The sequence below is a fragment of the Adelges cooleyi genome, unplaced genomic scaffold, assembly GCF_023614345.1.
Source record: "Adelges cooleyi isolate 19-005CV unplaced genomic scaffold, UGA_ACOO_1.1 ACOO_flye_CR_arks_rails_tigmint_CR_PRNA_247, whole genome shotgun sequence".
Lineage (NCBI taxonomy): Eukaryota > Metazoa > Arthropoda > Insecta > Hemiptera > Adelgidae > Adelges > Adelges cooleyi.
In genome coordinates this window covers 8829040-8962782 of record NW_026095912.1, presented here as the reverse complement: position 1 = coordinate 8962782, position 133743 = coordinate 8829040, and the positions used below count along the sequence as shown (strand labels likewise).

The 133743-nt window shown below is 32.5% G+C and overlaps 8 protein-coding genes and 1 pseudogene across 21 annotated transcripts; 3 read left to right on the top strand and 6 right to left on the bottom strand.

Moving 5' to 3' along the window:
- Positions 1-14237: 14237 nt before the first annotated feature.
- Positions 14238-18228, bottom strand: LOC126837030 (uncharacterized). The gene is made up of 4 exons (XM_050570751.1): positions 17931-18228; positions 15561-15684; positions 15086-15258; positions 14238-14374 (listed from the first exon to the last, which is right to left on the bottom strand). The coding sequence occupies exons 3-4, from the start codon at positions 15246-15248 to the stop codon at positions 14274-14276; spliced, it is 264 nt and encodes an 87-aa protein (XP_050426708.1). The 5' UTR covers positions 15249-15258; positions 15561-15684; positions 17931-18228; the 3' UTR covers positions 14238-14273.
- Positions 18229-20630: 2402 nt separating this feature from the next.
- On the top strand, positions 20631-24093 carry LOC126836477 (histone deacetylase 8-like). Of its 3 annotated transcripts, XM_050569939.1 has the most exons (10): positions 20631-20806; positions 20903-20995; positions 21062-21245; positions 21999-22140; positions 22301-22407; positions 22617-22809; positions 23063-23235; positions 23325-23425; positions 23575-23680; positions 23772-24093. In XM_050569939.1, the coding sequence occupies exons 2-10, from the start codon at positions 20918-20920 to the stop codon at positions 23819-23821; spliced, it is 1134 nt and encodes a 377-aa protein (XP_050425896.1). In that variant the 5' UTR covers positions 20631-20806; positions 20903-20917; the 3' UTR covers positions 23822-24093. The 3 variants fall into 3 exon arrangements, with proteins under 3 accessions (XP_050425896.1, XP_050425897.1, XP_050425895.1); XM_050569940.1 differs by lacking the exon at positions 20903-20995 and having other exon boundaries at positions 20632-20806; positions 23772-24091; XM_050569938.1 differs by having other exon boundaries at positions 20632-20995; positions 23772-24091.
- Positions 24094-32504: 8411 nt separating this feature from the next.
- Positions 32505-37253, bottom strand: LOC126836507 (carnitine O-palmitoyltransferase 2, mitochondrial). Of its 2 annotated transcripts, XM_050569994.1 has the most exons (13): positions 36923-37253; positions 36733-36859; positions 36404-36456; positions 35910-36311; positions 35638-35779; positions 35245-35401; positions 34788-35058; positions 34398-34597; positions 34005-34174; positions 33765-33878; positions 33581-33692; positions 33269-33461; positions 32505-33013 (listed from the first exon to the last, which is right to left on the bottom strand). In XM_050569994.1, exons 4-13 carry the CDS (start codon positions 36260-36262, stop codon positions 32881-32883), a joined length of 1845 nt encoding a protein of 614 aa, XP_050425951.1. In that variant the 5' UTR covers positions 36263-36311; positions 36404-36456; positions 36733-36859; positions 36923-37253; the 3' UTR covers positions 32505-32880. The 2 variants fall into 2 exon arrangements, with proteins under 2 accessions (XP_050425951.1, XP_050425950.1); XM_050569993.1 differs by lacking the exon at positions 36733-36859.
- Positions 37254-37344: 91 nt separating this feature from the next.
- LOC126836506 (cyclin-T1-like) lies at positions 37345-53540 on the top strand. Of its 7 annotated transcripts, XM_050569988.1 has the most exons (4): positions 37345-37597; positions 46492-47360; positions 48299-48681; positions 49856-53540. In XM_050569988.1, the coding sequence occupies exon 4, from the start codon at positions 49869-49871 to the stop codon at positions 52131-52133; it is 2265 nt and encodes a 754-aa protein (XP_050425945.1). In that variant the 5' UTR covers positions 37345-37597; positions 46492-47360; positions 48299-48681; positions 49856-49868; the 3' UTR covers positions 52134-53540. The 7 variants fall into 7 exon arrangements, with proteins under 7 accessions (XP_050425945.1, XP_050425947.1, XP_050425944.1 ...); XM_050569990.1 differs by lacking the exon at positions 48299-48681 and having other exon boundaries at positions 46845-47360; XM_050569987.1 differs by lacking the exon at positions 48299-48681 and having other exon boundaries at positions 49860-53540.
- Positions 53541-54732: 1192 nt separating this feature from the next.
- LOC126836510 (tubulin alpha-1 chain-like) lies at positions 54733-56176 on the bottom strand. Its single transcript, XM_050569998.1, has 2 exons — positions 55951-56176; positions 54733-55859 (listed from the first exon to the last, which is right to left on the bottom strand). The coding sequence occupies exons 1-2, from the start codon at positions 56174-56176 to the stop codon at positions 54733-54735; spliced, it is 1353 nt and encodes a 450-aa protein (XP_050425955.1).
- Positions 56177-59887: 3711 nt separating this feature from the next.
- Positions 59888-65760, top strand: LOC126836508 (major facilitator superfamily domain-containing protein 1-like). Of its 3 annotated transcripts, XM_050569995.1 has the most exons (13): positions 59888-59998; positions 60058-60210; positions 60298-60406; positions 61307-61466; positions 61583-61733; positions 61808-61933; positions 62599-62810; positions 62918-63128; positions 63298-63511; positions 63595-63692; positions 64154-64266; positions 64345-64444; positions 65440-65760. In XM_050569995.1, the coding sequence occupies exons 4-13, from the start codon at positions 61331-61333 to the stop codon at positions 65492-65494; spliced, it is 1416 nt and encodes a 471-aa protein (XP_050425952.1). In that variant the 5' UTR covers positions 59888-59998; positions 60058-60210; positions 60298-60406; positions 61307-61330; the 3' UTR covers positions 65495-65760. The 3 variants fall into 3 exon arrangements, with proteins under 3 accessions (XP_050425952.1, XP_050425953.1, XP_050425954.1); XM_050569996.1 differs by having other exon boundaries at positions 60058-60406; positions 61309-61466; XM_050569997.1 differs by lacking the exons at positions 59888-59998; positions 60058-60210; positions 60298-60406 and adding an exon at positions 60424-60540.
- Positions 65761-68134: 2374 nt separating this feature from the next.
- LOC126837029 (uncharacterized) lies at positions 68135-73894 on the bottom strand. Its single transcript, XM_050570750.1, has 14 exons — positions 73764-73894; positions 73574-73658; positions 72970-73082; positions 72277-72346; positions 72028-72110; positions 71765-71960; positions 71470-71679; positions 70938-71322; positions 69924-70133; positions 69588-69668; positions 69105-69387; positions 68902-68966; positions 68635-68800; positions 68135-68340 (listed from the first exon to the last, which is right to left on the bottom strand). Exons 1-14 carry the CDS (start codon positions 73798-73800, stop codon positions 68147-68149), a joined length of 2178 nt encoding a protein of 725 aa, XP_050426707.1. The 5' UTR covers positions 73801-73894; the 3' UTR covers positions 68135-68146.
- A 6809-nt stretch (positions 73895-80703) lies between these two features.
- Positions 80704-84008, bottom strand: LOC126836512 (coatomer subunit alpha-like; annotated as a pseudogene).
- A 4040-nt stretch (positions 84009-88048) lies between these two features.
- Positions 88049-128443, bottom strand: LOC126836511 (LIM/homeobox protein Lhx3). Of its 3 annotated transcripts, none has more exons than XM_050569999.1 (7): positions 128203-128443; positions 94633-94807; positions 92908-93110; positions 92598-92781; positions 92048-92193; positions 89428-89616; positions 88049-89022 (listed from the first exon to the last, which is right to left on the bottom strand). In XM_050569999.1, the coding sequence occupies exons 1-7, from the start codon at positions 128441-128443 to the stop codon at positions 88910-88912; spliced, it is 1251 nt and encodes a 416-aa protein (XP_050425956.1). In that variant the 3' UTR covers positions 88049-88909. The 3 variants fall into 3 exon arrangements, with proteins under 3 accessions (XP_050425956.1, XP_050425957.1, XP_050425958.1); XM_050570000.1 differs by lacking the exon at positions 128203-128443 and adding an exon at positions 95413-95843; XM_050570001.1 differs by lacking the exon at positions 128203-128443 and adding an exon at positions 95413-95843 and having other exon boundaries at positions 92908-93107.
- Between the last annotated feature and the right edge of the window lie 5300 nt (positions 128444-133743).

Here is a 133743-nt window from a genome sequence, read left to right as displayed (position 1 = left end):
TCCGAAAATGTAATTTTGGAATTATCACAGTACCTTAACCAGGGAGAGAAGCGCATGTGCACCCTTAAATATGTTTTCTTGTATTATTGTATAATATGTGGCGAGTAGGCAAACTGTCGATTGTTGTAACTTATAAACTATCCCTTAGGTCCTGATAACTGGAGCAGCATATTTTTTTGTTTTTGATAAAAATGTAACGCTCCATTTAACACTATTTCCTTCCAATCAGACAATTTTAAACTAATATACATTAAATGTTATTTTATGAGACATAAAAAACGTTTAATGTAAAGTAATATTGAATACCTAGTTAATCTGTTAGATTTTTCGGTATTTTCGACAAATATTACAAATATGTTAAATTTTACATCAGAGACTCATTACTAATATATACCTACATATATTATATTTTAATTATAAATTGTATGTTAAATGTATAATTATACAAATTGTAATAAATTAAATATTAAAACGATTTTATAACTCAGTCATCGAAGTCAAAATCGATTTTAAAAGGGGGGAAGGCATGTGTCGTCTCGTCGTCAATTCCGATGAACCATTGTCGATAATCTTCCCATGTCGCCCATCGGCCTTCCTTTAGGGTCTGGATTTCATATGATTGCTCGTTGGATGATGTGATGATGCGATCTCGAAACAAAATATATTCTGGCTTTACTTGATCACCATGCGGTACATTTAATTGGATTGTGCAATAATAAATTTCGTCTTCTTCGATGATTGCGCAAAATGAGTATTGCTTATCAGTAATATAATTTACCAACAAATGAAGCGCAGCCAACGTCTTGCATTTTTCCTGGTTGTGGTCATCGGCAGAGCACATCTTTTTACCAACTGAAATCGTCTTTGTTATAATTATGTAAACATCTTTATGGCGGTTCTCACCAGTTTGGCTTAACATTTAAATTTGAGTTTATGACAAAATGATCTGTGTTCTATCATCCGTATTTTTTCGATATACCTAATACAACCAACGCAATATCATTTTTAAAAAAGTTCTTTCTTAATTAACTAATTATTCGTTAACTGGTTGAAATATTGAAAAAAAGGCAATAATAGAACACAATGTTGTTGTCTATATTATGTACAAAATTGGTTTTGTAAAATTAATCCGCACAAGGCGGGGTTTTTGTTGAAAATAACGGATGTGTGACGTCCTCTTAGACAATATATCATTTTTAAGCACAACTGGTAAGAATATCGTTTAATTTATCAAAAATAGTTTACCGTGATCTACGTACAGCATACTACGGAAAATTGATCTAAATAATATATTCCGAGCTTTCTTTTCGTCGTCAAAGTATTTGCCCCCATTTATAGCTGCAAATTCGATGCATTTGATAATATTTATTATATTAAATATATTTATCTATCAAAACCCCCCTAAATATAAGCATAGTTGAGAATTATAGTAGGTATCTCATTCATAATTCACTATCAGCTAAGTTTTTAATCTAGAACTTGATGAATAGACGGAAATTGGCCCCCTGAAAATTGTTTGAAAAAACAGTTAATTAACTAATTTATGTTTAATACTGTGACTGTGGCGGTATTGTAGTATTGAAATTGATGTTTCCCTTTTATTGCCTCTAGCATTCAGCTACTTTTTAAAACTTATATAGTGGTGATTTTAGAAATAATTGTGATGTCTTGATGTAAGAAATTATATTTTTTAATAGTAACATACTGTTAAAGCTTCAACAAAAATAAACTACTTGTTAAATTAATTGTACTTAGAATTATGAACATAGACCCGGAACTAGTTTGGAGACAAAACGTAAATTTTTTGTTTACCAAAATAAATATTATTTTTACCGTTAGAATGTCATGTTCGTCTAATCAATACTTAAACCACTTTTAACACCTATAGGTATTAAAATAACTGATAACAGTAACTAGATACAGCTAGGTAATATGTTATAGCTATAATTGCTACTTACATAATCAACGATTTACTTACTCTTAAATGGATCAAATAACTCATTCATCACCAAGTTCTTTTTACTATTTGTTTGTTCTAAAAAGATTAAATATTAAAATAGTTATACATAATATAATGCTGATCTGACAAATCTACATTTAATATTAATTAATTAAAGTTAATAAACTCAACCGGCTGTAAGCTTAGATAGGTACAATAAATAACACCAGCTATACATACCATAATGATCGTTTTCTAATACAGTTGCATCTATAAAAATTGAAACCATATAATAATGTTCGTATCGTTGACCGTTGTATAATTTAATATTCTAATATTATATAGTAATTATGCTTTATCATTACCGATATCCAAAATGAACTCTCTAAAAATACCTATAAAATATGTACAAATAATAATCATAATGTTTAGGCATATTATTTCCTGAATCCTGTATAAATTGTACAGCGCGTTTTAATAATAATCATAATATCATCAGAAAATGAGTAAATGTAATTAAAGGTCCTCCTTAACACAGGGGGTCAGTAAAGAGGTACTGTCACGATTTAATACTTTTTCTAATTAGACAAAAGTTGAAAATTAAAAAAAAACTGGTATTTAATCAGTTTATTACTGACGAAAGGGAACAACCACTTCTACTATCTTTACTATCTTTACATCTTTCCAAAATTATTTATTCAAAACTGGTTTTTGACCAGTCAACAATTTAAGATAAACACTTTTATAATATTAAATAAGAAACAAAAAAATCATGCATTATCTACATGAAGATACAGTACTGGCATGCTTTACCTAAATATTAAGTTAGCCCCTCCCCTCCCCCTCTTTACAAATTCCTTCGAATGCCAATAATCATAATTTTTGGTATAACATTAAAGGTAAACTTTATTTATAAAACAAGAGTCGTGCATAAATCATTACTTAAATAAAAAATGATTACTGTCTAGTCTTGCCGGTACGACGTGTATGACATTAGCTACGTTTTTATGCACTTCACGTTCGTAAGTATCTACCAAACATAACAAAAATTAGATTTTATAAAAAGTTGCTGCACTATTAAAGAACTCAATTAATATATAGTTTTTTTAGTCTGTAATTTGATCATGGCCCAATGTAACAAAACTGGTATTATAAGCAAATATATTAAGTACCATAATCTTCCGTGCCATTGGTTAGTTGACCTGCAAATAATTTAAATCCAATTACTATAGAGATATTATTACATTATTTTGTTTTAAACTTAAATTACAATATATTTAACAAATATGAGAATGTCTGAATATATCTAGTTTATTTTTCATTTTTTTAACAATTATAGCTTATTCTTCTACTTCTGTACCTTTACCCTAACTATTTGAGGTCAACCATCCTTGTTCTAAACCTTTACTCGACACTGTCTCCCATATCATCTTCGCATAACCACTGGTTTCTAGATACTGATGTCTCCCTTATAATTATATTTTCTATAATCTTTCCCCAAATTTTCATAGTATCTTCATATGGCTAATCAATTTTATTCGTCTTTAATTTCCACATTCTTGTACATCTCTCTTTCCTTTAAGTATACTGTATAGATACTACAAAACTCTTCCTCCACTCGTCTGATATTTTTCAAATTATCTCTAACCTTAGCCAGTCCATAAACTTCTTTTTACCCTAATTTGTTCCTAGCCCCTCATGCAACTTTTATTGTATCTTTTTATTTTACTTTGCTTACGCTCTTAGTTTCACTACATAACATGTTTTACTATATCCAATCTTCTCCTCCTGATCTTGTATGTTCATTTTACATCGACTGTCGACCTGACGCAATCTCATTTGTCACCTAGAGGTAGATAGAGGTTTCATGGGAGTATTCTGATGCCCTTCTACGGAGATAAACAATTATATAAAAATACAAATTTAATGTAAATTTATAACTAAAATCTAAAACCAAAATTAACATTTTTTTTGTTCACTGTGATTTATATTTTTACCTTCAATTTTCCGGCTAACAACATTGAATAAAGTCAAACATACGTAAAATATATATGATGTGTCCATTACAATTCTTCTATTAGATATTATGTACAATTTTATTCGAAATAACCACTAAATTTCGTAGCATTATATGCTGAAAATAACAATAAAATATTTAAACAGTTGTATGTTGAATTATGCCAACAAATATTTAAATTATACGATGGTGCACTGACTACTGGTGTAGTATTATTTCTATTCATATATTTTAACCACTAATATTTCATCTAAATTTGATGTAATACGTACGCTACCATGTAACATGCGTACTCCACGGTTAAATGTTAAAGAAATATCTAGTACACAGATAAACAGGTAGAAATTAGATACTTTTAAGTTCAGCAGTTATTTTTATTATGTCGCGAACATGTCAGTAAATTCAGTTCACAGTCGACGGTACAAAATCGAGACAAAAGTTGTCGGTTGTATGTTGTAGTTTCATTCAATCGATCTCCGAATGTACTCAGAATTGCGCTAAACGGGACGCATGACGCGGGGGAGGATAGGGTACAAAGTTATACTTGTATATGTATTTAATCTCTGAAGTTACTGGCTCGATTTACGTGCGTTTTTTTTTTTTAATTTGTAGATTGTTTAATTATTGAATTACCCCTTATCATTTCTCAGCAAATCAATATTGTCGTTTCAATGATCACAGCTAGACGTATGTACCTAGGTATAACGTAAATATCTGCTCAGACTACAATCTAAGTCCTAACCCATTTTTAAAAAAAATAAATATATAATGCTAAGTGTTGCTTAGTTTATGACAGAATTTAATACTAACTTTTTTTTTTCAAAGTAGTGGTTTATCGTGTCTGTCAATTATTGGTAATTGGTTTGAAACTATTTCTAACTTATACTTTCTAACTGAAACACAAAATTATACTTAAATAAAATTGTACAAAACTATATACAATTCTAATTAAATTACACACTTGTACAGCCATACCCGTTGTTATGGACTATGGTGTTTCTATAGTATTTTATTTTGATGTGTGTTAAATTCATTGAATTGACAAGCGGTTATATTTTGTGCTGACTAAAAATGTGCTGGTGTGGTAATTTTAATTTATGTATGGGAAGCCGTTATAATAATTATATGAAGTATTACCCAATATATTAAAATATATGTTAACAAATGTTAAAACCCTATAAACTTTAGATTTTTAAAAAGCAACTCCTTAATTATTTGTTGGTGAGTGTGTTTCTTTTTTTAAATTAATTTTAGGCGTTAAATTGGCTAAAGTTACAATTATTACAATATCAAGCTACACGACGAAATGTTTTTATAAGTATTGAAAATAAGGAAAAATATCGCCGGTTCTCACGATTCTCAAAATAAGATTAATTTACAATATTGTTAATGGTTATCAGTTGCAACTATGAATGAAACTCCTTGTAATAAAAATAAATAAATAAGTTTTTCTGTTCTTATGAAGCATCTTGAGTGTTTCTAGCGGTGTATCTATGTGCTATTCAAAGATCATTTGTAATGGATGTAGCCGGTAGCGATAGGTGTTATTGATGATTTGCCGGACTGCGTTCAATATAATCCCCCACTACTGCATGCACACTAGAAATTTTTTACTTGAAAATTCTATTGATAATATAGTAAAAAGTGGGAAGTTATATTGGTCATATTTTACGACAGGCTATCGCTACATCCGTTCTAAATAGGTCATATATCTATTAAAATATAGAATAAAACATTTACAATATAATAATTTATTAAATTAAATTATCGTTTTTCACCACATAAGGTGTATACTAAGTGCAAACAACGAAAGTAAGCAAGCGAACTGTATTAAATATCTTAAACTGGACCTAAATAGGTAATTAAACTTATAATTTTTAATTTTAGCTTAATTTGGCGGAGAAATAAGAAATTAAAAGGGAAATCTAAAAAACATAAATGCGGATAAACTATAATATATGTAAAAATCATAAATAATATATGAAACATTTTTTTAAAAATAATTGTAACAAATTGCACCTTCAAAATCACACTAGTTTTTGTGTGAAATATTTAAATATTAAGTTTTTTTTATTTAAGAAAATTAATTATAAATGACGGTCTTTTAAACATATTCTTTCGTAAACTAACATTAGTTCAGACTTTATTTCTCCATTTCCTTGGTTGTTCGTTTGCATCGGCTTCTATATTATAAAAAACAGTACATACATCATTATTATATATATATATATATATGTTGTTAATAACCAATTACAATTTACAATTAATTAATATACAATTTACAATTTTACAAAAGGGTGAACCTATTATAGCTTTTAAAATGAGTTTTGGAGGTATAAGTTCATCAATGTCCTCCTGTTTGAGTAATTTTGGAAGTTATGTCGAAGGCAACACAAACCGTTGATATCTTTATTTGAGATATTATTATTTATAGGTACACAAGCCTATCAAAAACTGCAATTTTTGTTCTTGCACGACATATTAGTTTAAAGAAACGCGATCAAATTTATTTTTTAAGAGAAGATAAGGTAAGTGGAACAAAATCGTAAGTATTTAACCTACCTATGAAAGGTAGGTTGTATATGAAATAGGTAGGCGTAACTAAGGTTGAGTAGGACACCCTATTCTCAAATAAGACCCGTTCTGATTTAGTACCCCTGTAAATGTTAATGTAATGAACACATCTAGTGTTGAACCGAATGAGCGTGTAATTATATGTTTTACTAATAGTCGTCTGATAGTTATGAAGACATAAGATTTGAAAATAATCCACCTTCCCCTTCTTCTTATGCCCACCTATTATAAGACTAATGTCTTTGACGATTTTGCTTCTAGAGTCTACTCACACGGAGTTTTCCTTTTTGTTCCTCCAATTGCGATGATATACTCCGAGCTGAACAAGGTCGGTTGGCTGTAGTAGCACCTGTCAATTGGCCTTCGGTTATCGATGAATAAATTTGTTTATGAATCAAGTTGTTACTAAAACAGAGTTCAGATTTCATTGGTTCAATAAATATTATCACGTCATACACAAACATGCAATGTTTAAACAAAAAAAAAAATTTTTAACGCATCAAATATCAACGCGCTGCATTCAAATATACTCGTATATTATTAACATCAAATTTATAGTCTTTAAGAAAAAACTATGAATATAAAATCAACAGCACAACTAAAATAACTTAAATTTTTCTAAATTATTAAAAACACTATAACAATAGGTATATTTCCATAATTTTCGGTTAGGTTCAAGTGCATTTTTGTGTGTATTGCACACAATTTAATACTTATTGTAATTTATAAATACAAATTATAATATCTTCACACCATACCTCTAAAAGTAATACATTTCTTTTTGAAATATGAGCCTGAAGTACACATAATCTTTTTTTTATGACAAACATATTGTGTGTTTAAAGTAACAAACATTTTAAAGAAATGTGTTTTTGAGTTATTCCAATGTTAATTCTCTAATACAAATCATATTGTCATCACGATTTAAGATATCGTTATTGCCATTTACCCAAAAATATACTTATGACTTTGACCAAGTCAAAATTTAAGGGTACTTAAAAAATACTGGAACTATAGATTAACCTATTTATAAATGTTTAGTATGGTTGGTTAAAACGACGATTAGATAACCAAAATTGTGAAAATATTAAAACAAACTTTTGAAATTTAGAAAAAATTCGTAGTATGATTGAAAGTTGTTATGTTACTTTCATATGAAATGACCCGTTTTACTTTTTAAAATGATAAAATAATATCCAAAGGGTTGAAGCATCGGACTTACGTTTTGTGTTTTTCCATTAGTTCACCGTGCATCTTTTTCAATTGTACTTCTTGTGGGAACAACATTTTTCGTGGTAGTACTAGGCCATCTGAATCGAATCTCCTTATTCCTGCTATAAATCACAAAAATCAATTGGCCATTTTTATTTTATACGTGACGAGTAAATTATCTAACTATAGTAAATTTACATTAGCCAATAAGGTGATAAACTATTTAACTGAATTTATATTGCTATAGTGACGACAAATATAATAGTATATAATATAATTATATATCCATGGAAAACATTTAATGATGACAGATGATGCCTCCCTAATGGATAATAATAAGTAATACGTATATAGATCGACATTTTCTCTCATATTTATCACGTACTTGTTGCAAAGTAAACGTTATGAATTACGTTTTTCCCTGGCACTCCAAATGCACCGACACCGTTTTCGTCCTGTACAATGGGTTTCATCTAAATTTAAAAAAAAACTGTTTTATAATAAAATAAAAACGTACAATTGACAACAATAGTAAATATTTTTCTCATCTCAGAGAAAATTGACAGATAGAAAAATGTGAAATGTTTGCTACTTACCTTTTTAGCTTTCGAGTTCATCGTAATTCTGTAAATACAATATATCAATTAAAACTACGTGTTTTTGATTTTTCAATTTCTATGGATACAACCAACTGCACGCAACTTTATATACTTAAATCAAAAAACATAAGTCACAACTTAAAATTTAAAATACAATCTGTTTAGATTGTACCCACATATGGTAATGCGCCGAAAACCAAATTTATGAATAGGGTCACAATACATAGGATATGGTTATAACTAATATTATATTAAGTGCAGAATATCTTCGTAACGATTGGCTATAGCTGTAATATATATTTTGATTAGACAGGAATTAAACTCCAAAATTTTAAAAATTAAATCATGACAAAGTAAACATAAGCATGTTAACTGACAGTTGGCCGAGTAGTACCAGAGATTTAATTTTATGTTTATTTTGCTATGTGCTAATATTATCTAAGAGCTTATAAATTATAATATTTTATAAGTTCCTTGATCTACGTTACCTATTAATGTATGGTTGTAACTATGATGTACTTCATACGGAATGTACTTCCATGAAAGTTTCAACACATTTGACATTCATATATTGTACTTGGTTCTTTATAATGTATTAATTACTATTGTAGTCTGTAGATAGACTTATACAGTAAACTACAGAATACATTCGTTCGTGGTATATATTATTGTGTCCTGTATAAGTCTACTATTGTATTCCAATTAGCCTCTACATTTAGGGTATTTGTGAGTAAACCACAAAAATAAAAACGCCGCGTAGTTTTAGGGAATTTATGTTTAACTATTTTGTGGTTTCTGTTGAATATGTTCTAAAGCCGCAATCGCTTCTAACTCTGCTAATTTGTTTTCTTGTTGCATCTTTCTCTCTAAGATGTTTGACGTTAATGTGTGCATTTTCTTGGCCATTTCCAGTACTTTTCTATTAAAATCTTCCGCTTTCATCATGGCTCTTCGCTCTACCCTGCAAGTTTCTGGGTTCTTCTTCCTTACGCGCAAGTCAATTTTTTGGCCATTGAGTTCACAGCTGATGGTCGTGTATTGATCTACCGGTTTTGTATGCTGAACCGCGGTAGACGCCTCGCAACCTGCCTGACACGATCGCTTGCAGGATTTGTTATTTTTTTTCTTCTTACAGCTTTCGATTGTAGTCGCCGTCCGTCCCACCGATTCTTCCGGCCCAGAAGCGCACGCCTGTTGAACTTTAGACTGGTCGTTGCGCGTTATCTTCAACGATTTAGCAAACACGGCACCTGTGCCCAACAACCTCACCATAACGGACATGACGGCCACCGTCTTGCCGTCGTTCAATAGCACGTTCACATCCAACTCAACTTGGACCGGACCACCTTCCAGACCTTGCAGCACGGGCATTAACTCCGGCGCGTCTACCACGCCCGTGCCTGCTTCTTCCACGCTCGGCAACGTGTCCTCGCCCAACAACCTGATCAGACGGATAGTCAATGGGCGATTTAGGTTGGCCGCGACGCTTTCCGCCTTTGTGGCAAACGTAAATGTTTTGCCCTCGTGCACGGGCACCGGTTCTCCGGGACATATGGGCGCCGCGATTTCCTCGGCCAAAGTCTGTTCCGAAAAGTCCAAGAACCGCATCAATATGGCTGCCGGACCATTTTCCGCGTCTGTGTCCGTGTATGACACTGCCTTTACGATGATATCCAAAAAATATATTCTCTCTCCCGACGATCCGGCCATTTTTTTTATTACAAATTTTGGTTGACAGGTAAAAAAACCAACAACAGCACCGTCTCGCTGGAAATCATAAACGATTGTTTAAAATGTATATTAACACATAGTTTGTCAAAGAGATTTAGATTTAGTGCCGGCTGTAATAAGTACGTGGACTTAACTGGCCTAGATCAATAACTTAACATCTAAAAAAATTTTTTTTTAATTTCGGTGGAGTCAAATTTGGGTTTGTGACATCGGAAGATTCCCGTAGAAGGAAATAGTCCCGAAAATGCGTGTAAATATAGTAAAGGTAATATGTGTATTAATTATGAAGAAAAAAAAAGTTAATAAAATATAAAACCAAAGAAAAAATTGCTCAGGGAGTATGCGATTTCATCTAAGGAACATACTTAAGCCCATAGGTACTAGTTTCTTTAGAAATGACATAAATAAATATACAGACACCATGGGGACTATCGTTTGCGAATGCGGTGTATTTTCAATGGATGAGAGTGTATAGACAATTTAGAGTTATTAATAAGTAGTTAGAGATAATAAGAATAATTGACTAAGATGGATTGACCAAGTTGAAAAAAAAACAATACAACGGACAAGATTTATACAAGGTGATTTAACGTAAGACTTTTCTTTTAACACAAATACAATTTTGTAGTTTTTCTTTTTGGAGATAGGTCCTTTAGCTTATGTTATTTCGCAATACTTTGTTGTAATTGTTTTCCGAGAAAATGAGTGTCTTACAGTTAAATTGATCAATCTGTATGTGTAGAGATTTAGAAGTAGACCAAAAAGAGAGTGAATGGCATTTCGCAGTTCATGTATTTCAGCAAGCTTACGTAATTCCCGTTATCTCCCTTCTCTAATTATTTTACAGTTCGCATCTTGTTCCAAAACTCAAATAATTAAGATAAACATTAGGAATGTAAGCCTGATACATTTTAACTAATTAAAGAAAAAGTAAATAACTTACATCCAATTGTTTTCAAAGTACTGTTAAGCCCTAAAAACATTTGAATACAAACGACGATTGAAAAAACTATATATTATTTAATCTGCGCAACAAGACGCTTTAAACCTTAACCGAAATCAGTCACTTATCAAGTACACTGTTCATTAATAAAGTCGTTTTTCTTTATTTCTTCCAAAGATTTAATCAAACCGTTATACTTTTTGCTACGTCAATGGTTTGACATTATAAATAAATAATAATCAGATAATAACGTAGTTTTGTTTTACTTCAATTCACACAACTGACAACGGTGTTTTCATTTTTTTAATAATGTTATCGGTTTTGATTTACATACAATTTTTCATTTTATATCAATAAAAATATTAAGGTAATATTATGCGCCACTTAATATATATTACTCATTCGTATAGGTATTTATATATATTTTTTAAAATGCTTATTTTTCTTTTATTCCCAAAATGCTGTTTTTGGTATTATTGTGCCTCTGGCAAGAGTCCTCTTTCTAGTTCCTAGCAAGGCCCTGGTTAGTGGTCATGTGTAACTACCGTCAGTTAACTGTTACGGTCACATTTTAACACTCGCCTCCAAACATGCATTATTAGCATTTTATTCTGATTAGCGTGTAAGCCGACACGCGGACACACGGGACAATGAGCCGGGGAACCAATGACCAATTAGTTGACATTCTACCATCTTCGGACGGCGACCTAATTAATCTATATGACCATTATTTTGTGTTACTTAATTATTTTATTTCTTTTTTTAACTTCACCCACTCGCGTGTGTCCGTTCATCAACTACGCCATTCCCTGATTAACTACAGAGAACGCTTTAGGATCCAGATGGAAGTGTAATAAATATATATACTAAGGTGTAATATTATATACTTAGTCTTTGCTTTTAAATTAAATACTCGAGATTTATTTATTTGACAGTAAGACCACCTGTCGTTAGCGGTGATATAGTAAATTTAAAAGTGAGACTTTAGTTTATTTCCGTATAGACATGGTCTATACATTTTTTCTAGGATCTAGTAATTAATACAATCGACAGCCGATTATATTATAATATTTAGATTAGCCTTCTAAACAAGCAGGCACTTTGCATAACTATCTATCATAAACTAAGGTATAATGAACATTGTATACTATGAATGCCTGTTAAAAATATTAAAATAATATTGTTTACAGAACTGTAGAAATACCACCATTGGCTATGAAGTTTGAAAATTACTTGAGTGAACTACTCAAGTAATTATTTCTCATAACTATTTTACATTATTACAATAAAATTCAATTTTGCATAATTAATTAGTTTATTTTATCACAATTCAGTAAAGCAAAAGAAATTACATTGATCACACAAAAACTTATCAAAAGTCTAATAATAAAATAGGTATAGTTAATTATTTAAGGAAGCAAATTTGAAAAATAAAAAAAGCTGTAATACCATTTTGAGAACAATTTAGTATACCATTTGAATAGGATATTAATACATAAAACAAATTGATCATTTTTTAAAAATTACTCTGAAGTTATTTAAATTATTAGCAATAACGGGAGGTTAAAATATATTAGAAGGTATTTAATATACAATGTTTTTGAAATTAATAACGAACGCCATCACCCTTATATTAATTGCATATGTATACTGTAGGTTTTACACTATCAAAATTATGCAGAAGAATACCTATAAAAACCCGTCAACTATGTAAATTATTAAATTTGATTATAAAAATACTTAATACTAGATAGTTAACTACAAATAATCGATGTCATATGAAGTTATAAAATAAACTTCTACAAAAAGATTAATTGAGTTCACTAAACAAGTATACATAATGAATTATAAAGTAATTATAAGTACTACTTAAGTAATTAGGTAATACTTTTGTTTTTGAGGGCAGATTTCGTTCTTAAACATATTAATTATAATTAAGTATAGAATATATTGACAAACAAAAATTGCACTTTGAAATTTTCTCAAGTAACGACCAAAGCTTTGAAATTATCACATTGAATCTGTTTGTTGGTCGTTTTGAGTTTGGCCACGTTATGTAGGTTAGGTTAAAGGAGATCATAGCACAGCAAATATATATACATATATATAACTTAACACATTAAACTGGTCTGTCCAATGTTTACACATATTGATAGGCGAAGAAAGCAAATATTCAAAACCTAGAAAATTAATTTTAAACAAATTAATTGACACCATAGAATATAGTAGCTAATTCAATATGTATTATAATATAAAACATTTTCTTACTAGTTTGGTAGGGTCAGTTATAAAGAAGATATTAGGAACATTTTTGTTAATGCTTTTTGTAGTAAGTCAACTTAGAATATGAATGCTGTATTTTTTTCTACTGTAAAAAAAAAAAAAAATTGAATTATATATTTTATCATAATTTACAGCACTGTTTTTTAGTATTTTCAGGGTTTGAAACTATAAATGTATTATGCTATAATTTTTATGAGACATTATTTTTTCTCATTTTTTTTATCATGGTTCAATTTAATGGAAACATTTTTTTTGATATATCAGGCTTAGATATTTTTTCAGTTTTTTTCTCAGGTATTTGACGTGTTAGGACAATTTTGAAGGCAGATTTGTATTCCTTGTAAAAAAACCTATCGGATAATGTTGGTTTCATCTTTTGGACAAAACCTACCCGAAATTTTGTAAAATTGTGTTTCTAAATGTTTAAACAAATTCGCTTGAGATTTATGTACCATTTAGCTACTTGATAAAAATTAATTATCAATTCAAAAAAATATTTTTTATGATTACATTATATTGTCTTTAAATAAATATATTATTTTTTAAAAGTTATTAATGTATATATTTTCATAGTTTTATAAAAGAACCAAACAAATTGTTTTAATTTGACTTTTAATTTTAAGCTAGATGTTGAATAAAAATTGTGCGATCAAGTTTGAAAAAATGAGCGATTTTTCTTGAGAAAAATATATTTAGGTGATAAACGACACTTACATTTTTGGTGTAGAGTTCTATAAATTATTTTAGCGATTTTAACACTTAACTTGACATTATATAACTGATAATATATAAGATTTTTATTGTTCTCGACCATGATAAACCAAAAGTAAGTTATTATACTTTTATTTTTATTTTTAAAACTTGCTCTGCCATGTTAAGGGTTAATGTTTAGGCGTGTACTAAAATGCATTATTTTTATCTCAGCAGTAAAATATTTACCTTTAAATTAATTTATAAGATAAGACTTGTACGCATTTAATAATCATAAGTCTTGGTTACTTTCATGCGTACTGGCGAGTAACACGTAGAGTTGTTTACGTCTTCAGGTGGTAAATTCAATGCTTCTTCTGGTTTATCTAAAAAAAAAAAACAGAAACACAATTTTATTGGCATAACAAAATGTATAATATTAGGTAATCATTATCATAATCATGTAGTTAAATGGACTTTGAAAGCCCTACACTGCCATCATGAGATGGTTTCTAGACAAATTAGCTATCCGGGATGGGTTGTCAGTCCATAGCCGGAGAGGAGGATGGAGACTCCTTTTAGCCAGGTGATTTCTCGCCTGGCAAACAAAGCGCTTGTAAGTTTTGATCAGGGGACAGTAAGCGCCAAACCCACTGACACCTTGAGCACTCCTCTTCCTTCTCCTTAGTTATAAAATCATATATAAAATTGGATTTTAAGTAGTCTTTGAGTAAAAAATATAAAAGCTTAATAGGTGTAAGTTGTATGTTTTTGTATTTGGCTACTGATAAAACGGTTTTATTAGTTTTGATAAAAAAAAAAAAAAAAATGTATATATAATAAGTAGAAAACTAAAAATGTAAGATACTGAATAAATACCAACAAGATATTTTGGGATATTTATTTCAACTAACAGTATTTAAATAAGTGTTTAATATTTTTTTTTTTTACACAATACAATTATTAAATCAAAAATCATTAGTTAAATGCTCTAAGAACTCAAAATCCATCTATCCAAAGTGTATACAAATTTGTCAGCATATTCTTGTTCAATGTACATTTAAAGTAATTTCAATTTGTCAATCTGAAATAATTACCGTAAGATATGATAAACGTATTATTGTACTTGGGCCGGCAACAATCAAACAATAAACATTTGGACCAGAAACAGCAAATCACAAACATTATACCGAGTACGATACAACCTGAGATCACAGCAATTGCAACCAACATGAGCCAATCCACCTCGGGTTCTTGCATGTTGATTGTGCTATAAAAATAGAATAAAAAAAATTATATTTATAAAACAAATTTTAATACTTCAGAAATTTATATTAATAATGCAATTATAGAAAGAAAAAAAATTGTATTCTTCATTCTTGATTACGATGTTATGCATTACTTTAAGATAGGTTCTACGAATGAATAAAAAACACAATAGTAATTACTCAAACTAATGTTGTAACATCAGTGTTAAGTCGTGTTACGCAGTAACACTGTTTAACAGTAGGTACTTCCATTTATCTTTCCCAATTAATTTTTCCTAATAAAATATTTAGATAATATACTTACGTTTATTAAGTCAATATAATAACTGCTGTTATTATTGTTAAAACAATAGTTTTGAAAAGTAGGTGGAACAGAAATTTTTAACAGAATACTCTTGCTGATGTTGAGTAATTTGATAAAGTTTTTCCTGTAAATAAAAAAGAATATGATTAAGAATTATTATAAATTTAAACATAAGTCATTGTTAGTTATAACAAGATATCTTGTGTAAGGTAATATGTAAACAGAAGGATACAAATGTTAAGTGTAATTTAAAACGTTGTATACATTTAACAATATTGTTTAACCACAATTAAGTACAAAATGTATAGGTAATTGGAACCTCCAACCATAAAAATATCAAAACAAAAAGAGAAACAAATATCTAACTCAGTGTTTTTTAATAACACTATCATCGTTACATTGTTTTATTCTGTCTAATTTCATATCACTATTGTGCAAGCGTGATATGCACTGTTGGATCTACTTTCTACATAATTGTAACAGCTATACTGCAGCTGTAGGTGGGTACTTTCTATATTATGAATCATAATATTATGACAGATATGGCAATTGTTTATTATTTGAACTAAAAAACAAACACTGACGAAAAAATAATGTTTTATTCAAAGAAAAAATGTATTTAATATAAAATCTATGTAATAGATTTAATTTAATTTGTTTACATTAAATATATTAAAGTTTGATTCAGAGCCGAGACGGTTATATTTTACAATAATGATTTTTTATTTATTAATTTTAAAATAAGTAAATAAGTCCTCTCCCATCTCCAAATACTCTATGTCCCTACAAGACCTACTGGTTTTTATTATAGTAATAATTATTGTCAGGTATGTTTCTTAACATTTGATTTATAGTAGAGTAAAATTATATTTAATTTTATTGTGTTTAATTAAGGGAATGTTATGTACAGTTAAATGACTGCAAATATATTTAATAGAATTCGAAGAATTCGAGGCAACAGTAGGTTTAAAACAAGGAAGTAGGAAGGTTCAAGAAACAGCGAATGGTGTTAATTTCAATGGAAAAGTGCATACATTACTAGCCTACGCTGATGATGTAGTGATACTTGGGTCAAATGAAGAGGACGTGAAAAACACTACGAGGGAGCTGATAACCAGAGCGCTGAATATGGGGTTGGTAATAAATGAAGGGAAAACTAAATATATGGTAGTTACGAGAGGTAATCAATTAGACCAAAATAGAAGTCTGGAGATAGAAAATTATTGTTTTGAAAAAGTAGAAAGCTTTAAATATCTGGGAGTTGATATAAATAGCCACAATAATTACCACGAGGAAATAAAACTAAGAATAAAAGCTGGAAACAGGTGTTATTTCGCGCTACAGAAAACCTTTAGATCTAAGATATTATCAAAAAAATAAAAAATGTGATTATATAAGGTTTTAGTAAGACCAGTAATTCTATACGCATGCGAAACATGGCCAACGTCAAAAGAGGATGAAAGAAAACTGGCAGTTCTAGAAAGAAAATTCCTACGGCGCATTTTTGGTCTTAAAAAAAATGATCAAACAGGTGAATATGAAATAAGATCCAATAAGGAAATTAAAGACCTGTGGGTAGAAGAAGACATTATACAAGCACTCAAAGGAAGAAAAATGAGCTGGCTTGGACACGTATGGAGGTCCAGTGGCATAATGAAGGATGTGCTTAATTGGAAACCAGAAGGCAAGAGACCACTGGGCAGACCAAAGAAAAGGTGGATAGACGAGCCCAACCAGAATTTTCAGATACTAGGGGTTGATAACCCGGAGGAACTGGCAAACGATAGAGAGGAATGGAGAAGGCTATGTGGAGCAGTGATGGGCCTTAATGGCCTGTAAAAGCTGAAGAAGAAGAAGAAATATACTTAATAACGTATTGCCTTACAGCACAAACAGTACGGTGATGGCGACATGACAAAATTTGAAAACTTGATAGTATTATTTAAATTATTAGATACAATTTGATGCAGAGTATACACATTACAAGAAACGGAAAATAAAATTATAGTTGACAAATTTTAACTAGTTAATTAAAATAAGGGAACAATTTTGACGATTATTAGGGCCACACTGTATATATTTTATGTTTTAATAATTGCCTATGCAATACAATATACTAGTTGTAAAAGAACTAACTGAACTGAACTAAGTGATAGGAGGAAAAAACTATGATGATTTGTTGCCTCATTAATTAGGTGGGACTACTATGGGACAATTTCTCGAGTCGAGAACAAGATTAATTGCACGTCACTTGATATAATATATATATATATATATATATATATTTTTTTTTTAACAATGACTCGTTATTAAAAATACAATATTTTTTCGTTACACATCATATTATTAAGTGAAGTTTGATCAACTTACTCGTTTTGCAAACTACGGATTCCATATTGGACGCGTTTAAACGATTACTACTAATCATATTATAACAAAATGGTATCAAAACTAGGAAGATACCTAGAGCGACAGGCCACTAGCTACACAACAAACAAAGACAAACGGAGTCCCGACCGACACTGACTTTCGCCGCCTTCTCCTTACGGTTCCGTACAGATTATTTACATGCAAGCGCCCACGCGCTAGACCGCAGTTTTATAATCTGTTGATGTTAGAATAATTAAAAACAATAACATTAGACACTTGTTATCAAAACCACCGCCGCCACTGCCAGTAATCACTAGAACAAGTAATGGCCTTTTGATAACGTAGCGGCAGCCGCGGCAGTGTTTGGGGCAGTTCTTCCAAAAAATGATAAGAGATAAGAGTTCTTCCAAAAGATAACACAATTTTTATTTTATCAGCGTGACCAACCCAGAAACACCAAAATATAAAATCACATTCTATCAGCCTGCCAATTCTATCAGAATAAAAGTAACTAAAATATAACTAACGTTTATCAGAGTTAACTGTTATCTCTAGAACCAAACGGCAATAATTCAAATGACAAAAAAAAAACAACCGTGTTAAAATATATTATATTTTACGAGTGTGAAGTTAGCCATAAACGAGCCAGCAATATTTGATAACAGAAAGTGTCATGGCGTTGGTGTATGTTGTGTTGCCAATACACTTATTATTCTAAGGGGCAGTCCATATATCCCCATACACCGACGATTATTATTATACGATATCGACTTAATTAATTAAAATATATTATAATTATCGACAAAACAGTAAGAGTATATTATTTAACTTAAAAAAATGGCACTTGGGGTTTGGCGGCCGCCGAACCCAACCCAGCAATAAAAAAGCGACCGACCGCCGACCGAAACCGGCGGCAGTTATGTCAACTTTTGACAACGTTCCGGAAGAGGTCCCATCAATTAGATTATACCAATCGAAAGCTTACTAAAATGTCTAAGAATTCGTTTCTATGAAAAAAGTTGGCATCGGGGGTCTTGCGGCCACCAGAAGCCGCCGAACCCAATCCAGCAATAAAAAAGCGGCCGACCGCCAACCGAAACCGGCGGCAGTTATGTCAATTTTTGACAATGTTCCGGAAGAGGTCCCCTCAATTTGATTATACCAACCGAAAGCTTACTTAAATGTCTATAAACTCGTTTCTATGAAAAAAGTTGGCACCGGGTATTCCTTTTTTTCTATTTTTTCTTATTTTTCAATTTTTTCAAATTTTCAATTTTTCTAGTTTTTCTAGATTTCAAGTTTTTCTAGTTTTTCTAGTTTTTCTAGTTTTTCTAGGTTTTTCAGGTTTTTCTTATTTTTCAATTTTTTCTAGTTTTTCTAGATTTCTAGTTTTTCTAGTTTTTTAGGTTTTTCATAATTTTTCAATTTTTCAATTTTTTCTTATTTTTCTAGATTTCTAGTTTTTCTAGTTTTTCTAGTTTTTCTAGTTTTTTCTTTTTTTCATTTTTCATTTTTCTAGTTTTTTAGATTTCTAGTTTTTCAGGTTTTTCTAGTTTTTCTAGTTTTTTAGGTTTTTTCTAGTTTTTCTAGTTTTTTAGGTTTTTCTTATTTTTTATTTTTTCAATTTTCAATTTTTTCAATTTTTCAATTTTTTCTAGTTTTTTTAGATTTCTAGTTTTTTTAGTTTTTTCAGGTTTGTCTTATTTTTTATTTTTCAAATTTTTCAATTTTTCTATTTTTTCTAGTTTTTCAGGTTTTTCTTATTTTTCAATTCTTCTAGTTTTTTTAGATTTCTAGTTTTTCTAGTTTTAAAAATGCATAAAGAAATCTGAACTTATTTATGATAATTGTTAATATGTAAATTTAAATTTAGATTCATGAAAACATAATTTTGCGAAATGAATCACGCCAAAACTGGTGGATATGGTACATATCCACCACTTAGTTTGTTTTGGCAAAATTCAATGGAAATGGTATATTTTAAAATAATATATTTATATAGGTAGTCAATAATATTATTTATTTTAAATAACAAACTAATATTTTTTTTTTTAATAATTAATTATTTCCTGAAAAATTAAATATTCCATACATAGTTTTTTCGTGACTGTAAATTTGTTACAATATGATTTGTATTATATTGAAAAATTATAAAACTATAATAATAAATTTAACAGTCATTAAAAAAAACCAGTAGACATAACTGCCGCCGGTTTCGGTCGGCGGTCGGCCGTTTTTTTATTGCTGGGTTGGGTTCGGCGGCTTCTGGTGGCCGCAAGACCCCCGATGCCAACTTTTTTCATAGAGACGAATTTTTAGACATTTTAGTAAGCTTTTGATTTGTATAATCAAATTGAGGGGACCTCTTCCGGAACATTGTCAAAAATTGACATAACTGCCGCCAGTTTCGGTCGGCGTTCGGCCGCTTTTTTATTGCTGGGTTGGGTTCGGCGGCCGCAAAATCCCAAGTGCCATTTTTTTAAGTTAAATAATATACTCTTACTGTTTTGTCGATAATTAGAATATATTTTAATTAATTAGGTCGATATCGTATAATAATAATCGTCGGTGTACGTGGATATATGGACTGCCCCTTAGAATATTTAGTGTATTGGCAACACAACATACACCAACGCTATGGCACTTTCTGTTATCAAATATTGCTGGCTCGTTTATGGTTTAACTTCACACTCGTTAGCCTTTACTGTGCACAGCCCTTCTACTTGATATTAAATAATAATAGTAAATCACCGAACCGAATTGGTGTCTGACTTTTGTAATTTAATGTGAACGTTTAAGTGTAAAACAATAATTTTCATTGATTTTAGTTAATTATAGATTTTGATTTAATATTGTTTGTAATGAGTAGACATTAGGTAGGTACATTATATTATGTGCTTGTGGTAACTCGGTAAATATGTTTTTCTAGATAAAAGATAAAGATTCTCTGGACGCGTTTTAAAATTTTCTAGTTTCCGACATAAAAAATGGATTATAGAGTTTTCTACGTTTCTGATCCACAGTTACTTTTCGAGTGTAATAAAATACCAAACTTGAAAAATCGAGTAAAAAACTATTTATAGTGTAATAATATCTCTGAACATGAAGTTGTATATTTTGTTTTATTTCAGCCATATTTAGTCGATGATCTTATCCGAGCATATTGTCTGTGCGATCATATGAATGTAGAAAAAGTAAAACCGCTGTTATACGAAGAACTTACCCAGTTTCATTCGAGCTCGTATGTAGATTTTTTAAAGCGGGTGAATGACAACGACGATTCCACTTTGGAAGCAGAAAATGAATTTGGATTAGGTTGGACAATTTATAAGTATAATATAATTAATAATGTACCTAACGTATAATTGTTATGGTAAAAATGGTAACATTTTTATATGGTATTATTTGGTTGTGTTTTTATTGAAAAACTGAAATGTGTTGAAAGTGTTAGTTTGATCAACAGATTTAACGATGCTGTTATTAGATAGTTAACGTTTTTGTATAGTCACGACAGTGGAATGGTAATTATCGCTCTGAAGATAGACCCCGCAATAAATCCAAAATTTCAGTTAACCAATGACAACATAGATAGATACGATAATAATGAAACTAATAGTTCAATCACAAAGTTTTAACACAATCATAAGTGCAATGAGTATTTGATTCTATAGTAAGACAACGTTAGGGAGAAGACTGGTCCAGAGACCAAACTTCGTAAGCTTGCTGCTCAATGGCTAACAAAAGAGCACCATCACTACCCGACAATGCACAATTATAACAAGCTTACGTGGTGGAACCTGCGTGACTGGTCATCTTCTTAACTTGGTCGCACTATAAGATCTACAACCCTTATTTTATTTGTAATGTATAGAAATGAATATTTATGTTGTTATATTAGTTAAACAATTGCTGTTTGTTTCTCCTAAAAAAATATTATAAGTATATGCAGATCCCTTTTGACAAATTAATATTTATTTATACTAATGGTTTTAAATTAATATGTGTTCATGTTCACAAAATAGTTGATAACTATAAATACTGGGTAATAATAATGGGTGATTGTTTTAGGTTATGACTGTCCAATACTGAAAGACATTTGGAAATTTGTTACATATATTTCTGGCGCCTCGGTTACAGCAGCAAAAGCATTGACAACGATGAAATATAACTATGCGATAAATTGGTGTGGCGGATGGCATCATGCACTCAGGTTAGATCTTTTTAAAATATATTATATCTAAAATGTTTAAATTCATACTAATCATATACAGTATATAATAACAGTAGTATAATATACCTTCTACGTTTATGGATTTATGAAACCATTTTTAAATCATGATCACTATTAATTCGATATTGTTATTTTCAAGGGATTCAGCTGAAGGATTTTGCTATGTAAATGATATAGTACTGGCAATAGAGACATTAAGAAAATGTTTTGGCAGAATACTTTATATTGATCTTGATGTACACCATGGTAATAAAATATATAGTATTTTATATAATACCCCTATTTTTTTATAAACTGATTTCAATTTTCATTTATATCTATAAAAATGCATTAACTTGAATTACCTGAAATTGTTAAAAAATAATTTATTTATATGATGTACATTATGTAAACCTAATCATGGCACATTTCATGAAATTTGTTAACCCTCAAATGTTTGTTTTGTTATATATTAGGAAACGGAGTCGAATATGCATACATGACTACTGACCGTGTTCTCACATTGTCGTTCCATCAGTTTGAACCTGGTTTTTATCCTACAAGTGGTTCGTTTCAAGACATTGGTACAGATAAAGGAAAATATTACTCAGTGAACGTACCACTAAAAGAAGGAATAACTGACGATATTTACATATCTATTTTTAAAAAGTATATATTTTAATATAGAACCTAATACCTATATAAGCAGTTGTATATTATTCACATTAATTAAAAATAACCACCTAGTGACTAAAAAACTGTAAAAAGCCATTACAAAGTGTCTTTTTAATTTTTTATGATCCTTATGTTTTCCTTAGCTCTTTATCTAAAGATGTGTCCCCCTGCAACTCATTTTTGAAGTCTTTTGTTGTACCTAATATTATACAAAACTTTTTAAAATAATTTACATTTTTTTTTTCAGAATCAGCACTGTTGTCAACAATTCATACAATCCAAAATGTATCGTAGTCCAGTGTGGAGCCGATGGATTAGTCAGTGACCCGATTGGTGGATTTAATTTGACTACAAGAGCATTTGCCGAATGCATCAGAACAGTTATGAAATGGCAGAAGCCCATATTATTCCTTGGGGGTGGTAAATACTTTTGATTCTTATTTGTAATTATTCTTGTAAATATTACTAAGAACTGTTGTACAAGAATAACAATATTTTTATTTTACTAGGTGGCTACAACGTAGCAAATGTAGCCCGATGTTGGACATATTTAACTGCTGTTATTATCGGACAAGAAGACGCTCTATCGTCTGATATTCCAGACCATGAAGTGAGCGTTACCATATATTAATTTGTTATGATGTATTTTATTAGTGTTACTTTCTATATTTTTTTGGATAAATCTGTTCTTAGTTGATAAAAATCAGTTGGTGAAAACAGTTCACCAAAGTAGTAATAGTTTGTATTTATTTTTTTTAGTATTTTTTGTCGTATGGACCGGATTTCACTTTGGACATAAATCCCGGAAACAGAAAAGACTACAATAATTCTATGTGTCTAACCGAAACGCTAAACATTATAGAAAGTAAATAGTTATATTATCAACTAAAGTAGAGAGTTTTTTGTTCAGCTCATTTTGATATTTAATATAATTAAATTTGTGGTATAATTTACAGGTAACATGAAAATAGTAAAAGATAAAATACAAACAAATCAGTCGTGTTGAATACCACTACTTATGTAATTCATAAATTAGATTAAAATTATACCAGGAATGTAAATATTAATATGTGTATATTAATATTGAATATCTTATTTGTTAAAATGTTTCAACCCTAAAAACGCTTTCGAATAACCATGCAAAATCATTTTGAATACATACTCTATATTTATGTGCATACTCTACATCGATTCTAGTAAAATTTGTACTAATTTTTTGATGTGTGAAAAATGTTAATAACATTATTTTTACTTATTTGTTCGTATTGCTTGATTAATCTAATATTTACAGAATTGTCAAGTACAAAACACTATTTAACAAATCTATAAATGTTATTTTATATTGTAATAAAAATACATAATTTAATTTACATATTTATAAGATACCTAAAATTATTTTCGGGGGAGTTGGAATCATTTTGCAATTCATTCCAAACTTCTATTGATTACCTATACTTAATTGTATTTATCTAAAGATTTGACTTTAAATATAATTTTATTTTATAGAATTGTATAAGAATATAATAATACAAATGTTTTATGAAAAATTGAGTTTATCTCGGAATATTGTGCTACAACCAATTCTTATAGATGGAAAAAATTGGGGGGGGAGAACGTGGTATCGACCAGGTTGTACCAATATCAAAAATAGTGAATAACTTAAGTCCAAATCAACATTTTGGAACTTATAGCACATTATTAAATTCTTCTTTTGGTTTACGATGGTAAAATAAATATTAGCCGGCCAAAATATTTAAAATCTTAGTTTTTGTTGTTAGTAAACAATCACGCGTGCCACATTTTTTTTTATCTAAAATTATATTAATTTTTAAATTTTGATTTAATATTACCTAAATATTGTACTATGTCATTAAAAATTATGCGATCATCAACATGGTTGTCAAAGTTACTCTTAGTCACCAATGTAAGTATTTGCACTTGCTTCTACATAAGTCTATAGACGATACGTACATCATAGTTGGCATAAAAACCCAAACCCTAAAAAAAATACATCTTGTATTTTTTGTTCAAGTATAGCAAATGTTTGGTAATAACCAAGAAGTAAAGGTTTTTTAAGATTTATAAAAAATCCGGTTAATTCTAGCTCTGGTTCTCGGTAGGTATGTTATGTATCATAGTACCATCCTGTTGAAAATGTTTTATAAATAAGTAATTGGAAAAATTACAAAAACCTTTGCTATTTGCTATAAAAAAAAAAGAAACCTTTTCTAGCACATGATATCGAAATATTTGATCTAATTACATCGGTTATAGTGTGTGCTATTCTATTCAGTCATCTTTCAGTAGCTGTCCGCCCAAACATATTCCGAAATTGGCGAACAAGTTGATGTATAACAAATACACAAAACGACCCCTGATAAAAAAGACGTCGAGTCTTACAAACAGGAGTAGGAAGTCAGGCGTCGGCGGTAACAAGCAAGCGCAGATTGGTACCGTGAATAATTGTCAGAAAGGTGCTGTGAATCCTAAACTAAAGTGAGTTTTCATGATCGTGTACGACGAGAATCGTAAACAGCGGGTTCGACGAGTCTAATAACTCTCTACTTTGATATCCCCAGGGAGCGGAAAAACAAAGGTAAAGTCGTAGACAACAAACAGCAGCATCGGCGGTCGTGCCAAGACAAATGGGAAAACTCAAGGCCGGAAAGGAAAAATTTGGCCAACACTAAGCGGATCAAAGCCAAATCGTTAAAACACGGCGGCGATAACGAAAATAAGCATCCACGGTAAGACATTGTCGATGATCTATTTGAAAAATATGTTCAATGAACGTGTTATGCTATAAATATTTTATGGAAGCTCCAGTTCAAACTTTAAGTTGTCAAGTTCTATTTGTTTTTTTGGCATTCTAGACAACAAATTTCAGAGGGTAAATCACTATTCAAAATATACACCAAATCATATAAAAAGTCTAAAAATTACTAGAGTTTTCTAAAGATAAAATTGTGTAAACATATTACCGGCGGTGGTTTACCCTCTGACAAATAACAAATTAGATAGGTATCCCGAAAGTAGATTAAGTGAATATGAATTAGAAATGTTAAACGTATACCTAGTGTTTTATGCGATTATGTTTTTCCGTTGACTTTTAGTATTGACGTATTCATTTTTAAATAAGTATAGTTATATTTATTTTTTCGCGTAGGAAAACCTTCCATCTGAACGATCACGACTATAAAAGCAACGTCGACGACAAAGATAAATCGGATGTAACACAACAAATTCCGGCCAACGATTACATCGATTCGGCGACATTGTCGACCAAATTGATAGATCAGATGTATATAAATCAGAATAGATTTAAAGATAATTACGTTAAAACGAAAAAACACAAGAATCATAAAGGGATATACATGTAAGTAAAAAACAAAAGAAAAAATCAAGTGTACCCGATACCCGACCGATGAAATGATTCATTAATAGTCATCAGCCTTTAACGAATCATTTCATTAGCTATAGTAGTCGGTTAAAATACACAACCATTTAATTGACTTCGTTATAATTACTAAAAGAGGGGCATGATATGGCGCTGTAGACACTTCAGCTGTCATCCTCAGATAGGTACCCAAAATTTTTAGCGGAGACCTATGCCATGATCCCATCACACGTGTTTCACATTTACACACTCCTAACCAAATCCAAAAACCAAACAACAGCTAATGGCTAAAGTTGCCGAAGCTTAAAAAAAAAGAATTCGTTAACATTTCTTAAAAATTATTTTCCAATTTATTTGGAAGAAATACGTGTACCTACACATGTTCTAACATTTCCTTCAAATTCTGCTAGTATAACGTACACTTGGCAAATACACCGGAACATTTTAATTTACCATCCATAAACTAGGTATATATTTTTAAACGATCGAACGAATAAAACGAAGAATATTGATTACGTAACACTTATCCTCGACCGTACAAAGTGTCTGCATTTTGCATTTCAAACAATAGGCCGTACAAAGTGACCGTTTACTAGAAACAAGATTGTTATTTACACATATGCAAAAAATACTCATCAGAACCACTGCTTGGCATTTTCTTCTCGTAAGCGGGATTTGAATTCTTAGTGTTTTACTCTTTACATTTTTTGTTGTCATTTAGCAGAACACTCTAGAACAAGTCATATATTTATCAAACATTTTTATAATTTTCCTTTTTTTAAATATTATGCATGATTAATAAAATATAATTGTATCTCAAACACGATGAATAATTTATCGATCGACGAATCGAATTGTGTTGATATACACAAAGCTTGTGAGATGTAAAATTCTCGTATAGCTCGTAGGCCACCTGCTAGGCAAGTAGACAACATAACAATTAGTTTATATTATATGACACTATATCCGTTTATATCGATCAGGTGGTCTCCATATGCGAAAAGCAAGAAGTACGTGTTGAAGCACCCCGCCACGGGCGTTATCATTTTAAACCCTGAACCGGCAAACGCACAAGAAAACGAACACGCCGATGAAGTAGATTCGAACTACTTAAGGTATAATTTTGTATTTAAGTGTTAAATGTACATATAAATATCAACATGCAAGTCAAAATTTTAAAAATATCAATAGTGGCTCGATAAATAATTGCCCGTTGCCGAACTTACTGAGCAGTGAGCACTCTGTATAATATTTATACTATATATGTAAATGTAAAGTCGGCGGGCGGTGACAATAATCCATCAACATAGCTTGACACCCTTGATTTTTAAAACATTTTTTCACCTACCAATTTACTGTAGGTACAACATAAATACCGCGTAGCGATTGTACTACCACACATCTACCGTTCTCACATCTAAACATCAACAAATTTAGGATTATATTACCTTACGATAATTACTGCATAAGTCATTTGGCAGCGCTTGTCTATAGTGTAATCGTGTGTATTTAAACTGTAATGGAATGAAATTGACGGTACCTATTGTTGCTTTTTAACGGGGTATTTTAGAAACAACAATGATGACCGGACTTGGGTATCGGACGTTTACAAGAGAAGCACGTCACTCGCTGTCGACCGTCTGATAAAAGGACACAAGATCAGGCATTTGTCTCCAAGTGAACGAAAACGCCCCGTATTTGTAGTTCAGAAACCTGTGTTTAAGATCTACAAGAAACCGACGAAAACTAACCACGCAATTTCATCGCTGTTTTTGGGTGAAAAAAACAAAAGTGCTAGTAAACGTTTTCTGAGCATAATGGAATATAGGAAAAAGTAAAAAATGAGTACTACAACTAGGTTCATACTTAAGTTGCTTTGATATAATATAGTATTATTGCTGATCACGGGAGTCTCCTATGCGACAGGGCGTCGCCGTTTTCCTCCAAAGGTCGTATTCCAATTTCTGCCTAAACTAATTGAAATATGCTACCTTTATTTGTATACTTTTTAAAGCATCCCGTATCTATATTTATTTTGTTATAACCTAAAATGACCCAATCCCTTAGTGATTCTGAATGCGATCATCCTCTCCTCTATCGGCTCAGTCCGCCGGCATTAAACTCGACAAAAAAAAATCCATAGGTTGCCCTTAAACTGCGCTTACGATATTGTTTGTGATGGCATGTAGTGGAGACAAGTGCCCGATGGCGCCTCAGTCAAAGCCCAAGGCCAATGATTCGGACAGGACGAAATTTAAGCGTACTGATAATGACTTGACGAGCAGAGTGATCGTGGTCAAAGTGTTGAATGACCCTGATGAAGAAGTAAAAATAAATAGGGAACAAGAGTGGTCGGTCCTGCCGAAAGATTTAGAAGACGAGTGGAAAGAGTCTCAGAACCTGAAAAGCCAATCAAATTTGACCGAAAACAACAGGTAGGTTAGAAGTCAGTGGATCGGATCAAGCTTGCAAATTATCCATACGTGCATTACTATAATGTAATGACGTGTCTAGTTTTAGCAATCAGATGACAGCTGACCAAAATTCCAAACCGTCGACGGAGTTAACAAATCCTACGGAGGACAAGTAAACGCAAATGTTATGATTTACATAGTTTAACCCTTTATGTGGTATCAAATCAAACCAACGGAATCGATAAACATTCCTTGTGTATACTTGTGACTTGTCTGGGCATAACTTATGGTATAACAGATGTTGGGCGAGATCAAAGAAATGGTTTTTCTAATAATTGTAGTGTAAAATGTAATAATGTAAAATTCAGTTTCCGTCAGGTTAATCCGGTATTTTATATGCATTCCCATCGCCACCGTTTAGTTTATTAGCTTTTAGAGAACGTAATCCCATACTAATCAAAATTTTCGAGGCGTTTCGTCAATAGTGTCACACTTGGGCACGTTTATAGCCTTTGTAGCTATTACGTTAGATACTAGATAATCGCTTATAGATTTATACTGCCGTACTTAATGTGCGTGGAGCTTGATTTGATGCCACTAGATTAAGTTTAGCAATCAGCTCGAATACCTTTATTTGTTACATCGCCACTTTACAGCTTTACTGTATTTTAGACGAAACGCTGAGGATAATTTTTTTAACGTGTTGTTCCCGTCTTTGCCGGCCGACCCCGCCGTTATTGAACTATTGCAGCCTCCGAGCCACGATCCAACAGTGAAAATCATCAACGATAATTACCGTTTAAAAAGCGTGCTAGAGGCTTCCGCATCCTGTCCGAATTTATCGGATCGTGCCGAACAGAGAAGACGTTTCGACATACGAAAGGCGTTTTCCAGAGGGTAAGCGTCCTGAGGGTAACGATGGCTCGTCAAATTGCGATGGCAAAGTACGTGGCTTTTATATTTTATTTTAAATACCGCATATGTTGTTCAACCGCAGTAATTTGACGTCATTATTTGCCGAACTGCAAGCTCGGGTTTTCGCCGAACCAAAAGATCAAGTCCTCGACGAATCAAAAGATTATGAGATCACCGAACCAAATGATCAAGATCTCGACCAATCGGATGGTGAAGATCTCGACACATCGTTAGCTGAACCCGCCGAAGTCCCAGAAGACATGAAAGATAAAACGAACAATACCACTACCGAGTATATAATTTTAGCGTTTATTAGCAATAAGCTCATCGAAGTATCTCGACTAAGCACAACCCTATCCCGACATATGTTCACGACATTCGTCGTCGGAGTAGTCTTTTGTTATATACCCGATACGGTATTATTAGCTTAAAATCTATGTTCGTGTATCTATATAATTAAGGTCGATAAAAATGTAATGCCGGGCCGCTAAGACCATCGTTTCGGCAAATAACAAATTGTTATTGTCACCATTACAGGGATGTCGAAGAGTCGAGTCAAAACAAATCACTACTATCGGTGGTGGTCAAGAATGATTTACCCAAAAAGACGGTTACAAACAAATTAGTAAAGATCCCGCTTAAACTCGACGAGGAAGGCCGATGGACAAAATTGTTGACCGAGCCCATGAATAACCCAAGACAAATGTCTTTAAAAAAAATACCTTCCAATATGCAAATCGACAGTATCGTTCGTGCGCCTCCATCGCCCATCAACAAAGTAGTAGTAGTCCTAAAACCAAAGGAGATTTCGAAGGCCATGCCGGGTGTTCCGTTCGCCTACTTTGCGCGAAAAAAACGATGGCATCCGACAAAAGTAGTGTACTGATATCCAACTGACCTAATCAAAACAAAAATTATAATCATACAAATCCTCATATTTTTTTATAGTAAAATAGTTGTTATAAAACACGTGGTACTTCGCAGTACGGCACGGCACTCTCAACAGAATATTAAGCATATTGAACCTACATTATTTTTATTTTTATTTAGCGATAGTTACTTTTGGTTTTGTTATCTATGAACTTTTAGTTAATTTATTTCAATACCTTTGGTCCGCCTTTGCATTGTCTTAGGAAATTTGCTATATTGTTAGGTCTGTTCGACTATTAATTGCTGCACGAAAAAGAGTAAAAATTGTAATTTTTCGGATTACCGGCGAGTCTATAACGACGGTAGAGTACTATGTTCTCCTGGTATCTTAGCGGCATACTATGAAGCGTATGCCTTACCCGTTTTACGTCCAAATCGAGTACGGTGGAGTTTGGTAGTACTACAAAAGGTCGCATTCGTTCTGACAGCGTGAACGTCGCATTAAATAAACAATATTCAAAAGTTACTTCGGGTACCAGGAGTGAATAAGCTTAGTAGTGTGCGTCGGGTCGATTCTCAAAAAGCGAGCGGGCAATGACGAAACGCCCATAAAGCCCCGGTACCAAAGGTGTATCAATCAGCTAGGTAAAATACCTACAATATCAACCCTGGAATAATAACACAAATAACCAATGCTGTACATACGTAAATAATAAATATAATATTTAAAAAGTCAGGGTCGGGGAGGCTACAGGAATTGAGGAGACCAAAAATATTATTAAGTATAACGGAAAGTTATAAAATCACTTTATAAATAAAAATAATACAAATGCAAAACGAGTAAAAACGAGTTAACAAAAGTATAAATCATTTTATAAACAATACATGTATTTATGTTTAGGATATCTTAGTATTTCTTAATATTGTATAATACACGTTAGACATCTAAAGCTGATGTATAGTTTTTAGACCTCGTCTTAAATACATACACCTAAAAATGAAATTTAATAAAATGTCCTCCCCTTTTTGAAGAAACGGCTTATAACTTTTACTGTATATCGGAAGTACATTATTTAAAATATGCTTATATATAGTATATAAACGCATATATATATTTATATTATGTACCTAATACAATCATTGAGACACTGGACACATTATAATAACCTTAATACGAATATTTCATCTAAACAGAAAACATTTTTAATTTTTGTCCTTGTAAAGAACCTTTTAAGTACGATTTCTAAATTGATGATGCGGAAACCTAATAGGAACCTTTTGTCGGTAAAGTTGATTTCCAAAAAACACCAAAACATCATAAATTTGTAGAAATTGATTTCGGGGGAAAAAAGACCTCTTGTCGGCTTTTTGCAAAGTGCAATAACATAGTAATTTCTTTAGCTACAAATTTATTATATCAGGTCTCAAATTGAATAAAGATCAAACAAGATTTAGAAAGTAGCACTAACTCAATTTTGGAAAATACTGACAAGAAGTCCCTTTTCGGTTTCAGTATTACGTGTATAGACTTGATACATGAAATATTACAGTTTGGACTCCGGTGGTGGATAAAAAGATTCAAAATTATATTATTGTAAAAACAACACCTATTTAGCTACATACCAAAACGAACAATTAAATTGTAATTTCTATTTGACTATATCTAAAGAAACAATATTTTGCACTAGACAAACAAGATTATTTTATTCCTTTTTTCATCATATTACTCATATAGACCAGTAATGAAATATAAGTAAGTTTGTAAAAATTAATCGAAAAATGCATTATTATGTACAAGATTTATTTTCTTTATTTGATCCATATATACATCTAAATATGGTGTAACAATAAAAATAATTATTTGGAACTAAAATAAATTACATGTTACAATAATATTCGGTAATGGAAGATGAAAAAAATACTTTCCTAATGTGTTAATAATAAATAAATTAACAGCAACTAGTAAGATTTTTTAACTTTTAAAAATCTAGTTTCACCACAAGCGACAAATGCAATGTTGGAAAAAAATTACATATTATACTATTTTATAATTTACATAAATTAAAAATAATATTCTAATAATAATACTACATGAATACAATACTGTTTTCATCAAACTGATATGGCAAAAATAGGTAAAACATTTTGGTTAATTCCGTTTCCAATAATTGTTTAAAAGTATCACAGTACCACATAAGTAAAATATTTAAATTATTAATACGAAAAAACAATTAAAAAATAAGATAATTATTATTTTAGTCCACGTTCGTTTAAACGTGATATTTTTTCTTTAAATCTCTATTCCCATAACACAATTTTAATTTATATAATAAAATAAAAAAACAATAAAATCTAAAAAGCCACAATAAACCTAGTACAGTAATTACTTGATATTTGTAATAATACACAAGGAATACGTTTTTGTGAATATTTTGTTGTTTCACAAACGAATAATGTGAAAAAAGTTTCCTAACTGCCTGTTTTTAATACACTGAGAATCTGATTCAAACTTTGAGTCAGTGCTTCTCTAAATTTATTGCCGTCAGTGTGTTCCCTGTAGTTGGTAATGATGGCACCGGAATATTTTTCAAGTATTGTATATCTGAAATACGATAATAGTAAATATAAATTTGAGGAATCGTTGATACAGTATCATATATACAGTGTAGTGTATACAATATCATTATCATAATGTAGCTTAACAGACACTGCCATCGTGAGATGATTTAAACAATATTAATTAAATAATTATTAATTATGAACAAAATTTTACTTATGTTTTTATGGAATACAAGATATCAATGAGTATACCTCAATTACGCAAATAAATAAAATTAATGATAATATACAAACGTACCCAATACCATAACCGTTTTTCACTACAGGTCCAAATCCTCCTAACCAAACATAGTTTGATGTAAGACTGGATGTGGATAGTATGTTATGGTTGATTGACTTGTACGCTGGATCTGTGAATAACTTGGGTATTTCCAGATTGTTCTGTTCGGCCAACAGTTTCAAAGCAAATAGATGTCGGTCAAAACCTTGCCCTGAAAATAATCAAAAAACTGTGTGTAAATATTATTTTAGGGCAAAATTAGTTCTTATTGTGTTATTTTTGTAAAAAATGATATTCTTATGGTGACAAAATAGTTTTTCATTTTCGTACCCATAGCGCCTTCCTTAACGAGCTTGCTGTGTTCAGTTGAACATTTTTTTATCATGTCCACTAGTATATCGTTGGCCGGCTTATTTTTACAGCTAACCGCTTGGCAAAAATCCTAACAAACACATTATGTTAAAATTGTCCAAGTTTCTATGCTTTTCAGTTGTGTCGAGTTATCAATACTTACTGCCGTTTCGATAGTGCACGGTCTTACAGTTTCCGTTCTTCCATGCTTGAACGCTGCCGTACTGCATGACTCATAAGACCCAACATGCTTTTTGTGTAGTTTGTAATGGCCCAGCTAAAATACATTTAAAAGGTAAGCAAATTAAAAGTAATTGAATATAAAGAACTTGCCAAATTCAAGGTTTTAACGATACTCAATAGTAACATGCCTATACTATTATACTTGTACCATTCAGCTTACCTGAAAACACAACTGCATAAGCGAATCGGCACTAATTCCGAATTTCTTGCACGTTTCTCTACCAACATCAAAAAATTCAAAATAGTTTGTGTCCATTGATTCATACGTGCATTTGAATTGGTCTTTAGTTTTTGCAATTTCACTTTTCAATTGATCGTCCAAAACAAACTCTAAAACGCAATTGAAATAATATTAATTACTTAAAAGTGATTAATATACGTTTTGTTGTATAAAGTGTAATAATGTGTATACTTCAAATACATGAAAACTATATGCGTAATCTTTATAGTTGAACATTTTTTAATAACAAAATTAAAAAAAATTAATTTTTATATTATATTTATTAGTGATAACAGAGGAGGCCGGAAGATAATAGACTTTAAGAGAGTGCACCTAGTTTTTGCACATTTAAATTGTCTGAATTTATTTCAACGGAAAAATCTCCTGGATGACATCTCGGCGAGTCTACGCTATCTTTAGAGATGTCTTGGAAATATCTCAGTACTGCCACTCCGTCACCCCACGAATGTTCAAAGTTCAGCCCAGCAGTGCCATCGCTGCAAACTATCAATGTGAAAGATTTATCAAACCACCTGTAAATAGGTTGTTGACTCAATAATAATAAAGTAAAAGTATAAATATATTAAGTTTAATAATTGACAAATCAAGAAGCATGACAAACTCAAAATTATAGAGAGCCTAATATAATAAAACATTTTACCCACTCACTTCCGTTTTAGGCATCTAAACATTTTTTTTTTTTTTTAATTTTATATTATTTACCTATTGGTGCCGTTGGAATGTAAATACTGTTTTACAATCGATATGGGTTCAGAGTTAAGACTCTCGTCGTCCAGTGCTATCATCATTAAACTATTGTCAATCGCGTTCAACGTATCTTTGTTTCCCAACATTTCAAGATGGGTTCTCAACCTGGCCCAATTATCACGTTCAGACGTTGTTAATACGCCGACTGGGTGTTCCGACGGAGGAATGTTATTTTTTAAAATATACTGTAGTTTTGACAATAGTAACTGAGGCGCTATTATGTTGCCTGGAACACAACATTACCAAATCAGAAGAGAATTACTTAATGTGAGTCTTGATAATATTAAAATGAATTAAATAATAATCATCATCATGTAGCTTAATAGGCCTTGCAGGCCCAAAGCTGAGATGATTTGTTAACCTCAAAATCAAGTAAAAATTTTAATTTAATATTAAAAAAAAAATGTCAAACCGTTGTCGTTGAAGACGTCAAATTTATAAAAATGTCCTCCCCTCATTACTACAATGTGCTTTCCAGAAGGATTTTTATGTAGAGTATCCTTTTTGATATTTGGTATCCTCGTACTGTTAAAAAGTGAACTATATTGAGACATGTCCAAAGGATAAGCCTAAAAAAAAGAAAGTTAAAATTTGATTATAGTGACCAAAAACATTACTATTTAATAAAAAACAAAAAAATTATATTTTGCCAACTAGTTATCAACCAATGTAGTATGATGTTTCACACAAGTTATAATATCTTCACTACTTCTGTACAAATAAAATACTTCTTTACCGACATTATTCTAAAAAGGATTTTTCTTTTCATGAAATAAATTAAATTTATTTTAAACACTTTACTTACATTGTACATGTATGCTCCATACCAACTAATCGATTCTGGTAAGTATTTCATGATAGTCTTGAATTGAGACGTGTCACTTTTTTTTGGATTAAGATGGAAAATTTCTGGTTCTAAAATGTTTGATTGGAGTGATTTGTAAAATCTACAATAAAATATAGTTTTAAATATTAGTAATTTTATTTTAATATTTTGTGAAATGATACTGTGAATGGTATGATTTTTAAAATGGAATAAAAAACAAAATAACAATAGGAATATCAAACATCACTTACCTCAATGACGATATTAATAAATTTGTTGAACGTAAAAGTTGACTATTGTAGGCTTCATCAGTATGTTTAAACACTAATATGGGATTGTAGTTAATTGGCAAGGGTGTTCGATCCGATAAATACATGTCAAACCAATCAGCGGTTATGTAGCTGGTGTGTTTGTTTAAATCGTTCTTTTTTTTAAGCATATTTTGAAGGTTAAGTCCCTCATTTTGTTGAAACTCTTTTACCAAGGATTCTGTATTTGCAAAATCATTAGGTGCTAACAAAGGTTTTTGGGCTCTTAGGTAACGTTGACACGTCAGGCTTAGCTCGGGTATTGGTAATCTGGGTAGAGAGCGTTGAAAATGCATTGTTGGTATGACACTTCGTTGTATAAATTGAGAATCGTCTGTAAAAAACCTGGAAACAAAGTGTCTAGTTATAGGATGCTTATGATAATTACAAATTATAAACTGTGTCGCTTATAGTACTAGACTATCAAATCAAATTACCTCTTTTGAAACCGACCATTTATTTTTAGGTAGCTTGTCTTTTGTGATATTACCTAAAAATAAAAATATTATTAGTTAAGTTTACACAATAGTTTATCATTGGTTAAAATGTAGGTAAAAATCTACGGTAAAGATGATGAAATGGATAGCATATCTACTTTTAACGCCAACAGTAATATTCATTAGTCAAAGGCTCACAACAATAGTATTATAATCGACTCAAGTATAACAAGTAATAGTATTTAACAGCTAATTAGGGCTTCTAGTTTTTGTATTATTAACATGACTATACTATGAAGAAGATACATGTAATCATCAAAAAGCCTAACAGGGATTGAAGGCCTTTTGCTGCCATCATATATGAAAAATCTATTTTCAGGACAGGTTGTCAGTTCTTTGATGTGGAGAAGGAGAGCGCTACACTCTGTCGCTTTATCCAATTGGCCATTCGTCTGACTGTTGTAACAACTAAGATTAATTAGCGTACCTAGTAAACAATTAATTGACGATTCAACTCACTTTTTTTAACACATAAGGTTCGATAAAACCTATGTTATATTTGGAAATCATTTTGTATAGTAATATTCGTAATTTGTATACACTAAAAATCTTATATTAACAAGTCAAACGTTTTTCGACGTTTATTCCGATGATTATTGAAAACAACTCGTTCGGTAACGTTTATCATTTATTTAATTTTCAGTTCACCATCAATACCGTGCTTAATAATTTTTTAATTTGAATATGTTCAAAATACGGTAATTTATTAATCATAGTCGTATCACGTCGTACAACAGGTCAATGTTTTTCAAATATCATTGTCCACTGCACTAACATAATAATATAATATTATACTATCTGTGGCCGCCGAACCGATAAGGGCATTCACATTTCACGGCCATAGAGCGGCTCCAGCATCTGCTGCTAGTCATGATTTAAGATAACACCGACAGAGATAACGTGTTATCACCGTAAAATGATAAACGGACCGTGTCATCGGCCGTCGCGTTGTAGCGCGTCCAAAATCATTCGGTATTCGGTTCGAAATTGGGAAATGCCGATCAAAGGGGCTGCTATGCCGCCCATGTTGAAAATTCTACGTGGGATCGCCCTCGGTCAAGCCTCTACTTTGGAAAGCCTCTACTTTGGCATTCTGAAAATCAGCTCGTTTCACATATAAAAAAAAAAACAAAAGTAAGTTTTATTTTCCTTAAATTGTTGGTACTTGAAAACGTTTAAATATTACACATGGTACCCGTCTTTGTTTTTACGTTACAAACCGAGTTTGTGAACATTCACTCTTAAATTAAATGGAGGAAAACTCATCTAATTTTATAGGTAGTCGTTTCCGTGCTTTCACGTTAATTTTATTAATATATCACACAGGCTGTCAGAAATTGTGCAGGAAACGTTTGTTGTTAAACAAAAACAAAAAAATTGATGAATAGGATGTGTTCATTCTCAGCAGACTTGAGTCAAAGAGTCATTATTTTTATAAAACTTGGAGGCTTTGTTATTGTGATAACACACACACTTGGACACAGTTGTATATGGCTTCACAAAATCATGCGGCTTGTATACCATGCTGACATTTTTTAATTTATGTAGTGGAATAAAACACATTTTTCTGCAAAACTCCTCATATGTGGTCCTATTTTAAACTATTTTCAACTATGGTTAATATAGCTTCTAACAAAACTCGTTGTTTGTATTATCTTCATACTTTGAATGGCATTAATTGAATGGCACTAATCAGTATTGTATTAACATATGATGTCAACAAGCTAGCCTCTCTGTACTGTCTGTACTCAAAACGCAATATTTTGTAACATTCACAAATCATTGTGGCTATAAATATAAACTGTTGTATAATAAAATAATAAACCTCATTTCTACATACTCATGTTCTCTGGATCCTATACTTAGGTGTACCTAACTAGTGGGGGGAGAAGTGGGTATCAATGCGAGCAGTGAGATTTTTTTTGTTTAGATATTAGCAGCCTCTTATTATTATTTTTTTTAAATTAAGATTTTATTAAAAACATTCAAGAAAGGTCTTATATAATTACATATACAACATTAATGTTGTTTTGGCACTATTATGTAGCTAGGTATCATAATATAAAAAAAACAATTTTGTTTATTGGTAAATACTATTAATATCTTGATGATTTACTTAACTTTTTATTATCGATTAATTATTGTACAGTTGTACAATAGTAATTACTATTTCACGCACTGGAGCTTTTTTGTGTGTACAGATAGGTCTTAGTTTATTAGTAAATATGAATGCTTTATCAAAAGATAAAAACGATTTTGTACTAATAACAAGCAACAAAATAGCATTAAAAGATTGACAATAATTTGAATCCACAGTCATTGTGAATTATTTATCTGGCACTTGATTACATTATTTTACTTAAATATTAGGAACTTAATATGTACAAAGTACATAATACTTAACTACCTACACTAGTTTTCTGTTTGTTCTGATAACAGGTTTGACATTTCTGATTAGGATTATGTTGGTCTAGTTTTAATAAAAGTAATTAATTTTACATAATTTGCTGAGCTAAATCTCTATTGGTATTTTAGTTGAACCATATGTATGTTGAAATAAAAAATAATTAATATAATTTGTATTACATTTTTGTTTAAATTTATTATTTAATTCTACGAGAAGGAGAGGAGGGAGATACGTCTATGGTAATAATTATTATTTAATAATGTGATTTTCATTCTGCCTAAAACCATTATTTATTAATTATTTGCTTGTTCAAAGATGACCAATAGGTCATATAATTATTATTATTTATTTAAAATAATTTATAATAATAATATTCTAATATTACAATTATAATTTTTTAATTTTATTTTGTTAGTATTTTAACAAAAAAATAAGGCATTTCATTATTTTAGACACAATATTTTTTTTTGCCACCAAATAATTTTTGCACAAGTCTTGAAAATTTTTTTTTTTTCTTTTTTCTAGTCTTATTGTGAGACGAAGCTACTAACTTTTGAAATGTTGGCGTTGGGCTCTAGGATTTCTCATAAGTGTATAGTTGATTATTATAGTTAAATTTGTTTTTAAGGTCTTTATATTTTCTACACTCTGTGAATATGTGCTTGATCGTTAACATGGTACGTATGTGTGGTTGAGTTTTGTATGTCTGAGTCTAACACTGTTCCTAATGACATTAATTTGTTTACTATGAATATTGGTTTTTGGCCATCTTTTAATGTAGTTTTTTATTTCGTCAAGTTTTGTGTTAGACTTTTGCCACATATTTCACCATATTGCGTCTTTTTCTGTATGAATATTTTTATGTCTGAGAGTAGTGAGTCTACTGTTTCAAATGGTAAGTGTTCTCAATCGATGCTTGCTTAGCAACTTGTCTGTCAACAATGATAATAATATTTGAATGAAATAATATTTTATTAAGAAATATTGGCATCTTATTATAGTTATATTGTTCACTTAATCGTATACATATTATAAGGGAAACAATGATGTTATAGCTTAAAAGCAGCTGGAAAAAAGTATCAAAGCTATCCAAATTATTAATAAATATAGACATTGTAAATGTAATTTACAAATACATATAGTTAAAATTGTACCAATATTTCTATTTATAGGCACATTATGAATTATGAATGTGTCGAGATTTTATATGTTGTAGCAATGCTCACCTTTACCTAAAAGGTATTAAAAATAAATTGTGGGACAGGTGGTTGTAATTAATATTATACTTTGCTTATCAGGACTCCATACCCCTTATTTATTACAGGATTTGGTAAAGTTAATTTTTGCCAGAATTGTATTATAAGAATAAAACAAGTGTATTTTATTGGTACAGTAACGAGTAGTCTTTATAGGTAATGCATTTTTTTCTATAACACTATCATAACGTTAATTTTTGTCGCTTTTCATTTTGTTTAATCGTTGTTAGTGAGCTTTAAACCATACTAATTTTTGTCGTAGAATCTTCAAATTTTGATAACATTAAAAAAAAAATATTCGTACATCTAACATTGTTGATACTGAAGTTTTTATCTAAGTAATTAATTACAGAGATACCAGTTATCGTAAAACACGAGGGACAACACACCCAAATGTCGGTTGTGTATGACGGTATTATGGCGCCGCCATTGTAAGCGTGCTATTATTGTGCTACGAGGATTATTATTTCTATATTGATGTTTACGGAAAAGACTTGCAACAGGCGGATTTGTCGTTTTAAACTACTTTTTAGTGTTAAAGATGTAATTTTAACTTATCATTTTGACAATTTGACCGACCCCCTCATCCCTCCGTATTATCGATTTACGATGTAAAGTATTTTTTTTTTTTTTATAACACGGTATTTTTGTATTGCGCATGAGGAACAAGTGGTACAGGGGTGATCAATGAGAAACCTCCACCTATCACGGCTTAGAGATAGTGGCGCAAGCGCTCCGCTGCTCCGATCGGCCCCCAACGACGCCGGGTGACGTGAAAGCTTAAGAGGGTGAACTCTGTTGTAATCTGACCGCGGCATGGACCACTTCTGAATAAAAAACGTCAATTTTAAACGTTAGTAATTACTATTATACCGATAATTTACGAGGTGTTTCCGTTGACGACTGACGTGCAGTAAACGCGATCGGCACCTGTTACCTGTCTTGTACTGTACTGAGTCATTAGGTGAGTTCTATTTTATGTATCTTTAACGCGCGGATTAGTGATCATATAGTTTTCCAGGCATATCAATAGCACACGGCATTTGACTTTGTGTGCACTAGCGCACCAAAATTGGCAAAAACCCGTCGGATTTTTTTTTGCCAATTTTGGTGTCTTATATACTTTGTATGTATTAAAATACATTATATATCTCGAGATAGTTAGAAAAAAATTATACATTTTTTACAACGCAAACGTTGGAAACGGTTATAAATTAACTTTTATGCGCCAGGGTTGTCGTTTGCCGTACTAAAGAAATGTTTTTAAATGTATATTATAAAACGCGTGTAATGTTGCAATTGTAATGTGTTGAAAATGTATTTTTTTTATTTTAAAATTATTTTATACTTTATAAGTTACCTATAACGTATTAATCATCATCATGCGAGCTTACAGACCACGTATGCCCAACGCTGCCATCATGAGATGGTTACTAGACGTATTAATATGTTTTACAAATATTTACTTCGTAATCAAACGTTTAATAAATTCTTTCAACACTTCGACTCGGACTCGAGACGGTAATTGTGTTTAAAAGTGTTTGTAAAAAAAATAGTTTCGTCATGTGTTTGAACAGTAATAGTTATCAAAGTTACCTTTATTCCAATTAGCAAATAATCGTAAAATACAATTATCGAAGAATTCTTAAAGGATATTATTTTTGAACGTCAATTTAAAAAATAGAAAAATTTTACTCATGTACTCAGCGGATGTGAAAGTTTATTCTTTTTTAATAATTTTTGGATTGTATCTAACATCTAATGTTTACTTGTAACAGAGTTAAATATGTTTTAAACGAGTTTTAGTTAATTTTAAATTAAATCCAGAGGAAAAGGAGGAGTGGCCGAGTAGTTAAGGCGGCAGTGACGGACTGACGGGTCGTCCTGGGCAGCGAGTTCTTCAGGGGACCATCACTAAATATGATGGCAGGTTTGTGCCATAAAGGCCTGTTAAGCTACATGATGATGATTTAAATTAAATCTATCATAGTCAAGTTTAAGTTATCTGAATAAAAGAAGTTAGTTTTTAATTAGAAGTTTTTATTATATAAAATTAAAAAGACATTTTATACAATTGTCAGTCAATCGGATGTTCATACCCTCTTTGAATAAAATTAATTATTATTCTATTTTTTTTTTAATTTTAATTAACCATTATCGGATGCCTGGTTCTAATAAACAGGACAGTGGACATATTTTTTAAATTGCCGGCTAAGAACCGTAAACTTCTTATGAAATGTCTACAGTGCTTCAGAAGTATAATACAGAGCCCAGGTAACAACGTCTAATAAAAACGATCTAAGTGAAAGACGTAGCAATGTTTAGGTTACAAAAATAGGTATTATTACATTTCTAGCTCATTGCTAGCAGCATTACCTAAAATGTATACAACTTATTTTCAAAATATAAATTAATAATTTTTTCATCAGTCTATAAAAATAAGTAGTATAATAATTATATACGACACAAAAGTACTATGCCAATATTGCCCGATTTGGGGGAAATATAACTTAGCGGAAAATATATACATTTATGTTATAAATATGTATAAAGTATTATGTATGTGCATACGTATATTATGCAATATTTGACAATACATATATATCTATTCTGCGAAGGATTTCGTTTCGTTTCCACTTATAACTCCAGAATATAAATATATTTTTTTCCATTTGTCTTGGCACTTCTTTAATAACACTAGTCACGCTCTCAGAAGGTTTTCTAAGTAAAAGTAAAAATTAATGTCATTTAAAGTGTTCGTACTTAACGTTTGCACCGTTTCTACATTAAAACACTTTCTAGTGCCCTATTTCCAAACTAAGGGCCTCCACGGGCTTAAGAGTAACCAAGACGTTTCATTTATTCAGTTATAAAATTTGCTAAAACCAATAACCACCTTTTTTACCCATTTGTATTAAACAACATTGATCATTATTGACAATTTACCTATCAAATTTTCTTTTATATCAGCTTTAAACATTTGTTTTCGGTTTTTTTATTTTGTTTATTGTCCTTGCTACCAAAGGGCGATGGCTATTTTTCTCATCAAAACAATTACTTAACAAATAGACAATTTTAATGATATTTGCACTTTACACCATAGATAAAAATTAGTACTATTTGTTATTTACTATATGACTAATACAGCCTTTGTCTGTTTTGCCGATATAAACGGACCAGTAAACATTTATACACATGTGACATAACCTTTTATATAATAATATTCCTACAAAAACACTTCGCTAACTCAATTTAAACAATTAATACTCTCTTTCCACTGGAGAAACCTAGTTGACATTTTAAGAAACAGAAACTATTTGGTCCGTTCGGCCCGGATTATTTACCGAAATGTACAGTCCACGCAAGTGTTATAAATGCAGTAAACGCCAAAATACACTATCACACTTTAGATAAAAGCCTCAAAATCAACTGTGCTCTAAAAGTGATTCTTCATTTGAGAATATTTCCATAAAGCCATTGATGTTCTTTCCGTTGAAACCCAGGTCGTCGGCACATCACACGCAAATTCCACGGCCATGGCTAAGTTGCTCGCGTTTAGGATAAATACGGAGTTTTACATTGTGTTCGAGTACTATTAGACAGTCAGACGCAAGTGCAACACTGATATTGTTGGCCTAGCTTAACACCCTGTTGTTAAAGTAAAAACAATAACTAATTACTAGGCATTTCTTTAATGCCTAATTTGACTCAATTTACCGGCCGACGAAGTTCAAGAATAGGAACTAATGAATACTGATCGTAACTTACGTTGTAAAATCTGCTTCCATTTTGGCTATTAAAACTTTGTACGAGTTAGACGGTCTAGAAGCATCGCGTTGTCTAGTATTTAAAGACATTTTAGCAGATATTATAACTGGAGCGAATACTTCAGACGAGCTTCTACTCATTCAAGATTAGCTAATTGGATTGATTTACGTGGGCGTGGGTGAGCTGGAGAAAAAGTTAACCAAATGTCCACATATTTTTGAGCGACTCCGTCAAGAAGACTGCGCTTCATCTCTATTTTCTGACCAAACGGTAAATGTCTTGGGACTTCATTGACACTTTTACTCCGACATATTCGCATACCGTTTCAACGTTCAAAAAATTCAGTACACAAAACGCAAAGTCCTGTCTACTATAGCGAGACTTTTCGACCCGATTGGTATTTTTAGGACCAATACTGTTGTGGGCAAATGCATTTATGCAAGAGCTATGGCAGGAAAAGTTGGACTGGTACACGTCGCTACCAGACAACTTGGCTTTTTTATGGAACCAATTTGTTACCAAGTTCCCCATAATAGTGTTACACGTTATTATTAGGTCATCTCGTTATTATACGTACTTATTCGAATATTCAATTACTTGGTTTTTTTCGATGTTTAAAAAAAAGTATAAGCCGCTGTTATATTATTGTATTAATCACGCGTAATTTTATTGATGAACGGAAATCTCTCTGAAATTGGGAGATCTTACAATCCGCGGGAGCCTTAGTAAACGTGAAACTATTAACTTTGGTTTATATCGAAAAGGTAGCGGTATAGTATAGTATTGAATAGTCAAGTGAAAATGAGAGTATGTTTAAAATGTATTTGACTAAAAAACGAATGCGTGGTGTATACAGCGTGATCTTCATAAATCTCCGTACTTGAAAATTTTGGCGATTTTTCGTATGTGCGCTTTGCGTTTTTTCTTCAGTACCGCCATGTCCTCATTGCTGCAGTCGTTCAAGTCCATTATGTTAACGGCGTACGAGAACTTAGAGTGTTTGGCCAAGTACTGTCTGCATAAGCTTACCAGCTGTTTTGCGTCACCAGTTTTCCGGAACCCTTCGATGATTTCGCCGAACTGTACTAGTTTTGTCACCGACAATTGTTCCCGCCGGCACGTATCCACGATCATGTTGTAAAAGTCTTCGGCCCCCCTAGTCTGATTGAGCACGTACGTGTTCCCGCTGGCTTTGTATATGCACGTGGTGTACTGACAAAACTGCAACAGACCGGACAGGGCCGTGTCCTCGATAACCCAACGCAGCCACAGACTGCCCTTGTGTATTTGCGAGCGCAACTTCAGGGTGAACACCTCCCTGAGCGTCTTTCCGTTAATGTCGTCGTCCAAGCTGGTCATTTTCATGTTCAAGAAAGTCGAGTACTTTTCTATGTCCTGGTCGATAATGTTCTGTTCTAAATCGCTGAATATTTCTAACTTCGCATTCGTCGACCATGAACAGTACAGGCAAGCCACGACCGTGACGGCCAACGTCGTCAACAGATCCATCGCGTTCGTGAAAACAACGCACGCGACCGCCAATTGGCAACCGTTAAAAATGCGTAAACTATCTTCCCTTTTCGACTACTATTAAAATCAAATAAAAATAAAATTATATGTCAATGTCTATAATTGTTTACGCGACCAGTATTGAATTTTTGTACATTGTTTACACTCGTGTTCATGGCCATTAAACGCCATATTGATAATAATAACAACAACAATTATTAAAAAGAACTTCTTATATTTTATTTTTTAATGTTCTGGCCGTGTACGGTGTATTTACTCAAAGTTGGTATATTTATCGTGGTTACATTTCAGTATTTTTCTTAGACAGTTAATTTTTCTGTATGATAAGAAAAAATTAATAACTCCTCCTATCTCCCTTCTATCTCCATTAAGTCGATTTAACCCTCGAAGCAGGTATGCTTAGTCCACAGAATAAATTACATACTAAACCGAAAGTTTAGTAAGATATTTTTGTTTATTTGATTTTTCCTAAGATATTAAAAAAAATGTTTGTAAAAAGTACTATTTTTGTTGCCACTTAATAATTGAATGATTACAAGATGAAAAGAAACTCCCCAAAAATGAAAAATAATAATTTGAAATGTGTTTTGACCCCTGCAACGGATTTTGTTCGTGATCAAATGCATCAACTTTTTAATAACAGTGTTTCCATCGTAAGGATACACTGTATAATATTATTTTAAGCCATGTCAACGGATACATAAATATATATTTATATAGATTGTCTATTATTGTTTTCAGTTCAAGCACTGAATTTTGTGTTTAAGCAATTTCTGCTGAATTGCACTTATGGCATAGGGGAGGGGGCGATGTATAGTATTGCTGTTAATAAGGAACTAAAAGCAGGAAATTGTCCATTTTATAAATTTCACGGTCAGGGTAGACTTATATTTGTTTTTTATAAACATTAATAGTTCAGATAGTAAACCATCCTGTGCTTTGTATTTTTATATAGTTCACACTAAATAATACAGTATTTTATGTCATCTATGCGTATTGCGTATCATACTTTGTATGCATTGTCGTTTTTTACGGTTTATTCCATGTGTGGTCATTACTTCTTGCAGGTTATCGTCTTCAACAAGGATTTTATCGAGTTATATTTTTATTAACATTTTTAATTTAAATTTAAATTAAATATTTTACTCTCTGAATCTAGTGCAAACTGTTCAATTAAATTTTAAATTAAAAAAAAAGAAACTAACACGAATGCCGGAAGCTAAAGAAAAAATAAACTCAAGAACTTAATAGTGTTACATAAAAATAATTTTATCTATTATTTTTCAGTTTTTTTAAGAGTTTCCTTAATATAAATCACTCGATTGATATTATTACCTTGTAATTTCTAGTTTACCAAACGAAACAAAAATTTCATATTCGTTAACTAGTAACTTCATATTATTTTATTTAATTTGAACAGAAATCGTAACTCGTCCAGTCTTAAGAACTAACGACGTCGCTGACGACAGATCAGAAAAATCGGAAAAATCTTCATTCAACAAAACAACTTAATAATCAAACTTTTGTAATTTTTTTTTTGACAAATATTTAATTAAATATGAGATTTAATTGGCGTTTTTTTTTACGAACTTATCTGTTATTATTGTGTACAGTTGGTATGATTCATGAATTTATTTATTTGATCAGCAGAGCCTATTATTACATTAATATTATCCGTGAATTGTTTAATTATAGAATGATAATTGTTGAGTTTAAATTTTATTAATAGCTTTTTGTTTTGTGTATTAATTATTAACGCTAAAATTTGGCTTCAGTATAGTTGATAATATTTGTATACAACAAGTATTGTATCGTTGTTTTTATTATAAAATTTAAAAGATAAATTTTAATCATAAGTAGTCCAGTTACAGACAAATGTGTAAATTTGTTTTCCTCCATCAGATAATTTGAGGATTTTAATGGCGGTGTTATTGATGTAAGTAATTTAAAATTATGTATTACTTACAACACTCTTAGTCTAAAAATATTATGATAATAAATAAATCATGAATAACTATATGTTATGACTTATACTTATTTAAGTATTACCTGCCTTGTTGTGTACTCTCTAGCGACTTGGTAAAAAAAAAAATAAGGCGAATGTGATGTAATTTTTAATTATTACAATTTCCATTTACCTCGACTATGGGTTAGTGTTAGTTGTTTTATTATACAGGAATGTACGATGATATGGAGGAATTAAAAATAAATAGAATACATTTATAAAGGGTGGTAAATTTTTATTAGTCAACTCAAGAACAAAACAACCATGGTAAAAAACCCAAGGAAAATAAGTCAATAGAAAGTAAAATGTATAGTAAAATATAATAGAGTAGATGGAAAAAAAATATCAATGACAGATAGGATAATGGCCTTTCAATATTTTTTGAAATGTCGGTGGATTAAAATCAAAATCATTAAATTGACAATATCGAAGTGCATACACAACATGAAATGAAATTATTTTCATGAAATGATAAAAATTGTAATTAATATGAAATGTTTATCACCATTCAAATACCTAAACATAGATTGTGCACAGTATATCTCTTAAAAACATTAAAACCCAATAAAAATTAAAGAAAATGTTTTGCGTAATGAAAAATTAGATAGTACTTGTATATATTCTGTTGTTTGTGCAATTAGATATATTTTAATGTACCTAAGAACAATAAAAGTGTAGCAGGGACGGAGCATATTATCAGGATATGGGAAAGTGATGATTTAAATAAACGCTTCGATGCGGATTTGCAAAAGGTATTAAACATCGATAAAAGCATTTTAATGGCAATAAAATTACATTTTTAGGCTAGGGTGTATACGATAAGGGTTGATCGGCTGTCATTCCTAATTTATTGTCTTTTTTATTAACAGATAAGTCAACCACATAATTAAAATTGTTCTCGGATACCTGTCGACTGTTGATTTACTTTTATATAGTAAATTTGGAATTGATTGAGATGAAAGTTTGGGAAACCCCCCTCTTCGGGTTTTCCTTAAAAAAAATTGTTTAATACAGATCAGTATCACGTCGCCGGCAATACCGTCAAGTAGGAAAAATACCAAATAGGAGAGTAAGGAAATAGCACAAACACGTGTTTGTATCTCGTGCGTTACAGTCACAGTTTTCTGGACACTATCCATTCGCATAATGGATCAGCAGCAGCATACAGATAAGCAAAACGACATCGGATACGGTTTAAAACTGAGATGCCAAACCGCAACAGCCATGGACATTAACCATACGATAAAAATGTGTACATTTTTTTAATGTTTATATCGATTTTGAAGGGAAGGATTAAGTACTCAATTTTTTGGCCCAGTAAAATGCCTTTCACGTATGAGTTCTGATCTGTAGAGTTGCAATTTAAAGACATTGGTCCAGGGGCTTATAGTAATAGATAAGAGAGACAGAGATAAGATATAGTGGGTCTAGACACACAAAAAAAAACAATACTTTCTCAGCTATGCATCGAAGCTATAACCAAAATTGATTCGTTGATAAAATTACTTATTATAAGTTTCATTAAACTCGAACAAAAAACGAAAGATATGTTATGAATTATTATTGATTTCTTGATAGATATTACTAATTGTAAATATATCATATTGTATGGTCTATATTATCATTATTTTAAAAGGGATTCCATAAATATTCTTTCACAGTAAAAAACATTAAATGTTGACGCCAGTTATAAATTCAGCAACAAATAAATTGTACTTTTTAAAAATGTACACAAGACTGATCACACAAAAAGTAGCAAAAATAAAGTGTGTTTTAATACTTAAAATTTTACAAGTACTGGTAATTCTTACTCGACAACAATTATATCAGCCAGTATACCTTTATCACTTGCGCATACCATACAGTATGATATTTTGTAGAATATTGTAAACTCAAAAAAAACAATTTAAAATGTAACATAAAAATCTTATTTTTTTTCCTAAAGATTCTTACTGACTAAAACCCACCAAAGAAACATTTCCAATGTTATAGGAAAATGGAAAATGTAATCTTAAACTAATACCGAGTTCTTGGAATTTGGTCTCTTCTTTTGTTCAAGTATCACAAAAGTGCGCGACGAGAATAGGTACTTTAGTATATGATTTCGTTTTGTTATTTAAATTGGTTATTGAGTGAAATTAACCCGATAACCCGTAAACGATTTTGCTGTTGGTACTCGGTGCAGAAAACAATTTCAATAATTTCGCTTGTTAATATTCATGGTCAACGATGCGATATTATGATTTTTAGTTCTATTTGGTAGTGATATCAACAGTATTGAAATGTTTTCTATTTTTTTATATTTGAAAAGTGAATTCCATATATGATGTTGAAAATATAGAATACACAATATTATGTTTTTTGGGTATCGAATTTTCGCTTCATTTTACTTACGTAGATATAATATTGAAATGATTATGTTTTAGATAGACCACCGCCATGCATGAAGATCGATGGTTATTCACGAAAGAAGAACTAGAGAATACACCTAGTAGAAGGTATGGTCTCGACCTACAGAAGGAGATGTTGTACCGACAGATGGCGGCCAACCTTATTCAAGACATTGGTCAAAGACTGCAGACTACCCAGTTGTGCATCAACACGGCCATCGTGTACATGCATCGTTTTTATATGTTTCATCCGTTCGCGATCTTTCATCGCAACCCCACGGCCGTGGCGTGTCTTTTTCTGTCGGCTAAGAACGAAGAACAACCTCGCAAACTGGAACACGTCATCAAAATGTCACTCATCATCATACAAAAGCAACAAGGACAAAACACCAACGCCGGCATAGACACCAAGTCAGAGTACTTTGCCAGTCACGTAAGCGATCTGTTGTACAACGAAGAGCTACTGTTGAAAACACTTGGTTTCGAGATTGCCGTCGATCATCCGCACACCTACATCGTCCGGTGTTGTCATATGGTCAAAGCCAGCAGAGACCTCGCGCACACCGCCTATTTCATGGCGTCCAACAGTTTGCACCTGACCACCATGTGTGTTCAATACAGACCCACGTTAGTGGCGTGCTTTTGTATACACATGGCGTGCAAATGGTCCATGTGGGAGCTGCAAGACAGTACGGAGGGCAAACCGTGGTATTGGTACGTCGACCAAAACGTTACCGCCGAACTACTAGAGCAGATGACTAAAGACTATTTCGCCGTGTTCAGCAGCTGTTCTCCCAGGCTGAAGAAACGGCTAAACGCTTCCAACGCAACGGATTCAAACGGAATGTTGGTCGGCGACAACGACAGCCCGCTGGGAGGGCCCGCGTCGATCATACCTCATCCTACCGTAGAGTTCCGACCTCCGACCAGAACGAATAACGTACCGACAGATCTAAGATTTGCTGGGACGTCGTTCGGCACGGCTCCTGGAGTATTGTATCCGGACGGTCGTATCGAAAAAAGACTGGCGGTTCCACACATTACTTCCGGCACAAATCCAACTCCGTCATTACCCGTTACTGGAACGTCGACGGCTCTAAACAGTTCACTCAATAAAGCCAAGCTTCCTAGCACTGTTGTCGCTAATACGGAAGCGGCAGGCCAAACTATACCCGCACAGGACACGTATCCCGCAAGCCGGCCCAGCTATTCCCAAGTGACATCAATGTATCCCGTGCACCGCGAAAGTTATTCCCAAGCGATACCGACGCATTCTACGGGTCAGTCACGTGGCCAATCTAATGCCACATTGACGTATCCCGGGAACCCTGGAAGCTATTCTCGAGGGATACCGTCGTATGTCACGGGCCAGTCCCACGTACAGTCCGAAGCGACATCGGTATATCCCGCAAACCGTGGAAGCTATTCCCAACCGATGTATTCCACGAGTCAGACCCACCACCAGTCTGAAGCTACATTGACGTATTCCGGAAGGCGGGACAACTATCTCGAAGTGACATCGTCGTATTCCGATGCGATAACGAATTTAATAATCGAAATGACCGATCAAAACAATTTGGGAAATTTAGCAGGTGTAAACGAACCTCCCGAACTGGAGTCACAGCTAAAAGCCGAAGAATCTTCGATTATTCTCCCGATTCTTCAGGATCAACCTCACGGTGTGAACTCTCGTGGTGATGAGCCTCACCATGACAATCCCTGCAGCAATGAACCTCACCATGAAGAACTTCGTGATGTTGAACCTCGGGATCCTAAACTCAAACATCAACCGCAAATGTCTGTAACCGCACTAGATACTATCGTTATATCGTCAGACGAATCGTCACCAGTACCGGCCGACACTGTTCCTGTACCTGACCGGGCAGTCGCCGACGAAACGGACGCTGAAGCAAAATCGCGAAAAAACAAGAAAAAGAAAAAGAAAAGTAGAGAAGAAAAACTGGAGAAAAAAAATCGTAAAAATAATAGAAAACGCAAAAACGGAGATCATCACGAAAACGAAGATAGTAATAAAACTGCTGAAAACGTGCAAAGTGTACCCGAACCGATTATAATAACAATTCCCATAGAAAAGATCAAAGTTATGCCACCAGTTTTAGATCTGACGTCGCGCCGTGGAATCAAGTTGAAAATAGCGAAAGGAAGAATCGAAGAAGATGATGCATATTCTATTAATAGCTTACAGTTAGATTTGGGTGAAGACGATTACGATACGAAGAAAAAACGCAATTCCAATAAAACCAGCCGCAAGAAAAACAGAAATAAGCGAAAACATAGCGATTCCGATTCTTAAGTGCATCTTCTACTGTACAATATTATACGTGTAAGTCATCGTTTTCTGATAACCGTTTCCCAACCGCAGTGGACATTTTGTGTGTAGACGATATTTATAAACTATCAATAATTTTATTTAAAAAAGCAAACATAATACTGTATTCAGTAAGAGGTTCTCAAATTAAGCGTATATATTTATAAGCCGTTTGTTGAATTTGTAGTTTTTTACATTTTTAAAATAAAAACAAAAAACAAATAACGTAAGAATTTAGTCATTTCTAAAGAAATAGAACAAAATAGTACAAATAACGATGATAGCATTTTGTGAAAGCCTATCGTAGACGTTCACTGATGATTTTGGTTGTATTTAAAGTATCAATCTACGTAATTAATCAAATAACTAAGATTTATGAATACCTAAATATAATTTTGTTAACAGATACTATATTATATTTTCCCCGATACGTCTTACTGTAAGGTTTTTAATTTCCCATCTTCGCTACAATATATATATATATATATATTTATAATTAGTATTTTATATTTATATTTTAATTTATAATTCTTTACACGTGATAAGTAAAACATATTAGTTTGTTTATTAACAAGTAGACTTTTTAGTGAATGCCTGAGTACTTAACCATTAACTTATAATATTATTTATTGTTTAGTGATGTATAATACCTACCTAATTGATTTTGTGATAACTGGCTAATATTATTATAATTATCTGTACCGTAAATGACTATTGTAAATAGTAAATTATAGTTGACTGAGTGAAAAATTATATTTTCACAATTGGTATAAGCCTACTTTATGTTATTAAGTACTTGATGTAATTCACAAAGCTCATAAAATCTATACATTTGCTATTTTTCTGTACCTATTTGCATGTATGTATCTTTTTTTATTTGTATTGTCTTAGATAATTGATAAAACTCGTAAATGTTTTAATATTTGATTAAGTATAATTAATTTTGTAACTTTACAAGCGAAATATATGTAATACATTTTATATAAAAAATAAATGTAAGCGAAATATATGATTATAAAATATAATCCCTTGAATATTTTTAAACGACCTAACTTATAGACTAGCAGATAGGTGTATTGGTTAAGTTAGTCTAAATGTTTTAAGATTGTGATTCGACCAGATGCCCCCAGTATTGGCATAAACTTGTCAGAAATTTACATTTTCCAATAATTTTTAACTTATTTTAGTTACCATTTGTACTGTAAAATAATACGATAACGTACAAATAATTAATTAATTTAAGTACTCTTAAAAATGAATTACTTTAACTAGATTAGTGGTCCGAGTAACCATAAAAATTAGTTTGTCTCGTGTTTTTGAAAAACCATAATCTTTGTAAAAAAAAAATTTTCTTTTTAATAAAAACTATTTAATTACCTACTATTTTTTAACTGAAAACTAATTGGATTAGGTTTTTTTTATAAGTTAAGTTTAACTTAAAATTAACATTGTTAAGTCTTTCTAAATTCGCATACGCTAATATAAAGCTATGCCTATTACTTATTGTATTACAAAAATTCATGATGATTTAATAAAGAACATTGTGTTAAATATATCAGCATCCAGAGTTTTTTTTACTATATATTGAAACAACCTGTTTACTTATATTAGTTACATTCATAGTTGCAACCGACAACTATTAACCATATCGTAAATTAATCTTATGAGAATCGGAAGAACCGGTGATAAACGATTTGTTTACAAAACCTATAAAAATAACTCGTGTGGGCTAATATTGTAATAACTGTAATTTTAAAACTATACTATTGAAAAATTTAAACTGCAAACACCATAGGTAGTCCATATCGACGGTTATGAATGCCATTTAATTAGAATTTGTTTAATTTTGCGTTTCACATGACGAATAGATAAACCATTACTTTGAAAAAAACTAAGTATTAATGAAACTCATAAACTGAGCACTAGTCATCACTAAGCATTTTTTTTTTAAATAGGTTAGGTTGTAGTCTGAACATAATTTACGTTAAACATGCAGCAGTGATCATTTAAATAACAATATTAATTGTTGAGAAATAATAATTAAATAATCTATCTACAAATTTAAAAAAGCAACAAGGAAGTCGAGCCAGTAGTTTTTGTTTTTAACCATACGAGTATAACCACAACTTTGTATGAAAGAAGCTATAGTAAGTTGAAGATTATTAAATCAACTGTCCAAAATTCATAGAACGAGCATGTTGATTTTAACCGCCGAGAAAAGTTGGTTGACCAACTATAATTTGACGATACGATTTTGCAGGTATTAACAAGTAAATGTAAGTATTAAATGTTGTCATAAACTAAGCACCAGTCACTTTTTATAGTTAGATCATTTTTTACCAGGATCGCTTGACAGCCTTGCCACTCATTACATGTATAATTTTAGGTGTTTCGCTGTCTATAAAAGGTTAGATTTGATGTTAGGAAATCTAATTAAACTATTATAAAGAAAAATGCTAAAGATATATTTGCCTGAATATGTGGTATAAATTTGATCATGACAGTGGGGGATGTGTTCCACCCACAATAAATTGCGTCACAAGAAAAATGTAAATTTGTTTGGAAAAACATCAAAACCCAGAAGTTAAGCTTCCTCACCGCCTTCACCTTCGCCTTCGACCGAGTCCATACCGACCTCTTCATAGTCTTTTTCGAGGGCTGCCAAATCCTCTCTGGCTTCTGAGAACTCTCCTTCCTCCATACCCTCACCGACGTACCAGTGGACAAACGCACGTTTCGCGTACATCAAGTCAAACTTGTGATCGAGGCGCGCCCAGGCTTCGGCGATGGCCGTTGTGTTGGACAACATGCAGACAGCGCGCTGTACTTTCGCTAAATCGCCGCCGGGCACGACGGTTGGCGGCTGATAGTTGATGCCGACCTTGAAACCGGTCGGGCACCAGTCTACAAACTGTATGGTGCGCTTTGTCTTGATGGTGGCTATGGCGGCGTTGACATCTTTGGGCACCACGTCACCGCGGTACAACATGCAGCACGCCATGTACTTGCCGTGCCGGGGATCGCACTTGACCATCTGGTTGGCCGGCTCGAAACACGCGTTGGTGATTTCGGCCACGGACAGCTGTTCGTGATACGCCTTCTCGGCAGATATGACCGGTGCGTACGTGGCCAGCGGGAAGTGGATACGCGGGTACGGCACCAGGTTGGTCTGGAACTCGGTCAGGTCCACGTTGAGCGCGCCGTCAAACCGCAGCGATGCCGTAATGGACGATACGATCTGACCGATGAGCCGATTCAGATTGGTGTACGTGGGCCGCTCGATGTCCAGGTTCCGGCGGCATATGTCGTAGATGGCCTCGTTGTCCACCATGAACGCGCAGTCCGAATGCTCCAGCGTGGTGTGCGTTGTCAGCACCGAGTTGTACGGCTCTACCACCGCGGTGGACACCTGCGGCGCCGGGTAAATGGCAAACTCGAGTTTGCTTTTTTTGCCGTAATCCACGCTGAGGCGTTCCATCAACAGCGACGCGAACCCCGAACCGGTGCCGCCGCCAAACGAGTGGAATATCAGAAAGCCTTGCAGACCAGTGCACTGGTCTGCTAGTTTTCTGATCCGGTCCAGCACCAGGTCGACGATTTCTTTGCCCACCGTGTAGTGACCGCGCGCGTAGTTGTTGGCCGCGTCTTCTTTGCCCGTGATCAACTGCTCGGGATGGAACAATTGTCGGTACGTGCCGGTCCGCACCTCGTCTGCAAACGTCAACCGCGTAGGTTAGCAATAAGCGTATAACCCCGAAAATGTTTCTGCTAAAAAAAAACTATGTTTCCCTCCACTCCTCACCCACTACGGTCGGTTCGAGGTCGATGAACACGGCCCTGGGCACGTGCTTGCCGGCGCCCGTTTCGCTGAAGAAAGTGTTGAAACTGTCGTCGCCGCTGCCGATGGTCTTGTCAGACGGCATCTGTCCGTCGGGTTGTATGCCGTGTTCCAGGCAATACAGTTCCCAGCAAGCGTTGCCGATCTGGACACCGGCCTGGCCGACGTGCACGGAGATACATTCACGCATTGTCACTGACGAAAGGCTTCAAAGAAATAAGAAAACTAATCGAAAAACTTAAACGGACAAACAAAAGCAGTGTTTAACGAGTAGCGGTTGTCCAAATAATGAACTCGGCTAGTCGACAACAAGCACGTAGGACCGCATTTGTTTTTGGCCAGGGAGTCGATAATAAGTACTTTTAAATAATTGTTATAATGCAACAATGACCGTTTTGCGGAAACTTTTTTGCGAAACCAAATGCAGGCGCGGATTTACTTTTGGATTAGAGGAAAAAGCAATAATGGTCGTTTAGGATTCAAGAACAACGAGTTCCTTAAAATGTTTTCCGTACTTTACGACACAAATATTTGCAAATATTTTTACTATACATTTTAGAAACCCCCGCTGATGTGGGCTGTCTTAGATCAGCGAGGGTTTTCGACGTTCGTCATGCCATCTTTTTCACTTAGTTATAATTCCCACTCAATTCTAAAATTGACATATTTTATGGACAATGCCAAATGTATGGAATTAAAGACTTAGGGGCAACAACTAAGCTTTGTTCAATAAACAAAAAAATGCATTCGCAGTTAATAGCGATAAACATTAAAATGTCTAATACTAGCCTTCTTGTCGAGAATACTTTTTAAAATTATTTAAATACTTTCGATTATAAATAAATTAATCGTTTATAAATATAGACATACTAATAAAGGTTAGGTTCATATATTCATCAATATTATTATAATACAATTACACATAATCCAAGCACCAAACCATCTTAGCGTTGAATAGCTGAGTTTGGTTAATGTGTTATGTGACACTAATTTGGACATGTGTATGTAAAATGTACACTGGTAACACCTATTAAGGAGATAATCCATACAGAATTCTACAGCTTTATCTATGTGTTTCGAATATTGAATACTCCATAGGTAACAAAAAGTTGGTAATGAGTAATGACTATGAGTAATGTGTATACTTACAAGTACAACTACGTATAGTGGATTAGATAATATTATATACTATAAATATAGTCGTTTATGGCAGTTACAATCACAGCTCATTTTTTTCTTTTGATAATAATGTATCAAACTTACAGTTAGAAAAATAGTATTTACATTTTTTATTTCTGAATGAATACACAGAAAAAACACATTAAATTGGACCAATTAAAATGTTAGTGTCATTTATTGTGTCCCTATTTACCATAATTATTTTAGTTAGACCAACTATGCATTTTTATTCTCGTGTACCAATACAATAACAAAATAGTATGATGATAAAACTCAAACAGATGGTGTCTTCGACCATATCGCACCCTCCCTTTAATAGGCCACTGTTTACCTACTGATTATGGGTATAAAAATTGTCTACAAATTAATTTTTTTTAAAATAGTGGAGTATCCGGTTTGGATAATTTACCTTCTACAAGATGTTATTTATTTTACGAAAATTCTGAGTAATAAAAATCGATAGCAAAAGCAAGAGTTTAAAAATGTGCTGGTGGATTAAAATTTTTAAGTTTGTTATTTAATAATATGTTAATGTCGAATCAGTCTCGGAAAGCGCCCATCATAATCTGTGTTTTCGTTGCGGATTTGTAGTATTTTACATGATTCTACTTCTTCTGCACATTTGAAACGAGCTGTCGTTTACCACGGGTCACGTGTATTGATTTTATATTTTGCAAACGGCGCAGGGTTGAGTACGTCTCGGTTATAGTTTTGATATATATAGAACATACACATGCGCGTTGAGGCGAATCCAAATACCGTGTTTGGCACGATCAATATTGTTCTCCCATACCTAACCGGCAGGCAAGGCTGTACGCAGAAAACGTCACGGGGGTATGAAGTCTGGGGTCAATGGGGTGTGAAGGGTGGAAGGACTACACCGTCATTGCCACCCCTAGTCAGACAAAAAAAAATATAAGAGACTGCACGGAGTGCGACTGCGCGGCTTTATCCGTTGCCAAGGGGTGCGAATATAATACCTACCAACCACTGGAACCGTTGGAACATAAGATGAAAAAAATAAAAAATAAATGCTACTTGGTAGAGTATTGATTTTTCTTTGTAACTACACCGACCACCGTCTTTATATGGTTTTGCTTACACTCAGATTTCAGAAAGTTTAAGCGCTTTAGAAAACGTATATGGCCTGGCCAATTTAGCTGCCACAGTCTTATATTATTCCAAAACATACATAGTTGACTTGAAGTACGAGATATGTTTACAAGACTTTTTAAGTGTCTGTATAAAATACATTAGATAGAATTATTAAAAACAAAAATGTATTTGAACAGCTTTCACGCTAATTATTGTTTTTTTACAGTACATAAGAAACCAGTTTTTTTTCAAATAAGATCTAATTTTAGAATATTTTAAATAGTCAGTGGGAACTTAGCGGGTTTAATTAAATTTAAATAGACTTTTTTATAAAAAAAAACCAGTACAGATGGGAAATATTTGGACGAAAGAAATCGGTCTACAGAAATCATTAAAATCTAAAGTGATTAAATTACTTTTCAATAAACGCTTCGATGCATATCTGCAGATGGTAGAAATATAATTATATATTAATTAATAAAGCACTGTCATAACAGTAATGTGCTTAAAATTGTATTTTTAGCTATAGAGTAGGTCGTCTGTAAAACCAACAACAAATATTAACAATATAATGAAAACTTTTTTTTGGACACCTATTGACTGTCGACTCACATAATATAGCAACCTAAAATTTTCTGAAGGTAAATTGTAAATATCCTACCTTTTTCTTTTGGGTTTCGTGTAAATTTGTTTGGTGTTTTTCTCGATTTTTAAAAGATGAATTTTTAAAATTTTAGGCCCATTAAATTAACTAATAAATACTTTTTCTGATCTATAGTGACGCTGCATGAATAAATCGGCTTAGCGGTTTAAAAGATATCGTAGGTCTTTTAACAAAAGTAAGTATTATACCATATTGTAAAAATAGTACCTTTAGCCTTCTCAGCTAAGCATCGATACTAAAATTATAAAATTGACTATTGTAAGTCAAAGTGTGGTTTACTCAAATATACGAATGATTAAAGTGTCAACAAATAAAGAGAACCAAGAAAACGCTGGCCTATATAATATAATATCTATCTGTAAATGTTATTTGTGATGTTTATCGACGATGGCGCATACCTACCAATAAAATGGAAAAAATTGAATTGTTTAATAAAGAGAATAAATGAACTATTATTTCAAATACATGATTCTAATTAGTCTTTCTTATTTTGGGTATTTTTATTTTAAAATTGAAAATTTTCATTAAATTAGGGACATAGTATAATTTGTTTTTTAACTATTATTACATTATTATTTTTACAAAATAAGAAAACTGATAACATAATTTAATTAAGTACAGCTCATATAAAATACAAAATTATTTAATAATATATATATATATATATATATATATATATATAGAGAGAGAGAGAGAGAGAGAGTACAACATTATCAGACTCAAAACGGTAGCCTCCGACAAGGAGATAATTTTCAATACTGACATCACGGAATAACTGTAATTTATTATTGTTATCATGTGCTAAACTCATGGTCAACGCGCGTTCCATGTATTCAGTTCAGTGAGCTATATACATATACAAAATAATGATATGGCTAAAACAAGCAATAGTATCTGCAAATTGCAAAACAGCTGTTGGGCAAGCCGCCGCTTTGGTGGTGGAGGTAGAATTATTGTTTTTTTCACATAATATTTTTTAGCCGCTGTTAGTTGATGGAGAATAGAGATTGTTTTTGTATGCAGTACGATAATAAATTTATACGGGTTGTGACTTGTGACAAATTGTGCAAAGTGGTAAAATTTTTTATTTTTTATTATTATTATTGTTTTATCATATTTTATTATTATTACAGATAGTAGACAATGTTATCGTCCAACATATGACTGGTGACGGTCTTTGATAATACAACACTGCGCTACCATTGTTCGTCAATAAAAAACACTTAAGCTCGGACGCGACACGATGGTTTGACACCGAATACTACCTCACCACGGATCGTATTTATGTAATAAAATAACAATAATATAATAGTTATAAAATAATAATAATAGTTTTACAATTGTATTGCCATACGGGTTTTTTGCCGCCACAGTACAGCACCGAAAACCGAAGTACACCGACGAAGTATGACTACAATAATTATTGTTTAAAAAAAAAAAGAAGAAACTTCCTAAAAAGCGAGGAAAAAAATTAACACTTAGGTAAGTCGAACTACTTATACTACTTAAACTACTTACTTTGGCTGCCTAATAATTTTATTCATTACATTATGACATTGTATTACCGAATAAAACGTTGATAATGTCAGTAACAACTTACGGAGATATTTTAACAGGCGAGTACTTTTTATTATTATTTAATCTTTAGGTATTTGAAACAAATCCGTTTACTCGTTACTTTCCTAGGCAATATTGATAATGAAAAATGGTATTAAAAACATTATTCTCCTATGCTTACGAGTATATGACGTTCGAGTCTATATCCTATTATCATTTTAAGTGTATTACTGTAATAAAATTATATTTACTGTAGTTATCCATAATATTATACCTACATTCTTACTTGCAATGCCGAAAATGGTGTTTACCTTCACGTGTAGCATTCCTGATGTTACTATTGAATGATATTGGCCTTGATATTTTTATGCTTGCTCACATCGATTGAGAATAGGAGTAATTAAATACAGTGTGATCTTTCAAGCATTGTTTCAATTCTATTCCCAATTATTTATTTAATAAATTTTACGACATTTCCGTCGACAAACTTTACATAGTTATTCTGTACCATATGGTAGGAATAGAAATGAGAAAGTATTTTTAAAAATAACTACACGCTTATCTCTTCAAACCTTAAAATCTGTTTTGACTGGCCAATAGGTTGTACTAATTTTCTATAATATTAATTTACCAAACTATACAAGGTGTTCTATATTTTTTTGTTATGCGGTTAATATTGTTTTTGCTTTTTATATTGTAAAGACATAAATCTCATTAATACAATTTTTCTTTATAGTTAAAATAAATTAAACGCTCATTCTCCGCCATTTAATGGACTTTTACATTGTTAGGGTATATTAAATAACCAATTTATAATTGTTACAGAGAACTTCTTTAACACACTTCACAATGGAAGATGAGCAGCCTGTGGCGTCTGGGTCTGTCAAGTATCATCATATTGAAGAAGACATAATAACATGGAAACACCCAAGTCATTTACTACAGCGACTTTTGGCATTATTTTTTATGTGCATAATAGGATTCGGTAAGCCTAACGCACTACAATAACTACATTGATGTTAATACCTATAGGATATGTATAATTACATGTTTATGTATTTAGATATATACAAATTAATGAGAAAAAAATTCTTATTTTAGGTTCATATTTTTGTTATGACAACCCTGGAGCATTACAAGACAATTTCTTAAAAGACATGAACCTAACTACATCGCAGTTTGTGTATCTATATTCTTGGTACGCTTGGCCAAACGTTATTCTGTGTATTGTCGGTGGATTTTTAATTGACAGGTTTGAAGTTTGATTAGTGTGCAGGAAGTCAATTAAATTGTTTTACTGCTGCTAATTATGTATTTCATTTTTAGGGTTTTTGGACTTCGTTTAGGTACCATAATTTACGCTTTATTGGTCGTGATCGGCCAAATAGTGTTTGCGGCTGGTGCGTATTTCAATACACTTTGGCTGATGCTTCTAGGCCGTCTTATATTTGGGTAAAATTTTATAAATATACATTTAAATTCTAATAAAGTTATTATAATATGAAATATCAATGTATACATAGTATTTTTCAAAGTTTTTCATCAGTAACAAAAAATTGTTTGACTATGAACTGGTTAAAACAAAAAATGTATTTTAATATAAGAACAGTTTATAAAACAGAATTTTAGTTATAAATCTTGAGTCAAATGTTAATAAATAGTTGAACTATTTTTTTGATACTGTAAAAAACTTATAAAAATATACATAGTTTCATTATAGCAAATTTCTATTCAATTTGTATGCTAACTTTATTAACCAAGATCATGTTATTTATCATTTGTAAAATACTTAAATGTATTGGGATAAATTTGTCAGACTTATTATTTAGATTAAACTACTTCACTATACATTCAATATTAAATTTCCTTATCAACCAACAATTTACTTATGCAACAATGTAAATCTAAAATAAGGGAAAGTGTACTCGTTTCAGACTTGTAAAGTTATAAAACGTATAGTTTGGTTTTAACATGCTTATTTTAACTAGTTTTTATTTTATTTTTATTAATATTGTAGTGATTATAATTTTTATAATTTATAATTAATAATTTTTTTAATTATTAGTATGACTAATAATTTGTTCATTGCAATTTACATTTTTCACTTACTTTTATAGAACTGGCGGTGAATCTTTGGCAGTTGCGCAAAATAATTATGCCGTGTTGTGGTTCAAAGGAAAGGAACTTAATATGGTGTTTGGATTTCAACTGAGTTTTGCAAGGGTGGGATCGACAGTGAATTTCCTTGTTATGGAGCCGCTGTACAAGTATGTCAAGACAGTTTATCAGGGTCCTGATAATGTGTCCATGTCCATAGTGTTACTTATAGGTAAATTGATCAAATTTCACAATTATAATTGTATAATGAGATCAGAGATAATATATTATTATGTTGTGTAATTTTTACAACGGCTTCTGTTTATTATGTTCGTACAGCGAGTTTGACTTGTGTCATTTCGTTGGTAAGCGGATTGCTGCTCGCTTGGCAAGACAAACGAGCGGAAAAATTGCTTCACCGAAAATTACCCGAGTCCGGTGAAGTTGTTAAATTGACAGACGTCAAACATTTTACCAAATCGTTTTGGCTCATATCGTTTATAATTGTTTGTTATTATGCGTCCATATTTCCATTTGTGGCTCTTGGAAAGTAAGATTGCAACCTAATTATTTAATGTGACTCGATGATAAATATATTATACTATATTACATTCATATGTATTTTTTAAGACTTGGGGTTTGTTTTAATTTAATGATTTATTCAGCGTTGTTTTATATTTACCTCAATTATGTGTTGGTAATTCATTTTTTTTTCCTAGGGTATTTTTTGAGAAAAAATATAACTATTCTCCTGGTGAAGCTAACATCATCAACGGATTGATCTACAGTTTAGGCGCCTTTCTCGCGCCTCTGTTCGGCTTTGTGATCGACAAAACTGGACGAAATGTATTTTGGGTATTCATATCAGTACTAGGAACACTAGTAGCTCATATGCTTTTGACATTTACTTTCATTAATCCATATGTGGCGATGGTGAGTGATGGTTTTCAACAAACTTCTACCTACCGTAATTTATTTATATTTTTTAAAACTCCATACTGTAATCTGTACTTTAGTTGACTATGGGAACATCGTATTCAATGTTGGCTAGTGCTTTATGGCCGTTGATCGCAATGGTTGTACCTGAATATCAGATGGGAACAGCGTACGGCATGTGAGTAATGTTCAAACGGTGTTGACAAGAAATATGACTATTAAGAGGACTGCAGCATGGTTTATACAAAAAAAAAATTAAGTATAGATATCATAAAAATAAAAACGCCACCCCATTGGTAAAGTTTTGTCTATACATTGTGAGAATTTGGTAAATCTACCCCTTAAGGGGGTTTGAGCATAACTAGTTTTCTTGCGTTTTAGACCAATAAGCGGTGCTCAATTAGACATACTTCCCAATGTTGGATTTTAATTTTTTAAATATGTATTGATATGTCGACAAATTTTCTAGGTTTCTTCTCACAAAGTCTAGAGAAAAACTTTATCAATGGGGTGGCGTTTTTTTTTTTTTGATATCTATACTTAATATTTTTATGTAAAAACCATGCTGCGGCCTCCTTAATCGTATTTTCTCAAGGATAGAGTTATTGGACTTACAAAAATACTTTTGACATGTTACAGCGCTCAAGCAGTAGAAAACCTCGGACTCGGAACCGTTGCTTTACTGACAGGTATTATAGTAGACGCTGACGGCTACTACATGGTAGAATTGTTTTTCTGCTTTTTGTTGACTGGTAATAAATTTGATACGATAGCTATCTGTAGTTATCAATGGTGACGAATAACATGAATACTTATCATTTATTTTCTAGTCGCTTTGCTGTTGTCTGCTGTTTTATGGTTGTCTGATACTTTGGATAAAGGAGAGTTAAACATGAGTATTAACCAAAGACATGAAATGGAGTCAAACAAGTAAGATCCTTTCGTCCTGTTATTAATAATAGGGTTCCGTAATGTTACAAACATGAACGGTTAAAATAAAAAAACATTCAGTTCACTAGTTAAGAGGGCATCGCACCGGTGATTTTCAATGGTAAAAACATGTTTAAGTAGACTGAAAATAACTCGCTTAATTTTAATTTTAGAGTAAAAGCACCCATTATAAAATTAAAAGAAAACAATTTTCCGGAGGGTAAGATGGTGCGTTAAAAAAAATTTTTTTTTTTTTTAACATTTAAAAATGTTAAAATAGTCGTTATTTCTAAACTATGTATTGAGCGTTAAACTTGGAATAATGAAACAAACGCACCGTCTTGCCCTCCGGAATATTGTTCTCTTTTAATTTTATAATGGGTGCTTTTACTCTAAAACCAAAATTAAGCGAGTTATTTTCAGTCTGCTTAAACATGTAGAGATGAAATTTTTTTTGAAATTTCTTTTTTGAAATCTCTTTCAAGGATGCTGTGATAGTCCGAAAAATAAATTAGTCCTAGTTATTGAACTAATAATTACACATCACAGTTAAACCTTTAAATTAAGATTTTGTGAAAAATTGCCTATACTTTACTCCTTAAAAATAGGCGGTGCGACGCCCTCTTAATAACGATTCGAACATATCGTAATATAAATATTCGTACAACAGTTACACGTGCATTTGAACGTTATATAATTACACACACAAAAACTATTCTTCTGAACTGAACGCTAAAAAATGATACGTTGAACATTGTTGGTACATTGAACATTTGTATATTTTTTATTCAAATAACATTTTTTGTTAACTTAATCATCGTTTATATAAATTATTTATTTATTTACTGTGCTTGAATTTAACATTTAACAAGTTATATATTTTAAATAATGAATGTAAGACACATTTAGCAGCTAAAGGATATCTAATTTATAATAGTTATTATTAATATTGTTATTTTTTTCATGATTCATAATTACTTTTTCTTGTTATTTAGAATTCCTCAGCCGGAACAAGAAAATCTACTTAAAGATACGACCAATGAAGACTAAAAGAACTTTTATTTATTTTTAAAATTTTATAATACCTAACTAAAAAAAAACCAGACCTATACACATTTATTATTTTTACTTGTGTATAGAATATATTAACTGACAAAATATTATCAAATTATTATGTCTTAATAGGCATATATATATGTATTATTCCAATACTTATCTTGAAACCTAATGTATATCAATATTAAATATAATATAAATACACTATTTATAAAATATCACATACAATTATTATAGCTTATTAAATTAATTAATAACGTTTTAGAATTATTTATCGTTTACTATACTAGTTATTAGTTTATTATACTATTATTTCGATTTACACTCTCTGTTAAGTTAAAATTTTATACTTTCAATAATTTTTATTATTAATATTATCGTAGTGTTTATAATTTTAATGTTTTTTTTATCATTTCCTCTTTATCTATTAAAACAAATTTTTTTGCGTGTTAGTTATGTTCCTTAATTTTTTTTTATAAATATTATATTTTGTTACCAAATACCTAAGCGTAACGTATTATTAATTAAAATTTTTATTCAGTAAAAAAGACTAGTAAAATTTTATTTGTGATGTTAATATTATATTATTATTATTATTATTATATTTAATATTAGGACTGCTCCTTAAAGATTATCGAATAATCTTTGTTGTTTTTTATTTTGTTAACACATATTTTATATTATTTACAAAAAAAAATAAAATGTATACAAAAGTAAAAAATAATTGTAAAACGATTTTGTATTAAGCGACCATACATCAACATATAATTTGTGTTTAAAATATAGATAATCAAAAATATATATATTTATTATTATTACCTTGTATCGTAACTGATTTATATAAAGACGAGCATTTCACTCGACAACAGCGAAATGTCTCGAAATGTGTATAGTATACATTTTAATAAATAAAATTATATATTATACCAAAAAATTATAGTAGTTGCTTTTATTGGCGCTAGCTGTTAGAATTCTTTAACTACTTATTTATATCTCAGTTTCTGTGATGACTGCAATTGTCAAAAACTAACTATCGAAGCTTCTTGTCGATGGCTACAATGTAACTATGTGCTTGCAAATTTGTTAATATTTTACTGTATGTTATACCTAATCAAATCGAGCAAAATTAGAAACCTTACAATAGCTGGTAAATTAAGGGTGTTCCCAAAACATACAGATTGGATAAACACCGTAATGATAACAAAAATAATTGAAATCAATATTGATTGCATACAACGATGCAAATATGACTAAATAACTTAATTATTTATTTTATTAGCCATGTTCCAACAAACCTAAAAGTTAATGTTATGTTATTATAAAATCTAAACAAATAATAAGAAAATATTGATGATTATTAAATCTTTGCTAGTATTCTACATTTTTATGTTATCTATTTTAACAAAATACTCTTGAATTCTAAAGTCAAGCTTAAATACTTTTATCGGATAATAATTTTGGTGTTTAACGAATATAAAAGTAACAACATTCTTGTAAGGTAGCATAGTAATTTATTAAAAGGTTTGAAAGTACAAGTTAAATATTGGATACAGTTGAATATCTTAGTATACATACATACGATTAATAAGTATTAAAGACCATACATATAATTACATTTATTATTAAAATTTTCTATTACATAATATTATAACTTAACGATGAAGATACTGTAAAATAAACAAGGTTAGTGGTTACTCCGAAATGTTATTAAGCAATATTTTTATAATCCAGGAGGTATAAATTACTCAGAGAAACAGTTTTACAGGGAATATGTAACTTAGATTCTCACAAACACATTTTTTCTTGTCTTTTTCTAATTTGATTGAGCATCGCAAATTTTAAATTTAATTAAATATTTTCAGTAAACTAAAATGTTATTTTTTTTTATACAATTTTGGATTTTTCCTTATAAATGAAAACTAAATAAATAATAATTATTATTAGTTTATATTCTTTGCAAATAGTTTTTAACTTAGCAAATACCTAATTTTGTTTTAAAACTATTTTTATAGTGTAACTAAGTCGACATATTTTCAAATTAACTAAACTTCAACTAGGTAGTTTAACTAGTCAATAACAATTAACCTATTATGCCATATTGACTAGTTATACGACCATAAATTATGATATCTATAGTTTATGGTTTGGTATAGATAGTTTAGTATTTCCTAACCTTGTTTCTTAATAGCTAGTTGAAAAAAAAAACATAATAATATTACAGGTTACTATTTTTCTATTATACGTATATTTTTTATGGTTTTCGCATGTAAAGTTACATAATAGATATATAAGTACGAATAATAGTAGTTATACGTTTAGGTAAATTAATATCTGTTAATAGTTATATTAATATAAATAGTTAGTTTATTTTCTAATATAATATTATGCTAACTTTATCTGTCAAAGGTATACTCTATGTAATTTGTACTATCGTGGTCAATTTTCAAGGATTGCAAAATTGTGCTATTGCAACTCCGTCAAAATGTTAGGTAACGCGAGAGGATGTACTCGCACCCCCGAATTTGTGCCATTTAAGGCTATGTAGAATATAATATTAGCTCTAGTAACGACCAATAATTATTATATAAACCTAAATTAATTTCGAAAGGATTAAAAAAAAAAAACGACCCAAAGTAGTATAGCTTGTTATTTTTTATGGGAAGCAGGTTGAGGTTTTTTGCGCCGTCGCTCTCTTCTCGGCAAATCGTCAAATGTCATTTCACTATGGCAAAGCGATGCACTGTCTTCCGTTTGATCATCGACGGCCATAGCTTGAGGATTTGGTGTTAATCGCGATCGGATCTTTACCGGGATTGTCAGTTGATCGATGGCCAGGTCATCTGAAATTCAATAAGTATAAACGTTTTGGACTCAACATCTGACCTAGGGCAGTCCGCAGAGACAAACCTGCCAGAATGAATGATTCGTGTGAGAGCAAAAAGTACTCTGGAACTTAACCTATGACCTATATTAAGGTATACACGTGTGTTAGGAGCGTAAGGGGAAACAAATCATTCTCAAAGTTAAACTAAAATGTTATCTATGATTAGCGACTTAGAGGGACACGCAGGTTAGAAGGATAGACAACTAATTTGGAGTTAAATTGAACAGTTGACAGCTGAAAAAACACTCACCGTACGGTACCATGCCGATATGTTGGTGTATGTAATTTTTAGTGTAATACGAAGCTCTTTTAAGGTAGTCTAGAGTGTCGGTCTTTCCGTTTCTGATGTTTTCAAGTGCAGTAGCCAGATGGGAATTGCATGTGTCTCCACGGCTAAGAACAATTGACGATTCGACCTGACAGTACAAAGTATGTGTTTTAATTAAACCTCAGCTCAAGGCTATGATGCATTGAATTGAAAGCATTAAGCGTTTTTTTTTTTGTTGTAAAATCTCACCCTTCGACCGTTCATCAACTGTGATGCTTCTTTACGAACTCTGTATTCGACTAAACGTAATCTATCTGTAAGAAACAGATAAAGTGCACACTGCGATTAACGGTTACGGTTAAAATCGTCGAAGAAAATAGAAATTTGTCGTTGTAGTATGCATGTTTAAGCAAAACTGTTTAGTATGTGAATTTCGGATGTGAAAAAAATACCATAAAATTTCCAGACCGGAGGGTGAACGCCAATTAGGCTTCTCAGAGAACTGTGAAAACTTTCGATGAAATTGTTGACCCGGATATCTTGACTGTGTACTGTAAAGGCCGCTGGTCCCACCAATCCTATCCAAAAAAATTGAACGAATTCGAATAGTTTATGAAACTGATTCATTTTCAGTCTACAGGCCATCTTCTGTATGGCTTCAAAAGCTCCAACAATGTGAAAGTCCTTTGGAAACTTGGCAACGACTTTCGGTGGGAGAAGTGGCAGGGCTACAATCTGTAAGCAATACGAAACGGTACACGATCAATGTTTATCATTCGACTAGTATTAACTGTTTAGTAGGCAGAGCTTGGTAAAATCTCCAAAAAAAGCGATTTTGAAAATCCCAAATTTAAACTGATTAAAATATAATTTTTAGGTTAATAAATGGGTTTTGTCCAGCTCTGTCCGTAGATAATAAATTAAACGAAATTCACCAATCGCAAAATTGTAGCATATCTGTAATCACTATGGATCAATGGCACCATATCATTTTTTTGTACGAATCCTATTATACTCTAGAAAAAAAAAATATAAAATTATTATTAAGTTAAAAATTAATTTTAAGAATTTTCAGATTTTCCGTAAGTCGCTTAATGGGATTATCGTATAAGGTGTCCTATCTATAATAGCTAGTTTAAGTAGAGAATTCACATCCTCATTTTGTTACCATAAGGACCGAACAGCCTTTTATCTTATATTATGGAGAGTGGGTTTGGGAAAATCCTAAGGGATATTAGTTATGATTACTTTAGCAAATATTTGATACTCACCTGATTAAAGTAAAACCAACATCCTACCACTTTGCACTTAGGAATTACTTTTTTTATCGAACTTCTTAAAGTTGTTTCGAAATTCGAAATTATTTTTATTTTTTTCCAGTCGAATAAGTTGACTAGTAATTCTTTACGAAGGTATTCCAAAAGTCGTAAATAAACGCCTTCCGTTTTACCGTTGAGAATTGCATAAGCCACAGGAACACACTGAAAATTAATCGTACACAGTTGTATTATTTCGATTGGTTGTCAATATAATGCAAATATAAAGTTAATGTTATAATATTGTAGTAACGAGGGAAAAAAAATACAGACTTCTTGTATACTAAAGTCAGTGCACCGGCTTAAGCCTGATCTAATGTTGGGATTCACTCTAAATATTTAAGACTTTAAGAGCAACCGTTAAGTAATAATACCCACATTTACCGGCCGTTTTAGTTACAGCTGATAAAACTATCAAATAATATTATAATTTATAATCGTGCTAAAAAAATCATATTATTTTTAAAAATATTCATAAAAAAATAACTAATCAAAAATTGAATTGGTCATCTCAAAAACGACATAAATCATTAAATTTTACAGTCCTTTTAAAAAAGGTTTATGTTGTTTTTGAAATGACCGATTCAATTGCATATAGGATTTGTCACCAAACCTAAGTTACGGTAATAAGTAAATGTTTTTGTAGGTGTAACTATTTTTTATACTCGAAACACTTTTTAGAAAGGGCGGATTAAAAATACGACATGTTCTCTTAACGAAAGTCGTGTACTCGCTAACGCCATTTATTAACTTTGTATACTTTTTGTATGTAATTCACACGAACACAGAGACTAGTAAACCAGCTATCATACTATAGGAATAATAACTATAATTGTGGGAAAACGACTTGACCATCCGGTGTTCGTTACTTCAATTAGTTCGGATAGTGGAAACATGTTCAAGTGAGTTGAATTTCCAAACCTAACGGTCGTCCTGTGGGTAGATACATGTGTTCAAGTGTGAACTTACAAATTTATTCAATACCGCGTGTATGGTCACTAGTTGGTCGACATCGGACGGAGAAAGAGGGACGACGCCCAACGACGAGTCCACGACGAGGGTGTTCGCTTTAATTAAATGATGCTTGTTCTTTAGGAGAAACTCTACATTGGAAAACACTAGTCCACCGGTGATGACCGTTTCGTTTTCCACATATTCCAAAGTACTTCGAAAAAACGGCACGTCGTTATCGTCATCGGTAGTGTTCAAAAGGCGCAATCCCCAAACCTCTGACACTATGGTTTCCGCCATTCTTTTTAAGTTCTCCGGTACAGGCGGATTACGTTTGCTGCGAACGAGTCGCATTATATCGAAAGCTTTGCACCTGGGAATTTCGATTGCAGCGTTAGGAAATCTAGAAAAAAAAAATCCAGACAAATTATTTTATGCTGCTATGTAGCTGGTAGATGACTGGTTTATGTTGGCCTGTGTAATAAACTTGGCCGCCAATAAGTTGACTAATTTCAACAGAAAAATATCTACGAACTAGGTAACACCATACCTCCTGCACGCATTATCGTAAATGTCTTTTAACGGTGAATTGTCTTTGGAAGGAGCTTCTCTTAATACCTCCAAAAATAGAGCTATTTCTATGTCGTTTCCCGGCCCATGACAATGCTGGTGATGGACGATAATGGGACTGTTTTCCGGTATCAGCGGCATGGTGGCTGTCGACCTACAGCCTAGATTGTTCTTTGAACAACGTAATTTCCTAAAATTGATAATTGTATCGTTACTTAAAATATAAATAATCGCGGTGACCGTATTTATCTGATAATTCTGGGGTACTTGCTCACCTATTATTCGATGTCGTACTTGTTTGGATGTAAGTAAAATTTTGGCCATCCGCGAACATTAATTTGCCATTAATGTCGTAAAATTTTCTTGACGGAAATTGTCCGTGACTACTCGAAAACTTTACCGTGCACACTGTTGGCGAATGACATCGTGATCGTCTGTATTGTTCTGACAAAATAGAAATATTTTTCAGCCCTTAAAAATCGTTTGATTTAGTTCAACTTCACATGAAATCCCAACAGAGTCCCACAGACGAAATTACCTATAGAACTTTGCTTCCGAATTTCAGCCAAGATGAACTCCACTTTTTGGCTTAGCGCATTTCCATCATCTCTTGTTTGACCGCTTTAACAATATAATTATTTAACAATTAAATTATAGAACGACTAGTTAAATTGAAACTTAGGTAGGGTACCCTAGTAATTCCAATGCTTATTAGGGGTTTAAGTATGAAATGGGAACAAATTTACACATAAATTAAATTACGTATTTTGTTTGCCGTAACACTTACTTAAGCTGATTAGCTGCAGATTTTCTTGTAATTCTTCTTTTTGAATAATCATGTTCGTTTTTTATGAAATCTATATTTTATAGCATAAAAATACATAGATTTTAATTTGCTTGTGGTCATATTATCTACGTCATAATTACTTTTCTATTTCACCGAAATGTAACAATAGGCACATTTTTGTTTATAATTTAAAAGTAGGTTATATAATATTATGTCATGCGTATTACATCTACACAAATAAGTATTTATCGAACGCTTTGATTAAGGCAAAAGCACAATTAGTGTGTACTGGGTAAAGCTAATATTTTAATATAGCAGATATAAAATTATAAAAATGCCATGATCCATGTATATTGATACAATAATATAATGGGGCCGGGAAAGTAGTTTGGAAACTAGTATATATTTTTAGAAGTAATTAAGTATTATTAATATAAAATATGTAAATTTAAGAAAATATTTGTTTGTAAATCTGATTAAAAAAATGCCTACTATGAAATTTAAAAAAAAATTATGTTTAAGTCGTATATAATATACATTTTTATGGATTTTTGTATTCAGAGTAATGCCGTATATTGTAGCAATGACTTTTTGTGGTAATTAATGCTAACCCATATAAAATTCTACTAACTTATCAAGTGTGTAATTTGACATTATAGATGTCTTTGAAACGTTTACAGGACGTTAACTTACTGAAAACTTCAACATCAGGGGATTGGTTCTGAATCTCTTTTGAGATGGCTCCTATTTGTTTGCTGGTCTCAGTTAGCATAGATACTTCTTGGTCAAGTTTACAATCTTTAACGCTAAAACAGTATACATAATTACACAATCAAACTATTAAATGATTATTTCAATTTTTAAGCAAATTGTAGATTTTACGATGCTTTTATCGATTTTTGTATTTCTACCGTCTACAAAATCGCGAAACATTTATTAAAGTGATTTTTTTTACTTTCAGTTATAATAACTCTTGTGACCTCCCCACCCTAGTATGGTGAGTCCCATTATGCCTCGTCTTATTTAATATTATATATTTTTGAAAATGTTATTAGGGATTTTCTTGTCAATTTTCGGAAGTGTAAAGTAAAAATTATAGTTTTGATTATTTCGGTTTTTTTAATAATGATGCTATTAGCAATTTTATTTTGAAATTAAGGACTTAAAAAAGCCAAATAACGGGTACTTGGTATATCACGAATATTGGAATATCACGAGAATGGCGAATTCCCCTACTACCCCTTTAAGTAGGGTAACAACTTAGTTATATTATTTTTACAGTGATTAAATATTATACTTAGAACAATGCGGTTCTGGAGTTTGCTTCTTTTCGTCGTTGTGCTCTTGCTCAGCGATGTGATTGCTTTCTTTTGGTTCGCCATCTAGTCATAAATAATGAACATTGTAAATAATCTAGAGTAGGTACAGTAGGTGTACTTAACTAGGAGTCTTGTTAAGATATTAGTAGATATATATTTGTTACCTACCGGAATGTGAATCTAAAATTGGAGTTGCACCGTCCATCGTGAACTTCAACGAGGCAAAAACAACAGGCAGAAACAGACGCAGTAATAAGCACAGACCGCGGACGACAAATATCAATAATGCTACAAACAAAGGTCCAAGGGTGCACCGTGTAGGGATGTAAAAAGCCATGCGCTGTTGCTGCTGCTGCTGCTGCTGCTGTTAACGGTGAAAACCGTAGTTGGCTGGCACGCCGGTTGTCATGGAATAAAGTACAAAGTGTGTTGTAACAATGAGCTTATGATATATGATGACTTAAAAATAAGTCTGTCTAAAATGTGATTGACAACCAAATCCAATTACCTGTTTACTGTAAATACATTTTTTTAACTCTTCACATAAAACTACATGTGTACGTGGAAATTAAAAAACCGCCATTATTGTTATTGTTTCTATTATTGATTATTCATTGGCCTACTAACAGCTTGTGGACGGCACGGCGCCGTCCACAACTCATTCCCTGTCTATATCTTATCAGTCAAACATATGGACACAATATAGATAATATGTTGGAATATCCAATAGCCAATAGGGCGTAGGAGGCAAGTATGACAGTTAGATCAAAAAGCAAGAAAACTTACCTTTTGCAATTAAAATAGATTTCTTATTAATTTATCTTTTTACTACCGCAGAATAAAGGAAAAAATACAAGTATATATACTAAGAAGTGTGTTATGACTTGCTAAAATTAGCTAAGATTTGCACTTAAGCCGATTTCTCCTTGAATATTAATAATATTTTATGTACAACCTAAATGGGTTTTTCTCTACTTTGTATGTAACCAAAAGGTTAACAACACTATAAATGTAAATTATAAATTCAATTTATTTATGCAAATACTAAGAAACCGTATACTTTGTACAACTGGATATTGCGAAAATGCGCAAATAAACACATTAAATATTGTATAAATTATATGTATCCGACAATGTTCCGCGAATTACAGTGGACAGCTTGCCAATTCACCAACGACCCGGACTCAAGGATTAACGATTGCACAACTTGAAAAAGGTCACCAATGCGGGGATGCCAATGACTCCTTCCATTTCACCCGGATGGCAATTTTGCGTAAATACCAGCCGATTTGCAGGGCAGAGGCAGAGTGTCCTGGCTGTGTATTGCTCAACATACCTGCAACAAGACACTCGTTATACTGTTTGTGTATTGAATTTATGCTTGTGAAAATACATAGCTTACCATATCTTTGTTATTGAAAGTATTCTTTTAATTTAAAACATCCAAATTCCATCTTCAACCTTTGTGTTCAAAGTCTTCAAAGGCCATAGACTTTACAAGTGTAAAACAATGACAATTACGTAGTCATCTAGATGACATAATATAATATGATTTCACGTTTAGATGTGGAGGTACAAATTTAAGTATTTTGTGTTTAGTATCAGTAACGGGCGAGAATAAAGAGGATGATGGATAGAATGAAATAGTGGAAATGGTAAGAGGCAACGGGTGTTTTGTGTGACAAAACAAGAACATGTGTACATCTGTATGAGTGCAGCCACAAAATGAGGGATAAGAAATAATAAAACTGGTAAGAGATATTACAGTAAGATTTAGCCAGTTTGCGATTTATGTAGATCGGTGAATCGATGCTGAAAAGGATTGGTGTTATTTACGTAAAAGCACAAATGTCTTTACATGTTCGGAGTAGACAAAGAGATTTAAGACGAAAGTAAAAAAATATGTAGAATAGGGTTGCAAAATATTCGTAGGGAATAAACTGTAAAGCGCAGAAATACATTTCTGTATCACGACTTTGTTAGCTTAAAATATATTTTTTGAAAGGTAATAAACAGGTAAAATTTGTTACGATGATACTCTAACCCGGTCTAACGTATCGACGGCAAAAACTTGTTTCAGGTACTCCGTCCAGCAGTGTGCTAGATCCAAAGGGATCTTATAACTCATAAACGGTCTTTCCACGCAGGGCATAAATCGTATTAAAACACTAATTCTCGATTTCGCCTTTTTGCTTCAACACGGTTTGATTGCAGAATAAGAGGCGAGTTGGGATTTTCGTGGGAGGAAAAATGACTATGCAATATGAATTATTGTAAACATGATTTCTTTTCGAGACGTTAATTTTTGCTTTGCTTTCAACGCAAGACGCAAGACTCTATACTGTCCGGGTTTGATCATGGTTGCATAAAAGTACTGCAATCTAGCGGTGGATTTTCTACTACTTGTTCGATGTATGCGTCGTTTGCCAGCAATTATAGAGGGCGCTGTTGTAATGATATTATATATATAAAATAACGATTGTTTTTTTAACAGAGTGCAGCTGTTAATTTGCTGCAAAACGGCAGTCGTCTAGCAATTAGCTCGGTATGGCCGATACTTCTGATAGCTCTTAACGTTTTGTTACATTGACGCTCGTAAACGTCCAAGTAAAATACTGATTTAATTCTCCACACGTCACAAGCATGTAATATTATAAAACGATGTGCACAACACTTAGAAGGGTAGCGTTAAGTACGGATATTTAGCAATTTTTAAACGGTGATCGTGCCGATCAGTTAGAGATTAAGTCGGAGCGCGTTGGCGACCCACGTGAGAATGGCGACTTCGAGCTTCAGCGTGGGCATGTAGACGACAAACAGTAGCCAAAAGACGGTGACGAGCAAACAAATTTGAAAAGCGAACACCAGCGATTTGGACCCAAAGTCTCGCACGTGCATGGTGCTGGCAATGTCAAGACTGCGATCCAAAACGAACTGTGCTAAGTGCGTGAACATTGCTACAAGTGGTACGACGCCAGTGATCAATCCGAAAACCTGATGTACCGTGACCGCGACCACGGCGAAGAGGGCGGACAACACGTGCAAGAAGTTGATCTGCTCGGCCGATTGACCGGAAAGTTTGAACACATATCTGTTCAGGTCGTCTCTCATCAGCATCAACACATTCATGACCCCATATTGCGGCCCGTGTTCCTGTACATTCTGACGGCAAAATTAACGAGAGGCTTTAAACATCACAACATGCTAATACTTACTGGGGTGTTTGGCGGTTAAAAAAATGGTTGCCAAACACTTTTGAGAAAGTGCAATAAAAAATGTGTGTTAAAAGTGCACATTCTAATTATTCAATTTCAAGTTATTACCAAATATTTGAGTATAGGAATTAGGAGACTTTTCGAGAAAAAAAGGGTACAAACTTTCCGCCGAAATCGAAGCCTAAAACTAAAAGATACACTGTCTCCTCCCGATCAAAAAGGCTTAAAGTTATAAATTTACAAGGCTTACTTACACAGTCATTTAAAGATTACCAAATGAATAGTAAAAATCTTATTTTTGAAATTTTTAAACAACTTCTAAAGCAATTATAAGCAAAAACAAAGGATATTATTTAATTATTAATCAGTTAAATTAATTAAAAAGTAATTTAAATCTATAGATTATATTTTACTAAATTTAAACCGTTGGCTGCTGGGTTATTATAAAAAAAAGTTTAATAAAACAAAATACAAAAGAGTTACTGACTACTGTTTACATATAAAAATAAAATATGTTCTTTAATTGATCATTAAACAGCATAGAAAATTATCAGAAGATTTAGAAATAAATCAATCATTGAAGTTTACAGAGCTAATAATATAATAAGAAAAAAACTGATCATTTTTTCAATTTAATTTATATAATGCCAATCAGTTTAATAAGTGAACTAATTTGTAGGTACACATGCCTCATGAGTTTCCTAGAATTTATCACAAGTTCACATTCAAAGATTATACCAAGCATTTATCAAAGATTCTTAAAGTTTGTATACAGTTTATATATATATCAGTTGGTACACATACACATGAACACCCGCAGGAAATTTATCAGGAAGGGTCATAATGAAATTTCGTTTTTTTGGGCTTACATTTTAAACCTCTCTACAGTATATCGTTATAGACAACTTTTATTTTTCTTTATCAATTTTATATTTATAAATCTATAATAAAGTCAAAATATCGATTAAAAGTTTATTTAAACAATAATAAAAGTTAACATTTTCAAAATAATATTTGACATCCAGTGGGCGGGCAAATGCCCTGTCTTGCCCCCACCACCGGGAGCCCATGCATATACATTTTTGAAAATTGTTGGAAACCACTCACTTAGTAAAGATATTCTATAATATATTATGTATTTACTTGAAAAACAGTTAATACATACCTGTGGGTTCATGGAACACTGCATAATGGTATTGTACGTAAAATTTTCGTTCTATAAATATAGATCAACGTTTATCAGAAAGCATCTACAGCGTAAAACATTAGTTTCGTTATCACTGTATTATGATTGTTTTTGTTAAAATGTCGTTTCTAGGCAATTCAACATTTTAATAATAAAATTTATAACATGTGAGTATTCTTTTGTTAAGTAATGAACAACATAAGTCCTGAGACTCTGAGAGTAGTGTTTAATATTTAATTTTTATAAAACATCAAATATATAATAATTAAAAGTTAATTTCACTAAATGAATGTTACTAATAGCCATTTGTCGTATATGAAGCAAATATTCTAATACATGTAACATATAACAGTACACTTAGTCACTCTAGCGTCATAGACCCAATTTAAATTTTTAACTCGGGGGGGTGGGGAGGGCTGGACATTTTTCTTAAATATATATGGGACATTCTGAGTCAAACCACGCGGTCATCGGCCTGACCTCCTCAAATTTTTAAAAATTTTTTTTTTTTAAACTTCTTTTGGTCTAGTAAAAGATTTCTAGTTTCTTTTTAATTTTTATCACAAATTTTTGCCTTAAAAATAGAGGTTTCTTATGTTAATTTAAAAAAAATGGATTTCGACCAGTTTTAAATTTCTGAAATTTTTATCATAAAATCAGAGACTTAAATAAAATCTTTTCGTCTAATAACGGGAATGGGCCAAGATTTATTTCTATTTTTTTTTTAATAATGAAAATTTTCCCGAGTGATCACCCATCCTGGATCAAGCAGTAACGGACACAGCTTAACCTCAGATGCCGCGTGGCACACTGCGTCCACACTATGCCCCTGTATTATTTTTAATGTTATTCGTAAGGAAAATTGTTCACTTTTTACTCCCAAAATATGCAAAATATAAAAATTTACCAAGATATGTTTTATTTTATTTTTTTAAATAAGAAAACTGAAATTAAAATTTTTTTTTCAGATCTTGAAAAAAACAAATTTTCTATATATAAAAAAAAAAAAAAAAATAGTAAGATGTAAGAATTTAAAATGTTAAGAGCATTGCATGCGGTCTGTTTTTTCAGTCAAAACACATAATTTGTATTCCATTGCACAGACCAAACCAGTGATCCGATAAGCAATCTAAAAGCAGATTTGAATTTGCCATGAAGTTTACATATGATCGCTCAGGGTTTTTTTTAATTTTTAATTTTAACCCTTTCCAAATTTGATTTTAAAATTTAAAATGTTGTATAATGTTTAAACGTGTTTTATATATAGTAGGAATAAGATATCAAAAAAGTACCCTGACCGATCATAAGTGAACTTCATGACGAATTTAAATCTGTTTCAGATTACTTATCAGATCACTGGTTCAGCCTGTGCGATGGAACAAAAAATGTATGTTATATTAACTAAAATGGTTTTTACTCACAGACAAAATAATTTATATTAAAAATAATACCATGAAGCTTATTCAAATTAACCGGTAAATTAATTGACATGATCGAAATTTATTAAAACAACTTTTTTCTTAAATATTGCCTATACAAAACTCCTTAAAAAACTAACCGCATGCAATCCCCTTAAATAAATTATTATACCCAGATTTAGGTCAGAAAATCATTGATGATTAATCTTATTAAAAGCAACCCATAAAGACTCACTGAAATCTGTTATTAAACCGAGCCTCCCTTATCAAAATGATACTACGTATGGGAAGGATAAATAGCTGATGGTAGGTAAACCCTTACTGTTATTAGTGATAAGTTATGAGCCTTTCATGTATAATATAATTTATCCATTTTCTAGTTAAATAAAATACCAATACGTTATGAATACATATGAGTTCTAGGTACTGACTAATTTTCAACTTAAAGGTCCTAAAATTACGGCTAAAAAACTAAAAAAACAAAAAAACTTGAGCCCCTTCTAGGGGGGTGGGAAATGGGTTTAATTTAAATTTGATACAACTGACGTATGCGGGCATACCAAATAAATATTTCAACTCAATCCGACTCTTTTTCTCGAAATTATATTGGTTCAGTATTAAAAAAGTTACAGTGTATACAGATAAAAAAAAATCCCACATCAGAGTAAAACAAATACCTTCAAATGTTGAAGAACCGTTGTTTACACTGGATTAAAAAGAATTAGAGATTGAGAAAGGATAGGTACAAGGTGCGAACGAATCGCAAGACACGAGTACCTAAGGAAATGTAAGCTCAAACGGTGCGAACGAATCGCAAGACACGTGTGTGTGGAGAGGAAAGTATTCTTTAGAAAATAAATTGATATTTATTTATAGAGGTATTTAAGCTTGCCATTTATGACAATTTATTTATTTAAGTTTTTTTAACATTACTCTAGAATTTGAAGAACAGCTATTCATAATAGTTAATAAAAAATTGAAATAAGTAGTTAAGGGGAACGGAAAGCGCTATTTATTAAGGGGCAAAGGATAGGCAATATTTGACAAAAATTGATCTAATAGCCATTTTTCGTATGCCTACTAATTTCAAGGTGAACACATATTACAATTTTCTAATTATGATGATATTATATTCAAAATGACGAAAAGTCACATGTAATGTCCAATAAATAACAAAAATCTAAAGTAAAACATTTTATCATTGAACGCTTAAAAACTTAGTAGGTTTTTGATGGTTTGTTCGCACGGTCACAAACACATTTACTGAAAATTTAAATTACCTGTAAATAATGTTTTATATTAATAGTGAAGTGATATTTAATAATTTTTACCATCTACAGATTTAAATCTTTCACATTGAAAATGTTTTTGTTCAAGTTATATTATTCAGCTATAAAAAACATTAATGTCCTCCCCGACATCACTAAATGCGCGATGCTCTAATTGTGTTGGGTTTTCATTTATTAATACACAAAACAATAACGTAAAGTTTGTTTAAAATAAAAAAATATTAAAATAATATTCACAATAATAATAGTAATAACACTGTAGATAAAATATAAAAGCTAAGAACATTGATAAAAGAACAAAAAAATTCTGGTCAACAATAATAAATAGTTATCGATAGTTCATCATGATTTTCATCAGCTTAACGGACCTTTAAGGCTCATCATGAGATAAATGGTTATCGATAGTTAGGTAGGGTAATTTTGAGTCCCGTACTTTCTTTGCCAATGGAAGCTATTTGACATATGTTGCATACGTTGTCTTTATAGACAGGCTGGTATGATGCTAAACAGTATGGACATTTGATTTCTTCCTTTCCTTTGTAGATTGGTAAACAAGAGTAAGCACATATTGCAAACGGATTGTGCTGATCGTAGGTTACTTGTATTTTGTTTACTGGGTTGTCACAGGCTTGGATCATTTGGCAGGCTTGTTGAGCAACATCGGCCCGCGGACCGAGTTCCAGTAACCGCTTTGCCAATGACGAGGCCAAAATTAATGATGTGGCTTTTCACGCTTCAATTTAAATATTACCATGCCAGAATCGTGTCCTGCAGCAAATAAATTAGAAGTTGAATGAGCAGCAAGTATCTAAAATCGTTCGTTTTCTCGTTTAAATGTATTTAAGCACGTTTTTTTAGTCAAATCCCACACACAAATACTTTTGTCTTTAGAGTTAGATATGATTAATTCTTCTTTTGGATGAAATACAACACAGGATACATTATTGTAGTGGCCACGACACGTATCTACTTCCCAGGCTTTAGAATCACTCATACGCCACAATTTCACTTGACGGTCGTCAGCACCGGATACAATGAGTGGCATTATAGGATGAAACGTGCACCAATTAACACCTCGGTGGTGTCCTTCAAGTACATGTTTAACAACTGCGTCGGATTGTCCAAACATATCATTTGGATTTTTCATATGTCTATCAAACCCTCCTAGACCAGGGGCAACGTTTTTCCTACGCAATCCAGAAATCTCCCACACCCGTATGGTTTGATCCAAAGATGCCGACACTACTAAATCTTCAGAAGGATGAAATTGTGCACACATCACATAATGATTATCCTAGAATTAAATAAAAGTTTAAGTTGAGATAAGCCTTTGTGTGACTATATTATTAGGTTTATGATTATGATCAGTAATTAAACTATATTACTTCATATCTTCTTCTTCTTCGTAGTTGACGGCCTTTAAGACCAAACTGGCAAACATATGCCATGCCATCTCTCTCTATCCTCCGCTAGGACTCGCCAATCAGCATCCGGTTCAACTCGCTCCACATCTTTTGACACCTGGTCTTCCCACCTCAACCTTGGTCTACCAAGTGGTCTTACGCCTTCTGGAGAGCCACATAGTACCTTGTGTATAAGGCCTCTTTCTTTTCGCCATGCGTGGCCAGCCCAAAAGAGCCTCCTCTTTCTTATATCGTCGACTATGTTTGGTTTCTGATAGAGCTCCCTGATCTCCACATTATGTCTGATTCTCTACTCTCTTGTATTCCTATCTATGCAAGGGCCAAAAATCGACCTCAACACTTTTCGTTCAAATACTAAGAGGTTATTCTGTTGTATCTTATGAAGTGTCCAAGTTTCGCATCCATACATCACCACTGGTCGAATAAGTGTTCTATAAAATTGTACCTTTAGGCTCTTAGACAGCATTCTTGATTTAAACAGCTTGTTCAATCCAAAATAGCATCTATTGCCTACATGTATTCTTGCTTTTATCTCCTCCTGTATTTCATTATTCTGTGTTATAAGTGTACCTAGGTACACTTCAATAAAATATATTTATCGAATTAATAAGAAATTCTTATTTTCGATAATTATATTAATGAGAAAAATGTTTAATTGTTCGCAACCGGATTTTGAAAGAGCCATGCCCGGAACGCATATTAAAGTAACGCTAGTCAACGGGTGTTTAAAGATGTATAAGACTAACCAGTCTGAATGCTGTATTGTAATATGCCAAGGCATATTTGTTTACAGTGCTCAAAGACGGCATTGTAAATTATCATTTATATTCTTAGACATATATTTTTATTTTGTATTATTACAAAATTAATGTGATTTATTTATTTAGTTTTACTTTATTATTTTTTTTACTACTAAAGAAAAGATTATCCGTTATGTTTTTATAATTTAATTATTAGCGTTATTATTTTATTGAAATCTATTTATTAGGCAGTTCGCTAGGATTATGATTCCAAAATGTGGATCACCCAAATATACATACCAGTAAGTACACAAATACAGGCACGACTTTGCCAGTTCCAAATTCGAATTGTTTGATCATCTGAAGCAAATAGTATCCATGGGGATTTATGATGAAACATGGCAGATCGTATGTAATCTAAATGACCCAGAAGTGTAAATAGACAACGACGTTGTGTATAATTCCATACTTTAATTTTGTAATCGTCATCTCCTGATACAAACATGGGCTGTTGACTGTGAAAGTTGATACCGCGAACTGGTCCGTCGTGTTCATCAAATTTATTCAGCAAAGTGCACATACGATAATCCCATTACTGAATGACACCAGTGTGAAGACTGGCCAAAATCCACAGTCTTTTGAGATGAAAAGCCAAGCCCTTGATTCGGGCTGACTTGGTTTTAAACTTTGTTAACATAATACTTGTAGTTCACCTAGATAAAACGCAAATAATAATTTAAGAATATTATCACACACACATATATAACTTACGTTTAAACGATTAAGAGTTATTTTAAAAATGTTTAGTATAAATTACTAGTTTAATTAAAAAACGAAATGTACTTACTTATTTTGGTATTTTAAAAACGAATATAAATTAATTACATTTGAGTAAAATCTTGCTATGTGAAATCCGCAGAATATGTATGCAACTATTTTACGTGGTAATTTTGTATTCAGTTATCAATATTTTATTTGCTGATAGTAGAAGTTTTATAACCGGTTAATATTTTAGTGATCGCTATGATTCGTAATTACCCAAAGACATGTAGACCCATATTATACTACTTTTTACTGTTTAGTATATATAGTTCTAGTAAATAGAAGTAGTATGCGGTATTACAACTTATAAGCTGCAGCTTGCAGTATAATAATTAAGGTATCATAATATTATAGTAAATAAGTACTGTAGGTAGTATAAGGTATATTGTGATAACAACGGTAAACTTATCAGGACCAAGATAAAACTTGTTGATAACGAAACATTTTATAATAAAACACATTCCGCTATCCGCAGTTTGTTTATAGTTACGTTTGAAAAATATACTGATGATAACTGTAGCCTTTTCCACTCTATGTTGCTCATGAGTCATGACTCATCGGCAAGGACCGAGTCAGCATTTTTCTGTACGTCATTCTGATTTTTGTTTCAGGTTTTGTAATTTCTCGATTTATGTAAACTTATTTCTTTCGAAATTCATTAAATAAGAACATGTATGCCAATAATTACATTGTTATTACAATAATTCAATTGTTTTAATATGAATATTCTTACACGCAATTTGAAAATCGGAAAAATAACAAATTTTGGGTCTTTGAATTTTTGATACATCGCAGCACCAATATGTTGACGCAACTCGCAAGTATTACCTACCTATATTTTACACTACGGTTGTATTTAAAATCAATATTGTCATAATTTATTTTCAATAAATGTGGCAATTATTATTACATCAGCTATAATTTCATTTTTATATTTTACTCGTACTTAGAAGTATTTAGATTTAGAAAGAACATTGTCAATTGAGTACTTAATACCCATAAATTACCAACAGTAGTAAATGTGTCTAGATGGCGTCATGGACGAAAACATGATCCATCAACCAAAAGGTTGCGGCACTTGCGGGTTCGATCGAGTGTGCGATCCAGCTTTTTTTTTTTTTTTAATATTTCAACGTTTAGAAACAGTTGAAGCCTCAAAAACCTTAATTTAACTTGACCTATCCGCTTCTAAATGCAAAAAACCCATTCTATGAGCAAAAAAAAAATGCGCCCGGTAAAGTAGATTTATACCAACTGTTATATATGAATGATTAACATCTTGATTCAGGCTTTCGTTTATAAGATAAATAGAATAAATCTCTAGACATTTTTTTTTATTATAACTTTTTTTCTCTAATAGCAAGGTAAGTACCGCACAATCGCTTTTTAACCGACTAACCTCTAGACATTCAATAACATATGTCCGTTGGTCAGAGTGAAAGTATAGGATTATTAGGTACATAGTACATACATTATAATATAAAAAAGTATACAAGGTTACAAAAGTACACAATATGCAATTGGTGACATTTTCAACATTATTCCTAAGCAAAACTTTTATAATACTACATGTTATGTATTGTAACTAAACGTGATAGTACTAACTACCATCGTACTTATGTCGGTAAAGTCTTATTGAAGTGTTTTTTTTTATTAAAAAAAAAATATGATGTTTTCAGCGTTTTAATGCTATTTTCAATAACAACTTTCAGAGGTAATACAATCAAACTTTAATTCTATAAAAATTAAATCTGAGAGATTTGTTCACCTATTCCAATTGCTCTTTCAATTGTTTCGTTTTTTCTAATTCGTATTCATATTGATAATTTAATAAATATCTTATGTGAATACTAAATTATAAAATACCTTTTACGTGTTATGAATGTTACATCGGAGATTTAATAAATGCAATGGTATTAATAATATGTTGCACATAAGATATTTTTATATGACATAAAAGTATGATAATGATAAATTGATGACCATTTGCGCGCAAACTATAGCGCATCTTAACACTGTCATGTTATTTATTTGTTCTGTTTAGTTATTCATTATTTCATAAGTAATTAATTTTACTGTTTGGTAAATGTGTTACATTTTCCTCATGTCCTTAAAAGTAATAAAAACTAAGTGTCATTAAAAAAATAAGTGTTAAAAAAAATAACTGTAATAAAGGCCAAAGAACAAGCCAAAGTACAAAAAAATATGTACTAAGATCAAAATAATTACTCATCTAATTGAGAATAGTCGTATTGGTAAACGTTATATTTAAAACTTAAAAGTAGGCGGGCAGTACTTGGACTCAGATACATTAAAAGATTTCCGTCCAGTACGCGCTTATTTATTTATCAATGCATTGGCAAAACGGCCTATACTTGGTTAAGTACGTTGCAAGACGTGAAACCAATTATGAAGCACACATGCCATTGCGTGGGCTATACTTAGGTGAGTATACTGAAAGGTAAGCCACCGGTAAGCACGCTATATAAATTTAACTTTTAGTTCAATTTTCTGTGATGGTAATAATTATAAGCAAAAATAAAATCACCGTCACTATCTTCTGTTAACTTTATTACACTTTTTTCTGCGTTATCGACGGAAATTTTCTTTATATTTGGTTCTAGTTAAAAAAAAAATAAAATTTGAATAAAAAATAATTATTATCACATTCAGTTTTTAATCGTATAAATCTAATAAAACGCATGCACACGGCCGATATCCCTGACGACCCTCCACGCAGACTAAAACGTAACTGGAGTAGAGACTTACTAACATAAAATAAACAACTTATAACCTAACCCAACTTACTATAGAGGTGTTACCAATGGGTAGCTTCCTTTTCAAGATATACATGCCCTGTTATAATTTAGATAAAAAAAAACTTATTGTACATACATATTTGTATAGATTGTTTTTTGTAAAATAAAAAAAAATAAAAATATAAAAAACGTATAAATAGGTAATTTTCATACCATAAATGTTGTCAGCCTTATACGTTTTTTAGAAAATCGGAAATAGTCTTCTGCTGACAAATACAAACTTGGTACTACAAAATCGTTTTTTAGACTACCTAGTTTGTCTATAAATTTGTCGATCTTTTTGTATAGATTTATTAATAAAATCAGCTGCATGAAAATGAATCGATCAAATTTGCAGTACGGTCAAAATCTGTTTACTGATCACATTAGGTACACCAACAACCGCTGAAGGTTTTATTTTCTACTGGAAAGTTTATTGTAAAACAGTTTGTCAAATTAATTCATTGCTTTTTGATTACACAAAGTAATAGCACATTTTTGAACTGGAATACAGTCAGTCTAACACATACATTGTCTAAGAAAACAATCTACCTTGGGTAATATTACTTTCAGAATCTTTAACTGCTTTTTTTAGGATTTCTATTTCAGCATGGAAATTATCCGCTATCTTATGTTTTTTCAGCGTACATTTTCTTAACAATTATTTTCAAATTAACAAAATAAATCCGAATAATAAGATGTAATTTAAAGTTAAAATATTTAAAATGTATTTCTCCTCTTAATGTTCCTAATTTTGTACAGAATATTAATTTGAGTTCAGCGGTCTTTAAAACTTATAAATTTATGTAAAATATTTAAAAAAATGAATGTATTAATTTATAAATTATTGCAAGGTAATTTTCATTCAGCCCACTGTGCAGCGGTTGAACGACCTCACACATGTCGTATATCTATAATATATTATATTATTATTATATATACCTCGAACGCGACAAAATTTAAATGCACGCACACCTGCATGCAAAAAATATTATTTAATTTATTCAATGTAACTAATAATACTTATTGGATGAAATGTTGTCTTTGCTAACTCTCTCTGGCTTAAAGGATATCTAATTGTTACATTTTAAGTAGATAGGTGGAACTCAAACATTTGTCTTAGTGGTAATTTATTGAAATCCAAATATGTATGTATATATTATCTTTGTTTCAGCAATTGTTTCTTAAAAACTAAACTAAACAAATCGACTATACAGCTATACGTAATTTCTAAAATAAAAAAAAAACAATGAAACAAATGTGAAATTATATAAATGTCAATACCTCTTGAAATAATTTGTTTATACAATGCAATTGAACACACTATTTTATTAGACTCCAAAAGCTTCCATTTGTTATTGTTTATAAAACCGTTAAGTAACATATAAACCTTATGTACGTTTTTGAATCTGTAAAAAAATTGTTTATATTTCATTTTGAAAATAGCACGACCTCATATATCCAATCTTGTCCTGACCAATTTCTTGATGTGGGTTTTATGGATTTGTTGAAACGGCAAAAATGACAGGAATAACAATAGGTAATTAGATTCAACGTCAATTTTAATGGTTACAATAATAGTAACAATAATAATAATAATTGTACGCATAATACAAATTGCAGAAAAAACGATATAGATTTTTGCAAAATAATTATAATGTAGTATAAACTCGAAATAGGTAATACAAGAACAACTACGGTTATAATAATAATAATTTATGTACACAAGGCTGAACACAACACATTAACTGTACAAAATAATATAATTTATCTATTGACCTACGAAACGATTTTTTTCACAACATATTTTATATTTGTGCCGTTTTATTAATAGAGTAGGTAGTACAATACAGGGATAGTGTTACTGATAGGTACGTAGGTAGGTAGGAAGGCAATAATAATAATAATATTAATGATGATAGTAATAATAATAATAATAGGATTGATACACATTTCACATTTCACATGACATAATAATAATTATACAGGAAACGTTCCTAAACACGATTAGGTGATAATAAATTGGTAATAATAATAATCAACCCGACCGTTCGGTCCCTCTTAAATAAACAATATGATTACAAAAAAAAAATCGTAAAAAAATTTACTTATACAGTGTTTTGCGCTTACCTATATTATATTATGTACAATGTGATCTAAAACGCGTTTACGAATAAAATAATTAGGTATCGTAAAATCACACCCGTCGGTCGAATCTCGCCTGTTAACCGTTTATTATTTATATATATATATAATATCCGTTTTACTTTAGTTAAATAATTAAACACAATATTATATTACATTTTTATTTGTACTTGTTTGATAATGTGTTTTCGTCGTTATCGTTAAATTTTAATCAATATTATTTTTTAGCAATAATATTGATAATAATAGTAATAATAATAATTGATAATCTGTTCTTTTAGTATCTGTGCGGTGTTTCTCCCAGCCATGAATCCGGACTCGGTGGGAAATCCGCGAAACCGTGAGTGCTACTGTTGTCACTCAGCTCTGACGGAGCGGAATGTGTCGGACCTGTTCAAAAGAACAATTATTGCTTAGTTATTCAACTTTGTAAATAAGTAAATCAATGATAAAGATAAAAAACAACTCATAAGCGCTATAAAAGTATTACGAAGAAGGGTTTTTTAAAAACGTGTGAGAAAAAGAGAAAAAAATAACAAAAAGTTTAGCGATCGCTTCGATTTTTTTTTTTTTTTTTTGGGTCAATCGTTTGGTCTTGGCGTGTTAAATCTATTCAGGATGAACAATAACAATAACAATAATAGTAATAATAATAGCTTATGTTTATACATATACTTATATAATATATATATATATACTGTATCGTGTGACGTGCAACAAAGACCGCGTGGGCGTTGGGAGGGGCTCAAGCGGAGTCGTTGCCGCCAAACGATTCGTTCTTAATGATTAACTTGCCTACGGTGATGTAACCGTTGTCGGCCGCAAACGTGGTAACGTGTTGCGAGGGCGACGACATGTACTGACGCGAAGACGGCGACGAGTTACCGGGCAAGAACTTGTGATGGTGACTGCCCGGCAACGGCGAACTGTGTTCTTGGTCGATTGTCAGTGTGCTAGTGCCGTAGCTGTCGTTGCTTTCCAAGTCTGCAAACGATAAAAATTGAATTGAATAAAAAAAAAAAAAGTACAACCCTATAGGAGTACGACGAATAACACCTGCCGTTGAAGTATGTGCATGGTAATGGTAAAGTTTGAAGTCCGAAGACAGAAAAAAAACAGAAGGTAAAATCGACGATGGACAGCGAAAACCTAAAGAAACCTTTCAAAGAAGAAAGTCTGCATACGAGTGAGAAATAGTGTGAAGGAAACGGGTGTAAAGCAACGGGAGACGTGGGCTCGAGACAGAGAGAGTGCAAAAGTTCTGTAGTCGCTACAGTCACTGTCATAGTGAAGTTTCTTAATGAGCTCTGCAACCGCGACGAAGAAGAGTGGATGGTTTTAGACAATGTTTGACGTCCTTGGTTGTGTAGTAAAATAATAATTTGGATGCGTATGCATAGTCGGTGGAAATGTATGTTCAAATTAATTTCCAAGAAAACCTGTGGCCTGGCATCTAAAATAAGTCCAACGCGTCACTGGCAGAGCTGTATAAATCTTAAAAGTTGAATAACCGTTTAGGAAAAAAAAAGAAATATCGAGGCAAACACAAGCGAGTTGATAAAAAAAACTAAGGTTACAAACCGCTGTACGAAAAATATACAGCCCAATGGGATTATATTCAACATCCTAAGAAAACAAATAAAAAATGATTAAATGGAAAACCGAAAACCAGAAATAAGAGTATACAACGCAGTTCATAAATATTTCATTCGATAGTGTTAAATATAAAACTTGTGAACTTTGTGTGTGGAAAAATCAAAAGAGATTTCGAGGATGAGGCGTCTTAGCTATCACATTATTTAAAACTTAGAGTAGTTTAGTGCATATGAAGTGAATTAGACATCAAAACAAGCATTTATTGAAAATAATGTATTCTTTAAACTGCGAGATTACCGTGTAAAAGTACTAAAAAACTAAAGATTGACGACATTAAATTATTTTTTTATAATATAATTTATTTGTAAGTTCATTTGTACATAGCATTTAACGAAGTATTTTGAGGGTGACTTAAACTTGACAGTTTTTTTTAAAATTCTGTAACCAGTCTTGAATAACTACTTTGAAAGCTATGAAATTTTAATGTTTTAAACAAGAGGAAGGGCGGTGTGTAGTATTATTTTTATATGCGTACATTGCTCGACCGTACTCCATCTTCCGTCTTAGATTCTAAAGTTGAATAACTTTAAAAATAATTATCTAAAGCAGGTTATAAACCAGTCAAATTTCTACTTATTTAAAAAAAATTATTAAATATATTCGTTGTACACATACTACTTATATACGTTCTCGTTTAAGTTTTAAAAGCTGATAGTGCCAAGGAAAATAGTAAAAAATAAATTCTAGGTAATTTTATATTGTAATTATATAAATACATTCAAAAAGAAAAACTACAAAATTGTAATTATTTTCTGAGAACAGTAGTGTCTTACGTTAAAAACAAATATATTCTAAAGTATATTTGAGAGATCTGTTTAGTGTCTATACAAGTAAATCGATTTATCTTTCCAACTGCTGCTTATGTACCTTCTCTTCTTCAAAACAAATAAAATATATATCCTAGTTTAAGATATCGATGAGACGTCATTAAACTGCGACAAAAAAATCGAAACGACAATTTTATTATTTTTTAATTCTTCGCTAGTTTTGTTTGCTTTTCTTTCTATTGCCTAACATAAAATTCTCAACCGGAGCACATAGATACAACGAACGACGGATGCTATACAATTGCACTGTTAGAACAGAGTATAAACGATCAGCGCGTGGAAAAACGCTACGCTTTTTTTTACGACCGTAGCAGAATCATTTCTTACTCAAAAATTATTATTTTTTTATTTATTTTGATGTTATCAGTAAAACAGTTCACGTTTATTTTACTTTACTTTTTTCACACGATTGGATTTGTTGCATACTCTTAAAATTTAATAGAACAAGTAAACTAAATTTGATTGGTGTCTGGCACCTGTGAAACTATTACATAAGACTATTTTACACGTCGTGTATTACAGGTGCAAATAATGTTGAACTTAAAGTATTTCCAAGTATCAGGTGGATGTCAAAAAATGTCATACATTATCAAGTTTACCTACTGGTACATCATTCTGAAATGGTTTTTGTCGTTATTTAAGCTGGTATAATATATTATCACTCTAATTTACAGGAAATAAGGTATTTATCGTACATAGGATGATACTCAAGGTCCATGAAAAATGAGTGGCCTGTTATTACATTGTCAGGTTAATTGTATGTTATTATATACAAACATTTAGCGACAATGTGCCGTTTAAACGTGAGTATTGTGAACACTGTAAAAACAGTACATTTTTTATTCTTAAATAAAAGTTATTGATATTCTTGGTGGAAATCCTTAAGTTCTATTAATATACATCATATTTGGATTATACAATAACAAACGTACCGTGTGAATGACTAAAGTTTGAGTCGAGATCAACCTTGAGATCGTCTTTGTCATTTCGAGGCGATATCGAACCCTTCATGGTTCTGAAATATTGGCTCCAACGAGATCTGCCAGCATCTTTTTTCAGCCTTTTTTCTTTTGCTCGTCTGAAAAACAGTCAATACTATTACTAAACACAATATAACACAAGTGTTAAAATTACGTTTCGTCTAACTAAATCCATACAAAAAATGTTTAGCGAATTCAAATTTTTTCCCTTAATACAGTTTTTAGGGTTTAACAAAACAAAATTATCGTAATTTGGTCATCGTGTCGACAAACCAATAGACATTTTGAACTGATTTCGCGGTAACCGAGATTTGCATTTATAAATTCTAAACCACCAATATATTCAACCTGTGCTGTTAGACAATACTCGTGTTACAGGTTAAAACGTTTGTTGGCGATACAATAATCGTACGGTTAAAGATGGTATAATATTAGATCTGTGAAGTGTTTCACGATTCGCATCGATAGAGATGTCATGTAGTATAATGTGTGCTTAACTAACCTGTTTTGGAACCACACTTGAACTACCCTCATGTCCAATCCGGTATCTTGGCTCAACTGTTCCCTGACGTGCCTGGCCGGTTTGGGACTGTTGTTGTACGCCATTTTGAGCGTTTCCAACTGCTTGGCCGTGATGGTCGTCCTCGGACGTTTGTTCGGTTGATCGCCGTCCAAGCATCCGCCCTCTTCGAACACAACATAACAGCTTTTATGATTTAATATGCGAACATGTTATCGCTCGAATCCAATAACAAACGCCTTGGGTTTGAAATCGATTCGGTTAGCGGTAAGGTACAAATAATTCTACCGACCTTTTGTCTTAGCCGCCTCGTAGTCGGGCTTGCACACCAGTTTCCTGTCCTCCATCAAATAGAACTCGTCGCCCGTGTTCAACGTTCGACCGCACATGACACAAGCGAAACATTGCAGGTGATAAACCAGGTCCTGAGCTCTACGGACGATCTGCGTGGGCGGAATTCCCAGATCGCAACCGGCGCACTTTGTCCCGTACCTCCTGGCAACAACATTAAAAACAGTCGCCAACTAAGTCAATGTGAATCGTAGAGCAACCTTCCGTATATTTTTTTTCTCAAGGCTTTATTGATAAAAAAAATTTCGACGTATTCCCCCTCACCTCTCCCTCCCATTGTCACGCGTTATCTATAGAAATAAATATATTTGTGAAATGAATATTATGGGTTTTGGCTGAGAGTTTATCGGAAATTGAAGGGTCCGGTGCAAGAACCGGCTATCTCCATATTTTGAAATTGTTCAGGACGGCCAAAAAAAAATCCATTGTCCCATTCACCGCTAATGGCGGGGGGAAAATTCTTTTTGTAATATCTTTGCAGGTAATAGTCCTATTTTACTGTTTGATGCACGAAAATGTAAATCATTTTTCATGAAAAAACAATTTTTGATAAAAAGTGGAGGTAGCTGGTTCTTGCACCGGTTCTTTCAAATGTACGTCACGTTACATTTAGAATAGGTACCATTTGATAACAAATTTTTCAAAAGAACTAAAACCTCAATAAAAAAGGAGTTTTCGCGAAACTTATGTTTACTATCTATCGATAAAAATATAAAGTATAATTTGTGTAACTTCCCTAATCAAGTTAAATTGAATCTCGCACATACTTTATAGTTTTTATTTTTTCCATAATTATTATTTACATTTAAATTTACGTTGAACTGGACTCGAATGGAAAGCATTACATTTTGTTATAAAAACGGGGTCGGGTAGCCAAATGCGCTTTGGTCCACACATCTTACATCTATGGCAATTTATTGACTTACTCTGCCATGTCTTTATTTGTATTTATCATATCCGTTTCAGGAATCGGAAATAACATAGACAGCCAATGTAAGTTCATCGCTGGCCCATCCTAAAGAGGAGGTTTATATTTCAGTTAAAGTATATTCTCGTCATATCTGAACTTTCATTCTTAACGTCAATCTACTGCTTCTTTGGACATATTTTATTCTACTTTTCTCTGTTTTAACACGCCTTCACTTTTTCATTTCATACTTTATTATTTTGTTAAGACTATTTGTAGTAAAAAATCTATTGCTTCTTCGTTCAACGTGTCTAAACAGTATACGTATAAGCCTATTCTCTCTCATTTTCTCCCAGATACAATTCTCAAACTACATATAATTTAAACTTGTTATTGTTTCATTCAATTCGGATAATGAACGGAATAAATTATTTCAAAGTGCCTTTGAATTGCCTTTTATGCGCGTTTTTGTGAAGCTCAGTTTTTAAATAAGGTATATAATTATCTACCAATGCACGTATCATGTAATTATCATGATCTATACTATGTTAAATTTACCTAAACTATATTTTATAGCTACATCAATAATGTATTTTCTAAAAGTAAAAAATATAAAAGAAAAATGGAACAGGCCACTTAATACATGTTGTATTGTTTTATATAATTTAGGCGAATAATAAATAATAATTAACTACTTGATAAACCGAAGCGTTTGTTTTTACATCATAATATTATTGTTCCGTCATGGTTAGTACTCACTTAAAAAAGTCGTCTTTGCAGAAGAGCATTCCGTTTCTGGCGAAACACTTGTCGGCCAGTGTTGCTCCGCACTCACTGCACTTAAGGCAACGCGCGTGCCAAGTCCGTTCTAGGACCTTTAGGATGAATCTGTCCAGAATTAATTCTTGACAGCCACCACACTTTGGTATACTAGCTGAAACACAATAACCCATAATGTTTATTATCATAGTATAACACAGTTATTTAAACAACATGTTTTTTTTTATTTGTACAATATTGAATATGCGCTGCGATGTTGGAAAACTATGTCGAGTAAAACCGTTTATAATTTTGAGTGTTTTTATTCAAGCCGTTAAAAAAAAAATAGCGGAGATAATAATATTATTATTAGCACTCGAAACGTACTGGTTTGAACTCTTGGTAGTTTGAACTAAGTATTTTAATGTAAATTTGTCTTATGACAATTTAAAGGAAATTCCACTTACGTTCATCATTTTAAAAATGTCGACACAAAAAAATCGTATTGTGGATTTGTACTCGTATGTTGAAATTAGTTTACATATAAACACAAGTTATACAGTAAAATATTATTTTATTTGATTCAATGCATTGGATCATTTTGACTGTATTTTTTTTTTTATTGTAACTCACACAAATCGTGTCTAATTAATAATAATCGTTTGAGGGTAGCTAGTTCGATTAAAGCAGCTGTACGTTACCCTATCGTTGGCGTACAAAATTACTACACACAAAGTAATAACTAATAAGCGAGCTCGGACTTATGTGTGCATGACGTACCTAATATCTTAACGGGAACGTTACTGAGGTCTTGTTGGAAAAAACGCAAAAACGAATTTGGCAACCAGTCGGCGGTGTCCGATTCTTCATTGCTGCTGTTGGCGTGCAAAGACGAATCTATCATTTTCGACCGTTGACGCAATAACAACACACATACTACGGGTCATCGGTACATGTTATGGTAAACCTGGACGGGTTGAAATGGAACAACGACGAGCGACAAAATATAACGGCTTCCGGACCACCAAACTGAATGGTTTTTTAAAAAGACTCACTGGAGTTGGCCGTTTGTTTGATCGTGACCGGTATTAAGGCAAGTCGTGTAAATGCTTTTCGACAGAATCTGCAAATTTCCCGCGGGCGAATGTTTTTTGGACAATTATTTTAAAAATAAAAAAAATCTACAACATCAACCGGGATGAAACGGGTCCGTCGCGGATACCGGGCGCTTCGACACTGAATCGGCGGACTCGGCGGCCGGTTTTCCCCTTTTTGCCGGCGAGGATGGAGGGCTTTTTCCCTTTGTTGTCGAGGGCGTTTTGGTTGTCGTCGGGGAAACGGGATGAACGAGGGTTGAGAAAAAAGGAGCCGAATGGAAGGACAGGACGGCGGCGGCGGGGATCGATACGCAGGCGAGTGTTGCCATTCGCGGCCACCGACCACACCCATCGCCGCCTTTTCATCCTTCTTCTTCTCCTCCTCCTCCTCTACCGCAACTGCCTATTCATCCGTTCTGTGTACGTCTGACAATAGTCGCCCTTGCTCCTTTCAGGCTTAGAAGCTATTGTACAACGGCATATTACATAGATAGGATGGAATATTCCATATATATATATATATATATATATATAATATATTTATGTTGTTAGGTATACGAGTATGTACGTATACATTATGTGATATATGCGTGCGCGGGACTTTGGATACCATGTCCGTCAGTCAGCGTGTGTGTGATGAACCGCGCGCCTATATGTTATTTTAAGACTGCCGAGGGGTGGCGCGGGGAGGTCGTGAGGCAAACATAAAGACGGAAACCCCAAGGAAAAAAAACCGAGGGGAAAAAATGATTTCCTAGTGCGTGGGGGTGGTTTTTATACTATATGTAGGGGTTAAGGGGAGAGCGGTAAGAGCGGTGGATCTATACGGGTGAAGTGAGGAGTAGAGGTATGTGTGTGTATTATTATGTATTGTAGGAAAAACTCGTCTTGCAAGGGTGGTGCCGGCTTTCATTATAAGGCTCCTGACGTACCTTGTATGTATGGCGCACAAAAAAAACTTATTTCCACAGCGAGCTGTATTAGGCGCTTAAGCTCAAACATTTCTACTAGGAAAACATCCTTGACGAAAGCTTATTCCGCATTACTCCAAGGACGTGTTACGTTGTCAGCGGTTACTGCATGAGACGTATAAATTCTAATTGCTCAAAGCTCTACTCCCTTTAAACATTTCCTAGAATAGTAAATTTAAGTTTTGGCCCTGCGTTTCAATACAACGTTTCCGTTTAACTTATTTTGTCTGTTCAGATCCTATTTCCCTCTTAAGTATTTATTATTAATACATTTTTAAATGTATATTACACAAGAAAACCTTACATTCATGGCTTTAATTTTACACGAAAAGGAATACTTCTTTTGCTCCTCTAAGATTTGGTCATAATCTCTTTCCTGCTTTCTCTTTCTCATTTCTTTTTATTTCTCACTATACTACACATTAGACCCATGAAGCACCTACTATACTTGATTTTCTTTATCTTCTTTTGCATCTTCCTAGTTTCTCTTTCAACAGAAGTAATCTCTTTAACTTACTCTCTACAATAGGTAATAAGCTGGTAAAATTAATGAAATATAGTCCCGACCGTGCAATAAAACAATTTTCACTTAAAATTCATCGTTTTCTAAAATTTAGTTTATTTGTTTAAACAAGTATATTTAGTCTATTCTGGCTCGGTTAGTGAACGATTGTATGTGTTGCACAATTCGCATAATTTAATAATTATTATAACTAATAAATTACAAAAAACTTATTATAACTTCGAAACGATTCTAGATGGAACAAAGGTGAACAATTTTTTTATATCTCAATTTGAATTCTATAAAATCAGTTTTTTTGCAATATAAAAAAAAAATACTCTTTAATATAGCCTAAAGAGCTGATGGTAGCCTTAACAGTTACGGATTACAAGTGATTTAATAGTACATAAATAATAACCAGAATTATTTATTTTTTCCCGAATGAGACCTATACATTTATTCACATTTGAATGACACTGTTTTTGTTGGCACTTGAATTAAAAAATGATGGATTATAAATTCGATAAATAAAACTGAAGAATGAATTAATTAATTTGTCAGAATTATCCAGTTTTTTTTTGTTCAAAAGTTAAAAAAGGTATTTTTTCAATAGACTGTAAAATTCGACTTTTTTCAGTTAGGTCGTTGTCTTTGGAAGCCACAAAATGGTTCGAAACTTCACAAGTTTTAATTATATGGTTGTCTCATAACGTTTGCATAAATTAAATAGGATTTGGAAACCTTAATTTAGTTGTATTAAGTTTTGACATTTTCATGTCTTAGCTCTGGCACATAACCGAAAAAAAGCGTTACCATAAAAGCGTAACGAAAAAAGCGTTACCAAAAGAGCGTTACCAAAAAAGAAACGGGGTTAAAGATGAGGTGGGTACGGGAAAGGGGTGGAATTAGCTATGGCAAATAACCGAAAAAAAGCGTAACGAAAAAAGCGTTACCACACGGAGATGGGTTGGATGTGGAAATAGGGGTAGAAGATAAGGGGTGGGGGTGGGATAGGGTTGGGGTTGGGGACAGGAGATAGGGGTGGGAGATAGGGGTGAGTGATAGGGGTAAGATATAGGAGATAAGAGATATATTGTACGTTCAACGTTCAAATTAGAACTAAATAATAAATTCAAAACAGTTTAAGAGCCCAATTTCTCTATGAATTGTTTTAAGCCAGATAATAAACACTACAATTTTAGCCAGAAACTTGACGTTTTATTATACTAGCTTGTTAACAAGACATGAAAATGATCTCTTGTGGTTGCAGACTCGGCTGAAAAACTTTTTCATAGGTCAATATCAAATAAATAATATTAAATAAAGTATACTGTATCTTTAATGTATTTTGAAATATTATTAGTTAGTAATTACTCTAATGTAATTTAATAGTCACCAGTCAATAACAGTATAATAATTTTTTTATAGGTCCAAGAAAATATGACATATATTCCCTTACTCACTGATCATTTCGTTTTTTACAAAGTGATAATTCAATAAATCTGTCCTCACGTAACGTAAACACCAAGAATACGTGTTAATGCATGGTGTTATGATGGTATATTGTTTTAGTTGCTAAATACTAATTTTGAAAAGCCAATTATTCGGCTTTGTGTAAGATCGAAGCAAAAAAAGTTATCTGAGTGAAGGCTATTAACTAAAAAAGCTAATACAGTGGGGTCAGGGCATAGTGGGGACGGAGAAGGTCATAGGCTTACTGAATTTTTGAAAGTATTAAAATAATTTTCAAATTAACGTTTTGAGGTGATTTTATGAAAAACAGAAGTATATAATAACCGATAAAAACATTGTAAAACCTATAATGTGATTAAAAGGAGTATTAATATTTGATTATTAGGGAAGGTACGACAGTATGATCGTCTGTCTGTGAAAGTGAACATTTTACCTAGTTACTTTGGTTTTTTTTTAATAGAAAAAAGTTAGCCAAATATGTTTAAGAAAATTGTTTATGTTTTAGTTCCTTTTTAGATCTACCTTTAGTTTAATATTCAGACCACAAGGCCTAAAACTACACCTTAAAAAGAAAAAGAAAGAAGAAATTTTAGTTCTCTACCTCTTCTGTGGAAAGGGTTTTTGATATTTATTGGGTATGGCATCGTATATTGGTAATACTATGTCTATAAAATAACGCATGCACATTTGGAACTAAGTAGACCATTTTTAGAAAAGTCAAAGCACACCGCAATTTTATGTTAAAAATAAGTTAAATTTTTTGGCGTATTTTTTTGAACTTGAAGAGGAAGCGGTGAACTTTTTTAAATGTTGACCCAATAAAGTCCCTTATAGGTACGAGATCTCGTCTATAGAATAGCACTGATGAATGAATATATTATGTAGATCATGGTAGATGTAATGTATGATCTAATGATATGTAGATTGTAGAATGATACATTTTTGCGAGTTTAAATTAGAGATTGTAATGGTTAAGCAGCTTCTTGGATCGGTACATAGATAAATATATTGTATCAAGACTATCCTATAGAAACCATACTGTCTATACTTTATCCTTTACCATTACGTACCGTATTTCAGACCGTCCCCGAGTCCTAACCAGTCCTCGGGTATCGTTCCTTATTCGAATGCAACTTATATAAGCGGTTTGCCGGTGGAAATTTAAATGAGTGGTAAGATCACACATACTATGACGCGTATACCAGAATAAAAAAAAAATAATAATAAAAGCATAAAGTGCTCGGTTGACGACAGGTGGGTCGGACAATGGTAATGATATGTGACTCCGCATCGGCGAAAATATCAGTGCAGTTAAAATAATATCCGCCATAAAGCTATAACGACTGTAAAAACGATGACCGGGGAGAGAGACATTTATTTTGTATAATAGAACAAAAAAACCTCCGCAATAGAAGTCATATGCCATCTTTGCCCGAGCAGTGTACTATTATACACACAAACACACACAGTGCATATTTCTACCGCACCGCGCGTTCATATAGCTTTTAGACGATTGTACTGTATTCGCATTATGCTCGTGGGTATGTACGGACAATAATAAAAATAAAAAGCCGTCTAACTGCTCCGGGTATGGTTTTTGGCGGGACAGCAATAATAATGGTAATAATAATAATAGTAATGTGACTTCGGGCCGACGACGGTTTACATTGAGCCGCAGTCGGCCATCTGTCGCCTACTCGCTCGCCCTTTTTGCCGGGTGCCCGTAATTCCTCTAATGCTCTATACCCGGCGACAATATTGTTGAAAACTATACCGCCTGGCCGCCGCGCCGGGTCCATTACACAGGCGCCTTTATCTGTCGTGCCCTTTAAGCGTTTCGAAAAGCCCGCACTATCTGTGTGCACCAGAATACAATACATTATGTGCGTTTACTGATTTCCCGCAACAACGATTGAAGTGTAAAAGTAGACGACACGGTCCAGCAGGATAAAAAAAAAGCCCAAGAACATTTTGTGCGCACTACTCGAGTCCAGCTTAGCGACTTTAAGTGAGACGTACGCCGTTTTTGAAACAGCGCACAGTAGGTAGTATATCATAGAATTAAAAAGAAGGATTATTTGTATTATATAAAAAAATGTTCAAGGAAAATATTTTTTTAGAATATCGTTTGGCTTTGTTGGCCTGGGAAAGGCCTAGTTCGATCTACTTCAAAACTGAATAAGAGTACTTGCACTATTGTCCGAGGTTTAGGGTGTGTTGTAACTGAAAATCGGACCCGATAAAACGTTATTCTAGTGACATAAAAGTCTAATGAATACTTATTTAAGATTTAAGTTGTAAAAGGAAAAACTGAACGAAAAAAAAATCGATAAAAATAATAACTAAGTCAAAATAACACCATAAACTAAACAATTTAAATTTAACGATCTCAAAATGTCCACAATTTTATATGTTAACATATGACAATAATTAAAGTCAATCACTAAAAAAAAAACTGGATTACCTTTTAAAATTAGATAATAGACACCGAGGACAATCGCTGCTGAGCCTTTAACTGACACGGGGAAAATCACGGAAAGGAATAAAGTTATAATAATAATGAATCGGAATTCCAAACAAGAGTGCCGAGGATAATGTAAATGGACAAGGACGTAATAAGTATGGACTTACAAAGTAAATAGAATAAAAGCCGCGATCAATTGGAAACCGATAGGAACCTGACCTTAATTTGTTTCAATTCTAATCAAACTCATCCTGATCAAGAAAAAAACCGCGTAGCTTATCGTTGGCCAGTTCGCCTTTGGGCTGAACTTGGCTGCACCTTCTATATCTTAGCGTTCATAAAGCTTTTCTATCGTTGTGGTAATGTCGGTTCTTGGTCAATATTTTATTTTATAAAGAATGGACAATCGGCTAGTTATTACAATAACTGCCAAACGAATGTTATTATATTCCAATATTGAGAGTGAGGAAACGCCCATGTAATAGACGCCGAATGCATTTGCCTTTATGGAGCCGCACATTATACACAGTATACGCACATTCCTTTGTTACCTAATGAGGTTTTGCACGCGAATGACGGCGACACATTTCATTAAGCTTCATATTTTGGGCTCTATTTCACCCTCTCAATCATAATACTTATCGACCATGGTGCTCTATGTAGTCTAAATAATATTGCGGTGATATTGCACATCGATAGTGTCATTCTTTCGTTTTCTTAATAATTGAAAAACGTTAGATTCCTTTGTGTGAATTGAAATATCTATGATCTATGTTGTACTATATCTTTGCCTGTGGTATAAAAAGACTAATTCAAGTTATCTACTATACCCAATTTATATAAAATATTAGTCACACATGTGACATCTTGTCTGAAAAGAAAAAAAACATTTTTCAAATTATTAAATAAATTCAGTAATTTAATAATTTGAAAAGTGTTTTATGTTAATATAATAACAATAATAATGTATTTAAATGTTTAAGTGCTATAAAAACAATGTGATACAATGCTTTTTATAGTTGTTTAAGTCAAAAGTATAAAAAACTATATCATACACTCGCTAGTCTTTTACACTTGAGAACCTTTTTTTTGGTGTTTTTTTAAAAGTATTACTAGGAGCCCTTTTGCGCATTCTACCAGTATTAAGTCATTGTTAAATACTTATAAAGTTATCACTAGTAATCGACATAATAACTAATTAATAATTATTTTGTGGAAATATTTCCTAAACTAGGTCAATCGGATGAAAATAATGACATTATTTAAATCAGGCTTTATGTTAAATAACCAAGCGATTTCTTAAGGCAATAAAATGTGTATTTTCTCGTGTGATTGTTTGCAGAGAGTAGTTGGATGTCAGATAATAAAGAGGTGTTTTTAGGATTCATTCAATAATGCTTATGGTTTTTAATCGGATTGGTTATGCTGATTTTTGATTCCGGTTGAAAATCGATCAATACCCCAAGCATTGATAAACGTGCAAAAATTAATGGATTTCCATTGGTTATGGTTTCATGACTAGTTCCAGGATGCCAAATGTATTGAACTTTAGAAAATTGGAGAGATATTCATATTTTTTTAATGTGCGAAACGATTAAGGGGAAAGATACCGTATTACTCTATGACTTAGGTACCTAACCATTGCTCTTCTGTATGTCCATATGCCGAATTCAGAAGAAACGCCGACTCGGTTTAGGCCCTCGACCGGTAGCGGCTGTGGTCGGAAAGGTCGCGTGTACAGTGCGTATAAACACACACAGACACAGTGGGAAGTCCTATAGAATAATAGTGTGTGTGTGTGTGAGCACCCTGCGTTGTACGGGTTCGGAGTACAAAGTGAATTATAATTCTCGAAAACGGCCTCTGGTAAATGATCATAATATTATAAAGCGGATAAAAACCGTGCGGTGTAATTTCACGGGGGAATCCCCAGAGGAGAGAAGACGGTTGCCGGTATAGGCGAAAAGAAGAACAGACACGGCGCGGCGGCACTGTTGCGGGCGGCGATGCCGGACAGGTCGCGTGCGCTAAACCCCAAGAGTGCGGCCGATACCCATCAGACCTAATTATTATTTGTGCTCCGTATCGGTTTGGCACGTGATTCAAAAACTGTTATTCTTTACCACCATCCGCCCGTTCCGTTTGTCTCTGTTTTTACTGCAAGCGCTCGTTTTTGGTCACAGCCGCTTTGAAATCGAATTAGTAACAGTCGAAAAGGGGATGCTGGCTTTGAGTAAATAAACACTAGGAAATCATGGCATGTACTGCCATCCGTAACGACCGAAGTGGCGGTTCGCCCGTTGACATCTCGAGTGCAAATCCATCTTGAAAGCTGATTGATTAAGACCTGCAGGCCGTTTTTCTGAGGCGCAGCGGTGCGGCCACACTCTCATGTCATCTGCTCGGCTTGGTTCGCGGGCACTTCATACCTACCCTCTTGTATTTTTGGATTCTTTGCGGTTTAAGTGTGCTCCGGAAATAATCAAAGTTTAATGCCATATATCAGATATTCCAGACAAGAGAATGTCTTGAAGTAAACCTAATAAACCTGAAAATCTAATTTCAAACTTCTGCTTACAACAAATTCAGGTGTAAAATATGACGAAGAAAAATCCAAGTATAAAATTATAATAATACTTAATGGAAACTAAATTATTGTTATTCCATAATGCGAAGAATCCGGTTACTCCATCGATAGTTTAACTACTCGAATCTTGAAGTTTACCTAGTTCAACAATTTCACAGTATCTACTTTGATTCAAATGCATATTGTCTAATCTGTAAATTGGGCTTATTTAAAAAACAGTAATGTGATGAAAATTTCGATAAGGTTTGGATAGTTTTACACTTTTTGGACAATGTAGTTTTGAAACGAGTTTGTCGATTTTGTATTTACATATTTTTGAAAGGGGGGGGGGAGATCTTTTGATGAGAACGCTTATAGCTGTTTATTATTTTTAAACGTTTAGAGAGTCGAATGCGATTATGATTATAATAATTGTATTCTTTTTCGCGTGACTAGAAGAGGTACTTGACCGTTAGTCGTTATTCGCTAACGATCAGGTATTGATTTTTCACACGAAAAACAAATGTGAATAGTTCAATATCTACACAAATATACTTTATATAGAAATATGTTTTTGGTGCTTGTTTAAACTTTATTATTTTCACCGTAGTGTCAAATACTTTGGAAGTTTTTTTGCTCCTGCCTTTTTGCAGCATTATTGTTTGAGTTTTGTGGTTTTTTGCAATGTATCCCCATTGTAACGCGTTAATCGTTTGTATAGAGTTTTACATAAAAGAACAACACTAGCACTTCCGAAACAAACAAAAAAATACCCCGAGATGACATACGATTTGGTGATAAAAATAATAATATGTGTTTCCCTCTCACTCGTCCCATACACACCATACACTTATACGCCAATGACACAGTCTTTTGGGATTTATTTCTGATTGTTAAATCGACTGTATGGGTTTGCACAATACGTCGATTATCGGCGGGCAAGTGCAATGTGTAAGTGATTACACGTTTTTATAACCGATATAAAGCAAATACTTAAATGCAATAGGAGTGCCCATTTTAGCGATACCCAACGTTGCGTTCAACAGGCCGTGGAACACCATAAATTAATTAAATTTTAATATTATATAATAATATATTAAAACAGTACAAATGGTCAATAATAGTAATTGTTTTTTTATTATTATTTTAACAATATGTCAACGTCGTTGTTTTACACAAGTTACAGGACACTACTATGCAATGCGTAGCATAAAAAAGACACCCGTAGAATATTATGGTCTAATGGTAAAATTTCCCCTTTAAAACGTGCCATGACGAAGGACTTGTTGATAGCTGACCAATTGACCAATGACTGACAAATATATATTTTTAAAACTAATAATTGTACAAGAGTGACGCGTCGAAAAAACTGTGTAAAAGCTAGTAGTTTTACCACGAGCATAATTCAACAAATTCAAAATTGACAATAGAGGCTGATCATAAATCATAAAAAATATGCAGAGGTGAATAATGCGCTGGCAAACGGTGGGCTACAGATGTTAGAAAATTATATTGTGGCAAGGTATTAGTCTTCGAACAAATGGGTACTTAATTACTTAATTTACCAACCCTGAAAAGATAGTAGTATATTTCGCATAAGGTACAATAGGTAAACGCGTATGACTTTTTAAAAATAGTAAGACAGATGGTATATCTTAATATGTACTATCTGTAAAGCTTCATATTGTTTCCAATCACTCTATTGATAAAGACCTAAACATTTCTATTGTGACTGAAACTGTCAAACTACGCTACAAAATATGCTTTAGAAGCCGGACAAGTCAGTACTCTAATTCCTCTTATTTCTGAACTTTTATCAATAACTATTGTTGGCAATCCTAAAAAAAGATTAAGAAGGCGGTGGGGTCGTGACCGACTAGTTCAATAGGAAAATAAAATGTAAATATTATCCTTAATTAACCCTGTTGAAGTTCCTCCACTGGGAGGCCTCTTTACTATGTCGATCTGTCCTTTATGAATTTAAATCTATTATGTTTTTTATTCTACACTGTAACAGATTATATAAATACAAATTTAATTTAAAAAAAAATTATTTTTATTTATTTAAAATCTTAAAAAACATACGATTAACCAAACTTTTAATCAAATATTTTTGGATTAGTACAATTTGTGATTTTCTAGTAAACCGAGTCCTCTCTTTTGACTTCTTAGCGGTTGCTCGTGAATAAATTAATAATATCGTTGTTCCCTTGTTTTTGTATCGACTTCAATCGTATTGTAATTATTCATTAATATTTCTTGCAAAAAAAAAAAATACTTGGAAGCGTATGCCAGGGTTATGCCCACGTGCTGTGAAATTGATGAAAACCATTTTGAACTTGTAGGCCGAACATTACGCGTGGTCTTTATAATTTAATTTTCTAGATTGGTAGGCAAACAACGCGAGGTTAAAGCACCTCAATTAAACGACGAGCTTAGGTCGCCGGGAGCGTTGCAAAAATGTTCAATGTCCATTACGAAATTAATATGTACACACCACACAAATGAAGCGTGTCCCTTTTGGGTTTTTTGTATATAATTTTTTGGTCGTTTCAAAACGTTTACCGTCGCCAAACAAGAGACTTCAAGGACGACGGTCGAGGTTTTGAATAATTTTTTTTCCTCTAGTTTTTTGACCGCGTTACGCGTGCGGTACACGTGCGTCCCACAAACAACATAAAACGGCAAAGTACAGTTCGTGGGCAAGGCCTTCGGCGGTAAACGGCGGCCGAGTGCACTCCCACCGCTATCGAAATTCACCCCCTTTCCTCCACGAGTCTCAAGTCTATCCCTAAAACGCGATATTATCACACACACACACAACCCGCGCCACCACCGTCTGTATTCAGTTACTATATTAATATTTCACTTTTTGTTTTTTTTTAATCCGATATAATTGCACGATCGGGACGTAAATCTGGCAGCGTTCATACAATACACAACAGTACCTACCCAAAGCAACAATAACACAAGCGTACAAATACACATAATATAGGGTTGTCCGCCGCCGCTGTATTCCCAGGACGGACGCTCTCCAACTCTCATTACGTTGTTACGATAATAATTTATAATATTATTCTACAATAAAATATTTATCGCGACTTAGGGCGTCCCGAAACGTAGCTGGGAAATATTATTATTGTTAATATCAGCCAACCCTACTGTTCTTGGGTGCCGAGCTCGTCCGTACAAATCAAATTATAAAATGTCGGCTCAACTGGGTCCCCCCCCCCTCCAATAAAACAGAATACTGAATTATATCATAATGTCTCGAACAAAAACCCAGACCGGGCTTAAGCCATCAACGTGTTAATATGTTTTGGTTAAAAGTTAATTTAAATAATATTTTTCGTAAATTTTACTTTTTAGAATCTAAAATTATTATTATAGTTATTATTGTTAAAGCCTGATGGGCTCTTTTCCATAGCCAAATTTCATTATTTTATCTTACCATTCATTAGTAAAAGTTCTTCTCTACTTTACTAATGAACTTGTAATTCATAAAAGAAAAACTTAAATGTTATCACTTAGAACGGACCACGCATTTCTTTATATGGTATTAAGTAATTTGGGGTTAAGGTGTAGGGTATATCAACGTTCAATACCTAATAACGTTGACTCTAACTCCTTGTTGTTGAGTCCAACTCCTAGGATAGTAGATATTGCCTGACTCAGTTTGTGTCTGTAAACGGACTATGCGGGTTAAACATGACAACTGAACTTGTAACAATTGTTTTATTCGACATATGCGTCTGAAGAGGACGTCACACTATTTAAAAAATAATCGTAAAAACGTGTTTATGGAAAAGCGTATAGGTCAAAGCGAAATGTTCATAGAAAAAAAAATTGATATCGCTAAAAAGAGAAGAACTTTAAATAAGTACTTTTGTTGCAAAACTTAAATTTTACCTTAAATACAAGCACTTAAAAAAGTAAAAAAAATGTTAGAATTAAAATATAAATTATGAATGTTGGGTTAATAATACAAAAAAGCCGTCGAGAGGAACCTAGATAGAGTTCTTGTTATTTTAAATATGTAAAAAAAAACCTTCAAAGCTTATTATTTGGCCAGTAATAGAGAATATAGGTAGCTATTTTTCGATAAAAAAAAATTTTTTAATCGCTGTCAAGGATGCTGTGATAGTCCAAAAAATAAATAAACTATCAAAAAAAGAATATTAATCTTTATCAACTTTGGGATTCAGCGATAATCTTCAACACAAACAAAATCCAAGTGTTCCATTCCCGAGTCCTTCGAACCATCCTTGCCGCACCTCCTTATGTTTCTAACGAAACGCTCCACAGACACTTACCATTTTGTATCAAATTGTATATTTTTTCCAATAAAAAAAATAATAATAATAACTTCGTGTAGAATTTAAAAAAAAATGAAAATGTAAGGTATTTAAACCAGTAATGTAGGTTGACTGGCCTACTTAATGACCAATATACTCTAAAAAATCATACGTGATACCGAATTTGAAGTATCTTTGTCAACAAAAAGAATTACTCAGCCTAAATGAAATATATCGCCAGGTCTTGTGCATTAGACGATTCCCTAAAGTGAAGATGGACGCTACAGCTTGTAAAGTCACTATAGCTTGCAAATAAAACACTTTGATTTTTCCTCTCAGTTCGAGTTGACAAACCATCGATGATCTACCGACTTCTGTCCCGCCGTCACGCCATAGCCTCGGGTTCGTCTTGAAATCGTAAAACGTACAATCATCTAAGCTATACAGCATCAGCTGTACAACGATGTGTATCGAAGAAGATTATTTTCTTTCTTTTTTTTTCTGTCACAACATAACAACCTATCACTTATATGTCAATCCCACCGGACTGAAGCGACCAGGCTTTTGTACAATCCTTTTACACTACACCTTATTTGCTAAACGGTAGCGCTCACGGGTTGTCTGAGGGACGTGTGCTGTGTGCATAGTTGTTAAATTGGATTATTATACCGATAAACGAGCGGTAACCGATACACAGGCCCAGGCGAGTCCATCGTTCTACTATGTTGTTCATTCATAACACGGACAGGTCAACCCCACGCGCGGAGACGACCCCTGCACAGTCATTACCATACACAAGCTGGTCGTATCAGCGCTTACAAAAGGTTCGAGTGATTTTTTTATTTATACATTTCGCCTAACAAAAGCATATTTTGTTCTCGCACAACAACAACAATAACACGGCCAGACTCTTAATACCGCGCACAATGGCCACTCGGGACGTTTAAGCAATACGCGATTAGGTACACAAAGTCCGAGAACAATACTATGATAATAATATATTTTGTATATGTATATTCATTTCGGTCATCGATGATTGATTCGAGTGGAAAAAATAACAAAATGCAAAATTGATACACTCAAGTATGCTCGTCTACGTAGTGCGCTTGCGAGTGGATTTTGAAAGGGCTGTTTTAGTATGATATGACATTGATTTCTAGTAACTGCAGGTGAACTTTGCCTGGTTAATTAAAGACATTTTTCGAAATCATTACTGAATAAGAAGTATTGATATTACAAAACTGTCGATCTACGATTTACATGCATTACGACAAGTGATTGAAGTAAGGCCAATTCGAAACTCAATACAAACAAGTCATCACTATTTCGCAGGCAACTAGTGTAGAAACAACAAATGATTGCCATAAAAAAAAATTCTACCAATATTGTCTAACTGTATGTAGTATATTAATGCTTTGGACTTATACGACTAACTTTAGTAGTTAAAATAAAAGGAGAAACTTTGGAAAAACACTATATAGTCGAGTACACGGTAGTATCGCAATTAGTCAATCGACTTTTCTATCTAGCTTAGTCTATTTAACTTAGTTTTTGTTCTAATATTAAAAGCAAATGGAAGACTTATGTGTTCTAACAGGCGAGTATTTATGTTTTGTTTATCTATTTTGTAAGTTGTTGTATATTATGATAAGTTATCAGCTACACGAAAAACAAACAAAGTTATATCTACAACGATTTAATCAAATAAGTAACAATTTACAACTAATTTTTCATAGCTGACTGTATAAAAAATAATTTTAGCAACACAAAATTAAAATTGTGTTAACAAAATGTTTAACCAATTAAAATAGGTTATTGTATTCGAATAACTAATACGCGGGCTTGGATTCAAAAGGTTTTATGTGTAAATATATAGTTTTTCAGGAGAGATAATTTAAGTGCATTCAAATATTTTTCAGCTTATAATGATTGGATTTCAATGTAAAGATAACATGGATAAAACCAAACTTAGAATCATATAGTTCTAGAGATAGAACCTTTTGGCACAAAAACTAAACCTAAAATATTACATAGAACCTTTTTATAAAAAAAAAAAAAAAGTACTACACCACAAAAAACTTTCTAAAGTTTGATCCAAAAGATTCTGTCAGTTTTTTTTGTTGTTGTAAAATTCGTTATTTTTATTCTAGAATAGCTAGAAGTAGTAGTAGAGGAGCTCAATATTGTTGTCCATGTGGTATTGATTAATATTATATAATATTGATAATTTATTTTTGATATTATTTAATATTACTTATTACACATAGCACTTTTTGTTCCCAATAAAATAGTTTTTGACTTATATACAACCTTTTTTTGCTAAAAGTAAATAGATTATTCAAAGTTCTTTCTAAGGTTGGCGATAATGTTGTTGTGTAGTTATATAGGAATTCTTTGGACTGAATAATAACCTCTTTAATTCTTAACGTATGAGCTCCTTATTAGCTAGAAAAAAATCGGGTATAATTCATGTAATTCATGATCTAAATGACGAAAAGATTTAATTTTACAAAAAAACTCATATAAAACCTTTTGGATCCAAACTCGTGAATAGTTGGCAGATAATGAGATATGTATGTACAATTTTATTTAGCGCATCAAATCATTTTGGTATCTGCCGTTTCAAATAATAAAGTATATTTTGAAATTATTTCTTAAGTATTAAATACCGTTATAGTACATAATTTTATACACAAATTAATTAACCGTAATAGATAAGTACAATTTTTTTTATTATAGTATTCGACTCATTAGTATTCTATTCATTTATTGAAATAATTTTGTAATTGTTATTTAAAAGTATTCATAGAAAATTGTATTTGAAATTATTATTTATGATCTTTGTTCAAATAAACATAAGAATGTATTTATTATTCGAGTTTTTAGTTATATTTTTAAATGTCACATTAATTGTAAAATCAAAATACTTTATTTAATATTGCTAATGTACAATGCACACCAATTGTACGTCTAGACACAGTTAGGAAGTGTTTATTTCGCACACTAAAGCTGCTGAACGATTATTTTCTTTCGAATAAATGACTCGGTAAATGTTGTGTATGTATGTGTGTGGTCGCCGATATTATGTAAATGGTTTTAAATTGATGCCGTTTAAAGGTTTATGTAGAACGGCCGTTTTAAAACTCATTTTTTCGCCACGTTTTGTACACATAATAATATAATATATCAATATCAATTACTAGCTTTTTAACGCCCTCTCCCGCTATGCTTTTGGCACCCTTTAATAGAAATGATAACGGGTGAAATATAACGGCATCCATCGTTTCGCGCAGTGCACTATTATTGTCGCAGGGACTCACAATAGCGTAGTTGTTCCCCGGCAAACCTTGTGACATTTATACTATGCCATACATATAATATACAAAACAACACACATTTATATATATTTCAAGTATAGTACAACAGATGGCCACGGAAAAAGTGCGATCGTGTTGCCGAGCGGACGTCAACGCCGGCAATTTTGCCGATTGAAAATATAAATTATGACCACTCAAATGCCGACCGATTGAGTGAGTGTTTATCATCTTTCAGAGGAAAGAAACCTGCCCAAAAGTATATACATTTCATGGTTCGTAATGTCCTTTGGAAGACCTTCCGTTGTGCTATAGATAACCCATAATCACGTATTCTGTTTTTGAAAAAATCCAATTTTATAAAAATAGTGTCTATGGAATCATTAACTGTACATTTTTCTCATACCCAACTAAAAAAAAATCGTATTACACTGACGGAAACCACTTAACTGGTATTTAAGAAATAGTATAAAATTCCCTAGTAAATTCCACAGAAATGTAAAAACGTTTCACTGGAGTTTCGAGTAAAATATCATAGGTGTAATGATTGTTTAAGAATTTCAAAATAACTAATAATTAATGTACATCACAGTTATTTATTTATAATATTTAAGAAATATGATCGAGAAAAATAATTGTATGTTTAAATATGTGAAAGTTGTTACAAAAATATAAGAGTTTTCGTCGAGATATTATGATGATAATAAAATATACTTTTACTCTGCGGCCTGTGTAGTATTAATTAACACTAAAAAATTAATACAAAAACTGTAAGTTACTTAATATACTCTATTGAGTTTACTTTTATATTAAGATTAATTGTTTTTAAGATTAAGCAGGAGTATGATCATCAGTGGTCTTACTTGATATATTATTATATTAAATTTATTTTTAATATTACGACTGTTGGTGATAATTGATAGAAATAATTTTTTTCCTCTAATTCTGTTGTTGTTCTCGTTTCTTTGTAAACTTAAAGTATTCATTTTTGTACACCAAACATACAAATTAAAAAAAAACGACTTTAAATTACTATAAGATAATAGATAGAAACTTGGAGTACTTTAAATTGTATTTTCTTGTTAATCTACTTCTTTTGGTAAAATTCTTAAAAAATGACAGTATAAGAACAAAATAGTTTTAAAAATGTATAAAAAAAAACTTAGAAAAATATATCATTAACATTTTACTTAGTGAGAAATAGTACTTAAAATTAAAACGTAAATTTATGTTAATGTTATTTTTTGCATTAACTTTAGAAATAAGAAACAAAATAGGTGAAACGGCGTTTGTATACAATGCTAAAACACAATAAAACAATTTAATATATTTAAAAAAACAATCTCGTCAAATAAGTTGGCTGATATTAAAAAAAAATAATACATTTAAGCAACCTAACCGTTATAATTAGAATAAAAACACGAATTATTGCCAATTAATTTTATAGTAAATTTAGTGCCAGTGGCATTATCAAACAAAACAAATTATATGCTAAAACTTTCACGGACTAAAATATTAATTTGATAATTTTTTGGATGTATTTTTTATTGTTCATGTGCTGACAACGGTTCTGAAGATGGTATATAGAAATGGATAAATCCAAAAATTATCAAGTTGAAAACAAATTAGTTTGCATTTTTTGCAGGTCATGATTTAGTTTAGAAAATATTTTAATATTGTCAATAAATGAAAGTATACTTACTTACTGGTCTCCCTATTTTGCCGAAAGTTTATGCGAGTCTATTGAGTTATTTGAGTTAAAACATATTGTTTGAAACGTTTAATTAATTGTTTACGCGGAACATGAACAAACGATTTAGCAAAAATTAAATTAAAAAAAATATATATATATAAATTTCTTTTACCGTATCGGTACGGGCTTGTTAATTGATTACGGTTATTTTTTTGAATTATTTTCTCGGATTTATCATATTTTGACGACTGTAGACAGATGCCTAATCGGCGTAATATTCTATTTTACTAAATAACAAAGTCACTGTAGCCGTGCTAATATAGTGTTCGTCCCCTCTATACAAAACTGATTAAATATTGAAATTCAATATTGTATACACACATATTATGCGACACTGTCAAACCGTAAATTCTATTGTAATGTCGATAAATACGGAAACTACATTTTTAGACGAGCTTGAGCTGACGTTAAAGAAAGGAGCAATGTTTGTGATTTCAAGCGCTTTTCAAATAAAATCTCAAGAACAAAAGCAAAAAGCGTTGGTGAGAAACTTATGTAAAAAAAAATAATAAACGACAGTATTACTGGACCGCTTTTTTTGCCGCCGCACCGTTGCATAGTCTGAAGAGAAATGTAATCACACTCAGCATTTTTTCGTGTAGAGTCTTCTGAGTAAATTCTAGTTTTTAATTTATCCGTCCAAAAGGCAAAAAGTCGTTGTAAAAGGGAAAAATATATATATATTTATTATCCGACGTGCAGTTTGCTGTTGAGAAAAAAATATACAATAATAACGTGCTTCGAGTGAACCCGTCTTTTTACGACTTAGCTCCTCTTGTATACCTTTTGAAAAATAATATAATAAAAAAGTCGACTACTGGATTCCTTTCGCCGCTTCTCCCCTAGTTTTTTTTATCATCATATCAAGCTCGAGCCGGATTGGTTTAAATTAATACATTCGGCGATGCTTCACGTTTTTTTTTTTTACACCCCCAATACGGTTTACACGGAGAGATTATTCGGTTGTTCTTAAAATAGGATGTGCTGTAGAAATTTCAAATTTACCTTTCTGACTTGCTTCTATTTGTTTGTTTGTTTTTGTTAGCAAAAATCATTCCCAAAATTCATAAACAACAAACTTTGCAAAACTTTAAACCTCGTCTTTTTTTTTCACTGGTGGCGTACACGGGACTGGAAACCGGCAGAGTATTTGATTGAAATTAAATCATTTGTCAACTTTTAATAATATTTATAGACAATGTAGCGTAGATCGTATATGTATGTGCAGATTGTAGCGTATATTTTGTTCACGATCTAAACTTTTTCAAGCGATTATTATCATTATTTTTGTACTAGGTTTGATAAGGTTTAAACTACTTTGGCGTTTAACTTATACATTTATTTCATTATAAAATAACTTAAGGTTATTTCAAATAGTTGAATACAAGGTAATTCATTCGGGATAAGACTCACATATTTTTCTTGAAACATTTGCAATTTGGCAGTTTTTCTTTTCGTTAATGGCTTTATTGAAATATGAAATAAATAGAAGCATTTGCCAATTAATAATATATTACTACAACATAGGAAGATGCCAAGTATTTATTTTAGTGTAGACTGGGCATTAAATTTGACCTTATTACGCGATATAAGAGCACAGATCTAACGCTGTAAAATTGGCTTCCATTAAGTTGTATTGATAACCGCAAATGAAAACAGTTATTTACAATGAAATTTGGTCGAACTGGACACAGATTAATTTAATCAACGATAAGAACATAATAGAAAACATATTTATCAGAAAGTGGACAATGCGTGTTGCCATTTTTTATAGGTTTTCGTCTAAATAATATTATGAAAATATGATTGTTTTATTTTTTAACAAACAAGTAAAAACTAAAAGAATTTTTTTTTTTTATTGTAGTATGGTCTAATATTTGTTTTGTTATTATACATATAATGACTTGTGATAATTTTGTTTAAACAAAATATTACTTAATAGTATAACGCTGTCGAGAATTTTAACAAGAGGTTAGTTATCACTGTTACCTTTTGAATACCGACACAGCTATTATACGAGACAAAGTATTGAGTACAAAGTGAAAACAGTTCTAAAGAGAAAACTTTAACTACTATTAGTGAAAAAATGATAAAGTTAAAGTTCAAAATAATATAACAACAGTACTCAAATCATTAAAGTGTTCTGTAAGGCATTTTAATTTCATTGACTGTCTCTCTCCTTGTCTCGCTTTCTTTTATTCCAAGTCTTGGAAGTAAAGTAATTCAAACTACTCGTTGAAGGAAAACAATTTAATTTACAGTAGCAAAATGATATTATTTAATTACTAATACTTAAAGTTAAATGGTGTATAATTTCAATCAGTTTTAAAAATCATTTTTATGCTGTTCTTATCTTAGTAAAATATAATTTATAATTTCCCTTATAAAAGACTGGTTGCGCATTTTTGTATATTTTAGATTATAGGAAACTAAAAACAAGTAACTCTTTTCTTTTTATTATTACAGATAAAGTAATATTGCTACATTTAAGTCTAAAAAATACAAAGGTAATAACACTGTTTGAGTTTTAATGAAGAACTGTTAATTTATTTCACGGAAAAAGAAATTAATTGATTATAATAAAATGGACAATAACAATTAAACGCTTAAAAGTTTTGTAATAATTATAATTGTTTCGTATGAAAATAAGTAAAAAATTGGGTACCACAATAATTTGTTATTTAGTTACAAGATAAAGTTGTCTGTATTTTTTGAATAATATTTTTTATAGAATGTTATAAACAGTTATGATATGTTGTATCTTTTTATGATTTTATAAATTAATGACTTATTTTTTTACACAAAGCTGAAAACAAAAACAATTTATTTTAATCGTTTTTTAATAAATTGTACAGCGTAATATATTGTTATTTTTTTTCTAGTTAAGTGGTGTGATTGTCTATTTTTTGGTGCATGAATGTATTAGGTGTTTTTTTTCAGTGTATAAACATCCCCTTATTACGGTTATCACGCGCTAATTATATCCAACGGTCAAATCCGAGGACAGACCGAGATCAGCCGGTGCTCAACGGGTATATCATTGTTGGTCTGCAGTGTTTATTGATTCGATAAACACTCCAGTGCGGGATGGAAGTAGCACTCGATATTATTATACACACATAATATGTATACATATATACAATATACACACATAGGTATATAGTGTACACGCGCATATTATACAAACATGTTAAAGGGGGGACGTCGAGTGAGGGCCGGGGGTGACTGGCGAAGGGATGCAGCGCATTGACTCCAGGTGGCGGTAATTGATGGGGTGGCAATGCCAACGGGGTGGGTAAGATTATGCGTGTGCGTGCGTGCCAGATGGTAAAGACGGGCACACCAGTAAAGCCACAACGCGGCTCCCTTTTCATGCCATTTAGCCTGCCGTGTACAATGCTGTGTATATTTCAATCAACAAATTAAACGGCGCACCCCGTCGTCGGCCTGATGTCGGACACGATTTTTGATAATAACAATAATTATTATTAGTATTATTATTAATATATAATAATATTTTTAGCGGATCGGCCGCAAGTCCCGCAGCTGATAATCAGAATAATTTCACCTTCACAATCACGGACCCTATCTATAATATAGACCACATCTATTATATACCTACACATGTACCTACACACGGCTATCCAGGCCACAGTCACGTTAAGTCGGATAAAGGAGAACGAAAATGAATAAAGCCATAGCGCTCGCTAACGAGAGGAATTCGCCTCTTTAAGGAGACACCGCTCCCTCGAAAATAACATAAAATTATACACCGTCTTACGATAATGTTATTAAGTATTAAAGATTTAATATCCCGTTCTCTTGGCGGCGTCTCCCCACTGGCGTTCTATTTAAGACTGCGTTTAATCACGTTAAACTTGCGATTTTGCCGGTTAACGTTTCTATAACAGCGCTCTTACTACGGTCCGGATTTTATACTTAGAAGTTTTTACGTCCCTCTTGGTATTTGAGATTTTATCATCAACGACATTATTACCGCACCGTATCGCACCTGTTCGTTGTCTGGTTAACTCGATTATTTACCATATACATCTTCGGTTTACTTTATTCGGTTACGTTATCCGCCTATTAGGTCGATCCATTACCGTGATTCGAGGAGATGTAATTATTATCTATTCCGTTCTCACCTGTGGTGGTTTTATTACACTGTGAATAATACATGTAGAGTACGCCGAAGTTTTGAAAGGCCAAAGTACATTAAATCATTAATAGTGTACAAATTGATTTTAGCTCCTTTTTATTTTAAAAATCAATGACTGGTCTAAAACCAAAACATTAAAGCAGTTAAAACATTTAAATCAAATTTACTCAAGGTGACTTAAAGGTCAAATAAAATGTTAGCTTGAATAAATTGACAACATTCAAATCAAACTTAATAAGTTTATATTAGGTTAAAAATAATTTCATAATGGTCTTACTCAACTGAAATAATTTAATAAATATTTAGTAGTGATGGAAATTAGGTTATTTGAATTATTAAAAGCTAAGCGTTTTAATCCGAGTATTCGAAGCATACAATTAATTGACCTTAAAACACAACCCTTCTGTTAGCTTTTTTGTGAAAATAGAGGTAAATAATTCTCTTGAATTAAATGAGTATGTTAGTATTCGCTTAATTGGATTTTTTTTCTTTGTACTTTATTAATATGTTTTAGTCTAATACACCTGAACCGATTTAAAGTGTAAATATTCACTTGCTCAAGTTTAGTTGTTTTGGTTATACCTTTTCTCTCATAATATTTTCACTGTTCGAAACAACAGTATTTTTTATTTTTTTTCATCAGCAGTGTCGATCACATGCGGTACGGGAATTGTTTGTGGAAAATGTCGAGTGTTGACACAACAAATTAATAAACGAAAACCTCTGAAGGGCGGTGACCAAAAGACCGTAATGGCAAAGAAAAGTTAAGGGTATACTGCGTAGTAATATAAGCAAATAGTTTGATAAAAAAAATTATTCCCTGCGGGCGAACATTGCCGAAAAGCAAATACTAAAAATGAGAACAAAAAAAAAATAAAAATGAATATAACGCTGCAGCATCATAAAAACAAAAGAGGAACCCTCGTGTTTGTTTGCGGCGAGCCGAAGGGTAAATACAATTTTGCGAATGACTATTTGCAATCGGCGTTGTGCACTTTTAAGGATATGCAAATATACATTGCTATATCGTCCAGTCCAATGGTTTTCTAGATGCGGTTAATTGGGTATGATTTGCCCTCTACTTAATATATTGTTTGGACTTTAGAGTACAGCCGTAATTATACATATGACTGATTCGCGTGAGTGTTGAGATAATACAGGGTGATTATTTTAAAGTGGTCCACTCGATATCTTGTAGGGTTTTATTAGGTATTTCAAAATTTTTTTTTCCGTAGTGTTTTTATACAATGTGATATCGAGTTTTCACAAACTCCCGCGGTTTTTAACACCCTCACAAGCTAGTTATTTTTTATATCAACTTTTGAAACTTAAATGGTAACGTATATATTTTATAAACTTTTTAAATTAAGAATAATTTAACATTACTGTTAATACCCTACAGAATTTTACCCACAAGCCGATAATATATTTCTTAATAATAGTTATTGTAAACGTATATTAATTAGGAAATATTATTGAAATGTTGTATACAGTTATATTTAATTTCCTGTAAAAATGTTTTGGAAAAAAAAAATATATTGTTACAATTATTGGTAAAAAGTATTACATTTTTCAACAAGGTGGTACCTAAATAATATTAATTTAAAAAATTATCTCTTATAAATCTATCCTTAAGGAAATAATACTTGAAATTGTTTTTATTTATCATTTATGAGCAATGAAATACATCACTTAATCATTTTATGACGACCGCCATTTAACTCACTTGTCTATACTATTATCTATTTATATAAAAATGAATGTCTGTCTGTCCTTTATGTATTAGTGCAAAATTATAGTAACAGTATTTATTAAAATATTAGTAGTAAGCTCGACTCGACCAGAACCTTATAATGATATGGTTCCAGAACAATTTCTGGTCAAAGTTTACAATTTTAGCATTAAAAAAGTATTATATATAACACTGAAATAATCCTTTTATGTAATTGGAAAAATCTCGCTGGATTTAAGTTTAAAACAAAATTAAAAAAAATAATTTTTTAATTTTAATAGGTCAAATGAGGTTTGGAAACCATCTGGGCAAAAAAAGTAATTTAATAGTATAAATGACATTTTTTAATTTTTGCGAAAAATATAAATCTTTCAAGTTCAAACTACCTGCTCATAATATCATTTAATACAAAAACCGAATGAAACCAAAGCCAAAATACTGTGGTGGACTCCATATTCGGTAAATCAAACTATACTGTGTAATTATAAAAGGAAAAATTATATGTTTACATTTTACACTGACTAGTCACGTGGTTTTCTTTTCTGACTATACCACCGAGTCCAAGTAATATTATGCTCTAGCCATGTCCTGACGGTTCCCACGCGTGCCAAGAGTGCCGTAGAAGAGTATTAACGTATGTATGAATGGAAGCAAAGCGGCGCTTAGGGAGTGTATTATTATAATATAGGGACCGGCGTTAATGCTACACTGCGATTGATTGTAAATAACAATAATTATTATCATTGTCCCTCGGTCGGTGATGCTTTGTTGTATTGTGTTTATTATTATTGTTGTTATTTTTTTGTTTATTTGTCCTGTCTAAGTCGATGGCACAAACGGATCGGTCGGACGACTATTTGTCGCAAAGGGATCAGCAGTCACGTGTAGGGGGTTGTTATTGTCAATAGGCGTTAAAAAAAAAAAGATGCACGCGCAAGAAAACAAAGCTCTTTGGTGTTTTTTTATTTTAAATATAAATGTATATAATATATATATATATTTTTTTTTTTTTAAGAAACGCATTAGGGAAACGAGATATATAGTAAACGAGGAACATACGCGATATTAATGGAGTGGCGGCAAGAGAGAGATTTTCTATAGGTGCACCAGTGTAATGTAATGTATTGGTCGAGGGTAAAAGTCCCCGTGGCAATGCTTGCAACACAATGAGAGCATGCAAACAATGTGACCTAAACGTACGAAGTCACGTGCCATCTTTCGGTGTAAAACATATTATTATTATTATTGTTATTATTGTAGTACGGTTGTACCGTACACAAGCGGCAATCACAACAATACAGTACTTCTGGTTGCGGGCGCAAAAGACCGCCATGACCTTTCCTGGAGTTCATTTTGAAATGAATTATTTTGTAACAACCCGAAACTAGTAACACAAACCGCACATTATAGTTCTCAGTGCAAATTGTCAAAGAGAAGTTTGTCAAAAAAAACAACAATGGCGATTCTTAACGACACGTAAGCAGTAACCGCCCATGCCGACTAGCTGTTGTACTGTGCTTATTTATATGAAGCTGACGACCAAAATTCTTGAAAATAAATGTTGCGAATACCTGGTCTCCGAGTTACATTTCAAGTATTCATTTTTAAAACAGTAAAAATCAAAATATATGTAAAACTAGCTCACTTAAAACCTAGATACAACAATATTTAGGTTTTGATTGATTCAGAATTAGGCAGAGTGGGAAATAAGATAGATCCAAAAGCGCAACAAGTGAAAATGTTGGAAAATTATTCAAGAATAGACGCCGAAATCATCTGTTATTGTCATACACGGTTTTACTAAAAAATAAACAGATATCTATTTGCATACAGTGTATCAGAGTGATATTAGAAAGGGTATGTCTACCCTTGCGCTTACCTACTTGTCCCGGTATGTTACGTTTAAAAAAACTCTACAACGTTAACGGTTGGTGTTTTAGGTATATATGTGTTGAAACTCTAAATAAAATATAACAACAGCCGAGTAACCATTTCGAATGACGCGACGGGCTTTTAACGCCAAACGGTGTACATACATTATGAAGTGGGGCTGCGCTAAAGCCGTCGATGTGATGAATTTGAAAACGAGTAAAATTTTTCTTGAACCAGTCTGGATTATGATAATCTTTTAAAACGTTTTATTATGTTTGTCCGACGGCCAAGTCGATTATTCTAATGACGGTGCGGTGACGACGGTTAGGCTCGAATACAGCAAGCTTTGGCGGCCACCCCATCGGCAAAACGTTGTCACGGCTAATTTCCCCCTCGCTTTATCCGGTACCGTGTTCGTGTGTATGTATATCGGCGTTTTATGGTAATCCTCACCCCCCGTGTAAGTGTTCGGACCGTAATACGTCGTGTACACCCCCCTCTGGTCACCGTGTAACATGTCGACGGTGCTTATCGCGTTTGTGACTTATCCTATGGGGAAAGGTTTAACGAGTGATAATCAATGGTAATCCCTCGGCCGATTTTAACAGCAGAGGGTCGCAACGGGCTTTTTGACTAAGTGAAACATTTGGACGTAATTCATCGGTTGATTACTTTCCGTCCTCGTCTTTATTTATTTATTTATTTATTTGTTTTTGTCCACCGTCGTTCATTTTACCAGCGTTCGAAAGGTATCCCGCTGAGTTGGGCACCAACCGACCGTGCAAGCTATAAGAGCATAAGGCGCGCGCACGACACATATTCCAAACGAGGCACCCACCGACAACAACACATATTATAATACTCGTCCAAGTCTGTTAATCATGCGCCATGAAGTCAAGCATGTTGACATCGGATTGTACACTTCTGTTCTAAACACAATGTCGTAGCTAGGAATTTTTTGAACATGTGGTAAACGTTAAAAAAGTACGTCATGGGTTTATGTACAATTTGTTAAGGATTTAAAAAGTGTACAAGAATAGATAGAGGAAATTTATGTTTATCAAAAAAAACCTAGTTTCCATCAGATGATGAAAAAAGTTTTTTTCAAGTCAGTGCGGGTGTCCATCAAAAAGCCTTCTCGCGGGATAGCTGTACATATACCTCTTATACTGTGATCTTTATTACTTTGCAACGGATTACATAAAAGTTCACGGTGGAAGTTAAGCCGCTGGGCCATTACCAAGGGAATACATGTACATATATATCACATGCGTACAGCATACAGCATACTCACACCTGATGCGAAGACGTCGGGTTGCGCCACCTATTTACCGTGTAATTTATGTGAAAGTTGCGTCCATTCATAAAACAAGTGCCCCAATGTAGTTTTGCCAACGGTTTTCGTTTGCATGCTATAAATCACATCACTTCCAGCTTGCAATCATCTTAGAACAATACCGAATTCCACAGTAAATCCAATACGATTTACGGTTTACTTGACCGAAATTCTTTTTCAATATAACCCCAATAAATTGTTTATCAGTTTATAAATTAAATATTATTGATGAATTAACTACCAATTAAGTATTTTAAAAATTAAGATAATTTACACATTTATTTCTAATAATAAAGAAAACAAATTGTTGAGCAATATATTACATTTATATATTAATTAATACAAATTGTGATTAAAACGTTGTTATATAGTTGTTAGTACTTCACTTTTAAAAATATTTTAAAAGCACATTAAAACAACCAATTTGACAACATTTTTAAAACAAATTGAAATATAAAAACATTTTGTTAAATTTCTTTAAGTAAATAATATCCTTTGTTGATTTCACATCATCCAGTACAAAGAAAAACATTTTCTCTAGTAAGTAACATGTTTTAAAATTGGTTTAAAATATTTTAAGAATATCTTATATAACATTAACCACACATATTGCTTACAAGTGTTATTCACAAAAAGTTTTTGAAATATTTCTAATAAATGATAACATTAATTTATGATTAATATTTTTGAGCAGAATTTCAGGTTAAAAATTATCCATCAATTATTACGTAAAAACAACATTATGGAACAGTACTCTGTGTAGATTTATTATGTTAATTTTTTAAAACAGCTGTTTGAAGATTTGTTTAAGTTAAAATGAGTTTTTTATTTGCGCAGATAGAAGTTGTAAGTATAGAATTATTACAAACTTATATTAATTTTATACTTTGTCATTCGTAGTGTTCATAATTAATTTTAAAATGATTTTGAGTTAAGTGATGAAGAGACTTCTTCGTGGAATGATGGTCAGTGTAGTAACGTATATCCTGGGAAAGCTTAGCTTTGGATAAATTCTGCTTTCGATTATAAAAGTATTTTATATATAAGTCTATCTTGGGGTGTGCTCTTGCCTGGGCGAGACATCGACAAAGTCAATTCTGTGCAAGAGATAGGTACTCGCTCGTCTTTCACATGGGCATTCTAGCCCTTCTTGTTGGCACGCATCATTGTGTTACACGTGTCTGTTGAAAGTACGACGACCACGTCGACAATGATGTTAAATTTAATTAAAAAGAAATAGCCATCGCTAAGTAGTTGGACCACTCGTACCAGCCGTTAGTTTTTACAGTGTAGCCATTTTTCCTGTTAATTATTTCGGTTCGCGGGGTCGATGTGCGATGTTGTGTTGCTAGGGTCATTTTTAAGTGGAAACCTGAACGACCGAGGGGAAAGGCGAAAAATCTCTAGTGCCATATTGAGCCCTGTAGTGAAAAATATTTGTAATAACGCGTAATGGAGTCATGAAAAAAAAGTGCTCAGGTGCAAAAGCCCATTTCGCGTTTTAATCAGCGCCCGTCTCTGCTTTGGTCTTGCTCATTACTTAAATGCAACGGCGGCAGAGCGAACCGTTTAACCTAACCGATCTCCTTTAATTGCGGGTCAAACCATGGGTGTATAAAAAACAACGGCGGGAGGAGGGGAAGGTTTTAGACGCTTTTATGTAAGAACACGTTCAAGATGCTTGAACGACACGATAAAACTTAACGCAGTCGTGTAATTTTTGCTTTGGATTTTTTTCAGGTGTTAACAAATGATTTTTAATGGAAAAACCAATATTTCACGCGCATGAGTTTGACACTAATTAGATATTGTTAATTGTCTAAACTATTTGGGTAGATGCGTTGTTGCAATCTGAATACCTTTGTTAGACCAATCATAAAATAATTCACAACGCACAAGCTCTTCTTACTTTAGAGGACAGGAAAAACACCATATTTAGTGATTTTTAATAATCCTTCGGCTATAAAACGGTACTCATACGTTTTATCGTTACTATCTTTACTAGTCACAAATCTTGCCATTGCAATGAAGATCTGTCAATATCAAGTAAAGCACAAGTGTGGACGCAATGTGGACATGATTTAGACTATAAAAAAAAGACTATTGTAATCATTTTCCGAACCGTTTTCGTTCTTCGGTAATTACTTTTTGACGGAAAACCTACATTGACGCCGTCCAGTGACTCGTTCGGACTGTAGTAATAACAATTAGTTTCAATAACAATTGATGATGTTATTCTTGCACAGGAAGCCATACGTTCTGTCAAGCTGACGATTTTAATTGACATCCGAGAAACCTTATCAGGACTCATCATTTTCTCAGTTGGACATGTTTAGACAATATAATAATAATGTAGTAATACATGAACAATAACGAATCGTTGTGGCTCAGATTGGTTGTCGACGCTTAATTTGTGGCTATCTAAAAATATATCCCATGGAAAGAATCGTAGACAATTTTATCGGAACTTGGATGCATTTTAGTAATAATAATGCATAAATTGAGTCTTTTTATCCCCGTCGTTGGACAAATAATGCTATTTACATATTCATAAAAAAATGTCATTGAACCAATGATCGAGTGGCCCATACGATATTATTGTTTGTTTGTTTTCTTTTAAATGTTTTCGATATTAGTGTCTCGAATACCATTTGCGTAATGCACTGTTCAAGTACGATGATAATATAAACGATCGTTTACATGCAACTGGTACACAAAGTATAATGATGACTAATAAGGGCCATTACGCAGAGGGTGGTCCGTCATTGGAATTATTATTATTATTATTATTATAATCATCAACGTATACGGCTAATCGTGGTAATACCCATATTGAGCAGGTGGTGTAGTCGCCAGCTTCTATGTACATATATTATAATATGTTTCATTGTGTGTGTGTGTGTGTGTGTGTAATATGGTATTGGACGGACGGTCGTTTTTTTTTTTGATGGCCGAGTGCCACCGTATGTCGCGATTGATGGTTATCTCTTGTGCTCTTCTGTCGTTTTGACCGAGTACGAGTGGTTCGTGTTAGGTACTTTTTTTTTATGTATTTTCAACTATGATCACGCAAAACATATTCAGCAAAGGGACCCGGGGCCCGTATAAAAAAATATATTACCGGCGCTTAGGATCCATTAAACCGTCACTAAAACGGATCCAGGGAGGGAGGGTCAAGTATACAGGCTACGGCATGCGTGTCTCTCGCTCGGCTTCATAAAAACCATAACTCCTTGCATGCACCGTTACACTATCCTAGCACCGGCGGAGTTGACCGTAAACATCCATTCGGGTCAACCCCGGCCAACTTTTGCAGAAAATGGCGACGCCCACGTGACGCGTTACAGACTGAACCTTTGCATTTTGTACGTACCTAAATGATCTAAATAGTCAACAATTTAAATAGTCCCCCGTTAAAATGCAGCCACCTATCTAGGTGGGAAATGTCAACATGTAGCAGACGACGTTGTGAGCATAGGTAAAGTAAAGTAAAGTAAAGTAATAGTACATAGTAAAGTGTACATTACTTAGTAAATAGTTATATAGTATAAATTGAATTGTAAACCTTACATAGTATTGTATCGATAATACATTTTAAGGCCACACATCAATCTTTCATATAAATGTCAGGATACTTCACAATTATACATTTAATATGTCTTTGGACTTGGAAATAAATGTATTAGTGTTGAGAATATCCGAATTACCTAGATTTGTTGGATTTTTATTTTATTTTTTCTCATTAATCCTATGTATAACGCGAGCAATAATACTGTGGGTATTATTATATGTCTGTAAAAATTTGCAGCGCCATCTATCTGTGTTTAATTTAATTAGGACCTTTTTTGTATTGGCTAGAATTAATTATATGTAAAATTAATAATCAATTTATTAACCGAGGAATGCTTGGAATCTGGTACCTAAGTTTAACGATGTAATTTTTATTTTAAATAAATGTGATAAATGCAGATATATTCAAGCTTGTAACGGTAATTTTAATATTTAACTTGGATTAAAAAATAAGAATGATATCCAAAAAAATACGGATAATCCGAAATCTAAAAACTATACATTTTATACTATTCAGATTCTACAAAAACGTTTTCATCAAATTATTCGTATTTGAATATATTGTATTGTACTTAAATGAAATTGTTATTATTTATGAGATGTTTTAAATAACTAAAATAACAGGTTCTTTATTGTAAAATCCATTTTTTATGGTTCACATCACTTATATGACTTCATTAACTTATACAAACTTTAAACTTCAAAGGTTAAAAAGCCATAGTTTCCCTTTCCTCTCAAGTCAAAAATTTAGTTTAATCCAAACAAACCGTCGTTAACCAAAGGGCACTACCATGTTGATCTAAATATAATAGCGAATTGTGTAGTTTTATCTTTTATTACTTAGGTATACTCGCCACGGTGTTACTTCCTGCTGGGCTACAAATAAACATTGTTCCAACAATAATATTTTTATTTTTTATTTTAATGTTTTTTTTACGTTTTGTATTAGCCTCATATTTGTCATGTTTTAAAATTGAAAAATATAAATTAAAGTATTATAATTTACAGTTATATACAGATTTTCCTTGAGGAATGTTTCATTGTGTATTTTTTTTAGAACTAAGTTTACCTTTATTAGTTTAATGCATAATAACAAACAACCACAAAATACAATTTGAAGTAATATTTACTAATTATTATTGGTAATGGTACTAATAATTAATGTAACTATAGTTCTTATTATTGCTTAGCCATTTACTGGTCGATTTTAAATTAAGTTGAATTTGCATAAAAAAGTTTATTATATTTTTAATTTACATATTTTATTAGATATTAAGTAATACAAAAAATAAAAATACTTAGTTTGTGTAAAATCTTTATCTTGGTTAAACTTAATATTAGTGATTAAATTATCCGAACTGAAACTTTTTAGTGTTTTAATATTTATGTTACCCTAAAAAACTAAGGAAGGGCTTATTTAAAGTGATTTCGTATCCATGGAATTGATGAGAGGAGGGGAGATTAGTACATTTTTTTAGGCATCATTTGACAACTAAAACCGTTATAAACAGCTATGATGTACAAGTAGTACCTATAGTTTTTTCTGTTTTCATATTTTGAAAGACTTAGTCTATCATCGAATTTTATGGATATTCTCAAAAAAGGTGATCGAAACTAATATCTCTTACATTTTAGTTTTTAAGTCCATCGAGTTCAAATTTGCAATTTTGTATCAGTTTTAAAATTGTATCGCTGTTTATTATCGACATCGAAGTTGGTGACTGTTCTATCTCTTTCAAACGCTCGGAGCTAATAAAATATTAGATGAGCCTGTAGTTTTAATTTTTTTTTTAGATAATAAAAAAATAATCTACTTCTTGTAATAATTTAATAATAACCATTTAGTTATTATTAAATTGGAGGTACCATTTGCAAATCGCAGAATGAGTTTTGGCATCCCTATTTTTCCTATGCCTTATGGTATACATTTACAAATTCACCGAAGTGAATGCTGCTTTAAATCATCTATAATTTAAAATTAACCTGTTGACCATTCATGAAAAACATAATTATAAATAAATTTATTTGCCAAATATTTTTTCTGATATTTACTATTTTAAATTATTTTTCCTCAAAATTTTTACAATTTTTCAAAATATATCGTAGTGTAGTTATAGTTTTTCTATTTTGACACTAGAAATTACAAAGTTCAATCACCATAAATTATTTAAAACCTAATCTCGACTTATTGTAATAACTTGCTATACAACTGAAATGGCACCACTCATTATAACAGTGTTGTTCCAAATTGTATAATCAATGTGATTATAACAGTTTAACTTGTTCCATTTCTATTTTGATGCCCATAAAAGTTTTTTTGCATCTTTATAAACGAATACTCAAAACAACGTTATGATAAAATAGGTTTTATAATATTATTATAAAACATTTTACTATTATTATGCACTGTATGTAGTATAGAAAGTGTTGCTCGAAAATAATTTTTTAGAAAGCGGATCTCACCTTCTAAAGCCTTGTTTCTCGCCAATAGGGTTAAAAGGACGTCTGGGTTGTGTGCAGCCGCCTGCAAGTCTACGGCTGCGGCTGCGGCTGCTGCGGTGGCCGGCCCGAGCAGGTGATGCCCGTGGTGAAGATGATGATGATGGTGATGGTGGTGGTTGTGCAGGTGAGGTAAAAGCGACGGCTGCGGCGCTCCTCCGGACGACGGCGCCGACGACGACGGTTGCCGGAGCACCGTAGACATGCCGATGGTGCCGACGGCTGCTAAACGGGCCGGCTACGGCCGCTACTCGTTGTCACTGTCAACCGGTTGTGGTCGCGCGGTCGTCGTCGCGTCCTGCTGCTCGTTGGCGGCGATCGCGGGGCGGCCGGCCATGTGCCGGTGGTGCGGTTCGCTCGGGGTGCGTGCCGGGCGGCGGTGCGAACGCGTGTGTTTGGCTACTATGTGGCGGTGGTGGAATGTGCGCGGTACCGTGCCGGTCGGGGTATGTGCGTACGTTAAGCTTTTATCGGCTGAACGTGGGTACGGCGGGCAAACCTCGGGCGGTCGCCGGCTCGGCGAGGGAACCCGGTACGACACAGGCGCGTTGGCCACCGCATCGCCCTCAACGGCCGCCGGAGGGGTTTAATTTCGCTAAGTGTCGGCGCGTCCCGCCCGGTCGCCACGTCTCGCGTGCCATTACTCCGCCATTGCTCGGTCCGGGAGGCGCACGCGTACCGCTCTCCGCGGCCCTTCCTTCTCATCATCGCTTTGTTGTTATTATTCCTATGTTCTTTTGTGCTTTTGGCCCCGGAGAGGGACGGGGAGGACGAGCCGGAGAATGGGAAAACGGCGATGAAAAAACTAGCGCGGTAAAATCCCCTGCGTCACCCTTCGGCCCGTTCGCTCCGCACCGTCCCGTCGACGATGGGTAAGCCTGCGGCCGAAGGTGAACGCGATAACGTTATTTCCTTCGTCGTGCTCGTCCCGCCGGTGTGGTGTAATCCAAAAGCCGAGCGGGATTTGAGGTGGTCGTGGCGGCGGCGGCGGCGGTATTCGCGTGGAGGGGAGAGAGGCGAGAAAATGAAAAACTGAAGTAGGTACGGCGCGCGCAACGGGACACAAGCCGAGTAAATAATAAAATCGATGAAAAAGAAAAACTCGTGGGCACAAAAAAGAACTGAAAGAGTTACTATAAGACCACGTGCCATCCTAAGATCACATGCTAGGATATGTAATTTAGCTATGCCAATAGGGGGTGCACGCTGCTTTTTAGTTGTTTCCCTCAACAATTAACTATTGAATTGACAAAGAATCTATTAAAGATACGACTATTCCGTTTAAAAGCGATTAGATGAGAAACAATCTAACATAAGCTATTATAAGCAACTAAAAATTCACAGAAGTGAGTAAGAAAGTTCTTTATATATAATATAATACAAATGCTTATTGTATATTTAATACAGATTGTATTATTAAAAAAAATTTAAAAAAAATGTATATGTATATTAAAACGTGATAAAAATTGAGCATACAGTTTTTTTTTAATTGTCAAAAAACTGTGTTCTTTGTAGATTTTCTAAGTTCTGACTTCTGTCACAACTACACTATAACTCAAAAAAAAAAAAAATCACGGATAATATGTTAATATTTGTAATGCCTTTATTAATTTGTATGTTTTTTAGGGTTTTTTTTTACATTTCACTGTGTTTAATTATTTGTACTAAACGCATATAGATTAATGAATAGTAGTTATTTAAACTTATATTGTTTCCTGTATTATTTTCCAAAGTGGAACATAGTATTTGATTCGCTACTACACGATCAAAACCCCTTCTCGCAAGGGACGTGCGCCGGATATGACCGACAAATTCAATTACGTGCCTGCCGGTGTTGTTATGACTTTGCTAGCCAAACACACTTGGACGAGAGTTTATTTATCCGGAAATCACATTAAACCCGTAATTAGATAAATATTTGGCTTTGCGTTTCAGATTAATCGATGAAAAGTATTTAATTGTACACTTATTAACAACGTCGAGTAGTTTAATTAACCAAGCCTTAATTATATTTGTTGTGGAGTTTAGGAAATACTTAGTTTCACGTGATAATAATAAAATGTTAGTAAATTTATATTGATTTTCACACCTTATTACCGTAAAAAAAAACTATGCAATATTGTGAAAAACAATAATTGAAGGTTTGGTCCGAATAAAATTTTACAGTATCAAAGAAAAACAAAATGTTTATCAATGGATTTTATAGGTTTCCTCGCATATTGCACGATGATTATCTGAAAACTCTAGGAAGTATTTAAAACAGGTTTAGATTGGTCAATAGCTTAATATTCCTAAAAAAAATAAGAAAACCGAAAAAGTATTCAATAACACCTTATTATCAGACCGAACATTCAATTAATAATACAAAACAGTATTCAAACGTTAATTTGTGGAAATTTCACTCTATGTGTTGGTTTCACTGTGCTACGCGGATTGCAAATTTGCAAATCAGTTGTTATAGTCATAAGAAAAAAGTATAAGTATTGAAATTGTGTAATATTCTGTTGCCGTGCATTATAAGAACACTAACTTAGCGGTACATGTGAATCTACTTATTAACTGCAGCACAAGCAAAATTAAATGCATAGCCATATTTCACTATTTAAGGGAAATAGCAACGTTTTAGAGGATTCTCTTGGGTTACCCAAGTCCAAATAGTATGTTGGATTTTTGTTGCTGTTTAAATAATTTAATGCTTGTGTGTGTTTGGTTATAGAGTTTTTTTATATTTATCTTTGTGTATGTTCAGTTATGTACAAGGGTTTTATTGACACTACCTTTTTAAAGGTGCCATTAAATCGGATTTGGTCGACAATACTTGTTAGCTGTTATGGATATATTGACGGTAAACGGGAGAGCTTAAGAGACATGTAAATATTTTACAATGCGACTTATTGCTGAGCTGTATTGTTGAAACACCTGTTAAAATCCTAAGCCCTAACAAAATAATTTGTTTTACAGTAGGTGCTTTTGCCTCGCACAGATTACATTTTAATGGATTTCAGCTTTGTACTTATAAAATCAATTTGGAGTTAGATGAATTTTCGGGTCGACCCTTGACATTTAAATTTTTTGGAAAAGAAAATGTTCTCTCTTGGTATTCAACCTTAAGGTTGGTTTCGCAGTTACCCAATAGGAGTGTAACAGAAAACAGAATTGTATTTGTAAAATTATCAGCTAACTTTAAACGCACATTTTTGCATTTGCATAATAATAAAGTTTTTTTACTTAAATAAAATATGGTAATTAAAAATGTTTAATAAATTAATACACCGTCGTTAAAAGCTTTCGATAAAAATTAAAAATTTCCATTATTGTATTTTTTTTAAAATCACACTTACATTACCTTATAAACTTTTTGTGGAACAATAAACATGACCCTAACAGGTATATATTTTTGTTTACTTATTTCTGTATTCGTATGATGCGTTTACCTATGTCGATTAGCTTGCCATTGTCTAGATTTCCGTCCACGATAGCCTACATGCAGGTAGTCTTATTTTTTTAAAATTTATCGTTATAAAAAAATATGATTTGTAATGTTTTTAATCATTATATACTACACTGTACGTCGGAGCAAATAGGTTTTCCGGGTGTGTCAGTTTTGCAGCCCATACTAAACGCGCTTACGGGCCATTATATCAACAGCTATCCTTGCGGGTGCAATTATCACGCCCCCTCCCAATTTCCCGGACAAAATAAAAAACTAAAATGATTTGTTTTGAACGTTAAACAGCCGGCTGGTAAAAAACAACACCGGCGTGCTATGCGTAACCGACCGTGGTGTTAGATACAATCATTTTGTACGTCCAAAACGGGGTTGAAACGCCAACGAGTTTTTGGAGGGAAAGATTTATGGACCACCACGGGTCGTTAATGGGTCCGTGTGAATTTTGACGGGATCATATTAATATGTAATATAGAGCAGCCGTTCTGTCGAAAAATTGCTTCGACAACTGACTACTTTTGACAGTGCACGGCTCCATTATGGACGGGATTCGGAAAACAAAAACGCTTCTTCATTCAGAAAAAAACTAAATTTTTTAAAATAATTCATTCCGGACAACCCTTCACATTTTTCTTGAGTGCCCAACGCATAATTATTTTTGTTACTGCAAACAAGAAGATCGACAAAAACGAGTTTTAGCTTTCCTTAGAAACGGCAGTGAACTAATTTGTTAATTAAAAAGTTTCACTACTTACTCGAACGGTGGACAAAACTTATGCTGGTTCGATGAAACTTAATAGTATATATATATATATATATATTATTACTTTACACCAAACCTTTATAATTTAACGGTGAACAGCGAAAATGCGCATCTGTCTTTTAGTAGTTGAGTGAGTAATCGAATAGCGAAATGTCATCGACCCGAGAGCGCCACAATAAGTGTACTTGACACTATCCCAAGCTCTGTTTTTAAAATGTCAAGTAATTGGTTTTCTTAATTTTTAGATAAACATTATTTTGTCGTTAAGTTGCGAATCCAGAAATCGAACAAAGACAGAAAGAGAACGGTTTAAAAATAGATGCCATATTTATGTCCGGGGTCTCCAATTTCAGAGGGGAAAAATATAAAAAGAAGACATTTTACTGTTTTAACTTTTTTAATTTAAAAGATAAACTTTAAAGCTTTGATCATTTACCAATGATTAATTGATTTTTTTTTTTTTTGAAAAAACGTTTACTGTTACTTGGCTGATGATCAATTTGAATACGTTTAGTTTAGACACAGTATTATTAATATATATCAATTTATTATAAACAAAAAAATCTACACTTTTTTTATAATTAAGAGGAATATAGATTTATATTAATAGGACTTCATTTATGTATTTGTTGAAATAATAGCTGTTATTCGTGTTGGATAACTTAATTTGTTGGATCGCAAATTTAGATGTAAAATATTCTTTGTTTTTTTTTGTAATTTTACAGTAGATTTAATGGTCTTAAAATTCCATGGCCGAAATTGCGACCGGTAAAAATTCTTTTATCATTCTTTTTTTAGAGACTTGGGAAAAAAAATTGATTTTATCTGGAAAATTCTTAGCACACACACATGTTTGCTAACCGTTGTGTTACCAACTCAGTGTGAGTAATGGTAGACGTTTATCAGTGATATTTTTGAACAAGCTTTCTACGCTTTATTCTTCTAAAACAATCTGTTATTATCAACGTTTTCGTAATTCATAAAGACGGTTAATTAATCTAACCTAACCTTATTGCCGAGAAACTACATGCTATCTTCTGTTTGACTATACACTACAACGGTTATTGGATGATTTACCTGGACTTTCGGCTGCTGGGCATTTTGCTGGGTCATAGCATTTGGCGGTTGGAAAACAAAGGCAGAGACAATAATGTTGGAGGTGGTGTTGTATTCAGTTAGTCGGCGGTGCCGAAAAACGAGACACGCTCGAATCCCCTGTGACGAACCGACATCAATATGGTCTAGACCCAAGGGACCTGGCCTGGCCTCCTCCCCGCGAGTACGCAACGACACG

What these genes read in the sequence shown, in the direction of transcription:
- LOC126836511 (XM_050569999.1), bottom strand. Translation starts at nt 128,443, where the DNA reads ATGTCTACGGTGCTCCGGCAACCGTCGTCGTCGGCGCCGTCGTCCGGA. An exon ending in GAGAAACAAGGCTTTAGAAG is followed by an intron (nt 94,808 to 128,202) that starts GTGAGATCCGCT and finishes ATTGTGTTTCAG; the next exon opens with CTAGTATACCAAAGTGTGGT. An exon ending in TGCAAAGACGACTTTTTTAA is followed by an intron (nt 93,111 to 94,632) that starts GTGAGTACTAAC and finishes TGTTGTTGCCAG; the next exon opens with GAGGTACGGGACAAAGTGCG.
- LOC126836508 (XM_050569995.1), top strand. Translation starts at nt 61,331, where the DNA reads ATGGAAGATGAGCAGCCTGTGGCGTCTGGGTCTGTCAAGTATCATCAT. An exon ending in CTAGGCCGTCTTATATTTGG is followed by an intron (nt 61,934 to 62,598) that starts GTAAAATTTTAT and finishes TTACTTTTATAG; the next exon opens with AACTGGCGGTGAATCTTTGG. An exon ending in TTTCTGCTTTTTGTTGACTG is followed by an intron (nt 64,267 to 64,344) that starts GTAATAAATTTG and finishes TTTATTTTCTAG; the next exon opens with TCGCTTTGCTGTTGTCTGCT.
- LOC126837029 (XM_050570750.1), bottom strand. Translation starts at nt 73,800, where the DNA reads ATGGACGGTGCAACTCCAATTTTAGATTCACATTCCG. An exon ending in TACGATAATGCGTGCAGGAG is followed by an intron (nt 71,323 to 71,469) that starts GTATGGTGTTAC and finishes TTTTTTTTCTAG; the next exon opens with ATTTCCTAACGCTGCAATCG. An exon ending in AGTTGATGAACGGTCGAAGG is followed by an intron (nt 68,801 to 68,901) that starts GTGAGATTTTAC and finishes TTGTACTGTCAG; the next exon opens with GTCGAATCGTCAATTGTTCT.
- LOC126836477 (XM_050569939.1), top strand. Translation starts at nt 20,918, where the DNA reads ATGGATTATAGAGTTTTCTACGTTTCTGATCCACAGTTACTTTTCGAG. An exon ending in TACCAAACTTGAAAAATCGA is followed by an intron (nt 20,996 to 21,061) that starts GTAAAAAACTAT and finishes GTTTTATTTCAG; the next exon opens with CCATATTTAGTCGATGATCT. An exon ending in TGATCTTGATGTACACCATG is followed by an intron (nt 22,408 to 22,616) that starts GTAATAAAATAT and finishes GTTATATATTAG; the next exon opens with GAAACGGAGTCGAATATGCA.
- LOC126836510 (XM_050569998.1), bottom strand. Translation starts at nt 56,176, where the DNA reads ATGCGTGAATGTATCTCCGTGCACGTCGGCCAGGCCGGTGTCCAGATC. An exon ending in CCTCGAACCGACCGTAGTGG is followed by an intron (nt 55,860 to 55,950) that starts GTGAGGAGTGGA and finishes TGACGTTTGCAG; the next exon opens with ACGAGGTGCGGACCGGCACG.
- LOC126837030 (XM_050570751.1), bottom strand. Translation starts at nt 15,248, where the DNA reads ATGCAAGAACCCGAGGTGGATTGGCTCATGTTGGTTGCAATTGCTGTG. An exon ending in TACGTTTATCATATCTTACG is followed by an intron (nt 14,375 to 15,085) that starts GTAATTATTTCA and finishes TTTTTTTTTTAG; the next exon opens with ATAAACCAGAAGAAGCATTG.
- LOC126836507 (XM_050569993.1), bottom strand. Translation starts at nt 36,973, where the DNA reads ATGATTTCCAAATATAACATAGGTTTTATCGAACCTTATGTGTTAAAA. An exon ending in AACCTTATGTGTTAAAAAAA is followed by an intron (nt 36,457 to 36,922) that starts GTGAGTTGAATC and finishes TTTTATTTTTAG; the next exon opens with GTAATATCACAAAAGACAAG. An exon ending in TTATTAATATCGTCATTGAG is followed by an intron (nt 35,780 to 35,909) that starts GTAAGTGATGTT and finishes ATTTTATTGTAG; the next exon opens with ATTTTACAAATCACTCCAAT.
- LOC126836506 (XM_050569992.1), top strand. Translation starts at nt 49,869, where the DNA reads ATGCATGAAGATCGATGGTTATTCACGAAAGAAGAACTAGAGAATACA.